Source organism: Oryx dammah, unplaced genomic scaffold (genome assembly GCF_014754425.2).
Source record: "Oryx dammah isolate SB20612 unplaced genomic scaffold, SCBI_Odam_1.1 HiC_scaffold_17, whole genome shotgun sequence".
Classification (NCBI taxonomy): domain Eukaryota; kingdom Metazoa; phylum Chordata; class Mammalia; order Artiodactyla; family Bovidae; genus Oryx; species Oryx dammah.
The window spans coordinates 74986353-75100120 of NW_024070201.1; the positions used below are offsets into that span (position 1 = coordinate 74986353).

At 42.8% G+C, this 113768-nt stretch overlaps 3 protein-coding genes across 5 annotated transcripts; all 3 read right to left on the minus strand.

The window, feature by feature from the left end:
- Positions 1-3487: 3487 nt before the first annotated feature.
- Positions 3488-20461, minus strand: MTCH2 (mitochondrial carrier 2). Its single transcript, XM_040259276.1, has 13 exons — positions 20218-20461; positions 17364-17448; positions 17104-17210; positions 12565-12591; positions 12309-12371; positions 10735-10792; positions 10428-10479; positions 10013-10072; positions 8754-8847; positions 7792-7839; positions 7085-7152; positions 5468-5543; positions 3488-3698 (listed from the first exon to the last, which is right to left on the minus strand). Exons 1-13 carry the CDS (start codon positions 20302-20304, stop codon positions 3612-3614), a joined length of 912 nt encoding a protein of 303 aa, XP_040115210.1. The 5' UTR covers positions 20305-20461; the 3' UTR covers positions 3488-3611.
- A 19617-nt stretch (positions 20462-40078) lies between these two features.
- Positions 40079-69445, minus strand: AGBL2 (AGBL carboxypeptidase 2). Of its 3 annotated transcripts, none has more exons than XR_005724257.1 (18): positions 69018-69445; positions 68758-68893; positions 68432-68495; positions 67228-67362; positions 63847-63900; positions 62637-62822; positions 61005-61112; positions 56920-57073; positions 54224-55006; positions 52710-52866; positions 50178-50304; positions 49312-49412; positions 48138-48268; positions 46393-46459; positions 44516-45339; positions 44298-44405; positions 42966-43055; positions 40079-40814 (listed from the first exon to the last, which is right to left on the minus strand). XR_005724257.1 is itself a non-coding variant. In XM_040259277.1 (18 exons), the coding sequence occupies exons 2-18, from the start codon at positions 68791-68793 to the stop codon at positions 40641-40643; spliced, it is 2598 nt and encodes an 865-aa protein (XP_040115211.1). In that variant the 5' UTR covers positions 68794-68893; positions 69018-69442; the 3' UTR covers positions 40079-40640. The 3 variants fall into 3 exon arrangements, 2 of the variants coding, with proteins under 2 accessions (XP_040115211.1, XP_040115212.1); XM_040259277.1 differs by having other exon boundaries at positions 45217-45339; positions 69018-69442; XM_040259278.1 differs by lacking the exon at positions 63847-63900 and having other exon boundaries at positions 45217-45339; positions 69018-69442.
- A 1862-nt stretch (positions 69446-71307) lies between these two features.
- FNBP4 (formin binding protein 4) lies at positions 71308-103945 on the minus strand. Its single transcript, XM_040259280.1, has 17 exons — positions 103628-103945; positions 102541-102639; positions 99157-99293; positions 98661-98844; positions 97914-98061; positions 97688-97808; positions 96355-96690; positions 95542-95752; positions 92117-92241; positions 91044-91148; positions 89775-89908; positions 88596-88783; positions 83719-84032; positions 83458-83602; positions 82707-83050; positions 75141-75298; positions 71308-72364 (listed from the first exon to the last, which is right to left on the minus strand). Exons 1-17 carry the CDS (start codon positions 103851-103853, stop codon positions 72274-72276), a joined length of 3066 nt encoding a protein of 1021 aa, XP_040115214.1. The 5' UTR covers positions 103854-103945; the 3' UTR covers positions 71308-72273.
- Positions 103946-113768: the final 9823 nt, after the last annotated feature.

Below are 113768 nucleotides of genomic sequence, written 5' to 3' on the forward strand. Positions count from 1 at the left end.
TGAGACAATAAAATGAGGGATCAACAGAGGGAGAAAAAATGAGATGTCACATGTGACATCCTTAACCCTAAAAAAAAAAAAAAAAAACTTCAGAGGAGATAAAGACACATGTCTTTGTCTACTTTTAAAAACAAACTCCAAAAAAAATAAAAAAATAAAAACAAACTCCAGAGGAATTTCCTGTTAGTCCGGTGATCAGAACTCTGTGTTGTCACTGCCGAGGGCACAGGTTTGAGCCTTGGTTGGGGAACTAAGATCCCAGAGCTGCATGGTGCCACCAAAACTAAACAAACAAACAAAAGCCACCCCAGAAGTCCAGAGATACAAATTACTATGGCACCTAGGCAGGCAGCATGAAGGAACCCATCCAACAGGCAAGTATGTTTCGGAAGAATCCACTGAGGGAATTCCCCGCTGGTCCGGTGGTTATGAGTCCATGCTTTCACTGCTGAGAGTCCAGGTTTCACCTCTAGTTACAGAACTAAGATCCCATGAGCCAAGGCAAAAAAAGAGAATCTAGTGAGGAGCTGACGTGTAGGTAAGTCACTTTCAAAAACTGTTAGCCTTCAAATGGAGTAGGAGTTCCAATACACTGGACTGATGTACCCACAGGAATAAAGCCTTCCCATACAGTAAGTGTCTGATCTGTATAAATCCCAGTAGCCTAGAAAAGTTAATGGTGATCATTTCTATCTTCAGTTGCTTCACCTATTTATCATTCTGCAGAGGCAAAAACACAGTTCTTTTCTGATCAAAAACTGTTTTACACTATTCTGCAGAAGGCTCTTTTCTTTGGTTCACTGATTTGACTAAGAGGGAGGGCACTTGTCTTCAGATGGATGAACCCCTTACCATTCGGCTGACTGGCTACTTTCTCTCAGCATTTCATTGCTCCTAGGGAGCAGCAAACATGCCTTGGAATGTGACTCAGGTTTGAACTTGGCTCTGAAACATACTAGCTATATAATTCTGAATGAGTTACTTGGGTCTCATTTTCTTTATTTCTAAAGTGGAGATACCTACTGTACCAAAAGCTTACATGACAGGCGGGACAGTCACAACCACTGTTCTCCTCGCTTCCCTTGTCTGCCACGCACGGCACCTTAAACTGACCAACTTCACGCACTCTCACTTCACCAGCTACACTGTTCCTATAAAGCCCAGGGAGGCTGCTGTTTCAGTGGGCCTGTCTTAAAGGGATCAACATAATTTTTTCCCACAGATTTTCAGATCAGAGAGAAGTGATGCCACTGCTCTGTAAGCCCTGAACTCAGGGTGGGCTGCAGCTTCTCTTCTGTCAGTTTAGTCGGCAATATCATTACAAGCCTTGGGGGAGGAAGCGTTTGAAGGCAAAGATCTTGTCCAGCTGAGAGGACTTAAGAGAGACTTCACAAAGAGACGACCCTAGAACTGAATTTTACCATATAGGGAACACTTCAAGGGAGAGAGGGAAGGAGGACGTTTCTAGAGGAGGAAATTATAGCAGAATTATGGCATGTTTAGGTAACAGGAGAAGCTGGGACACAGGACTAGGTTTAAAGTTTCTTTCATCCTAAATTTGTCTGTATAGCCTGGTGCTTTTATAAGCACCCAAAGTTCCAGGAAACCCCCTATTCTCTCCTTCAGTCAAGCTTCAGTGACCAGCACACTCCCCAGAGGGAATATTTCCTGGCAACTTAGCTCAGCCCTGCCAAGGCAAACCACCTGTGCCAGTTTCAAAAGTACAGCCTACAAGATAATCCTTATCTAGGTTTACACGATTTACATATGAGTCAGTTCATTATTTCTTTTGTGTGTATCTTAAGAGTACCTACCTACCTGCATTTACCAGCCCCAGAATAAACTTCTGAGTATGTTAATGGCTTATAAAATTTCACAGAGGACCAGATGTAGTCCTCTCGCCTGAAAGATCCCATGGACAGAGGAGCCTGGAGGGGCTACAGTCCATGGGGTCACAGAACAACTGAACAACTAGGCACAGGTGTAGCACCCTTATCGGATGGATAGCTTGGATGCAGTGAGCTGGATCGGCCAGTGTGCTGATTAATCCCAGGCCTCGGTGAAACTTTCCACAGCCGAACTTTCAAAGGCAAAACCGGAGCCTTGGCGCCCTCTGGTGGCAGACTGGTTCTCATAGTCAGACAAGCTCCCCAACTAGGCAGGCGTGTGAAGACAGAAGCCACAGGTCATAAACATGGCAGTTTCCTAGATCATCTTTACTTGAAGACTTTTTTTGGGGGGGAAAAAAGTAGGTAATGCAAAACATTTTTATATTAAAACAAATGCAGATAATATTGAATAGAATATAAAATTTACATTGCTTTTTGAGACAAAGAGACATCAAAGACATTTCAAGGTAAGTTATGCTACTCACGAGCTTCAGGCTATATTCTTAAAACTCGGGGTGTGGGGGTGAGGAGAGGAGACCCTGCGTGCTCAGTCTAACACTGTGGGTGCTGCTGCTTTGACGGGAAGTAGCGAATTCTTCTGAGAAACAGCAAATGAAGCGTTTACTCATTTGGCAACAACCCAGTGGATTATTTAAATAAGTAAAACCAAATGCTTTCTCATTTTAAGAGCATTACAACCTGCTTGGAAAAGGCCTGAGTAAAATAAGAGCTTTGTGTTTGAGTGACAATTTATTTCCTTCTAAAATGATTTTTTTCCCCTACTATGAATGTTAACATGCCTAACTGAGGGTACGACATGCGAGCTGATCAATAGTCTAAGAATCTTATGGATTTAAGTCTGCACCATCAGACGTGAGATTACAAGTACACCTTCCAAGGGTGTCATGAGGAATGAAAACCAAACTACTCACCTTCTGCAATGACAAAATGCAAACAAAATAAAAAACTGAAGAACAAAAGATTATATACAATTAGAACTGTATGACGATGTAATTTAGGGACTGGTAAGGCTAACGCTACAGTATTTGCTTTTCATACTTTACATGACAGTAAGAACTTCTTTGAGGGGCAAAAAGGAGACATTACACTTCCTTTCCAAATCCTGCTAATTCTCTGTAACTGTCCTTTTTTCTTGTTGTTGGCCACACAATTTCTTGCTTTGCAATAACAGCGTGCAGATTTTCTAGGGTAGGTTAGGCGTGTATTGTCCTTTCTGTGAGGTGTGAGAGACAGGGTTAATTGAATGTGCTAAGAAGAATATGCTGGGAGGCAGGTCCCAGTGGATGCCGCTGAGTTTTGTGCTCTACCAAAGAAAAGGTAGTTTGTAACTTCCCGTATCATTTGCCTTATTCATTTTCTTAAGTTTTACAGAATTATTTCTCTTTCTTCATGGGACTGTACTCTCTTCATTTTACAAAACATTGAGACTCAAATTGCGTGACAACTTGCCGGTACCTTTAGGTAAATGCAACTTCTTAAGTAAAATAACCTGGGGTAAAAATGTCCCATTTCAGGGGGAGGATCAGTGGTAAATCATGTGCTGGGAAAAAGAACAAAAAAGGCAGACACCAAACACCTCCATTTTCCCAAGATTAAATGATTATTTAAAAAAGCGCGCCACACTGTATAGAAATCAACATTCTCTCCCATAATTCTGTGCGTCTGGGACTATAGAAATGTCACTGTCCCTGTCCCACATCTTCAAATTAACATTCTCAGGTCACAACAGTAAGTCTTCCCAAAGGGGACCTTCCGGAAAAACAAGCTATTTCCTCGGCTCATATTTCCCTGAAAGAAAAATAAAATAAATACAAATAAAGTCTAGTGTGAAAATGAGGTCAGCTAGTCCAAAGCAGCAAAGACATCCAACTGGACATATTTCTGGGAAACGAAATGACCAGCAACATGTCACCTCTGACGCAAGCTGCGCCTCTGTGGAACTAACTACCATTTTGACACGGGGATAAAGGCAAGGATTTCTAATTTAGACAGATCTTCCAAGGCAGATTCTGGCTCTGCTATTTGCTAGTTAGCTGGGCCATCAAGTGTGTCAATTCATGTCAAGTGTCGTGAACAGTCCTAACACGTAGTAAGCGCCAGCTTTTGTTTGTATTTTTTTTGGCTGCACACCTGATCAGGGTTGGAACTCGTGCCCATTGCCGTGTAAGTGCGGAGTCAACCTCTGGACCACCGGGGAAGTCCCCATGTCAGCTTTCATTTGTTTTGAACGGAACGGTCAGATCTCTAGGGAGTACTTATAAAATCTTATAAATAAAGTAGTCATGTTGTGAGTTTAATTGAGCAGACTCTAAGTTAGACAGCCTGCACGTAGATCCTGCTCTCCCAAATACAAGCTGTGTGGCCATGGGCTACACAATTGGCATCATTTAACTGTCCAAAGTCCTAGCTTCTTCATATGTGAGGCGGAACGGTAAAGTATAGTCTCTCTCCTCACAAGGTTATTTTGAGGGTTGCATGAGCTGAAACATGGAGAACTCTTAGCATGATGCCTCGAATACAGTGAATGATCAGTTAACATTTGCTGTTGTCTTAAGCACTTAAAGGTTCAACTGTAAAGTGTCTGATACCCTAATAATTTTCTATTTGGTTTCTTTCTATAGCAGAGGGTTGAATGTTCATGTTAGGGCTGTCCGGCAACCATCCAAGCGTTCTGGCCTGGGTTCACAGAGGGGCTTGTCAGGTCCACTGAGCAAAAGCCCCCCAGCTTAGGCCTCTACATTCAGAGTTCAGGCTGGGAAGCCTAAGCCCCAGGAACAAAGGCCTTTCTCATCAGTGTCACAGCGCTCTAACAGCGTGCAACAAAGAGCTTTCTCAAACGCTTTCCTTCACAGTCCTCTACAAAGTGCTTCCCACTCAAAAACAGCTTTCAACTGATGGCCACTCTAAGCGATCCACGTTAAATTTAGGGCACAGCCACTCACTATTTTGGTTCCTATTAAAGCTCTGCCTAGACCGATCAAGAATTTTTGGTTGGAGATGACCTACCCCGTAGCAAAAGCAAAGAACACACTGGAATCTGGGCACCGCATCCACTAACGTGACTGCAGACGCGAGAGAGCAGCTCCGCGGACAACACGACGGCAAATAATGTTGTAAACAAACAACTATTTCTCAGCTTCTCTAAATATATTAGAAAATGAATTTCAGAATATATCCTGACAAGTTACAAGAAGATGAGGTTTGAGAAAGTAATCTGAAATCCAGGGCATCATTTTAATAACCAGAATAACTGACTGCCCAGACCTTATTTGTAATTCGAATGTAACCACTCAAACAGATACCAGATCACATCCAGGAATTCTTCCTTCTCCACCTCTCCTGATAATTTCTAAGCAGCGTATTTTACAGCTATGCCAGAGTTAGAAGGATGCGTTTAACTGGGGTAACTAAAGGATAACCTGTAAGAATTAACCTGGGATCCCAGAGACTTTTAAGAAAACAAGCAAAAAAACTCCAGAAACTATGAGGAAGGGAGGAGGCGGGAGCGAGGGAGGCAGAGAGAGGGAGGGAGGAAAGAGAGAATGAGAGAGAAGTACCTCTTTCTGCAGCATGTACCAGCAATCTATCCAAGAAGAATATATTGGGGCGTAGGGAGGGCATCCACCAGCAAGCCTGAAATAGAAAAAGGGATTAGTTACCGAAGTCAATATTTATAAAACATTCTCTCAAGAGCTCAATAGATCTTGGTCAAAATATTCTGCCTGGAAGGTTCCCTGAGCAGCAATTTTAGCGGTTCTGTAGAGACAAATTCTGTTGGCACAGGGGGAAGACTGAGGATCCAAAACAGATCCCACTTTCTTACATTTAGGTTTTGAATCAACACATAAAGAGAAACTTTAGTTATGTATTTTCTAAAACATCTAGGTTTTAATTAGTGGACACATGAAATTCTCTGTGAAGCTCACTCAGTTGTGTCCGACTCTTTGCAACCCCATGGACTGTAGCCCACCAGGCTCCTCCGTCCGTGGGATTCTCCAGGCAAGAATACTGGAGTGGGTCGCCATTTCCTTCTCCAGGAGATCTTCCTAACCAGGGATCGAACCCGGGTCTCCCACATTGTAGGCAGATGCTTTACCATCTGAGCCACCAGGGAAGCTCTTACTAGAGCTAATTACTAATTACTAGAACATAGCAATTATATGAGTAAAGAGCTAAGGCAGGGAATTTAAAACTACGTGGTGTTCAAAAGACTCCAACATGACAGTGGATAGTGGTGTGAAACTGCGGTGACTACACGCCCTTACTCAGGCCTAACTCCTACCCTCCTCTTCTCTGAAGTGAAAGTTAGGCACCTGGTTGTGCCTGACTCTTTGTGACCCCATGAACTACAGTCCCCCAGGCTCCTCTGTCCATGGAATTCTCCAGGTAAGAATACTGGAGTGGGTTCCCTTTCCTTCTCTAGGGGATCTTCTCGACCCAGGGATCAAACCCAGGTCTCCAGCATTGTGGGCAGACTCTTTATCGACTGAGCCACAGGGAAGCCACTTCTCTAAAAAAACTGCAAATAACAAGAACACACTTATCTCATCCTTCAAGCCTGCTCTGGGCTACAACGTGGCAGCCGATCCGCAAATCACAGAACAGAATATGGTAACTGTGCTTCTGTCCCACCTGGTAGTCACCTGGCATGTGGAAATCAGTGGCGTCCATCCCCACCCCTGGCCTTCCTTCCCAGTCAATACATGAAAGGTCGAGAAACTTTCCATTTTCAACCAAATTTTCTACTTTTCTTACTTTAAAACACTTTTTCCATGAAGCCCTGATGAAAAACAGGTAGAGGCTGTCATTCAATCCCTAACATACTTTTCGTAATGTTTGTAGGAGAGGATAAGGATTAATATAAGGAAAAGATGTGAGAGTAATTTGATCATTATTCCACTATTTTCAGAAAAGAACCTAGACTACTGGCAAGTGCATACTATTTATAAGTACTTGAGAAATATTATTTGTGCCCTTCTCTAGTTCAAAACAGGATATGAAGAGACTGCTTATAATATAAATTGATGGCACTGCTGGTGTATGGGGCAGACAGAAAAGAATTAGGAATCTATCCATAGCATCACCTGTACTTATCCTTACCAAATTTCTACCAGGACTGCTCTGCCTGTCAGGCATACAGGCAGCCAATTACTAGGATAAGAAATGGCACTTACCCACAGTTGTTGACAGCCATAAGATTAGAGACAAGCACAAAGGGATAGGTCAACATGCTGGCAAAAAACTGTAAAGAGGAAAAAACAGCTCAGTTATTAACTCATGCCTGGCCTCTCTTATGTTTCTCCTTCCTCACCCTTAGTCCTAGTGCTGCTGTGGTCAAATGTGCCAACACTGCTTTTGCTTTCTCTGTATACCAGGTTAAGACTAAATTACACATTTTGGAGTCTGGAGATGTTTCTCCCCTTACCATGCAACCTTTTCACCAAAGGTCAGAAGACTTCTCTTATTCTGTGACTGAGCCTCATTCAAATACAACTGAACTTCAACATTTAAAACTAAGTACAATAAGCATTTCAAAACAGCCCTGAAGAAAACAAGAAAACATAAACATCTTTCCAAAGACAATGGAAGCTACTTCAAAAGTCAGCCACTGGAAGGCTCCACATGAGTGAAGAGACTGAAGGGCTCAGTATACGTCTGGCAGGACACAGAAGGAAGTGGGGCAGGTCTGCGTTGAGAAATGCCCGCTGACCCCTCTGGAAGCCGACCAGCGCCAAACCATGTGGGTTTGTTATTTCTGCTACTGTGATGCTGGGACTCTGGGTTGTTCATACCTCTGACCAAAAAACAGTAACGACACATTCTAAATTTCAAAGAAAACAAAACTACTACTCAAAGGTTAAGAGGATGTTTAAAAACCTACTCCTGTGACAGCTTGGGAATAACTCTTCATTTCATTCATGGTGGAAACCTGTAATAGGAAGAAAGCCTTTATTAGAACGAGTGAGAAAATTAAGCTGATATTAACAGCTAATTGTCCTCCCCATATCAAAACAGTCTATTTCAGAATTCAAGTTCTTTGACAACCTGAAAACTAATTTACAGGATGAAAACATAAAAGACTGGCTAGAAGTGGTCAAAATGATCACCTTGACTCAACATTAACAGGCAAGTTCATGTAAGACTAGGATGGCTTCTAGGAACTAATACAATGGCCTCAGGATTTCAAAAGCACCAGGAAGTGAGACTGGGAATCTTTTCCCATGTCCTAGAAATACAACTCCCAGAAACCACATTGATGGTACTCTTAGGGCCAAGTCACTCCTGTATACACCCAGCTGTGTCCCAGACACTGTGGGGAAGATCAGGCTCTATACTCAAGTAACCAAGTGCATGGACTTTTGGTCCTACCTCTGGCCTGGGTGTGTTCTCGTTTCCACCATGCTATGGAACTCTCTTGGGTTCAAAGAAGTCTACAGCTGCTGAGGCTGCAGAAACATGACTTTTAGGGAAAGTTGATTCTCAACCTCCCGGCCCAGGCTGAAGTTTCCAGAAAGCCCAATGTAAGAGTCCCCTTAGCACTTCCAATTAGATGAAACCCCTGAATATACGATAGAATTATTCTGCTTCATGGTGTCCTCTAACATTAGGCATCAATAAAGAAGCAATCTCCTTGCAGAAGCTTAGGCTCACCCTGCCAGACCCTTTCCAGGTGCCTCTCTCTGAGGTAAGCAGTGTAGATCATTCCATTAGCCTCTGAAAATCTGACCATTAATATTTAGCTATATAATGGTGAGTCTCATATCACCAGCTGCCATCTTAGCTAGCTGCCAGGCGGGGACTGTGAAGTCAGCGCCAGCGCATCTCATCAGGAGCCCAACCTACCCCACTGTCCAATGCATAGGTATTGACGAGGTAGGCCAGCGAGTTACAGAGCCACAAGGAAATGATGTCACCGAGGAGGCGAGGAATAAGACCCCTGCATGAAGAAGCAATAAAAACAAGAACCAAGAGGTCCGATCAGTTGAAAGATAATCCACTCATTTATATTCATTTATATAAATCATACAATAATTTATTTATCCTTCAATTAAAAAATAGAGATTTTAAAACATTCTCGAGAACTGAAAGGAACCAAATACCAGAACGTAACCAGTTCATCCTAATTAATACAACTGTTCTTGGAGCTAATCTCTAATGACTTGTATTCTCATTTTTTAAATGAGAATTTTAAAGGCTACATCCCTCTAAGCTATGGCCAATGGCTCACCTTTTACTATTAATAACTATAATCAGGGAGGCAAATAATTTGCCTACTTCAGAGAAGAGACTTAAATATGATTATTGCTAGACTACTTGATATCCAAATTTGGCCATGCAAAAGATGAGAAAAATGACAAAATGAAAATGGCCCAAACGTGGACACAGGTGAGAGGCATCAGAAAACACATTTCCAGGGCCTAGGTAAGCTAGGCAAGGCAGTGTGGAACAATGGGACAAAGGTTACCTCTCAGACTGAAGACTAAGGATTAAATGCCACTTCTACCACTTATCAGCAAATCAACTTCCCAGAGCATTAGTTTTGTTTTTTTTTAATCTCTAAAATGAGAATAATAATAGCTATCTTGTCTATTTCCCAGAATATTTATGATAAACAAAAATCAACAATGTGGAAACACTGAAAATTAAAAAGGACCATTTAGTTAAGAATGCAGTTTTTGTCATTAACAGAACTAAGGTAGTAATTTACTTTAGCCTAAGTTCTTCTCAAGTAAATTCAAGAGAATGAACACGGTGCACAAACACACTCTGAGGATGAGAAAGACGCCTATTAGACAGCTTTCCATTTTTCCAAAACGAACTTTCCTCATTTTATCAACTGTATAGCAACTGAAAATTTACTATGAGGGTAGAAACTTGGAATGAATTTATTAATTAAAAAAACCCTCTCCTTTCAACCATTTCAGATGTGCAGAGCAAAAGTTTGAGATCTCTTACAAGAGCATTTAAGTCAGAGGGGCCAAAACACAGTTTAACATGAAATAAACCCAGAGAGTACATTTTCCCTGAGGCTGAAACAAGGAGTCATGTCAAAGCTTCCTACTCACACAAAAATCACACCCACAAATCAGTAATTTACTCACGCAAAAAATCCTAGGAGGCCCTCTTCCCGATAGATTGTTGCTATGGAGTCACAAAGTCCACTAGGTTTAGAAGGAGGAAAGGTAAAGTACATTCAGATTACAAGGTTCAACTGCCACTTTGGACAAGGTCACACCCCCAGCACCCCTCCCTTTTCTACCTCCCTCATTCCGCAAAGACAGATGAATTCAGAAACAGAAGGGGAGATACTGTTACCTAAGGGTGTAGTCACATGGAGTCAGGGTGAATTCTGGCTTCAGTGGGTATGGGGTGGGGGGTGTGTGTGTGTGTGTGTGTAGGTCAAATGATATAAGATATATGAATTTGCTTTGCAAGCTCTAAGGCATCACAGACATGTAAAGTAAAGTATTTGGCATTAACAGATCTCCTTGAAGACTTGAAAACAGAAACACTTACCAGTACTTGGATTCTCTGCCAATGAATTGTACCATAGATCTCAGAGTGATCACTAAAGAATACAGAGGAACGATTTTTAACCTACATCCAGATAAATTTTAATAGCCCTGAAAAAGAAAAAGTTTTGCCCACCTACAGACACTTTTGGTATCTGGATAAATTAGATAAAAACCAAAACAAGCAAACCAAAAACACACAGGCAAGGCACTTTAGTGAACTCTCATGTCCGCCTATGGACGTAGACAGGAGAGATCATGATACAGAGAGAGATAAAAAGTCGAATCTCAGTTGCCCACTGCGCACCTACCGTGGAAGGGATGCGTGATGAGGGTAGCAGCAGAACGGGCCATCATCTCCCGAGTCGTCTAGAAACAATCGACACACACACTTGTGAAATCTGAAAAAATGACACTTACATTCCTGCAAGAAGTCACGTGGGGGGGCACTGAAGGGTAAGAAAGTGGGTGGCACAGCACTCCTGCCCTTCCTGGAGGCCCTTCCTGGAGTCAGGATGAGCAGCCCCAATAGGGTGCAATATGACACAACCTCATTCTAGCACAGCTTCCACTCAGGGGTTTCAATGTTACGTCTCAAAACGACTCTGTAAAGCAGATTTCTATTATCATCGCAAAGAAAAACAAAAGCAAAGAAACAGGTAAAGGGACTTCCCTGGCGGTCTGTGCTTGAAATGCAGGAGGTGTGGTAACCTAGCTGGAATAAAACTCAAGAGGACTGTGTTTAGATTATGAAGTGGCTCTCTCATTGCGAGTGATTTCAGAGACTCTGATGTCTACACTAGGCAAATGTCAGGCTCTATTTAATCAACACCAATATCCTGAGGACAACAGAACAACTTTGGTTTGGTTTTTTGACCACAACCCTGTAACCAACTACGCAGTATCCTGGAGCTCCTGTATTTATCCCAGCTTCTCTTTCTTACCCAGGATTCTGTAAAGAGGTTAGTAAGAAAATTCAACCACAGTACTTGGAGGTAGGTTGTAAATACAGAAGGTCTGTCATTCACGTTTGCACTTAGTTAAGAGATCCCTCACCTCTATTCTAATGGTAGTTCTAAGAGCCGCAGGATGAACTCAATGCAGTTAAGAAAATAAAAAACACATATTAATATGTGTATCTCTGTGCTCCTTGCTCAGTCACTACTTAGTCATGTCCGACTCTTTGTGATCCCACGGACTGTAGCCCAACAGGCTCCTCTGTCCACGGGATTTCCTAGGCAAGAATACTGGAGTGGGTTGCCATTTCCTTCTCCAGGGGATCTTTCCGACCCAGGGATCGAACCCAAATCAAGATCTTGAGGCCCCCACACTGGCAGGTGGATTCTCTACCACTGTGCCATCCAGAAAGCCACAATATGTTTTTGAAGGCAGCTTTTACTGAAAATCATGACCTTACTATAGACAATTAAATAATGTCAAGACTAAGAAATAAAAAAGAGTATTATTAAGTTAGGCATGCAACCAACTCCAATGGCAGAAGATAGGGGTGGGAAATGAATGATGAGGGCATTTCACAGTCAGATTAATGTTGTAAAAGCGTTTCTAGATATAGAATGTGCATCACACACACGGCCTTGGCTCCTATATGTTAACACTTTTGGGCCAGAGATTTTCAACTCTATTATAAGAAGTTTCAATAGAAACCTCTTCAATATTAAAGATGAAATGAGTGGGCAAAATATGTTTCCTTGAAATGCAGCAATTCCAAACAGCAAGCAATGCATTTTTCTTTCTGTTCTGCATGCAGTAAAGCCCGTATTAAATCGAAGGTTTAATTTCCCTTGGAACACTGAACATACAGGCCTGATGATCCTGATTCCATAACTGCCACTCCGCTCTGATTTAGAGATCATAATCATCTCACCTCCTTGATAACCTGGTCAAAGGAAGATGAAACTTCTTTCTGTACATTTCCAGATCCTGACTCCTGGAAATCAAAATGAAAGATTGCTATTGTGATGGTTTTCAACAGAACTGGTCAAATCGGTGGCCACCCTGTATAAAAACATTCTCCACGATAAAAGGAAAGCTGACTGCTTGTCCCTTTTCCTAAAGAGGACAACGAACAGCAGCGGCTTGCGGGGAAAATGGCTCAAGCATACACACTGGCTTCAACATACCTCAGCCTTGTCACACTCCTGGTAATGCTACAAAGGAAGAGAAAAGAAAAGAATGATTAGGTCTATCGTAGTGTCACTGAGATAGGACATAAAAGGAAAACCCTATTGATTGGCAGAAATTAAAATGGTTGATTTTTTGGGGGGTAGGGCTGTAAATTTCCCATTAACTTCTATTTCTAATTAACACTTGGAAAAATTAACATTAACAAGTATCTTTTAGATGATCCTGTTGCTAAGATATCTAAAAGAAGAAAAAGGAGGGACTTCCAGGCGGTCCAGTGGTTGAGACTCCACGCTCCCAGTACAGGGCCCGGGTCCTGATCAGGGAACTAGCTCCTCCCGCTCCAATTAAGAGCTCGCAGGCTGCAACTAAAAGATCTCACATTCCTCAACGAAGACTAGGTGCAGCCAAATAAATTACATAAGTATTTAAAAAGAAGAAAAAGGAAAACAAAACAAAACTCCAAGAGCATGATTTACTAAACACACACTAACAAAATAAACTGGTAAAAACAGTGCTTCCCAAGTGGTGCTAGTAGTAAAGAACCTGCCCGTCAATTCAGGAGACACAGGAGATGCAGGTTTGATCCCTGAGTCAGAAGATCCACTGGAGGAGGGCATGGCAACCCACTCCCAGTATTCTGACCTGGAGAATCCCAGGGACAGAGGTGTCTGACCAGCAAAGAATCAGATACCAGTGAAACAACTTAGCACACACTCAGAGGACTACCGCTACAGAAAAAGCCTCAGGACTTTTTCACGGAAAAACTCAGGCCCAATACCAAATTAGGGCAAGATGCTTTCCTTCCCAGTACAAAGAACAGAGAACTGGTACTAAGTCAGAATAGCTAAACCTGCCTCACTTTTCCTTTTGAATTTGACTGTTTCTGAGCCAAACAAGAGAGAAGATGCTTTCTTAATTCTGGCAAACTGCCAGAGCTTAGGCTGCACTGGAAGAGGAAATATTATTTGTGGGATATTTCAGAAACAGAAGGTGGGCTAGGAGAAATATAAGAACCACACAACTGACTTCCTAGACATAACGAGGTTTAAAAAATAGACACTTGTCTTTTGCAAAAAGAACTGCATTTCTTAAAAAGAAAATCAGAGGGAAGAGGACAAACATCACAAAGTGAAATGATGGTTTTGGGCCAAATTCCAGATCTTTGGCCAGAAATTACTTCTAACCGTTTCAGGCATCTTTAAAAATTCTCACTCATTTCTAGACTTTGGTTTTCACTGTTAATAAAAATTTCAACCGTCTCTTCTACATTATCCTGAACAGATATCAATTTAATTCTTGTTCAGATATACAGAACTCTAACAAAGTCTAAAACAGTCTCGTCAATCCTAAATTGGTCTTTCTTCTTGACTGTGTAAACTGCTTTTGATTCTAAGTGTAGTACCAAGACCCTGTTCTATTTTACCTGGCTACGTGTGAACACATATTCCAGATACCTGGCTACCTCAAGTTTGTCTTACTTTTCCTTTACATAAAGGAACTTAATTCAAGAGTAATTACAAGAGTAATTTCACTCTTGCTCTAAGCCTACACATTAACCTCTTTGAACTAGATGGCAACTGTTTTCCCACATGAAAACTTCCCTGGAGGTCCAGAGGTGAAGGCTCTGAGCTTCTACTGCAAGAGGTATGCATTTTTCCTGGTTGGAGAACTAAGATTCCACATGGTGTCTGCAGCATAGATTGAAAAAAAAATCTAAACCTCACTTGGGTAACAACAACACTTTCACTGCGTCAGATAATGGTGTGGGCTGGAAAAAGAGAGTAGTAATCCAGGCCCAAAAATATCAGTCCGTTAACACTCCATCACTCTGACCCACGTCAAAGTCACTCAGCTGTGTCCACCTCTTTGTGACCCCATGGACTATGCAGTGCATGGAATTCTCCAGGCCAGAATACTAGAATACCGTTTGGGTGACCCTGACCCAAGGGCCACCCAAAATAGTGGCTCATCAGTCCACAGGCATGACGACAGAGTAAGTACAATGAATAACAAAACAGCTTCCACAAGAAGAACTGACTGGAAAACCTCTCCAAATCAACTCAACAAAGTCTGAAGAGAATTTAAAACCTAAGCTAATCAGATCACGAAACTGTTCAACAAAATCATGATTTGCTCATCAAATGGTAACACATTTTTATCCAGTAGAACTGGGGCACTGTTAAAGCCACTTTAAAAAGCGCATGGAGGACTGTCCCGAGCACTGCTTGAAATAAATGGTTTTGGTCTGGAAGAAGCACAAGCTGGAATCAAGATTGCTGGGAGAAATATCAATAACCTCAGATATGCAGATGACACCACCCTTATGGCAGAAAGTGAAGAGGAGCTAAAAAGCCTCATGATGAAAGTGAAAGAGGAGAGTGAAAAAGTTGGCTTAAAGCTCAACATTCAGAAAACGAAGATCATGGCATCCGGTCCCATCACTTCATGGAAAACAGATGGGGAAACAGTGGAAACAGTGTCAGACTTTAGTTTTTGGGGCTCCCAAATCACTGCAGATGGTGATTGCAGCTATGAAATTAAAAGACGCTTACTCCTTGGAAGAAAAGTTATGAACAACCTAGATAGTATATTCAAAAGCAGAGACATTACTTTGCCGACTAAGGTCCGTCTAGTCAAGGCTATGGTTTTTCCTGTGGTCATGTATGGATGTGAGAGTTGGACTCTGAAGAAGGCTGAGCGCCGAAGAATTGATGCTTTTGAACTGTGGTGTTGGAGAAGACTCTTGAGAGTCCCTTGGACTGCAAGGAGATCCAACCAGTCCATTCTGAAGGAGATCAACCCTGGGATTTCTTTGGAAGGAATGATGCTAAAGCTGAAACTCCAGTACTTTGGCCACCTCATGCGAAGAGTTGACTCATTGGAAAAGACCCTGATGCTGGGAGGGATTGGGGGCAGGAGAAGGGGACGACCGAGGATGAGATGGCTAGATGGCATCACGGACTCGATGGACGTGAGTCTGAGTGAACTCCGGGAGATGGTGATGGACAGGGAGGCCTGGCGTGCTGCGATTCATGGGGTCGCAAAGAGTGGGACACGACTGAGCGACTGAACTGAACTGAAACATTTGGAATTTAACACATTTGATATATAGGTTAAAAATACTACATAGATTTGGTTAGCAAATACTGCTACACTTTTAAGAACTAGAGCACAGAAGGTAATATTATCTTTGACGCCAGTGGGAGACAGAATAAAGAAGAAGAAAACCCATTAATTTTATATTCTCAACTCTACTCATACTGAACAACCTTCCCACGAACTGTTCTAAATGGTACAGAATTTGTATGTATAACACCTCCACAAATATACCAAGAGGCAATTTTGCTGACCTACAGTGTATCTGGCTCAACTGAGAGACAAGTACAGTCTAAGTATCTAAAGTTAAAAGAACACAGCAAAGCAGAAGGATAACCACCAAAGAGATTAACTGTGATGTTTTTAAAAACACTTTATGAAACAACTCAAACACACAGATTAAGGAAACGATTCATTACCTATGTATCACCTACTAAGCTTAAACAGATGTTAACATTTTGACCTTTCTGCTTAAAATTTCTTGCCTTTGTAAAATAAACTGCCACAGATACAGCTAAAGTTCCACCCTTCATTTCCTTCCCTCTTCTCAAAAGTAACCATTACCCTTATAGTCAATGCAAACACTTGGGTGAGGTTTTCTTAAAAAACAAACATTTAAATTTACCCAGTGTAACACAAAAACAGAGGGTACAAAAGACAAATGCACAGTGGAACAAATAATTAAATGGCAAATATCCACACAGCCATGATCCAGGTTAGGGAAAATCATTTCCATTACCCTAGTATCCCATGCCTGGTCTCCCTGCCTCTTCCCGTAAATAAACAGTATCCTGACTTTAACGTTTATCTTGTTAAGTTAAAAAAAAAAAAAAAGTTTGTCACAGAAAATAGTTTACTAGGAGTGACACTAGGAATAAAAGGAAAATAAAACCGGAAATGTATGTTTTAACCAGCTTCCTTCGTCTTTTGAAGAAATAAGATGAGTTATGCATGAATGCTTAGTCTTTAAGTCAAGTTCGACTGCAACTCCATGGACTGTAGCCCGCCAGGCTTCTCTGTCAGTGGGATTTTCCAGGCAAGAATACTGCAGTGGGTGGCCATTTCTTTCTCCAGAGGATATTCCCAACCCAGGGATCGAACCTGAGGCTCCTGTCCCATCTTCCCCATTGCAGGCATATTCTTTACTAATGAAGGAAGCCCCAAGAAAGCTATTCAGGAGCTCAAATAAGTGCACTTAATTTCTGCTCAGAACACCTGGTCCAGAGGAAGCCTGTGTAGATCAAAATCAATTACTTCATTTTAGACAAATTCTCCGTGCTTCCCAGGAAAGAATTAACAATGAGTATTTCAAGTACATGTTTTTCAAGAGGAAGAAAAGCCATGGATATAAATATATCTTTGCAATTGCTCTTAATCAGTAGGACAAACTGTTGTTAAAAGCTAATTTAAATCTATGGGAAGATGGATTTTCTTATTACCTGTAAAACTTTACCATGGACCACAGTTCCAAGGACGCCTGAACACAGTCTTGGCGTTAAGCCTGTGAACAATCCACGCTTCCCATCAATGCTCGCAATGTGCTGAGCTAAGAACACAAATCAGAGATTTACATTCTAGCTGAAAAAAATGGTCACACAGAAATTTCAAGAAAACATGCTTTCTATATATTTTTTTCAGTGACTCCTGCTATCACACTTGCCAATGTCATCCAATTCTAAATAAACCAAAAGACACTCACCATAACAAAAGAGACCAGGAAGTTGACAGACTTGCCGCCCAAAAATATTTCGTCCTACTGTTGGAGCAAGAGGCTCATATCCCACCTTTGAAAATAAGAGGATATATCAATACTAGGCAACATTCCCAGGAATGCTTGGGTTGCAAGGTCTTGAATAAAGAACAAATTTAGGGTTATAATTTTTAACATAAGTTAAAATGCAGTGCATGTTTTCCAAGACAGTAATGAAGTTATCACCCCTGTCTTTTTTTTTTTGTCTTGTTTCGTTTTAAATTTTGGCACTTGATTAAGACTGGTTTCAATAAACTCCAAGTTTTCTTTCAGTTCACATTCTACAAAACAAAACAAAACAAAACATGTAGCTGAGATAGACTAGTATTAAACCGAAAAGAGAATAAGGGACTTTTTGCGTTAAGAAAGCTACAGTTTACTGAGGATGCTCAAAACTATTTTCTAAAGAAAATCTAGCATTTTTTTTTTTAATATTTGGACAAAGTGAGATGACTAAGCCAATGTCAACCTCATATTTGGCTAGAAAGACAAACCACTCACCGGCAAACGCAGATACAGCTTGATAATTCATTTGGTAAACAATTATAAGCTAAGTCTGTATTAAAGGAGCAGACAGTCATGAAAAATCTAATGAAGGCCATTTTAGAGTTAATTTCATCATGTTATCCCTACAATATATTCAGAGTCTTTAGTGCCAAAGAGATCCTTGAGTGAATGAATGCTGTTGGACATGGTCTTAACTCTCTATTGCTGTGATTCTCAACCTATTCAACTGAAGAACTCCGGCAAAGCTCACAGTGCAACTATTTTTAAAACTGAGTATTTGGGAATTTCACCAAAACCCCTGAGACACTTGGCAACACAAGGATGTTGTGCAATCAGGATTAAGGAGTTTCTGAAGCAACAGTTCTGACTGTCACTAGAAAATCTTGCCTCCTGGATAATGACGGGGTAATGGCTAATACCAGATTTATGGCAAAATCCTTTCATCTCAGATATTACCTAGCTAAAAGTGTGCCAATTCTGTTTTAGATGTCAGAGTACATTTCAAAGATTTGTTCTTTTTGTATTTTTTGGCCATGTTATGCAGCTTGTGGGGACCTTAGTTCCCTGATCAGGGGCTGAACCTCGCCCCCTGGCAGTGAAAGCATGGACCTCCAGAGAATTCCTTTGTTCTTAATTTAAAAAATTTTTACTTGGCTGTGCCAGGTCTTGGAGAAGGCAATGGCAACCCACTCCAGTACTCTTGCCTGGAAAATCCCATGGACGGAGGAGCCTGGTGGGCTGCGGTCTCCGGGGTCGCACAGAGTCGGACACGACTGAAGTGACTTAGCAGCAGCAGCAGCCACCAGGTCTCAGCAGTAGCAATCTTTGTTGTGGCATGCAGGATCTAGCTCCCCGATCAAGGATCCCCCTGGGTCCCCAAGACTTAGCCACTGGACCACCAGGGAAGTCCCCCCACTATTCTTAAATAACTCATTTTACAATAGTTTTTTATTTATAGGTTCTGAATCCACATGGGTCAACTCAGCAACATGTTATATGAATGAATATCATAAACTCAAAAGTAAGAAACGGGGCCTTCCCTAGTGTCATGCCTATTTTTGACAGAAAGGTGGATGGTGGGGACAGGGCTTCTATCCTTGGTACCATGCATGATGTAATGACCTCAACACTCAACAAAAGTTTCAAAAATTAAAGACCTGTCCAGGGAAATCTAGAAAGGCAGCTGACAACACTATCGTCAGTTAAAACCTGGCATGCTGCTAAGTCCCTTCAGTCGTGTCCGACTCTGTGCGACCCCACAGATGGCAGCCCACCAGGCTCCCTCGTCCCTGGGATTCTCCAGGCAAGAACACTGGAGTGGGTTGCCATTTCCTTCCCCAATGCATGAAAGTGAAAAGTGAAAGTGAAGTTGCTCAGTCTTGTCCAACCCTCAGCAACCTCATGGACTGCAGCCTTCCAGGCTCCTCTGTCCATGGGATTTTCCAGGCAAGAGTACTGGAGTGGGGTGCCATTGCCTTCTCCAAACCCTGGCATACCTGCCTGTGAATAGAAAATACCCCTTAAGAATTATTTCACAGAAGATTAGAAACTAATACATATACTTAAAACTCTCTAACAAAACTTGGGGCTGAGCTGATGTCCAGCTCTGACAGGTGGGATTTTCACTGTCATGAGCCACACGGGCTGCTGCTGGAGAGCGCTCAGTGCGTCCTTCCGAAATTTGACTCAGCAACCACTTGATTATCATTTCTGAATGAGCTCCTTGTGTTTCTCTGGGTATCTGGTGCTAAAATCTCGGAACAGAAAAGCAGCAATAACAGCAGCCAAAAAAAAAAGAAGAAGAAGAAAAAGAGGAAACAAAAGCTAATAAAACGTGAGCTCCCCTTAAATCTCATATTTGTCTTTAACAGATTTCACATCTTGCGTTTGGGGCGGGGGACAAGAGAAGAACGCTCATTTCAGAGAAGCGGAGAGGGGAAAGGTTGGGAAGTCCTTGGCGGCGCCCGGCCAGGATCGACCTCGTGGAAGAGAAACAAAGTTCAGGGGAGCCAGCGGGCAGAGCAGGGCAAGGCAGGGCGGCAGTTGGGCTACCGGGAAAGGAGCGGGCCTCACGGCTCGGCTGGAAGGCGAGACCTCGGGAAGGCCCACGGGCAGTGGGAGCTCCGCGGACGACGGGAGTCGTCCCTCCGGGGAAGGAAGCGGCGAGCAGCAAAGACGGAGCGGCAGCATCCCAGGAGACTGAAGGCCCGGGAGGCTGGAGCCGGTCCTCGGGCGCCCTGGGCAGCGGCCACCGAACAGGGTGCCGAACCGGGGAGGGAATGGCGACGACTCATACCTGGATGAGCACCTTCACGTACATGAGCGGCTGGGACAGGATGGTGAGACCGGAGCCCAGGAGCACCTGACTGGCCGCGTCCGCCATGATGGCACCCGCGGACGGACAGACAGACCGAGCCACCAAGCGACCGAGCCGGTCCCGGGTCACGTGCCAGGGCCGCCGGCTTCACTGGCCCGCCCGTGGCGCGCGCGCACGCACGCCCCGGAGCGCGCCTCCCCGCTCAGTCCCCGCCCACCGCCCCGCCCTCAGAAACGGCAGGCGCTCGCGAGCCGGCGCAGACGTCGGGGCGGGGCTTCCGGGCCCGGGCGCGCGCGTCTTGTGCTGGGATTCCCCCGCCCTCCGCTAGGAACTGGCCGTTTCTCCTGCGCTGGCGCAGGCAGAGAGCTTCCGGGTGGGGAAGAATGGGAGTGGCAATGGGGCCTGACCCTGTCAGCCAGGGCAAGGTCAGAGGAATAAAAGGAATTGTAACAGGACTCCTCGATGTTCTTGCCTCTGCACTTGAGCTTTTGGGATCAGCAATGTAAGGTCCAAAGGCTATTCAGCGTCAGAATCACAATCTCAGTTCAGTTCAGTCGCTCAGTCGTGTCCGACTCTTTGCGACCCCATGGACTGCAGCACGCCAGGCCTCCCAGTCCATCACCAACTCCCGGAGTTTACTCAAACTCATGTCCATCGCGTCGGTGATGCCATCCAACCATCTCATCCTCTGTCGCCCCCTTCTCCTCCTGCCTTCAATCTTTCCCAGCATCAGGGTCTTTTCCAATAAGTCAGTTCTTCGAATCAGGTGGCCAAAGTTTTGGAGTTTCAGTTTCCACATCAATCCTTCCAATGAATATTCAGGACTGATTTCCTTTAGGATGGACTGGTTGGATCTCCTTGCTTGCCGTCCAAGGGACTCTCAAGAGTCTTCTCCAACACCACAGTTCAAAAGCATCAATTCTTCAGAGCTCAGCTTTCTTTATAGTCCAACTATAAATAAACAATCTAATGACCAGCAAAACCTAGATGAGTTTGAATAATGTACCCATCAGGGGGTTATTCATGCACTCATTCATTCAAGGTTAACTTCTCCTCGGAAACACCTTCTCTGACCTCTATTTAAATTTACCCCCCACACCCTTTATTCCTACCATAGCGTCTTGTAATACTTATAATTATCTGGAATTTATCTTTTAATCTCCTTCACCAGAATATAGACCTCCAGTGAGTTCAGGAGCCAGGACAGTTTTTGATCCTTGTCTAGTCAGAGCAGGACACATATGAGATGCTCAATAAATACTTATTGCATAAACGAACAGTTACTAAAGTGACTACCAGGCCACAGGTTATCGGTGGCCAAAAGAAAAAAAGCATTGTCCTCAACCTTTCAGTCCCAGCTCATACTTTCTAAATCAAACAACACTTAGAACCTGGCGCAGAGAAGGAAGAGACTTTCGTTTCAGTCCTGGTTCTCCTTTGTATCAAAATGATTTGAAAATCATTTTATCTTCTTCTATTTTTAATTTTTGTATCTAAATCTAAAACTACTACCTGCCTCTCAGGATTATTATGGAGCCTTAAATGAAATCGGGCATGGGATAAGATTTTTAAAAACTATTGAAATCCAAATGTTAGTTTTAATTAATATTGTTCTGTACTCAGCATGGTGCTAGGGAGGCAGTTTACAGAGTAGGAGGGAGAATGGACTTGGAAATCTATGGTCCAAATTTCACCTCTACCAATTATTAACTGTGTGACCTTAGGCTGATCACATGATGTCTTTGAACCTTAGAAAAATGAGTATAGTTCTACTTCATTCCGTTGCTGTGAGAATTGAATGAAATGATATGCCTACACAACTTGGCACATGAAAATATATCAAATTGTAACTTTTTGAGTTATAACACACAAGTTGATTCTAATTAAATCCAGAAACTGTTTCAACATCAAAACGATTGATGTTTAACACACTGTCTAACCAGAGGATGTTTGATGTCTAACCATAGAGACCATTTAGCAAGAGGACTTTTTTTTTTCTGATTTTTTTGAAGTGTAGTACAATATTATATGTTACAAGTGTACAACAGAGTGATTCACAACTTTTAAAGGTTGTACTTTCTGGTTTCCCTGGTAGCTCAGCTGGTAAAGAATCTGCCTGCAGTGTGGGAGACATCGGTTCGATCCCTGGCTTGGGAAGATCCCCTGGAGAAGGGAATGGCAACCCACTCCAGTGTTCTTGCCTGGAGAATTCCATGGACAGAGGAGACTGGCAGGCTACAGTCCATGGGGTGGAAAAGAGTTGGACATGACTGAGCAACTTTCACTTTTCACTTTCATACTTTATTTGTATGAATAGTTATTGGGCTGGCCAGCCCAATATTATGAAATATTGGCTATATTCCCTGTGTTGTACAATATAGCCTTATAGTTTACTTATTTTATACATAAAAGTTTGTACTTCTTAGTCCCCTACCCCCGCTTTGCCTCTCCCCACATCGAGTGGAGTCTTCATTCACGGATTTGTGCATCAGTGGTGCCAAGAATGCATGTTTGCCTTGATGATGTCTGTGGGCACTCGGAGGTACAGAGAATCTTGCAAGAACGTGTGGTTGAGTGGGGGTGTTGCCGGCTGCTGCACCATGTTCTCCAATGGTGTAGGGTAGAACCGCCCCGCCATGAAATTTTGGGAAGAACCTGTAGAGAAGGAACTAAAGTCAGTGGCATAAATAAGTGAAGTGCAAAAGTATAGGGGTGCCGTATACAGCTCCCCAAGCTGTGCACTGCGCGACTCCAAAGAGTGCCATTCTCAAGGACTGAGATTTAAATGAGTGGTGTTGGACTTGCCCAGGGGTTCAGTGGTTAAGACCCCACACTTCCTATGCAAGGGGTGCAAGGTTCAATCCCTGGTCGGGGAACTAAGATCCCACATGCCGGAGGGTGCAGCCAAAAAGTAGGATAAATAAATAAATAAATAAAATAAGTAAATAAATGGTGTTCCCAATACAGTTCAATATGGTGACCCTATTTGGTGACCTGTGTTCAGGTGGTGAGAGGAAAAAGTGAAAAGAGGCAGAGATCACTGGGAATGGAACAGAACCAGAACAGGAAAGAGCCACTGAAGTCAAAGGTTTGGAAAAGAAAGGAAGTGAGTGATGTCAAAAGCTCCTGAAAGACCTGTGATAATAATGAAACCCAGAGAAAGATTCAGGGATTCGCTGGATAAAAGACTCCCGGGGTGGAAGGCAGTTTGAGAGATCAGAACTCCTGTACCTTTTTCCCCATTTTCCAAATCTGATTCTTCCACTTAGCTAGTTGACAATCTTGGGTGAGTCATTTAAACACTTTGTGCTGAAGTTGGGGTGAATAAACCCTCCTTCACTGGCTTACTGTGATAAATTTCAAAAGCTACCTGGTACTTCCCTGTTCCCCCTCTCTTCTTTATTTTTCTCTCTAGCCTTTATCACCTTCTAAACAATTATATAATTAATTTTAAAACTTGTCCCTTCCCACAAAATACTAAAATATGAGCTGTTCTAGGAGAGCAGGGATTTTGTCTTTTTTGTTCACTGCCCCATTCTCGGTGCCAGGCAAATAGGTGCTCAGGAAGTATTCATTGGAATAATTATTCCAGTGGAAACCTCTGGAATTTACTAGACAGTGTGTCAGTTTCCTTCTCACCAGATCACCAGGGAATTCTCTCTGTTGGCTTTTCAATGGGGAACAGATAGTAAATGGGAAGCTCACTTGGCTAGGAGTCAGAAACCCAGAAGTGCTGAACTTATTAATAGCATTTGCTTTACGACCTTGGGTTCATGCCCCTTGCCAAGCTTGAGTTCCTCCATCTGACAAAATCAGGAGGCTGAGAAGTTCCAGTATTCCATGCAGGTGAAGATCTCTGAGTCCGCAGGACTTTGGCGGAAGATGAGTCCTGGGCTTATGAGAGGAGTGGACAGGACAGCAGAGATGCCATCCTGCTTCTTTCCCAAGACCACCCTCACCTGCAGGCTGGCTTTCCAGCCCTGCCCCTCCCCCTTCAAAGAGGAGCCATCCTCTCCCCGAAACTGGTCTTGCTCTCTCACCAGCACTAACACAGTCAGAGAAAGACAAGAGAGGGGGGTTCTTTCCTCTATGCCTCTCTTTTTGGAGAAAGAAAACTTTTCCCAGATTCCTCCCCTGATAGACTGCTCATAAATCACTGGGCAGAAATGGGTCACCTGCCACCTGCTGACCCAGTGATTGGCGGGGACCAGTGATTCTCAACAAGGAGTAATTTTGTACCTTGGGGGATATTTGGCAATATCTGGACACAGCAATAGTGCAGCTGTTGAGAAATCCTGGCCTAGTCTAAGGTGTGTTATTCTTTTAAATTCTCTTAGATTCAATTTGGTAATATTTTACTTGGGATTTTAGAATTGGATACAATTGATAAAAGTGTGGTTGGTCTGTAATTTTCTTTGTGTGTGCTGGTCTTGTCATTTGGCATCAATGTTATACTATATAGCTTTTTTCTTTTTGTTTAAAAAAAGAAGGTGTTCTTTTTTAGGGCTTCCCTTGTGGCTTCCTCAGTAAAGAATCTGCCTGCAGTTCAGGTAGACCTGGGTTCGATCCCTGGGTTGGGATGATCCCCTGGAGGAGGGCATGGCAACCCACTCCGGTATTCTTGCCTGGAGAATCCCCACGGAGAGAAGAGCCTGGTGGGCTACAGTCCATGGGGTCGAAAAAGAGTTGGACACGACTGAAGGACTAAGCACATACACAGCACATATTCTTCTTTAATCCTCTACATCATTTAAAATAACAATTCTTAAAGTTTTGGTAGAGTAACCCTATGAAACTATCCGGACTTGGTGCTCTTTTTTTGAGGGGGGGTTGCTTTCTGACAACATTTATTTCTTTTAAAGTACTTTGTTCTAATTCTCCATCTCTTTTGATAATTTGTATTGTCTAGAAAATTATTTCATCTGTGTTTTCAAATTCAGTCACATAGAGCTAAGCAAAGTAGCCTCTTATTATTCTGTTTTCAGTTCCTATAACTTCTTTTTCATATTCTTTTCCATTATGGTTTATTATAGGATATTGAATAAAGTTCCCCGTGCTAAACAATAGGATCTTGTTTATCCATCCTAAATGTCATGTCTTGCATCTGTTTTTCCCTAAGTCCCAGTGCAGCCCTTCCTTACTCTCCCTCATCCCCCAGCGACCACAAGTCTCTTCTCTACGGCAGCGAGTCTGTTTCCGTTTCATATATAAGTCCATGATTTCTTCCTTAGTTCAGTTCAGTTGCTCAGTCGTGTCCGACTCTTTGCGACCCCACGAACTGCAGCACACCAGGCCTCCCTGTCCATCACTAACTCCCGGGGTCCAGCCAAACCCATGCCCATCAAGTCAGTGATTTCTTCTTAGTATATGGTGAGTCAGTGGTTATTTCCCATTGGGATCACTGTTTCTTTGGTGCCTTTATATGCACTCTCTTTGTTTTTCCTGATTAGGTTTTCCAACATTTTAACTCTTTCATTGCCCTTTTGTTTCTTCCAAATGAGCAGTATACTCTCGGAAAATCTCAGTGAGGGCTAATAAAAGCTCTTGAGGCTGGCAGATAAATAAATAAAAAAAAATTTTTTTTTTAATGTTTATTTGGCTGCACCAGGTCTCAGCTGTGGCATGTGGGACCTAGTTCTTCGACTAGGGATTGAACCTGGGCCCCCTGCATCGGGAGTGAGTCTCAGCCACTGGATCACCAGGGAAGTCCCAAAACGAAAGTTTTAATACAGGAGACAGAAAAGCCAGAAAGAAGAGAGTTAAATCAACTTGCTAGAATCAGAGCCCATACTCGCAGCTCAGAAAGACAAGACCATATAGCAGAGTGAGTGGCGCTTAAATTCTTCTCATGGCAAAGAGAAAAAATATTCCTGCAGCCTACCTCCTAGTTGGGCTTACTTTAGCGATTACCAATATGACTATTTTTAGAGCCAAGCTTGCCTGTTTTATAAAGGCTTTTCTTGTTTAAGAATATGCTTTTTGTCCTTTACTGTTTTGCCCATCCTTGGCCACCGGTGCCGTAAAGGCTCATGAAATTGAGGAAACACGTTGAACTCCCTGCCAGGTTATGAGGGTTCATTACAGTTCAACCAGCTCTCAGACACATTGACTGCTTTCTGTTGGTCTCCCAATTAATCGTGTCTATTACTAACTGCAGTAATTCCTTCCATCTGCCTTCCTCGGCTTCATTTAGCTGTTCCAATTCCTCCAGTTACATGCTGTATTCATTGTCTATTGCTGCCGTAACGAACTGCCACAGATTTGGTGGCTTAAAACCACAGTTTACTATCTGACAGTTCTACAGCTCAGAAGTCCAGTAGGAGTGGCGGATATCAGCTCTGGGTCCCAAAAGGTTGAAATCAAGTCACTGACCCACCCGGTCCTTATCTAGAAGCTCTTGGGGAGAAGTTACTTCCGGGCTCATTCAGGTTGTTGGCAGAATTCAAATTCAGTTCCACATGGTCATAGGACTGAGGTTCACATTTCCTTGTTGGCTGTGGGGCAAGGGTTACGTTCAGCTTCTGGAGACTGCTAACACTCCCTGACTTCATCTTCATAAACGGGCAATGATAGATCCCATCTTTCTCCTCCTTCAAAAAGCTCTGGCCTCCTGTCTACTAGACCTTCCCTCGTGGCTCAGATGGTAATTTGCCTGCAGTGCAGAAGACTTGGGTTCCATCCCTGAGTCTGGACAATCCCCTGGAGAAGGGAATGGCAACCCACTCCAGTATTCTTACCTGGAGAATTCCATGGACAGAGGAGCCTGTGGGGCTGCAGTTGATAGGGTCACAAAGAGTCGGACACCTGAGTGACTAACACTTCCACTTTCTGTCTACTAATCTCTTCTGCCTCTTATTCTACCCCATCTCTCTGATGAAGTCTTCTGTTTTCCTCTTCTAATTTAAGATTTCATGTGACTATACTTGACCTACCTGGATAATCCAGAATAATCTCCCTGTTTTAATATCAGCTGATTAATAACCTTAATTCCATCTGCAAAACCCTTTTATAGCAGTACCTAGATTAGTGTTTGATTAAATAAGCAGAAGATGGTGATCCTGGGGGAAACTTTTACTTTGGGCCACATGGCATGTGGGATCTTGGTTCCTTCTACCAGGGATCAAACCTGTGCCTCCTGGAATGGAAGCACAGAGTCTTAACAACTGAACTGCCAGGGAAGTACCACGGAGACCTTTAGAATTCTGCTTACTATTCTTCATTACCCTTACTTCATTCATTGTTACCCTTTCGTGTTCATTACCATAAGAATTTAAGCATGAATTTCTTTTTGAACACCGCTTTAACTCACATATTCTAATACGTCCTTCAGTAGTTAGAAATTTTGGTTTTGACTCTTTTTTGACAAAAGATTTGCTTGAGAGGGCTTTTTGATAGCTGAATGGCAGATCAAATTCATGGATTGAAATTTTCTTTCAATAGACAAAGTTAGTCAATTTACATTTCTTGATATGACAAATACTTTTGGTCATAGTTATATTATGTTTTATAATTTTTTTCAATATTAAAAAAGTGTTTACAACTTTAAAAATAGATTTTTGTGGATAGCTTCAAAATAAACTTTTACTCTATGAACTGTTTGAGTGTACACAGGTACATTTGAAAGGTTCTGTTGTATGCATATGAAATAAATTTATGTTCATTTTTTCCCTTCCCCATTTCCATCATCTGCCTTCCTTCCAGGCCCCACGCAGTTGAATTCTTGTATTTCACAGTGTTCACACATGGTACCCATCGTGTTCATATTTATGTCTTCAAATATACTTACCACTTGATTTATAAACTTTACATTTCTTTTTATGAAATCAGCATCATCACAATACTTTTCACCTTTACTCCGCCTTCTCTCTCAACTATTGCTATAAATATAATTAACATATTGCTAGGTTTGGGAATTCCCTGATAGTCCAGTAGTTAGGACTCTGCACTCTCACTCTTGGGGCACAGTTTCAGCCCCTGGTCAGGGGACTAAGATTCCACAAGCCGTTTGGCCAAAAACATATTGCTAGGTTTATAATATTTTCATTCCATTTTATAATAAAAGGCATTCACATTTTTTAAAGTCCCAAGACTAGAATAAAATAAAATGGCTTTTATATTCTCTATGAGTTCTTTTGGTGAAGTTGTCTCTATTCATCTCTTGGTTGACTCAAGTTATTTTCTAGTAGATTTTTCAAAAAAGGAGTATGGAAAATGTATTATATATATTTACAATATATGCATATTAAATTTTTAATGTTTCTGTCTGGATGCCTTACTTTCACCTTGAATTTTAATAATGACACTAAGGCATGTCTTATTTTTGTTATTGTCATTAACTTTTCTGAGAGAAGGTGTGATCTTTCACTCTGCAGATTTTTTAATACTGGTAGATTGATTGAATTATGTCTTTTTAAAAATAATTTAAAACTATGTTTTGAAAGTAGGTTATAAAGCAGTGTGTAGAATTTGATCTTATTTAACAGAAAACCATTTTTACAAAAGATTTGAAAAGATTAAAAATAATTTAACTATGATCGTCTCTGGGTGACAGCGATATTGTGTTTTTATTTACTTATTATTTCTTAACTGATTCCTTAATTTTCTGTCATAAACCTATATATTTTTTTACAGTAATAAAAGGCATGAAGGGGACTACCCTCGTGACCCAATGGCTAAGACTCTGCTCTCCCAATGCAGGAGGCCAGGGTCTGATCCCTGGTCAGGTAACCAGATCCCACAGGCCACAGTGAAGATCCCATATGCTGCAACTAAGACCTTCAGCAGCCCGATAAATAAACATTTTTCTTTAAAAAAGGCATGAAGGGAAACCCTCTCCAGGGCTTCTGGGAAGGCTTTCCTAGCCATCACCAGTGACGTCACAGGGGCATCGAGTGTTCCTGACATAAAGTGATGAGAAGGGCACTTCGCCTCTATGGCATTCTTTCTAAAAACCCGTGAAAGTGAAAGTCTCTCAGTCCTGTCCGACTCTCTGTGACCCCATGGACTGTCTAGTCTCCAGAATTCTCCAGACCAGAACACTGGAGTGGGTAGCCTATCCCTTCTCCAGGGCATTTTCCGACCCAGGAGTCAAACCGGGATCTCCTGCATTGCAGGCGGATTTTTTACCATGTGAGCTACCAGGGAACCCAAAAACCGATAACCCCAATCAAATTATAAGAAAAACTTTAGATCAGCCCAACTGGAGGAATCATTCTACAAAACACCTAACTGGTATTCTTCAAAACTGTTAAAATCATGAAAAATAAGGAAAGACTGGAAAAGGGCCACAGACCAGAGGTGACTGTGGAGATAGGGCAGAGAAAAGCAATGTAATGTCTGGATTGTATCCTGGAATAGAAAAAGGACATTAAAGGGAAAACTGGTGAAATTCCAGTGAAGTCTGGAGTTCAGGTCATAGCAACGTCCCGATGCTTTGTTGGCTGCGATGTATGGTAGCACGCAGGGAAACTGAAGCCGAGCGAGGGGTGGAGGGGAGCTCTGCAGGTGCGACTTTCCTGTAAATTAAAACTTAGTCCAAATTAAAATGGTTATTTTAGGACTTCCCTGGTGGCCCAGTGTAAAGGATCTGCCTGCCAATGCTGCGGACCTAGTTTCAACCCCTGGGCTAAGAAGATTCCACCTGCTATGAGGCAACCAAGCCCTGCACACCCCAGCTACTGAGTCCACGCTCTAGAGCCCTCAGGCCACAGCCAGAGAAGCCCGCACGAAGCAACAGAGACCTCAGTTCACTTCAGTTCAGCCGCTCAGTCGTGTCCGACTCTCTGCGTCCCCATGGACTGCAGCATGCCAGGCCTCCCTGTCCATCACCAGCTCCCCGGAGCTCACTCAAACTCACGCCCATGGAGCTGGTGATGCCATCCAGCTATCTCGTCCTCTGTCGTCCCCTTCTCCTCCCACCTTCAATCTTTCCCAGCATCAGGGTCTTTTCCAATGAGTCAGCTCTTCGCATCAGGTGGCCAAAGTATTGGAGTTTCAGCTTCCAGATCAGTCCTTCCAATAAATATTCAGGACTGATTTCTTTTAGGATGGACTGGTTGGATCTCCTTGTTGTCCAAGGGACTCTCAAGAGTCTTCTCTAGCACCACAGTTCAAAAGCATCAATTATTTGTCACTGAGTTGACGCAGCCAAAAATAAATAGGTAAATAAAAAATTTTTTTTAAAGAAAAAGAAAGACATCCAGGGACAGAGGTTCTTTCACTGGGTGTTTTCGGATCTGGTGGTTTGCCTGGATTTGCTATAGCCATCCAACTATAGGGCAGAGTTAACCTGAGAACAAATTTGGCATCAAAGGTGACAGATGGAAGACGGTGAGGCCTGGATCTTTGATGGTGCCAGTGAGCTGCTAAATAAATTAAGCACTCCTGGAGCTGCCTGACATCTAGACTGATTGTATGAAGTAATAACTGTTTTGTTTGAAATTTGTTTTTCCTCCTGTGGGCTGCGGTTGAAATCATTGTAGTTGGGAAAGGCAGCTGAGTAAACAAACTGATACAGTGAAGTGTTTCAGGCGCAGAGGTCAGAGTCTCCAGTAGGTGAAGGAAGGACTGGCAAGTTCTGCCTGCAAACAGCATCAAAACAGTCTCGCAGGGTAAGTTACTATTCGACTTGGTCTTGAAAGGTGACAGGTGTTTGCTAAGTAATGAGGTGACAGGGCTCGGTATGCAGGGATCTGGGAGGGGCGGTTAATGTTCCTCCAGACTCACAGGGAGGCGGAGGGGTAGAAGGGCCACGTCAGAGATGGGCCTCTGCAAGGGGACCAACATGATCAGAAGCCTCGTAACGCGCTCATCGTGGCTACTCTGCCAGAGTTTGGATGGGAGACCAGATTTACCAGTGGAGACACTTTGAACCCATGCGTATATCCTGCTTGTTATATTTCCTTCTAAATTTAGCCTCCATTGATGATTCCTGCCGGGTCCATTTTACTGTGGTGGTTGTGAAGCATTGGTCCCATCTCCAGAACTCCATCTGCACTCACTGGTTGACTCTCAGCATTCACTCTGTTGGGTTGATCAAAAAGGTCATGCAGGTTTTTCCGTAAGATATGGAAAAACTTGATCAAACTTTTTGGCAACCCAATACTTTTTTCCTCTCTCTCCCTCCCTTTTTCATTAATATGAAGTCATTGATTCCTGATTCTAATGGGTTATTATTTATAAATGTCCTTAATCATTTTGGTACCTAATATCCCATACAACAAACTGTGGAAAATTCTTAAAGAGATGGGAATACCAGACTACCCTACCTGCCTCCTGAGAAACCTGTATGCAGGTCAAGAAGCAAGTTAGAACCTTTGGACTAGTTCAAAATTGCAAAAGGAGTATGCCAAGGTAGTATATTGTTACCCTAAGCTTTGGGCTTCCCTGGGGGCTCAGATGGTAAAGTGTCTGCCGGCAGTGCAGGAGACCTGGGTTCGATCCCTGGGTTGGGAAGATCCCCTGGAGAAGGAAATGGCAACCCACTCCAGTACTCTTGCCTGGAAAATTCCATGGACAGAAGAGCCTGGTAGGCTACAGTCCATGGGGTCACAAAGAGTCGGACACGACTGAACGGCTTCACTTCTATTTATTTAACTTATATGCAGAGCACATCAAGTGAAATGCCAGGCTGGGTGAATCTTGAGCTAGAATCAAGATTTCTGGGAGAAATATTAACAACCTCAGATATGCAGATGACACCACTCTAATGGCAGAAAGTGAAGAGGAACTAAAGATCCTCTTGATGAGGGTGAAAGAGGAGAGTGAAAAAGCTGGCTTAAAACTCAACATTCAAAAAACCTAAGATCATGGCCTCTGGTCCCATCACTTCATGGCAAATAGATGGGGAAAAAAATGGAAACAGTGACAGACTTTCTTTTCTTGGGCTCCAAAATCACTGCAGACAGTGAATGTAGCCATTAAATTAAGACTCTTGTTCCTTGGAAGAAAAGCTATGACAAACCTAGACAGCAAATTAAAAAACAAAGATATCATTTTGCCAACAAAGGTCCTTATAGTCAAAGCTATATATGGAGAGTTTAGACCATAAAGAAGTTTAAGTGCCAAAGAATTGATGTTTTCAAATCGTAGGGCTGGAGAAGACTCTTGAGAGTCCCTTGGACTGCAAGGAGATCCAGCTAGTCCATCCTAAAGGAAATCAGTCCTGAATATTCATTGGAAGGACTGATGCTGAAGTTGAAGCTCCAATACTTTAGCCACCTGATGTGAAGAGCTGACTCACTGGAAAAAAATGTGATGTTGGGAAAGATTGGGAGCAAAAGGAGAAGAGAGCAGCAGAGGATGAGATGGTTAGATAGCATCACTGATTCAATGGCCATGAATATGAGCAAACTCTGGGAGATAGTGAAGGGCAGGGAGTCCATGGGATTGCAGAGTTGGACATGACTGAGCGACTGAACACCACTGCCACCACTTAATATCCCAGATTTGGCTGGTGGCAGCCTCTTCAAGTCCTCCTTTCTCTTGTGAAATGCTTCCTAATATTACTAATTTTTTAAGTGCTTTCTTACATCTTGGCATAACAAAATGTTCCAGGCTGCTCATCTCGTATTTGTGATGTAATAGCCCCTGGAATCAGCCATTTCTCTAATAAACCCTGATTCCTTTAAGTGCAAAATGGTATGGAAGAACAAATCTCAGTGCAAAATATGCTTATTGCTAATGAGGTGTGTTTGGTTTTAGACCCTCCTTCCTAGCAGACACAGCTGAATATATATATATATGAATATTCATACCCATACCTAGTTTAGAAATCATGAATGCACACTGATATCTCCAATTCCAATTCATTTCCACAAGGTTTTTTTTTTTTTTTTAATCTGTTTCCTTCCATTAAATATTTGTATGTTTCTTCTTCCAGAGTAAACACTCTGGCTCTTAAAGCATCAACACATTTATTGATTTGTCCAATCACATATCAAAAATAGTTTCAGAACCATTTTGCCAATACGAGTACATAGACAAACCTGCAAAAAGCGTTCACAGTTCCTTTGCAGTTTTCTCCCTACCCCCAGCCCACCAGTACTTAGCTTCTTAACCACTTCTTTCTAACAAGATCGTTTGCCATGGGGTTTCCCTGGTGGCTAAGTAGTAAGGAATCTGCCTGCCAATGCAGGAGAAAAGAGTTGGATCCCTGATCTGGGAAGTTCCCACAGGCTGCGAGGCAACTAAGCCCGGGAGCCATAACTACCGCAGCCCAAGCACCCTAGAGCCTGGGCTCCACCACAAGAGAAACCACCACCATGAGAAGACCACGCGCTGCAGCTAGAGTAGGCCCCGCTCTCTGCAGCTGGAGAAACGCCTGCAGAGCAGCAAGGTCCCAGCACAGTCAAATAAATAAATTTTTTAAAAATTACTTAAAAAAAAAGATTGTTTGCTGGAAGCGGGCAGGGCACTTGAGGAAAGGGAGGAGGTGTGAAATAGCCGTGGGGGAGGAAGGGAAAGAGCTCTTCAGTTTCAGAAGCAGAGGATCCATTTCCGAGGAGACACACGAGCAGGGGCCCCGGTGCACTTGATGCGGTTTTCCTGCAGCCATTTTGGCAGCCTGGGTGTAGGAGTAGAGGAGACAGATGGTCAGTGGGGGCGGGGGGCGGGGCTGGAAGGATCCAAAGCTGGGGAAGTACCAGGTGGATGTGCAGAAGGATGGAGGGTGAGGAGTCTGGTGCGCTGGCAAGAGAGTGGTTGACGCAGTGCACCCTGGGCTCTGGGCTGCACGGGGGAGGAAGAGAAGCAGGGAGAGACAGGAAGGGGAGTGGCTGGAGTTTGAGCCCAGCTGAGAAGCTGTTTACTGACTTCTGGTCACCGAATCCGATGGCTCAGGGGACTTGTGGGAGAGACGGCTTGTGCCAGACTTGGTGGGGACAGGATGGGAGGGGACCTACTGAGAGCAACCCAAGTGTCTTTGTTTCCCCAAGGACCAGAGGCCGTGAGAGAGGGTCTAGCTGGCCCAGGCCAAAGAGGGATGTTGTTTCAGGCACCTTGTTGCAATCCCTGATCAACAGCTGGGAGAAGTATTCAAACCTTTGTGATTTTGTGAAAAATGAAGGGACCTCAGGGATCATTTCACTTGGATCATCACTTCACTTTTCAGGTCAGAGAACGAAGGTCCGGAGCTGTTGTTAAGCAACTGCACTCCCTCAGCCCCGAGCCTGGGTGGGACTCAAACCCACGTAGCTGACACATCAGTTAGTGGCTCTCTCTAAGCCGTGACAGTGCTCTCGAGCTGCAGCAGCATGTCTTACTGGCGGCTTGTTTGGGCTCACTGGTCTGTTCCCACCTGGGCTTGGAGCACAGGAATGGAGGCTGACACATCACTGCCCTCCCTGTGGTTCCTTAGTCACTGCTCACGGCATTCTTCATGATCAGAGAGTCTGGGGGAAGAGACCGTGTCATAGGGTGGGAGTGCCAACAGGAAGCTGGAATTTTCAGGGAGCATTATTCTTTCTATATTCTGAGGGTCTTCTTTCTTTTGACCCTTCCTAAGCAAGAACTACTCTGGACACGTGGTGCACACTTTGTCAGTAGGGCTTCGTCTATAAACATACTAAGTAAATACTGCCTTTCTGAATCTAATTTCACAAGAAAGTTTGTTTCTCAGAGACCACATGGCTCAGCTGCACGGAGTCGAGCTGAAACACACTTAAAGGGGAAAATAAAGTCCAAGCTTCTTTTTAGCCGATCAGGTGGCATCAAAGTGAGGAAAAGGGGTAAAACTGTCAGACCTCGGGAGGCATTCAGAGATGAGCTCATCTTCTCCAGGAAGAGTCTGCTAGGAATGGACAGAGGTGTCATTGGTGGGATGTAGTTCAACTAAGCCGAGCCAGGCCACACAGATTTATCTTTGTTTACAAAGGACAGGGTAGGCTTTGCAGCTTCAAAGGCATCCTGTGCAGAAGGGCCAAGTCTCTGTGCCCTGGGAACATTGCTGCTACTCTAGGCAATTAAGACAGAGCTAGTCTGAGAGCAGCCTGGAAAACCAGAAGGTAGCAGTTCTATTTCCACAAAGCAGAGCCTTTTGTGTGACGTTTTTGTCAACAGCTGGGAGTCAGTCTGGTGACAGGAGGGACTTCCCTGGTGCTCCATGGGTTAAGCCTCTGTGCTTCCACTGCAAGGGGCATGGGTTCAATCCCTGGTTGCTGCACAGCCGAAAAATAAAAAAACTTGGTGACAACATCGTTAAACCAGTGAGCAAGGGTAGTTTCAGAGTGGCTGGGTGCCAGATTTCTCAAATTCTTGCACTTTATTTGGGCGACACCACACAGCTTGCAGGATCACAGTTCCCCCATGAGGAATCACACTTGGACCCCAGCAGTGAAAACTCCCAGTCCTAACCACTGAGCCACTAAGGATTCCCAAATCCTTGTACTTTAAAAATGACAAATGGAAAAAACACCTAGAATCCTTGCTTTCAAGGAAACTCTTATGTCTATACAGAGTTGCAGTGTTTAATGGTTCATCAAGAAACTTCTAAAGAGTAGAGTAATGGTTACCGTGATCACCTTACCTCATGAGACTTCTAACAATGTCACATCTCAAAAACAGAAAAGGGGCATGCTGCCATCAGATGGTAACAGGAGCTCAGTTGTGACCATGTGGTCCAAAAAGTGACGCTTCTAAAGAAAACCTGTTCACCTGAAATCCATTTGAAATCTTAAGAAAACGACTTGTTACCAACTATGCATTCAGTTTATAAAGAAAAAGTATACTCAAAAAGCATGAAATAACTAAAAAGAAAACCAAGTATAAAGCACATTATCATTTTCCCCCATATCCTTCACCTTTGTTCGCAGCTGTCCAGTGCAGGCTTTTTTTTTCCTCTTTTTTTTTTTAAGTTGGAGGATCACTCCTTTATGTTCAGTAAAGTCGATCTTGTTCTCTGACCCAACTGAAACACTCTGTTTTGTCTTTTCTCTCATTTCATTCTCAAGGTTGACTCTTAGAGGTCAAGATGCTTTGTGCTGTTTCCCCTGCACCTGGAGTCTTATCATATTCACACAGAATTAATTACCTGTTTGTCATTTCACAGCTTCTTCCCAGGGTCATCTCTCCCAGCTTCCTATCAAAAGCAGAAGGAGAAATGACAGGCACGGTGGCTTAGCTGCTGCAGTGTGTACATTCCCTGTGGGGCACTTTTTCTTAATCTAAGCAGGAAGATTGGTCCCTCTTTTCTAAAGAAAACAAGTAGCGACTCCTTTCTGGAGCTGACTGTGGGCTGGGCAGGGCCCAGCACTCAACTACTGCCTTGGCCTTTTGACAATTATTGGATGTGGAGGCTGTGCCTGGATGACATGGGATTCTCTCCTTTTTGCTCCTTCGGTATCTTAGCAGCCAAACCACAGCTCTCAGGAAGCATTCACTCTCAAAAACCACTTCTAAAAATCTGATCATGTATTCTGATTTTTATTCCAAAAATATTATATCGGGGTGCTTTTTAAAAATTCAGTCAGTTCAGTTTAGTCGCTCAGTCGTGTCCGACTCTTTGCGACTCCATGGACTGCAGCACGCCAGCATGCCCCACACGGGATGTATATGCTGCAGATAGACAGGCTTCCCTGTCCGTCACCAACTCCCAGAGCTTGCCCAAACTCATGTGCATCGAGTTGGTGATGCCATCCAACCATCTCATCCTCTGTCTCCCCTTCTGCTCCTCCTGCCTTCAATCTTTCCCAGCATCAGTGTCTTTTCCAATGAGTCAGTTCTGCGCATCAGGTGGCCAAAGTATCGGAGCTTCGGCTTCAGCGTCAGTCCTTCCAATGAATATTCAGGACTGATTTCCTTTAGGATTGACTGGTTTGATCTTGCAGTCCAACTGCAACTTGGTAACTTCTTCAGAGTTTTCTCCAACACCACAATTCAAAAGCATCAATTCTTCAGTGCTCAACTTTCTTTATAGCCCAACTCTCATATCCATACATGACTAATGGAAAAACCATAGCCTTGACTAGACAGACACTTGTTATCAAAGTAGTATCTCTGCTTTTTAATATGCTGTCTAGGTTGGGTCATAGCTTTTCTTCCAAGGAGCAAGTGTCTTTTAATTTCATGGCTGCAGTCACCATCTGCAGTGATTTTGGAGCCCCCCAAAATAGTCTCTCACTGTTTTCACTGTCTCCCCCTCTATTTGCCATGAAGTGATGGGACCGGGTGCCATGACCTTAGTTTTCTGAATGTTGAGTTTTAAGCCAACTTTTTCACTCTCCTCTTTCACTTTCATCAAGAGGCTCTTTAGTTCTTCACTTTCTGCCATAAGGATGGTGTCATCTGCGTGTCTGAGGTTATTGATATTTCTCCTGGCAATCTGATTCCAGCTTGTGCTTCATCCAGCCTGGCATTTCTCATGATGTACTCTGCATAGAAATTAAATAAACAGGGTGACAATATAAGACTTCCCTGGTGGCTCAGATGGTAAAGCGTCTGTCTACAACGCGGGAGACCTGGGTTCAATTCCTTGGAACCAGTCTGTGGTTCCATGTCCAGTTCTAACTGTTGCTTATTGACTTGCATACAGATTTCCTAGGAGGCAGGTAAGGTGGTCTGGTATTCCCATCTCTTGAAGAATTTTCCACAGTTTGTTGTGTTCCACACAGTCAAAGGCTTTGCTGTAGTCAATAAAGCAGAAGTAGATGTTTTTCTGGAACTCTCTTTTTTGATGATCCAATGGATGTTGGCAAATTTGATCTCTGGTTCCTCTGCCTTTTCTAAATCCAGCTTGAACGTCTGGAAGTTCATGGTTCACGTACTGTTGAAACCTGGCTTGGAGAATTTTGAGCATTACTTTGCCAGCGTGTGAGATGTGCAACTGTGCAGTAGTTTGAACATTCTTTGGTGTTGCCTTTACAATCGGAATGAAAACTGACCTATTCCATTCCTGTGGCCACTGCTGAGTTTCCCAAATTTTCTGGCATATTGAGTGCAGCCCTTTCACAGCATCATCTTTTAGGATTTGAAATAGCTCAGCTGTGATTCCATCCACCTCCACTAGCTTTGTTTGTAGTGATGCTTCCTAAGTCCCACTTCACTTTGCATTCCAGGATGTCTGACTCTAGGTGAGTGATCACACCATTGAGGTTATCTGGGTCATGAAGATCTTTTTTGTATAGTTCTTCTGTGTATTCTTGCCACCTCTTCTTAATATCTTCTACTTCTGTTAGGTCCATACCATTTGTGCCCTTAATTGAGCCCATCTTTGCATGAAATGTTCCCTTGGTATCTCTAATTTTCTTGAAGAGATCTCTAGTTTTTCCCATTCTCTTGTTTTCCTCTATTTCTTTGCACTGATCACTGAGGAAGGCTTTCTTATCTTTCCTTGCTGTTCTTTGGAACTCTGCATTCAAATGGGTATATCTTCCCTTTTCTCCTTTGCCTTTCACTTCTCTTCTTTTCTCAGCTATTTGTAAGGCTTCTTCCAACAACCATTTTGCCTTTTTGCATTTCTTTTTCTTGGGGATGGTCTTGATCCCCGTCTCCTGTACAATGTCATGAACCTCTGTCCATAGTTCTTCAGGCTCTCTATCAGACCTAATCCCTTGAATCTGTCACTTCCACAGTATAATTGTAAGAGATTTGACTTAGGTCATACTTGGAATGGTCTAGTGGCTTTCCCTACTTTCTTCAATTTAAGTCTGAATTTGGCAATAAGGAGTTCATGATCTGAGCCACAGTCAGCTCCCAGTCTTGTTTTTGCTGACTGTATAGAGTTTCTCTATCTTTGGCTGCAAAGAATATAATCAATCTGATTTTGGTATTGACCATCTGGTGATGTCCATGTGTAGAGTCATCTAGAAAGTAATTTCTAAAATTAGTTTTTCCAAAATTATTTGGAACAAAAACAAGTATTTCTGAACAACTTTCAAACAAGGTTTGCCCTGAGCAAACCTTGTTTGGGGACTTGTCCTTTAACAATATCCTTTTAGGAACAAAAAGCGGGGTTTTTGGTGGGGCGATTTCTAGATAGAATGTTGACTAGTTGCCTAAAGTTTCAAGGGGTAAGGTGTGGACTAGAAGAAGGCCACTTACAGACTCCTATGTAAAAAACAAGGGCAGATATTCCCCCTAAAAACACACACACAGTGTGTGTGAGGGGTTTTGGGGAGGTGGGCAGTATATGGGAACTCTCTGTACTAAAAATTTTCAATTTCTCTGTAAACCTAGAATGGTTCTCAAAATAAAGTCACCTGGCCTTCCCTGGTGGTCCAGTGGCCAAGAATCCATCTGCCAATGCAGGGGGCGTGGGCTCGATCCCTTGTCTGGGAAGTCTCCACGTGCCTTGGGACAACTACGCCCAAGTGCCACAACTACTGAGCCTGTGCACCCCAGAGCCCACGCTCTGCAGCAAGAGGCGCCCCCGCGCCGAGAAGCCCATGTGCCCCCACGGGAGAGCAGCCCCGGCTCTCTGCAACTGGGGATAGCCCACAGGCGGCAACAGAGGCCCAGCGCCGCCAACATTACCCAGACAGACACATGACCTAGGAGTCGGCTGATCAAAAAAAGAGGGGCTCCGACACTGGGATTCTAACAGAATGCGCTGCCGTGTGGCTCTCATCTCTAGTTACCCGGGTGGTGGTGGCTGAAAGGACTTAAAAGTGATAACACAAGACACACTAGGAAACTTTCAACCCAACATAAAAGGAAACAGGGAAAGTGAAAACAGGCAGCCCGGCAGGAACTGGAGGGCCCTTCTGAACCTGACTCCAGCGCGCTGACGTGACGGAGTGACAGGCCGAAGCCGGCAGACGGGGCCTGGTGGCTGCCAAGCACAGAAAGCCAGTGTACCTATTCCCACGAGGCTACGCAGTTAACCAATCAAAGGGAACAACTTGTGGGAGAGAACGAACTTTAATCAACGGGTTAAGACCTGACATGACCATGCTGAGCGTAATAGATGCGATACCGACTTCCAGGTAATAACACGAGTTTTTTCCTCTGGGTGGGAACACCTCACCCCGAGCAAACCTGATACACCGCAGCCTGACTGACCGTTCGTCACGAGGAAGCTCTGGCACAGGACTCTTTCTTTCATACAGCAAACTCCGAGTACGTTTAAAATAGTCTGCTCTTTTAAAGCTTCTTTGCACATAATTTTAGAGAGAATAGATAAACTGAGGTATATCTGTGTTGTAGTTTCATGAGCACACACTTCAATTTCTGGTAAGGGAAGCTTTTGGATACATCACAATAAAATTTCATTTCATGAAAAAATAATTTAAGTCGGGAGGTATGCGTCCTGAGATCCTGCACGCAGCGTAAGCTCCTGGGGTGAGAGTGGTGCGTGATGGATGCACAGCACGTGGATGGAGCTCCCGAGCCTACAAATCCCTTCGTCACAAAACGTGCCTAGCCCAAAACACAGCAAGGAAGTGCCTGTGTGGCGTGCTCCAGGCACTCTACGGGTAGGTGTATATGTGCAAGGATGGGTATACCACGGCAGTCCTGTGGCTTCCCTTTGTGCCAGGATATCTGTTCCTGGACCAGCTTGGCTTCACTGGTGGAGCTGGCTCTTGGCTGGGGTTGGTGCTTCTCCTTGGATCGCAAGATACTGTAAATCCTGGCTTCTCTTTCTGTGCAAACAAGATAGAAGGGTTGAATCACTTTGTGCTGCAATTCCTAAAGCTATAGCTAGGACTGGGGCTGCTGTCACAAGGAGTTAGAGAGAGGTAGTCGCATTTCTCCTCAAATACCAAAGCAGCCGACACTGTCACAGGGCAGGGAGGGGTAAATCGAGCATTCGCCCTAGTCCTGAGATGGCCAAAGAGAAGTCCACAGGTGAGATCTTAATTGCTCCGAGAAGCTCAGGGATTGTATTTTATAAGCTGTTTAGAAACATCACACAAAGAAAGAGACCTTGATTTTCAAGGTTGGAGACTGCCCAGAGTTTTCAAACTCTTCTCTGACATACCGTGGAAGTCAAATGCCTACATCTCTGTTACAGAAACATTGAACTAGAAATTTAAAGAAAAATGAAGCAGACGTAAAGGCCTGGATGGCATTCAGCTACTCTGCTGGGTTTAAATGAATCCCCATTTACAGGTTGCAGCCTAACTAGCACGTTTCAGTGGTGGGAACGGCTTTAGCCACCTATGGACATCTCACCGTGGAAGCCGCAGGAGGAAAGGGGACAGTCACCACCCAGCCCTGTGCCAGGACAGAATCCTCTTTGACTTGACTTGATCTCCACCTCTCTTTTCACTGCTGTTTCTGTGAGATCATGGTGGTTGGAGTATCTACTTTGTTACCCCTCCTAGAGGATCATGGCCTTAAGGGAGGGCTCATGTTATACAGCCCTCAGAGGGCCCCACATGGTCGGATCTTCATAAGATACTGATGGCTAAATGAGAGCATCATTCTCAGAATCCTCAAGCAGCAGACTTGAGAAGATGGCAGGGATCTGATCTTGAGAAAACCATCCAATCTCTACCTAGCGCACGTGTGCATGCTAAGTCCCTTCAGTCGTGTCCGACTCTTTGCGACACTGTGGACTTTATCTAGCCCACCAGGCTCCTCTGTCCATGGGATTCTCCAGGCAAGAGTATTGGAGTGGGTTGCCATGGGGATCTTCCTGACCCAGGGATCGAACTTTCATCTCTTATGTCTCTTGCATTGGCAGACGGATTCTTTACCACCAGCGCCATCTAACCTCAGTAATCCAGTGGTCCTCAATTTTTGCTCCACCTGGACACATGTGAGCAGCACTTTCCCAGAGACATAGCCAGGGTTATTTGAAACCACGTGTTTTCCTGGTCCCTCTGCCTTTTCTAAATCCAACTTGAACGTCTGGAAGTTCATGGTTCACGTACTGTTGAAGCCTGGTTTGGAGAATTTTGAGCATTACTTTGCTAGTGTGTGAGATGAGTGCAATTGTGCAGTAGTTTTAATATTCTTTGGCATTACCAGCTGGTTCACCAGCTGTTTCTCTATTTTTTTCTCCTCCTTCTAAGGAAGAAATGGGGCTTCCCTGGTGGCTCAGCGGTAAAGAACCCACCTGCCAATATAGGAGACACAGGTTTGGTCCCTGGGTCAGGAAGATCCCCTGGAGAAGGAAATAGCAACCCACTCCAGTATTTTTGCCTGGGACATCCCACGGACAGAGCAGCCTCGAGGGTTACAGTCCATGGGGTCACAAAAGAGTTGGGTACAACTTAGCGACTAAACAACAAGGAAAGAATATGCAGGTACAAATGAACAAGAGAGATGTTATTATAGGGATAAATATGAATTCATTCAAACTTATTCTTTTAAAAAAGCGGATCATTCACAAACCTCTGTACTGAACGGTCACGGTAACCGGATGTGAGATGCCCCTCACACCTGGAGGTGGCTCCCCGATTGCTGTCAGCATCCCCTGGCTTGAGAGTCGCTGCATGCACTAGGTTACAAAACAATAGCTGCCTAACAAATGCTCACTGAAACAAAACGAAATTCGCCACGGCAAGTGTTCAGCCCTGGGTGAGCTTCCCCAGTCCTGAGGGGCCTTGCGGGCTGTGCTCCAGGCTGGTCAGGTGTTTGTAGCCTGAGGAGGCAAACCACCTGAGATGGTCACCTTAACAGAACAAATCCACAGGGACGACACTGTGTGGACTGTGGATCACCACCCCTCGAATCATATAATACATTTGAAAAACAAAATCAGCTGTGGGCATACACACACACACACACACACACACACACACACACATATATACACACACATATACATATATTAGGTGAAATACCTGTATTCTGTCTTTAGTCTTAGTCAAAATCATGGTGGTCATATCTGTTGGGTCCAGGGAGGTGCTTTTGCCTCTTCCATTTAACTGGGACTAAAATAAAGGAACATATTCTCCCTAAATTTTCCACTTGGACAAGTGTGTGATTGCATAAAACACACAGAGGACTTTTTATTCATGCATGTTGACTCATTATGGTACTCTCACTTTGAAAAGAGAGGCAGAATGCAAACACAATAATTCAAAGAAAACAAGGACACTAATGCTTACTGAATGCCTACTATGTGCTGGGCACCTCACACATGGTTTCACGTAGAATATTCTCAAGAACCTCAAGATACTACAACCCCAGCATTTTAGATGCAGGAACGGAGCCCCCGGGGGGTTAAGAAACTCACAGAAGATGACACAGTGGGGCTGGGATTTGAACTGAAGGCGGCCTCCACAGCGTGCGCTCCTGCTGCTATCACACTGGATGCCAAGTGGCCCTCGATACTGAATGAAGACGGCTGTGCTCTGCTCGGGCTCTGTGCTGTAGTGCTGGGGGGCCTCGTTCTATTGTCCTCACCCATGGGGCAGCATTTCGCGCGAGGTAGGCCTCATGCATGCTGTTTGCCTACTGCCATACTCACATCTACTTTATACGTAGAAGAGTCGCGGATTTCATAGCCGCGCTCCAAAGCACTGCAACGTCGCCTGGATCTGTTCCTTCTGTGTCCTACCGCATCCTACTCTGGATGCTAACTTCCTGCTTACTTGTTAAAACCCCCAGCAGACGCCAGGGTCCCTGAGGCAGGGAGGGTGCTTCGTTCGATGCTGCCCTCCCGGCCTTCAGTAGGTGGCCTGCAGGTAGTGGCTGCACAGTAGTCTGTTGAGGGGATGGATGGAGCATCCAGCAGCCTGCTCTTATGATGTGGGTATAAAAATCACAATTCACCAAGGCGTGATACCAGACTTCAGTGGTGTCCAATCCAAAGCAGTGCCAGTGTCCGCCAACGCTAATGTCCCCCTGCTCCCAGCTGCACTGTCAGGGGGCGAGGGGGAGATGAGCTAACTGGAAAAATCAGAGCAACTGCATGACAAAGACTAAGAACGGAACAGAATAGACAGCCCCAAACTTAAGAGTTTTCAGGAGAAAAAGTAAAGATTGGAGGTGATGGATGCATTAATGAACTAAATGGTGGCCATCGTTTCTCAATGTATACATGTGTGTTCTGTGTGTGTGTGTGCATGAGTGTATAAAATCACACTGTACACTTTAAATATATTACCAAAAATTTTTTAAATAACTTTTCTATGAGTGAGTTAAAAAAATAAGTCAGGCAAAAATAATACCTTATTCAATCTTGATTTTTCATATTTCATCATTGAAGAACTGGCATTCTCTGAAGTTCTGAAAAAGGCAGGATGCTTTTGCAGAGTAGAAGGAAATCCTGCCCTTTCCTAGAAGGATTGCAAAGAGAACAGTTTTCAGTTCTCTGTTATAATTAATCTACTCACAACAGACCTGATTCACCCAAGAGCAAATCTCCCGCCTTTGAAGGCATCTTCACCTTTAGAGAGCAGGGGGTGTGGCGTGGGTGCAGCCATGAGGAAGGAGGTGCCCAAGTGGCCTTGGCCTGCACCAGGCTGAGCTCTTACCACCCACCACTCTGGACTGGCTCTTGCCACCACTTTTCCGTCACTACCTCCTTCCTATGGAAATCCAGACCTGGTGGACTCCTGGACTTGCTGTGCTAGAGTCTAGTGGAAGGGCCAAGCTGAAATATGCTCAGGGATGTCCAGAGGACCCAGGTCAGTCGTGTCCGACTCTTTGCGACCCCATGGGCTGCAGCTTGCCAGGCCTCCCTGTCCATCACCAACTCCCGGAGTTTACTCAAACTCATGTCCATTGAGTCGGTGATGCCATCCAACCATCTCATCCTCTGTCATCCCCTTCTCCTGCCCTCAATCTTTCCCAGCATCAGGGTCTTTTCCATGAGTCGGTTCCTGGCATCAGGTGGCCAAAGTATTGGGGTTTTAGCTTCACATCAGTCTTTCCAGTGAATTTTCAGGACTGATCTCCTTTAGGATGGACTGGTTGGATCTCCTTGCAGTCCAAGAGACTCTCAAGAGTCTTCTCCAACACCATAGTTCAAAAGCTTTTGCTTTTGAGGACCCGGGTAAGAGCTCTGAAATCCACATAGAAAACGGCCCCCTGTCCCATTTCCCACGTGGAACACTCTAACCAGACAGTAGATGTAGGCCTTCTTACTGGGGCATCTTCAGTCAACTTTGACTCCGGCATCAAAGTATTTCTCTGATACTGTTTGTTTCGCTGTTTTCTCGACTTAAGTGGCTTTTTTTTCTTCTTATACATTGTCTTCTTCTGATGCAACTATTTCGGAAAGCACAGAGAAATTAGCCTAGCCATTGAGGGTTCCAGAGAGACACCCACCCATAGGGAGCACTCTTTTCACACAATGCTCAAAACACCATTGCTAACCCAGGATGCGGGCCCTCACAGCGTGTTGAGTTGTTGTTGGTTTGGAGAACCAAAAAACAGTTGTTACCTCATTACTAGGGACCCCTCCCCACTTAACACACCTAAATCCCCCTATTATAGATATACTGCCAAAGAGGCACCTATACCAATAACCAAATATCTCTGATATAAAATGTGAAAGCACATTACTTAAGGCAATATTGGCAAGTACAGACGATACTGATTACTAGCTGTGTGATCAACTGATACAGTTTGTTTGTGACCACAAGGTAGCTTTAATAATTAAGCAAATGAAGCTTGGTACTAATTTTCCAGTTACCCATGGTGTGGTAAAGCTTATTCTGATGCTGCTGTTAAATCTAGCTGAAGAAATTGTAGGGTCTAGTCTGATATGGCTGGCTCATCTGACATAGACTTAAACTCACCCAAGAATGAAGATATTTCTTAATGTAACTAAGAATTCAAGTGCCTAGTGAACCACAACAAACATTTTGCTGTCTCCAAAGCTCTTATAATATCTATGTAAAAAAAAAGCCTGTCTGTGAATAGACAGGGCAAAAATATCACTTAATAATACAGAAATATAGAAAACTACCTAAGACCATGTCAACAAAAACACTTTCCAACATTTTTTAAAATGTGTGGGTCGTTTTTAACAACCTCCATCTCTTAACGTGGTTTTCACTTTAAGTTAAACATTTCCCCCTCACTTTTTGTTAATTTTGGAATCTGTGTGGAGTCCTCACATTTTTCCTCTCTAGGTTTTAAAGAAGAAAGTTGCAAAGGACAAAAAGAAGGACTCCAGGGCTGGGTAACCAGTTAGGATGCTATCACTATATTTTCTGCAGATCTCGGGACAGTTGAAAACTCCTCCAGACTATTCAGCAGTGTCAGGCTTGTTCTTAGGCTGCTACTTCCTGGGCGTCAGAGTCTCCATGATCTCACCTCGCCTGCTGCGCTCAGTCGGTGAACAGGGAGGCCATCTGAGAGGGGGCTGTCAGAATCGCTGGTGCTGTTTCCAGAAGGAAGGGAAAGGGAAGACCTGCCATTAACTTCCAGGACGTGTAGCACTGACCGGAAGAGTGGCCTGGGGTGAGGACACCTGGTCTGCTCTTTGCCCGCAGTGTGTATTTCAATTACTAAGAAATCAAGACAAGCACATCCATTCATTCATTGACAACACCTCCAGCATGCCAGGCAGTGCACCAGGAACAGGAAACAGAGATGACCCGTGTGGCAAAATAAATACTGGCCAGATGGACAAAGCTGCCCTTGGCAGTGATTTTGAGAGGCTGTGGGATTCTTAAGGAGCAGCCTGAGAGAACAGCAGGGGGCTGTGGTTTGTCTGAAAGCAGGGGCTTTTTCCAGTGTGCAATGCCTGTCTAGTCAGTACCAGCTCAGAGCAAGGATGTGACTAGTTACTTTTTAAGAATGCGTTGAAAATACAAATAGATATATTTAATAACAAAAGATCTGTAGGTCACAGATTAGGAGCATTACTTTTAATACCCCAAATCCCCCTTGGAAAGCTTTGGATGAACGTCTAGACTGATCTGAAGCCCCCCGGCAAACTGTCGTCTCCCCCTTTCTTCACAGGCTGGGATGAATGTGGACTCAGATAATGCATCCTCTCTCCCTTCCTCATGTCCTCGGTTTCTGGGCCGCGTTCCATTTTCCCCTTTCCTGGGGTGTGGCTGGCGAGAACTGAAAGCTGTGCCTGTGACCCGTCCTCCGTATATGAGAAACGTCTTAGGCACACAGCTCAGATCTCCTGGGAAAGGACGGCACCTCCAGCCGCTCTTCTGCTCAGCCCTTTCATTCTGTCCGTGCTCCTCTCCCTCCCATCAGTGAACAATGAGGAGCCCTGCAGCAAAGCAGCGGGAAGGGAGCTCTCGCTTCTCTCATAACTCCCAGCTCCCTGTTCTCACAAGGCTTTTCCAGTCTGAGCAGCAGCCTTTGAGGCTGCCAGATAATAGCCTCTGAAGTCCCTTTTGGAGATAACACAAAACATTAAGAAAGGGAATAGAAGCGTGAGATGCAGTACGCCCCAGAAGATGTCTAAAACCATGTATGTGCACACTGAGACACAGCTCACACTGGGCCCACACACATGCAGCCCGCTGTTCTGTGCGATGCCGTGAGTGGACAGAGCCCCATGGAGGCTGGTGCTGAGGCTGACAGACTGGATTCAATAATTCGTCACGAAATCCATCAGGGTATCCCTGCTGAGCCTGTCGGGATGCAGTCAGGATGCTTTTGAGTCAGTCCCCACTGGGCCCGACGTGCAGGAGTTTATATGCAGGTGGCGTTTTGTTTTTGAGAGTGCAAGTGAAGAGGCTTCGGTGCAGTGGTCCTTGTGAGTTTGGCAGAGGCTTCTGGGAGAGTGGAAGAGGTGACATGGTGAGTGCGACGCCCTCCCTGGCCTGATGGTCTGGTTGTTAAGGTTCCTAGAGAGACTTTTGGGAGACTGAGTCGGCAGCTCCCTAACTCTTTCCAGAGCTGAGAGGAGGGGCCAACAAGGACCAGGCACTTAATACCTAGCTGTTGAAAGAACAAAGTGTATCCAAGTGTGCCATGATTTTACTCAATACTTTGCATCCGAGGTTCAAAACCAACACAACAGAGCAAGCAAGACAATAATTTAAAAAAATAGAACCTCTCTGGTTTTACTTTGAAATGAAGTTTGTTACCTGGATTCAACGTCAGACAACGAGATATCACTCCAGCTTCTTTCTAAATCCATATCTTGTCCAAGTTCCTTGAATTTCTTATGGATTTCCTGTTGTAAGAGCTCTTTAAGCTCTGCCAGACACTGCATGAACTGTGGAATTGAAAAAAAAAAGCTATTCTTGATTATTCATTTATTTATTCATATACTAAATATGCTGAAAGGCACTTTATTTATTGCTGGGAACATAAGGATGAGTAAACTGTAACCTCTGCTACTAAAGGCATGTTAACAATAAGTTACATGAGCTGTGGGAACAGGCAAAAGCATTTTTAGGGAAGAATGTCAATGAATACTGCTTTAGTCATTCCCTTGGTTATACTTAATAAACTTCCTGAACAATGCAAAGGTTGGATTTGCTTCATATTTTTGAGCAGCAAAGAAGGAAAAGTTAGAATGGGGTGGTTCAGATTTTGGCCTCTGGCAAATCTGATTTAAGAGGCCCTTTGCTGAGGTCAAATTCTCCTTTAAGTATTTTTTTCATGGTACAGTTGCATCCAGAGTGGTGCATGTCATGTGTTCCCAGGGTGGACACTTCAGAGGGGGCATGAGAGATGCGTTAGGGACCATGAGTCCAGGCTCCCTTTTAAGAAGGTGAACAATAAAGGGAAATAGAAATAAGCTCCTGGAAAAACAAGGCCAAAGTAAGCCTCTGTGATTTAGGATGGGGGCAGCTCGAGAACATCTGCAGTTGAGAGGAAGAAGAAAAGGAAAAACAAAAACAGGCCCAGAAAAGAGAAGAGGTGATTGATAAGGCAAGACCTCAGGGAGACCACGGGGGAGGCTGGCAAGCGCACCGAGGGCAGAAAGGGTTTTGGAGAAGAGAAAGGACGCCTGGTTTTCTGAGACAGGAGGGAGGGGAGCGAGCACTGGAGCTGCCACAGGGAGGCCCAGGAGCGAGGGAGAGGCGGCTGCACGGGAGGGGCGCTGCGGCCCCCACTCCCGGGGAAGCACGAGGGCTTACCGTCGGCCGGGAGTGTGCAGACTGAGGTTTCCTTACTGTCTTTGATTATAAAAAGTTCAGAAAAATATGAGGAGGAAAATAACGATCCCCTGTCACCCCACTGGGCTGACTCTGGACCCGTGTGACAGTGATCTCAGTGACAGCACCGCCTGTCTTGAAAGCCCATTTTTACCTTGGTTCGGTCAGGATCACAGAAATCGAGAAGGGTGTCACAGACGTGATAACCCAGGGACTTCAGATCCTCAGTGGTAAAATGAGTGTCTCTTTTATTGCCTGGGGACAAAAAAATCCACAGGACTTCTTACTAAGTCTTTATGAGCAAATGCAAATCTAATTTATGAATAATGGCTCATTAAAAACACTACCTCTGATTCCAGAATATTATGCTTCTGGTCAGGGTCTCTCTCTTAGTCCATTTCAGGAGAATCTTTGACAGTGATCAAGTTTACAATCATGATGCCTGAATTACTGAGGTTTTACTTTGTGATAAACACTAGGCCAAATGCTTTATGCACACTATCTCATTAGGTAGTACCTGTAATTCAAGTACTAATATTATTGCCAGTTAAAGGAAATTCAAAGGCTTCCCATGTGGCTCAGTGGTAAAGAACCTGCCAGGCAAAGCAGAGCCGCAGGAGATGTGGCCTTGATCCCTATGTCGGGAAGATCCCCTGGAGGAGGAAATGGCAACCCACTCTAGTATTCTTGTCTGGAGAATCCCATGGACAAAGGAGCCTGGCGGGCTACAGACCATGCCGTCGCAGAGTCAGGCACGACTTGAGTGAGTGAGCATGCACACAAAGGAAACCCAGACTCAGACCTGCTGTATTTCCAGGCCCTGAGCAACCACTGTGTTGTACTGCCCCATCAGGATGATATTTCACACTCATATTTTGGGTTCTCAAATTTAGCATTAAAGCACAAATAAGAAAATCTAGGTCAACTATCTCCCCAACATTCAAAGGGATTTCACCTTGCCAGTGCTTGGCTTGGCTTCCTCTTGCCGTAATGGCCCGTAATCTATGAAAGACAGCTTACCCAGGGTGGACCCGCCAAACGTAGACTCCATGGTGTAGCTGTTGAGGATTCCCATCCGCCACATCACCACACGTCCTGTTCCTTCTTTGCATTTTTGGACTTTAAAGTTACAACTGTGAAAAGAGAACTAAAGAGAAATCCAAACCCTCTATTAATCATAAACTGGCAAATGTAAGATGTCTAAAATTCACTAATATGGTTTTAAAAAAATGGAAGTATCTACTAGTTTCTAACATATGCTCCATAAAATACCAAGGGGTGTCATAGATATTACAAAGGAAAAAATGAGTTCTGCAGTCTTGTTGGTCAGGGAGATGAAGGTTTAACCCAATTAAACAGGCCTTCTCTGCAGGACCTCTCATTTAATGTGTTATTGTGGACTGTGACTTTCACTAGGGGAGAGAGTAGATTCTGATTTTCATTGCCTGTGAACTCTTCCTTTCCTCTCCCACCTTCCCCAGGAACATTCTGGAGGACTAGGGTTCCTTCAACACCTGTTTGGGAATGCTGGCTTACTTTAGCATTCAAGGTACCAGCCAGCTGGAGATTTATTTTCTACCCCCTCCCCACCTTGAACCCTTGGATCTAGAACCCTTATCCTCTATCTATAATTTGTGTATCCCTCGATGCTAAAGCTGAAACTCCAGTACTTTGGCCACCTCATGAGAAGAGTTGACTCATTGGAAAAAACTCTGATGCTGGGAGGGATTGGGAGCAGGAGGAGAAGGGGACGACCGAGGATGAGATGGCTGGATGGCATCACGGACTCGATGGACGTGAGTCTGAGTGAACTCCGGGAGATGGTGATGGACAGGGAGGCCTGGCGTGCTGCGATTCATGGGGTCGCAAAGAGTTGGACACGACTGAGTGACTGAACTGAACTGAACTGAACTGAACACCCCTATAACCTCTGCCCAGACTCTCCCACCTTCTAACACTAATGTGGTCCTGGCTTGGAGTTCAATAGCCTCCATCATATTTCATGATCACCCCCAACTCTTTCCTCATTTGGAATTTGTAAACGTATATTGGGTTGGCCAAGGAGTTTGTTCAAGTTTTAGATACTGGGTTCTGGATGTGATTTCATTCGAAGAAAGAAAGAGATTCCTGGGAAAAATAGAAGATTAAAAAAAGAAAAGAACGCAGGCAGGGAGGGAATCAGGGCAGAAGGAAGAAAAGTTTCCTTTTCCTTTTTAAACAAATAAGTCGCAGATATAAAATATTTGTCCTATTTATATTTTTTCCAGCCACACTGCACAGCTTGTGGGATCTTAGCTCTCTGACCAGGGATTGAACCCAGGCTACAGCAGTGAAAGAGTCAAGTCCTAACCACTGGACCCCCAGGGGATTCCTTTGTCCTATATTTTTGTTTGATTTTTTTCAGGACTAATGGTTTTTAAAGGGCCACTTTTATTCCTATTCTATTTATTTTGGCTGCACCAGGAAGCATGCAGGATCCTAGTTCCTTGATCAGGGATCAAACCCTTGCCCCCTGCAGTGGAAGTGTGGACTTTCAACCACAGGACCACCAGGGAAGTCCCTGTCTTATATCTTTATGCGAGAAAAATCTGCACTATCATTTAAATACTTTTCTAAACTCAATCTAACAACTTCTTTCCAATGCCAGTTGCACTTTGACTCTACTTATGATGTTGAAAACCAACTTTTAAATCAGTGTAGATACAACTGTCACAGAGCTATTAAGCAACCAACCACTAAAGACTCTTAAGTTGTTTTTATGAGTCCTCTACTGTCTTACAGTTATTTGTGATCTTGTATTACATAAATATTTCTGTAGAGGCTCATATAACATAAGCGTTTTGTTTGTCTTTCAATCCCTTCTTCCATTGCCAGCCACAGGATGGAAGATGGTAGAGAATTCTACCTACTAAGAGTTTGAACTTACACCCCAGGGCAAAGCAGCCAACAGCAATTACAAAAAAAAAAATCATCTTCATGGAGATATTATTCACATACCGTACAATTCACACATATGAAGTACACGATTTACACGATTCAGTGGCTTAAATATATTCACAGCTGTGTAACCATCACCACAACCTAGGTTTAGAATATTTTCATTACCCCAGAAAGAAACCCAGCACGCACCATTAGCTGTCATGCCACCCTGGGCAATCACTCAACCACCTTCTGTCTCTACCGATTTGCCTTTTCTGAATGGTTCCTAGGACAGAATCATATAACATGCGGCCTTTTGTGTCTGGCTTCTTTCACTTAGCATAATGCGTTCCAGGTTCATCTGAGTCCCACTGTATCGTGGCTCAGTTCTTTTTACTGCCAAATAACATTCCATTGTGTGGAAATACTACAGTTTTATTTATCTTTTCATTGGTTGATGAACACAGTGTTATTCTCAAAGCCACATTTTTCTTAAGTCTTGAAGTCCAGCTTTCTGGGATTTACCCAATATAATGAGGAGCAACAAAGTGACTAATCAGACACTGCATATAGGGATGGATGGGTCATCCTTCTCCTGTAGTCAGTGGACAGGAAATTACCTTTCGTGCTTACCTTGTCTGGTGCATTTTTGCTTAACATTAAAGGAAAGACGCGCTCATGAAGCCAGAACTGGCGATTGGTGTTATTGCAACCGTACAGGAAGATGTTATTCTTCCGGCTGTGGCCGTGGAAATCACAATACAAGAGAACCTCCCTTTCTTCAAGAAGTCTATGGGGGGTGCAAACATAGGACTCAGTGGGTATACAAAGGCATGAGAACAGTCAAGGATCCCTTGGAGTCTCTTCCTTAAGCATGTCTGTTGATACTTTCCCTCCTAAGAAAATTTCAGCCCCTAATGATCTTCAAAGGACCCCCAACCTCATCCCTGATGGAAACGTGTCTCCAGCACTCTTTGCCCTGCCAGCCATGGAAAGCAGAGACGGGTAGGCCTTGTGGAAGGAGAGGAGAAAATCCACTGAAAGAAAGCCTACCCTGCTGCAGACCTGTGGAAAGAGGGAGACAGGCAGAGAGGGGAAAGAACCAAAGACAGCCTTGGTTTCTGACATTCCAGGCTTAGTTCCTCTAAGACTCAGCTCTTGTCTCTGGATGACCAGGACACCTATTCAATCCTCCAAACACAGTCACCTTCTCTGTGATGATGGTAACAATGCCACACCTTTACAACATGCAGGGGACCATGCTAAGTAGATAACATGGATTATCTCATTTAAGCCTCACAGTAACCACCCAAGGCAGGTATTATTATCCCCACTCTACAGATGAGAAAACTGAGGCTTCCGTGGTCACAGAAGCAGTCAGTAGTAAAACCAGGTCTCAGACCCAGGCCTGCCCAACTCCAGTATACACTGAGCCATTCTGCCTATCAACCCAAAGCTGCTCTCAGCCATTCACACAGATTGAGAAGGTGCGTGAGTCCACATATTCATGTGCTGCAATTTCAGGTCCAGTGAAATGGAAGCTCCTTGAAGGTGGGTGCTGTTATATCATTAGTCTTCAACTACTTTTACACTGGCTTAGAAAAGGCAAATTGATTTATTATTCTTTCTTTATAAGAGAATAACAAGGAATTCAGACTCTGCAACCAGAGAACTAGCTGTACGACCTTGGGCAAGTCTCTTAATTTCTCTGGGCCTTTTTTTCCTCATCCTATATAAAATGGGGACATCGACTGTGCCCACCTCACAGGGCGAACGTGAGGCTCAATGGGGCATGGGGGAAGCATGGAGAATACTGCCTGCTGTACACAGGAACTGACGAATGGTTAGGTACTATTATCATTATTACACAAGTCTTATCACGAAGACCTATGAACTCCCTGACTTTTGACCTTTTACATTCAATCATTTCACTTCTAAGTAAAACACCTCTAGTGAAATACTGCATGTTTAGTTTCAATCCAGAGGTAAGACATGATTTAAAAATGTGAAAACTAACAAACCCACATGGCTGCAAAAAGAATATTACAGACTGTCCCCAAAACCATTCCTGACGCCTATGCCATTGAGAAAGAGCTCCCGCGTCAGACTGAGCTGACGGTGTTAAGACCAACGGACAGAAGCCTCACCTCTTGATCATATTCCTGGTGTGCCAGATGCAGGGAAAAGACTCCTTCAGAATGGTCTTATAATGCCGGTTCAAGTCCCTTCCAGCCAGCGAACAACGATAATTCCCTACGATCACTCCGTCTGGATTTAACATGGGGACCACTTTGAAGATAAAGATATCTCTGAGGAGCTGAGCATCTGGGGAGTTGCTTAGGATGAAGTCCAAAAAGCCTTTCATAATCCAGGAGCCGTTACTTTCTCCAGGGTGCACGCGGGCCGTCAAGACCACAGCTTTCTTCGCAGCTGCCTCTTGAGGGGTCCGGGCTGGGTTGGTGATGGTGAGCAAGTAGACGGTGTTTCCTGCTAGGCTCCTACATAAAGTCCGGAGTTTGCAGAACTGAGATTTGACGGGGCTGTTTGCCACCGACAGGAGGAAGCGTTGCAAGTCAGTGTACGTGTATGGGTAGAAGTGTGCAAAGAAGCAAGTGTCCCGGTCATGTGGAAACTGAATGGTCCACGTGAGACAGTGAAAGGGCTGCTGTCCGTCATCCATGTTGTTCCTGTAGTACTTGATTTCATTTCCTTCTCTCCTCCAGCCAATGCTGTGGGTGCTGGCATCCAGCTGGGAGTACATAAGCGGCTTCATTCCTATAGCATAGAGGCTCTTGGGTTTTAGCAAGTTGACGATGGTGAAGCGATAGGTGACATCTTTTCTGGTGTTCTGAACTCGAAAATAAAACCACTGAGTGTGCTTATTTGTGTAGAGGTCAGTTCGCAAGGTGAGTTCATACTCAAAGGTGTTTCTGTAATGGAGAACACAGAAGCATATCTCTGTAACTCCACTCGCCCCTCAAAAAACAAACACTGTTTTCTCCTGACAGAAATAGATCTTACTACAACAGACAAGCCTGCTATATCAAACATTTATTTTCTATTTTCCCTAGTTTTCCAATCCATGTATCAGGCCAGCAGGAACCTGGGGAAAGAAAACTGATTCGGAGTGGGACAGGAAGAACCTCAAAACTGACACTGCCATGCAGCATGGTGGGGAGCGCCGTGAGCTCCTTGGTATCTTTCAAGAGTATCCAACAGCAGTTTCTAACTACTTCAGCACCTCTCTCTGAAATGCACTAAACAGTAGTGAAGCCAGAGCCAGTGCTGGATGTGAGCTACATTCTGGATATCATCTCTGTAGAAGAGACTTATAAGCCCTCTGCACTATCTTTATATCTGATCCTCACTTATTTGAAGATGAGGGGATATTTCTGGAAAGCGTTCACCTTGTTGACCTTGCAGAAGACAGAATACAAAGGCCAGAGATCATGGAAAGATGCCCATCCACAAGCATAGCTCATGAAGCATGGACTAAAGCAGGGTGCCCCTTCCGCCTCCATCTCACGGGCACTCCAGAGCTGGGAAACAGGCACTATCACACACTGCCGACGGGGACGGAAGTCATGCTGGGAGGACAACTGGACAAAAACGAGCATTGCTGAAGGGATCAAACCCTGACCCAACAATTTTATGTCTAGGATTTGTCTCATAACACCAACAATACTTAAAAATAAGGGTATTCATAGGGTAGGCATAAGGGTATTCATTCATTAAGCCAAACATTGTAAACATCTTCATTTCCCATCAGTTGGGGAAAAAGGTGAATAAGATATAGAGTATCCATACGATAGGACAACATGAGCTATTAAAAATAAGGAGATGCATCTGTGGTACGGCCATAAGAAAACATCTAAAATTTATTAAGTGGAAAAAAGCAACATGCAAAACAGTATGTATTTAAAAAAACAAACAGTATGTGTACTATTTTTTTAAAAACATGTAATCTATATATACTACATCTATCCAGAGAGAAAAAAGTTAATGCATATACACAAAACTTAATACATATAAACAGTTGCTGCATCTGGGAGGTATGATTATAGGGCTTCAACTTTTTATGTTAGGTATTAAGGAGCTTCCTTGGTGGTTCAGCAGTAAAGAATCCACCTGCTAACATGAGAGATGTGGGTTTGATCCCTGGGTTGGGAAGATCCCTGAAGAAGGAAATGGCAACCCACTTCAGTCTTCTTGGCTGGAGAATCCCATGGACAGAGGAGCCTGGCGGGCTAGCAACTAAACAAAAACAACATTTTTATTAAGATTGTAAAAACTTAATGAACAGAAACCCTAATTAAATAGAATTGGGAGACCAGAGGGGGAGCTCTCAAGCCCTGCAATGATAGTGGAGCCCAACAGGAAGAACTCTTTCCTTCCTGGTAAGGATGCAGCCAGTGAAAAGCTACGAACCTTTTGTTTACTAAAGCCTCCCAACTTCCTCTCCTCTCAGTTAAAAGTGTTCTCCCTCCCTTGCATTACAGGACTTTCATGGCTCCCTGTGGCTGCAGACCCTGAACTGCAATTCTGTCTTGAAAAAGGGCATGTTTGCTGGAGAAATATCTAACAGTGTATTTCAGGTCCATAAAGCAAATTTCAAATGTGCACTAATTTCTTTTAGAAGTAGGAAAAACAGTTTGGATGATTTTTTTTTCCTGGAGGAAAATATGAGTCACAGTTATTTCATTTTTCTTCACTGTCCTTACAATCATCTCTCATCACTTTTCTCTTTCACAAAAACACTCCTGACTCCTTAACGTGATTCCTGAAGACACTTCTCAGTCAATTCAGTCATCATCCCTTTGGGAAATTCCTCTCTGTTACTCACACTCTGACAGCTTTCTGCAGGTTCCCACTCTCAAACCTTGATTCAAACAGCAGAGTATTATCTTCTGGTCCTTGTAAGGAGACAGAAAGTTCCTTGATAATTCCCTGTTTGCCTCCCACTCTGGAACTGGTAAAATAGGAATCTTCAGTGGGCACTGTGGATGAGATAGATAAATTTAGTCCAAGTTCCACTCAGAATCCATTTATCTAGTATCTGTTTATTAAGCCCCTCTGTGTTCAGCACTATTCTAGTTTAACAACAAGGGGTATTTAAATAAGAAATTTCTATATTCTCAGTAGTCAATGGCTTGGCAAGTGAAGCAAGTAATTATTTAACATTCACTGACTTCATACAATCTTACATCACTTATATGGATAATTTCACTTTGCAATTATTTTTTACTATACTTGCATTATGTTGTCAGATGTTAGCAATATCTACCAATCAACAAATGATTGACATCAACAAAGATACTGACCACGGGGCAGGATAGATACATGCATTAAACAAAGAGAAACATGTACAGGGCCTGCCTTTGTAAGTAGGTCCTTCATTAGTAGATAGGGTCACATTATGACTTTTGCTTCTATATGCAACCTTGTCACTGTGGAGACTTAGAGAGTAAGTAAGTAATTTGGATAAATGAAAGCAAAGGAGAAAGTGAGTGTGAAATGGGAGGAAGTAAAAGCAGAGAAAGCAGCAAGAGTACGTATAATCCATTTAAGAGCTGGAATCCCATGCTGTTCAGTCTTTTCAAGGACCATAATCAATGTACAGACCAGCAACCAGATGTCGCTAATAAAGGAATTTCAACATTTTCTCAAGTCTCTGAGGTAACATTAAAAATAATCCAATTCACAGCCCACAGTAACATATCTCAGAAACAAAACCTCCTTCTTATCTAACCCACAGCATCCTTACAGCATGTGGTTGCTCTGGGACTCCTAACTTAACAAACTCCCGGAATTCTCCCCGGCCCCATCTTCTCAGTTTTCGTTTTCTTCATTCCTCCAGTAGGGTGGGCTTAACTCCACTTGATGAATCCAAAGGCAAGATCAAGACAGCTGCCACAAATGTGTATTAAGAGGACAATTCACAAAGGCTGTCGTATCAGGAGAATGAGCTCTCAGCCCCAGGGTTTCTCCCTCTGTAGAAATATGTCTGGATAGAACCGATGAGGCAGTGGGGATTCATGGTCATCTGGTTTACTGAAAACGACCACAAGGTCACTGACAGGTAAAACAGGCTTATGATACCAAGAATTTCTTGAGGTCCTAGGAGCGATACATCCTCTATTATTTATCACTCAAGTCAACTGACTTACAATCTCAGATTAAAAAAAAACTTTTTTATGTGGACCATTTTTAAAGTCCTTATTGAATTTGTTACGATATTTTTTTCTGTTTTCTGTTTTGGTGTTTTGGCTATGAAGCATGTGAGAACTTAGCTCCCCAACCATAGATTGAAACTGCACACCCTACGTTGGAAGGAAAGTCTCAACCCTGGACTGCCTGGGAAGCCCCTGATCTTAGCTTTTAAAGTCTCCCAAACTCCTCCTCAGACACTCCATCAGGTGGAGCTAGGTAGTTGCTTCGTCTTTTCTACCTCACTGAATACAGTAAGTTTTGCCGAAACAGTGAGATGAGAGTCCAAAACCAAGGCGACTGGGAGTAGAGCGCGTATAACCACATCTCAGAGGGACCCTCTCTGCTAAAATCCGCTCGTTTTGTTTTTCTCGTGGTAGGAATGTAAACCCATTGCAGCTTCCTCTTTCCTATCTCTTGCTGTTTTTTAACCTTCCCCCCTCCACGATTTTGTTAACATACATTCCATTTCTACTAATTACACTTGGTACATATTCCTCCTCTAATAAAACTGACTTCTCCTCTGACCATTTCTATCTGTTGATCCACAGCTCTTTAACAGGACACCTCCCTTCTGCCTTTAAGGTTACTATTACCATCTGCCTCACCTCCTCCCCAGCCCGTGCCACTGTCTCTATTGTTGGTATGTCTGTTTTAGTGAGTTTGAGGTTGATTCTTCCTTTCCATAAATATCCTTTTATCAATAAATATCCAATATCAATAAAGGATATCGGACAGAGGAAATTCTCGGTTTCCAGTTTTCAGAATGCTATCATGAAAGGCTGGATTTTGTCAAATGCTTTTGTTGCACTGACTGAGATGACTGTGTAGTTTTTTTCCTCTTTGTTCTATTAATGTGGTTTAGTCACATAAGCTTCCTTACATTAAACCACCCTTGGCTTCCTGTAACAAGTCTCCCCTGGTGACGGTGTACAATCCTTTCAATACGCTGCTGAATTTGGTTTGCTGGTATTTGGTTGAGGATTTTTGCGTTTATATTCATGAGGAATACTAATCTATAGTTTTCTTGTGATGCCTTTGTCTGGCTTTGAATACTGGCTTCAAAAGAAGAAGTAGGAAGTGTTTCCTCTTCTTCTGGTTTCAAAGTTTTTGAAGAATTAGGGCTATTTCATCTCTAGATGTTTGGTACAATTCAAATAAATCCTGTTAAGCCATCTGTGCCAGGAATTTCTTCCCAGGAAGATTTTCAATTACTAATTCAATTTATTTTTTATAATCTACTCAGACTTTATTTCTTCCTGAGTCAGTTTTGATAGTATGTGTTTTTTCCAGCAACTTTTCCTGTTCGTCTGTGTTCTAAATTTGCTAGCATAAAGCTGTTAATAGCATTACCTTTTAATTGTTTTGATTTCTGTAGAGTTGATGGCTGTGTCCCCTTTCACTCCTAATTTTGATCATTTGTGTTCTCCTCTCCTGTTTCTTTGGTTGGTTTGGCTAAAGTTTTGTCAGTTTTGTTGATGTTTCCAAAGAACCAGCCCTTGGCTTGGTTTCCTATATTGCTTTTCCATTTCACTGACTTCCAGTTTTCTATTATTTCCTTCCTTTTGCCCACTTTAAAAAAGTTTACTTCTGGCTGTGATGGACCTTTCTTGCTACACACAGGCCTTCTCCAGCTGCGGTCACCAGGGGCGGCTCTTCACTGCGGGGTGTGCTTCTCACCGCAGGGGCTGCTCTCGTTGCAGTGCCTGGGCTCGAGACCACAGGCTCAGCAGTCGCGGCTCACAGGCTTAGTTATCCTGTGGCATGTGGCATCTTCCCAAACCCATGTCCCCTGCATCGGTAGGCAGACTCTTAACCACTGGATCACCAGGGAAGTCCCTTTGCTCACTTTGGACATAGTTTGCTCTTATTTTCCTGATTTATTATGGTGGAAGCTTAGGTAATTGATTTGAAATCTTTCTTCCTTTTAAATACAGGCATTTAAAGTCGTAAAGTGACCGTGCAGTGCTTTAGCTACATCTCATAAATTCTGATATGTGGTTTTATTTTCAATCAGTTCAAAATATTTTTGAACGCTTATGTTTTCTTTAGCCTGTGGGTTACTTAAGACAAATGTGCTCTTCAATTTGTGAATATTTGTATATTTCCCAGATTTCATTTTGCTATTGATTTCTAATTTAATTTTGCTGTGGTCAGAGAATATATTTTGTATGACTTCAATCCTTTTCAACATATTAAGACTTGCTTTATAACCTTATACATGGTATATCCTGGGGAATTTACTATGTACCCTTGAAAAGAATATGTATTTTGTTCTTGGGTACACTGTCCAGCACATTTTTATAAAAGACATGAATTATACCAATAGGATGGCTGCAAATTAATGCAGGCAACTACAGCATAAATGCCAGCATACACACTACAAAGCACTCACTGCAGCAAAGCAGGCAGAGAAAAAGACGAGCAACTCCCCAAAGAGCCAACGTCTGGCTTTCAGGAAGAATAAGAAGGAAGAAGATATGAAAGGGACTCAGAACTATTAAGAAAAGGTACTATCAAAAAAAAAAAAAAAAAAAAGAAAAGGTACTATCATTTTTTAAAAGTGATTAAATATTTAAAACTGATCAGTTATGAATTTCAGGGCTATCACTCAGTTTACCACTAAACTATGGATTTTTGAAAATAATTTTTATTATAAAAAATATGTTTATTGTAATTTGGTCATGATTAATTACTCACTGTTTGGTGTGATAACAATACCTGAATCTAACTGATAGACAATTGTGCCTTTTTCTTCTCCTACAATTTCTGGTATCTTTTCATTTCCTGTGGGTTGATAGAAATATTCTGGTTGAGGTGGAACCCACTCTGAAAGAAGACATTGAAAAAGTACAAAATAAGAAATAATATAAAAGGTACTTTATTAGGACTGATATAAAATAATAATAATGATTATTCAAATGGCTAGTCTGGTTGAATCAAATCAAATTCCAATCCTAAGTTTCCAGTGTGTTTGTAAATTAATTATATCTTGCTTCTTTCTATAAAGACTATGGAGAAATTTTTAACAAAAAGCATATACAACAGAAGCATAAGACTTAAAAATAAGCCAGAAAGTTGGTGCAACAACTCTACAAAATGTGTCCCTGAGCTTCCAAGTCAGGACAACACGATCAGCTACATTTTTTACTATAAAGGAACAAGTATACCAATTTCTTCCGGAGAAGGCAATGGCACCCCACTCCAGTGCTCTTGCCTGGAAAACCCCATGGATGGAGGAGCCTGGTGGGCCGCAGTCCATGGGGTCACTAAGAGTCGGACACGACTGAGCGACTTCACTTTCACTTTCATGCATTGGAGAAGGACATGGCAACCCACTCCAGTGTTCTTGCCTGGAGAATCCCCGGGACGGGGGAGCCTGGTGGGCTGCCGTCTATGGGGTCACACAGAGTCGGACACGACTGAAGCGACTTAGCAGCAGCAGCAGCAGCATACCAATTTCTTCAGAGGAAACAAGGTGTTTTCATTAACACTCAGTTCTGAAAGATTTCTTATATGGGACTTGGGCAACTTCCTACCATTTTAAGTCCAGAAGCCACTGATGAAAGCCAAGGGCATAGGAAAACACAACTTAAATTCAACAATACATAAAAGAATTATACACTATGATCAAGTGGGATTTATTCCAGAGTTGCAAGGATGGTTCAACATTCACAACTCAGCCAATGTGATACATAACAGTAACAAAATGAAGGATAAAAATCATATGATTATTTCAACACATGAAGAAAAAGCATCTGAACAAAATCCAACATCTTTTATGACAAAAAAGCGGAAAGCTTTCCCTTTAAGATCAGGAGCACAACAAGTATGCCTACTCTGACAACTTTATTCAACATAGTACGGGAACTCCTGGCCAGAGCAATCAGGCAAGAAAAAGAAAGAAAAGCTCTTTAAATTGCAAAGGAAGAAGTAAAACTACCACTAACACATATTATATAGAAAACCCTGAACACTCTACCAGAAAGCTGTTAGAACTAGTGACAAATTCAGAAAACTTGTTAGAACTAATGGCAAATTTTGTATTTTGCAAAATATAAAATCATTACACAAAATTCTGTTGCATTTCTATAAACGAATAATGAAAGAGAAATTAAGATAACATTCTCATTTACAACTGCATCAAAAAGAGTAAAATACCTATGAATAAATTTAAACATTAGTGTACCTTTTGACTTTGGGGAGTGTGTGTCAGTTTCCCAGAGCTTAAACATTCTCAAGTGAGCTAACAGATAGTGAATCTGTCCTGCCTTGGACTTTAGTATGCACAGAACCTAAAGCTATCGCACAGACTATCAGAAGAGCAAGGCCATGACACGTAAGTCACATTACCAATATGATGAATGCACTCCTTGATGACCTCACATTCTCTTGGCCATCTTGGAGCCTGCAGCAGCGCGCTTCCAGAGAAAAAAGCAAAGAGGTCTCGGGGTTCTCTGAGACGCGGGTTTACTTCGCCAATGTCATCATAAAGAAGCTGTCTGCTCTTAACAAACGGCGAACTCAGCATAAGAGAATCTGCCAAAGGGAAAGGTAAGGAGTGAGCAGTTTCCTTTTCCTTTTGAGGAACTTTGCTGCTCAACTGTAACAATTAAGGAATTTTAAGCACTGTATTAAAATATTATCACAGATATGCAATCCTATGACATCTTTCTCCTTCAGAGAGATTTAGACCAGGCTGACAACATTGACATTATAAAACGTTAAGCTAAAAAAAAAAAAAAAAAAACAACGTTAAGCTAAAATTCCCTTGTAGCTCAGTCGGTAAAGAATCTGCTTGCAGTGCAGGAGACCCGGGTTTGATCCCTGGGGTTGGGAAGATCTCCTGGAGGAGGAAATGGCAACCCACTCCAGTACCCTTGCCTGGAAAATCTCATGGACAGAGGAGCCTGGTGAGCTGCAGTTCATGGGGTCACAAAGAGTCGGGCACGACTGAGCGACTAACAGCTACTACTTCAGCTAAAATTCTGCTCTAATCTATAAAGTACTTACATGTACAGCTTTAGAGTAAGTCAGAAGAAACTGTTTTGTTTTTTAAATCAAAGTTAATGGGTTGAAGACATTTCAATAGTGGGTTAGAAATAAAAGTTACTTAATGTATGTTATTTTTGTCTAGAGAGAGGCAAAACACACACACACACACACACACACACACACACATAACTTTCAATTCGACCACCAGCATTTTAGAAAAAAAGGGACATAAAGCTTTATTAACTACAATGTAACAATCTACAAATTAAAGTTCAAGTTTTTGCTATAACCATTCAAAGGACAGAGAGAGACTTACAAAACAGAGAGGATGGAGAGAGTAGAGGCAGAGAAGTGAGAAGGGGTAGAAGAAAGAGAAGCGCTCTTAGGAAATAAGAGGAAAAAGGGAGGAAAAGAAAGGTTTCAAGGAGAAAGGGTTGGGGAAGGAAATGGGAGGAAGAATGAAGAGAGAGGGCAGGAGGAAGGTAATGCTCCGGCACTGGTGGGGAGCAGGGAGGAGACACATCCCCACCAAGGAGTCTGCATTTTCCGGCCTGGAAGGACGCGATACCTCTGCTCAGAGCTCCGGTCTGCCTGCGCCCAGCGGAAGGTAGACAGCTAGGCCCTAGAGAGAGGAAGGAAGAGGCCTGGTTTGTCCTGCGGATCTTTCTCTCCTCTGTCCTTTTCCCCCTATCCCTTTCCATTCCCCCACCTTTGGGCCCCTGAATTTCTATGTCTGAACCCTTCCCCCACTGTTTAATGGGGGCAGTAGCGGGAGGCAACAAGCATTTGAAAAGATGGTAAAGCTACTCAATCTCACTCAAAGAAATGTAAATCAAAATGACATGAAGATGTCAGTTTTTTAGCTAATAGAGAGGAAAAACACTGGCCTGTTTACACTCACCCTGACGAGGGTGTAAGTAAGCAACTACCCTCAGAACCTGAGGACAAAAAGGCAAATCTGGCAGAATCTTTCTGGAAAGCAAATTTGGCAGTGTCCGGCAAGACTTAGAGCACACCAACCCTTGATTCAGCACCCCCACTGCTAGGAATTACCATATAGATGTTCCTACAAGGGCTCAGCAGCATACGCATGTAGAGATGCTCCCTGCAGTGATGCTCAAATTGTCAAAGTGTGCAAACACCAAAGCATCCAGCAAAAGGGAAGTTAAAACAACCATGAATATTAACGAGACGGAAGACTCATTAATGGGTATTAATTAATAGGTTGCTGCTGCTGCTAAGTTGCTTCAGTCGTGTCCGACTCTGTATGACCCCATAGACGGTAGCCCACAGGTGCTCTTAAAAAGAATGAGGTAGATATTTTTTGTGCTCATAGGGAAAGCGTCTATTATTAAACAAAAAAAGCCAACGTAAAGAGGATTGTGTAGAGGATCCTCAATGAGCAATCAGAAAGAAAAAATATACAGATACTTGAGGGTATAATTTTTTTCCTGAAAAAAATGATTACAGTAGTGGCTATATTAAGGGTGGGGCCGGGAGAGTTCTTAATTTCCTTTTGTGTTTTTTCTGCCATTTGAATTTTCTAACCTTATAGGTATATTTTCTTTCTCTTTCTCTCTCTCTCCCCCTCCCTCCTTTCTTTCTCTCTTTCCTTTCTTCCCCTCTTCTTCCCTTTTTGAAACAAGTATATTGTAACTAATTTCTTTTTTACTTCCTTTGTACTTTTCTGGTTTAAAAAACAACACAATAAATGCTTTGCTACAAACATAAAGAAAAATACCTTCTTCACTCCAATGACCGAAAGGGGAGGGGGGTGCTGGGGGTGGGAAGGTGTCAGGTTACCAATTATAGTCTAGAACTCCTTTGCATTGCTGTGTTACTTCTGCAGCTGACTTTGCATTTTATGGGTTTTTTACTATATGAAGACAGGCAACTTATTAATGTTATTTCAAGCATCAGAAACTGGGACAGGAGGGGACTAAAGGTGGGGGGTCGGCTGGCTCCTGCGCCACCCCACCCTGACAGTCTTCTTTGCTCAACCTTGGCCTTTCCACACCCTACCAGGAGCTCCGGGACACAGAATGGAAGAGCCTTCCGAGCACGAGGATGAGCGAAAATGTAAGACCCATATTTGAACATGAAAATGGAACTGCTACATCAAAGGTTAAGCACCTCACATTTCCTTCCTGTTGCCAAACTGCCATCCTAAAATAGTCCGCCTAGGGGCTCTTCTGGTGGCTCCGCGGTAAAGGGTCTGCCTGGCGACGCAGGAGACACAGCTTCCGTCCCTGATCCGGGAGGACCCCACACGCTGCAGAATGAGCACGCCTGTGCGCCACAACTATTGAGCCAGGGCTCTAGAGCCCGTGAGCCACAGCGACGTAAGCCCTCGCGCCCTAGAGCCCACGCTCCGAAACTAGAGAGACCCCCACAACGAGAAGCCCCCGTGCCGCAACTCGAGCAAAGCCCGTGCAGCAGCGAAGATGCAGCACGGTCAAAAAATTAATAATAATAAATAAACAATTTTAAGTCTGTCTAGTCACACTCCTAAACAGCCGTGTGGGAGGGTGTTCTACCATCTCCGGACCTCTACTAGGTATAATCATGAAAATATTTCTGCCCAAGTCTCATAATTTACAAAATGGTACTTTGACATACTGATCTGTATCTTTAGTTAGGGGTGAAACTGAGCCTCTTTTCAAAAAGCTTCCTGACTGTGTTTGCTTTTCTATGAACTCCTTGCTCATGTCCTTTGTCCATCTTTTCTATCCGGTCACCGCTTACATATTGATTTGTAAGAGTTATTTTGTTAAGGAAATTAATCCTTGGACATGCCTGTGTGCTCGGTCGTGTCCAACTCTTCAACCCCAGGACTGTAGCCCACCAGACTCCTGTGTCCACGGGATTTCCCAGGCAAGAATCCTGCAGTGGGCTGCCGTTTCCTCCTCTAGGGGATCTGATCCAGGGATCGAACCCGCCTCTCCTGAGCCTCCTGCGCTGCACTGCGCCACCAGGGGAGCTCACGTCGCATGTCGCATTGACTGTGTTTGCTTTTCTACGAACTCCTTGCTCATGCTCTTTGTCCATTTTACTATTTGGTCATCTTTTGCTTATTGATTTGTATGTTATTTTGTTAAGGAAATTAATCCTTTGACATATTTCTCACAAAAATTTTTTTCAGTTATTTTTCTTTACTAATGGAACTTTTTTCTAAACACAAAGTTTTGCTGTAAAAATTATCAGTGTTACATTTTATAGCTTTTGGGTCTTGTATCATTCAAAGATTTTTAACCAGAAAAGGGATACAATCAGATTTGCACATAAAAAGAAAAAAAAACAAAAAAAAAACACCGCTGTGTGGAAAGCGGATTGGAAGAGGGCATCATGGAACCAGAAACCAATGATGAGGCTGTTTCAATAGTGAGATGATGGCAGCTGGCGTAGGGGAGGGGGCATGGGAAGAAGATCGTGCAGTAAAGGGAAGTGAATTGATGTTTGGTTGCATATGTACTGAGGCAGAAATTCAACTGCGTTCCTACCCTTGGATTCTAGAAAAAACTTGTGGAATCCCTGTAAAAAAGTGGTTTTTGCTTAAGTTAGTTTGGATTGGTTTCCACCACTCCTACGCAAAGAGCCTTAACAAATATATCCAGCAAAACTGCATGAAAAAAAATCAACATATTACTCTTGACCAAAGAGTTTCAACAAATTTTCCAACAATTTGGAGGAAGACCATGCAGAACGCATGGTACCTTAAACCTACAATCCAAAGCAGATCTACAGAATATTTTTTTGTTTTGTTATTTTTCTTTTCATTTAAAAATTTTCTTTTTTTTTAAAGATAGAACATTTCTGAGTGATGTCAGAAACAGTGTCCAAGGGTGCTCCCCAGGCTTCTCCCACGTTAGGCCATGTTCTCCTCAACCCCGGGAGCAGCTGCTCAAGGCACTAAGGGTTCTAGGGACATATGACACTGATTACTACTCACATAGACGCTTCTCCTTTTGCAAGTGGTCCGGTAACAAATCCTCTCTTTTTCCAAAAGAGCCACTCAACAGGTATCGAGGATTATTCTTCCAAACATGCTGGTGCGTAGCAGAATTCGGTAAACTGCTTCTCTGAGCTAAGAACAGGCAGTTTAGTGAAAGATGTTGAAGGCTAGTTCATCACATCCAACGTTGAGGTCAACACCCAAACAATTACAACTAGCAAACTGCCTTGCAGTCACCACCTGCCACACCACAGGCCTTTACAACCAATATAACCCATTTTCCAAAGAGCTTTCACATTCCAATTTATGTGAACAATTTAAACATAATTTTCTCTGTTTCACGTTGAGAAGACTTGAGAGGCATATGGTAAAGTAGAAAGAAAGGGCTGGGGAGGCAGAAAAAAATCAGCAGTGATATAACCAAGTCAGGGTAAGTACTCAAGAGTGGAAGTGGAGCACTCAGAGTGAGAGGTGCTTTGTCCTGAGGGCTCTGCTGAATCTGGCAAACTGGGAATTCAGTTTTCAACAAGTGAGTGATCACTTACAAAATGAAACAGTTAATAAGAAAGTTTAACAAGATAGAAATAAAATCAATACAAAAACTTAAATTTTATTTCTAAGTACCAAGAACAAAGTTAGAACATCAAAATTTTAAGATACCACTTATACAAGCATATAAATAAGCAGTTCCCTGAAAACAATTTATAAATCTTACTGGAAGACATTAAGGAGGACTGAAGCAAATTAGAGAATTAGAAAATACTATTAATAGGTAGGAGAATGTGGTATTGGAAAATTCTCATTTCTTGTCAATTATGATCTATAGATTAAATGCAATCCCATTTTTTTTTTACGGCATCACATGCCAATTCTAAAATTATATAAAAAGGTAAGGTTAGCCAAGACACTTCTGAATATGACAATATGGGAGGACATTTCTTTCCAGATATCAAGACTATTTTAATGCCATGTCATGTCATTAAGAAAGGGTGGTGCTGGTTCAAGGACAGACAGACAGACCTCTGTATAAACGGACACTCAACAGAAGTGACAGAGCATATCAGTGAGGAAAGGAAGTACTTCTCATTAACGCTGCTCAAAAAATTCGTCATTAGTTTATCCAAGCACAACTCTCTCAGTTGATGAACAACTTACTTCACTGACCCAGGAAAGGTGATGCTGGATCAGAATGAGACATTACCTTTATGGTAGCCATAGTACTGGAGGTGATAGTACATGAAGTCTTCATAGGGATCAGGGAGAGTCTGTGAAAGGACAGACCATCTCAATCAGGAAAACGTTTTCATAATAATCATTATTATAACAACCTGTTAAAAGAGTAATACTGACTTTCAACAAAGGCACACAAGCATGGTCGCAGAGGACGCCATACCTGAGAACTTCTAAAAACAAACCATGTGAAAGACATTTGTGCAAATTATTCTATCTTTCGGATCAAGATCTCTAGCCAGAAAAAGGTGCCACCAGAAGACAGTACTGGGTTTCTGGAGAGGGGTGGGTACCGACCTCCTGCTTTAGCTTTGTTTCCAATGCTGGGAACATGTTACTTCTGCACGCTATGCTGAAGACCAGTCAGTGACATCCGCCTCCAGCAACAGCCCCTGCCCAATTTCCGAAAGGGCAGTTTATTACATAGGAGGAGCTAAAATAAACCAGAGCAGGAGTCACCGGTCGACATTCACTCCCGTCCCCTCCCTCCGTTCCGCGGCTCCCACGCGGCGCCGCTCCCTCTCCACCAGGGCCCGCCATGAGGCCCGGGTGGGCACCTGAGGAATCTGGGAGGGCGGCCAGTCTTCCGACCTCCTCCTCCCGAGGCGCCAGGACCCCTGCCGGCTCCATGCTTTCTTCTCCGGGTTGAGGGGGGGATGCCCACCACCAGGACGCCGCTGGACAGTGAAAGAAAAGGGGAGGGGAGTCCGGCGGAGTAGTCCCGAGGCGGGTGGGAAACCGAAAGGTTAGGGGCTCCGAAAACGGAATTCAGGGGTTCGGGGTTTCCCGGTCAGGGAGAAGGTGGCGGAGGGCGGTTTCCCGGAGAGTCGAGGGATGGGGCGTAGAGATTTCCTGGGAGGCCAGAGGAAAGGGTGCTACCGCCGTGGCTCCCCGGACTGTCCGGGGCAGCAGGGGTTGGGCGCGGAGCCGGCCGCGACAGACGAGCGTGAGTGAGGCGGCGGGTCACCACCCGCAGGCATAGGCCCCGCCGCGTACCCGGCCGAGGTCGCGCTCGCTGAGCTCTCGCCAAGCCACAGCTTTCGGCTGGGGCGCCGGTAGCCTAGCAACCGCGAGCCGGAAGCGGGAAGGCGGGGCGGCTTGAAGCTTCCGGGAGCGAGGCCCCGCCTCCGAGGGGGACCGGGGAACCAGGGGAAAGTGGACTGCCGTACCAAGGCTTTGTTGTTACTCTTTTCATTACAGTATTGCAGCCCGGATTCAGGGGATTAGAAATTGCATTGATGGGGGCTTCCTTGCCGGTCCTGGGAAGGAAATGGCAACCCATTCCAGCATTCTTGCCTATAGAATTCCATGGACAGAGGCTGGCAGGCTGCAGTCCATGGGGTCTCGAGTCAAGACACGACTGAGCGACTAACACTTCCACTATTCCTTTCCTTGCTGGTCTAGTGATTTAATAAGAGACCGCGCTTACATTGCAGGGCACAGGTAGGATCCCTGGTGGGTAGCTAAGGCATGCTCCATGGGGCAGCCAAAACTGCAAGGAGATCCAACCAGTGCATTCTAAAGGAGATCAACCCTGGGATTTCTTTGGAAGGAATGATGCTAAAGCTGAAGCTCCAGTACTTTGGCCACCTCATGAGAAGAGGTGACTCATTGGAAAAGACTCTGATGGTGGGATTGGGGGCAGGAGGAGAAGGGGACGACCCAGGATGAGATGGCTGGATGGCATCACGGACTCGATAGACATGAGTCTGAGTGAACTCCGGGAGATGGGGATGGACAGGGAGGCCTGGCGTGCTGCGATTCATGGGGTCGCAGAGTCGGACACGACTGAGCGACTGAACTGAACTGAACAGCTTTAAGAAAATTATTGGGTATTATTCAAAGGGAGCTGCTTCTCCTCCTTCACCTTATATTCCCTCCATCCTATAGCTAGAATTGAAAAATTACCTTCTGCGTTGGAAAATATAAGAAACAAAGTAAAACTCACACTTTGACTATCAAGTTGTCAGATTCAAAAAAGTTTCTGGTCTGGCAGGATAGGGACAAAGCCACTTAGTCCCTGTCAACAATTCCTAGAACTCTGGTTAACTGTTAGGCAGTTAAAAGCAAAAGCTTTAATGACTAGTCAATAGCCCTTTTTCCCAAAAATGTAGGATCTTGGTGGTGGCTCAGCCAGTAAAGCGTCTGCCTACAATGCGGGAGTCCTGGGTTCAATCCCTGGGTTGGGAATATCTCCTGGAGAAGGAAATGGCAACCTACTCCAGTACTCTTGCCTGAAAATTCCATGGACGGAGGAGCCTGGTAGGCTACAGTCCACGGGGTCGCAGAGAGTCGGACACGACTGAGCGGCTTCAATGTCAATGTGCTCTATGCAAGTGACAAGAAAAACAACTTATATACAAATGGTCACCCCGGTTTTTGCATAAATAAAAACCAACACAGAGCATCCATGGCGCTGACCATACAGCCGCGTATAAACACACTAGAATAGCATTGTACCTGCTGTTGTCTTTGGTTGACTTTACATGACTGTGAGTATATATAGCTCTTGTAACTAGTGAGAGTATAAAGCACCTTTTTTTTCTAGAATATTAACCACATTCTGTCATTTCCAGGATTTAAGTAGGCTAAATACAAGCTAATATTATAGACCACAAGCTCCAATACTTAAGTCACACCATATTTGCTGGTACTAGAGTCCTGTTTCTCTAACCCCATTCTCCCACCCTGCAACGGGCTCAAGATCCTGACACTCCTCTTTTCTTCTGAGAGCTTCAACATTTGCCTTATACCGTACATGATTAGAAAAAACGACTGACTTAAAGGAAGTCTTGGTGACATCTTCAGGGAGTAACAGGCAAAATAGGAGCAAAAGGATAAGCAATGAGAAGTATAAAAAAGGCTTTATTAGTGCATATATACAAATTTACAAGGTCAGAAACTGGAGAAATACAAACAGCTTTAAAACACAATTTGCTTTTTCTTCAGTTTAAAGTGACTTTTACCTGATTGTGATACAATAGAAAGTACAGAACAGTAAACTGCTTTTTTAAATACTGGAATTTTATGGAGAATACATTCACATATAAATGGGAGGTGAACTTTGGACCAAGGTACGATCATGGAGACATAGCAATACATACAGTGGCTCGTTACATTTACTCCCACCTGTGAGGGGGAAGTCTCAAAGACATGAACAGTTGCTGCTGCTGCCATATACTGAAATTTATATATGTCACCTAGTATGTGCAATGACTGAGCTATCTTTATCAGTTCTAGAATTTGTGAGAAATACTCTATAAATTTATAGAGTGTGGCCACCTGTTAGCTCAACATGAATGAGTCTGTATACCTCAGCACTTCGGGGGTGGCAGACTAAGAGGAAGAGGTCAGAAGGAGATTCCTATAATCCCAGTTAAGCAAGGTAGAGTATAGAGCTGCCTTCTTAATTGCACTTGTTCTGAAGATGTTAACGAGAGAGAGCGTGCCACACTAGGAACTACAACAGCCTCTATTAGGCAGGAAAATCCTTCCCTGTTCGTCAGCGAGTCCTCTACAGAAGTGTCACGAGCCACACGTCCAGATTGATGAGAATCATGTACCTAACATGCTGAGTTTGCCAGTGTGAGAATAAAGGCAGCCAGGTCAAATGGTTCAGCCACCTCACACCTTTTGGCAAAACAGAAAAAACTACATTTCACAAATGTGGGAATTTTGTATGCTCTTGCCCAGCAAATTTATATGCTCTCTCTCATAACATTTATAGTTTATTGGCAACAGTAAAACTGGTTAAGACTCTGAACTGAACATAAAAAAAGAAAACCCAGCACACAGTAACAAAAAAGTAAAAAACTATGTGTTTGGAGCCATTTTTCGTCTCTTCAGTCTTGCTCGCCAATCTTCAGGAAGGGCTTCAAAATTAGCATTTCTCTCTGCCATGCCACTGTGGAAACAACAGACAGATGACTTCTCTGAGAAAAAAGAATGGAGCTGTTCACTCCCTAGCAAATAAAAACTAACCAAACCTGAAAACGATCTGTCACATCTGTCTTCATGACAAAGTTTCAAATTTCTCAGCTAAGTACCAGAACAGTTTTCATCAAATTTCTTAATTGATAGGTCAACCAAACACATACAAAACACTCTGCTCTACAGTTTATTTATATGTTAAGTGCATATTTATTTTTATGTCTCCCCAGTAACCATTAAAGCTACACTGAAGGAAAATAACACATGCCTGTAGAAGTATTTCTTGGCTCCAAGGAGTTAGAGGAGTCCTTATCCTAGATTTATTTACTTAACCTCTAAGAAGATATATTTAATCCTCAACATACCACCAGGGACGGGCAGACCTAATGTTTCTGAGATTCTCTTTTTTCATTAATTCTAACTAGCATTGATCTCTCACGGCTTATTCAAATTCAGTTATTTAAAAAAACTGATTAAAACTCAAGATTCACCTGGCGGGCTACAGTCTATGAGGTAGTAAGAGTTGGAAACAACTTAGGGATTAAACAACAACAATGTGCTATCTGTTCACAGGTAAACCATATAGTATGCTATGATTTAAAAAAACCACCACCAAGAAAACAAACTCAAGATTCTTGGGAATTTCCTGGCTGTACAGTACTCAGGACTCTCGCGCTCTCACTGTGGAGGGCCCGGTCAGGGAACCAAGAGCCCGCCAGCTGTGTGGCACAGCAAAGACAAAACAAAAACTTAGATTTTATCTTGCAATAACCAAAATGAGTGCATGAGACCCTTTTATAAATCTAAAATAAGATAAATTACAAGATCTTTGTGACTTCCCATCATCTTGAAAGAGTTTACTATTTCATCACTGTAGGAATTAATCATTAATCAATTCCCAGCAACACTAAAAAGGACTAAATAGTAAGAAAACTCGAGAATAATGGAGTCATCTATAAGGCTGCTGCTGCTCCGAAGTCGCTTCAGTCGTGTCTGACTCTGTGCGACCCCATAGACGGCAGCCCACCAGGTTCCCCTGTCCCTGGGATTCTCCAGGCAAGAACACTGGAGTGGGATGCCATTTCCTTCTCCAATGCATGAAAGTGAAAAGTGAAAGGGAAGTCGCTCAGTCGGGCCCGACTCTTAGCAACCCCATGGACTGCAGCCTACCAGGCTCCTCCGTCCATGGGATTTTCCAGGCAAGAGTACTGGAGTGGGGTGCCACTGCCTTCTCCGCTACAAGGATGATACACAAGTAAAACGAAATTATCATTAATACCATCCTGCAGTTTTCTTCCTGGGTTGCCCCAAATCCCATGCATCACTTTTCAAGGAAGTAAGTCTGGAGACAACATCTTCACAGTCTCCTCCTGGAAAGCCCCCAGTATTACGTAATTCAGATGAATACAAAGATACAGCAGCACTGTACATTCAAACTGTGATGGTGAAACTGGATAAGTAAACTCTCAGGCTACGAGGGTTAAGAAGACCATAATCTAGACGAATTTTCTTAAATTCAAGATTAATGAGTGAACAATATATAGGTCAAAAAGGAAATACAGTATCTGCATAAGTTTTCCCATTTTATGCTGCTGTATGCTAAAACTTATGTGATCAAGTTCGTAAGTGGGACAAATGCTAAAAACAGGTGTGCAGTGGCTAGAGAGAAATGTATTTTAGGAACAAAGATTTCATTGGAATGACTATTCCAATTGGTGTTTATGGATTTAAAAATGAAAATGTTTTTAATTACGAAGCAAAGATGGCTATCCTCTCTCAATTTTTCCTTTCTGCCACACCATGCGAGATCTTTCCATGACCAGGGACTGAACTTGGGCCCTCAGCAGTGAAAGTGAAAAATCCCGACCACTGGACTGCCAGGGAATTCCTTCAAACATTTCCATGAGCACTGCATTTATGGATGTGGCAAGTGTCAGAAGCAGAAAATGATACGCTGGAACCTATCGGAGATGAACCTGAAATCTGGCGTCACTATCAGCATGTTCCAGGTCATGCACCACAACTGAGCAACTGGTTACGCTAAAGGAATGTTGGTCATTTCAGTATGTGTACCTTCAACAATCATGTGAGTAAAGAATAAAACCTTAGTTTAGGTATATGAACATCTTATTAAATTAAAAATTGGTCTCTTGGAGCTACATGGTAAATGGGGATGACTATTTTCCCCTGTATGCTCAGGGTTAAGACAGTTCTTTACCTAAGATGAACAATTAGTGGGAAGTATTACAACTCTGATGTCTTTCAAAAAAGCTAAACTGTAATTTCTATAGGAAAAAAACATTTCTATGAATTAAAAACTGCTTGGGTTAAGTTTGTAAAGAAATCAGGGCTATGACTTTAAGAACATGGGGGCTTCCGTGGTTGCTCAGTGAAAAAGAATCCACCTGCTAATGCAGAAGATATGAGTTCAAATCCCTGATCTGGGAAGATTCCACACGCTGCAAAGCACCTAGGCCTGTGCACCACAACTATTGAGCTGTGCTCTAGAACCCGGCAGCTGTAGCCCGTGCTCTGCAACGAGACACGCCACCACAAGGAGTTGCCCGTACACTGCAACCAGACGGCAGCCCCCTGCACTCTGCAACTAGAGAAAGGCTCACGCAGCAGCGAGACCAGCACACCCATAAAGAAACAAAAGAAAATAAAAACAAACACTTCCAGAATACAACAGTTCTAAAAGCACAGCTGCAACCAGCACAGCCTGCCCGTCTGAGACCCCTCCTCTTTACCTGACTAGCTGCTGCTGCTTCCACTCTTCAATGCGCTTCTGTGCGGTTGACTCTCGGTCCTCTTCACTGGAACTAGAGTTTTCCTCTTCATCTAACTCACGCTGGATACTCTGCCACTTCTTTACCAGAGACGGCATTTTGGTTTTACTTTTCTTTCCCTGTAACAAAGGTTAAAGGTCAGAAGGAGTATGATACATAAAACAAAACAAGAGAACAAGTTCTTCACATGAGATCAAGATCTCTTCCTTAGTTCTAAGGAGTAAGTGAACTTCAAAATCAACCGAACACAAGAACCATTCTAAATTTTTTGCCAAAAACTTCTACCAAGCTTGGTTAAAAACCTAAAAACTGTAAATGGGATATTTTTTCTTTTTTAAAAAGAAAGAAACAAAAAACTATTTTAGTTGGAGGCTAATTACAGCATTGTGATGGTTTCTGCCATATGACAACATGAACCGGCCACAGGCATACATGTGTCCCCTCTGTCTGTAAGTGGGGTATTTTATAAAATCAGGTCAGAAAAATTTCCTTTAGCCTTATTCTATGAAATTCAAAACTCTTGCCCTTATCTCCTCAGAATTACAATGTACCCTTTCATGAATTTAAATGGATGTAGTATTTGCATCAAGTGAAACACAGTGTTGAGAAACAAATGATCAGCTTTTCTGGAAAGAACAACAGAATCAAACATGACTACTAAATATGAAAAAAAGCAAAGAGGAGTATTAAAACATTAAGTATAAAATCAGTTCTAAGAGAAGATACTACTTACAATTCAATTCTGTCCTATTAGCTTACCTTCAGTTTCTAAATTGCCTGTAATAAACACACAATCTCACAGTTAAGGAAAAAACCTTGTGGTATTTGCTATATATACAATATGGCTTGCTCTATCACTACCTTCAGAGTTCTGATCAACGGCACTCTAGCAAAGATGCCTTCTCTGACCACACCATATGAAACAGTACTGCCTCCCAAAGCCCACTCACTTTCAGTCCTCTGACACTTTTTTCTTCATTGTATTTTTAAACGGTGAACATGTATTTGCTTATCTGTTTCTGCAACCAAGCTGCCCCCTACCCTCTCCAAGGCCACCAAAACAGCTCTACAAAAGCACAGATTTTTTTAGTTACTGAATATGAAGAACGCTTGACAGATAGTATGTATTCAAAATAAACCTTCTAATATTTGTGACTAGTTCTTTGAATTTAGAGAAATATTATTAGACACTGACAAAAACTAATTTTCACCCCTGTGTTTTTGAAGACTTGGCCACCAGGGAAGATCCTGGCCAAATTACACTCTAAATATAACAAGCAGGCCCTCAAGTGGCAGGTATGAAGGAGTGCTGTGCTCTTATGAGGTCTGCGTATAGTGGCCCAACTGTTTTCCAAGCCTGCAGTTAAACATTTCGTGATTAACCACCCAAAAGAGTTGAGAAAACAAGCTTAATCTTTTCAGTCTTTTAAAATTACTTGGCTCCCTGGCTCAGTTCAGTTCAGTTCAGTCACTCAGTCGTGTCCGACTCTTTGCGACCCCATGAATCGCAGCACGCCAGGCCTCCCTGTCCATCACCATCTCCCGGAGTTCACTCAGACTCACGTCCATCGAGTCCGTGATGCCATCCAGCCATCTCATCCTGGGTCGTCCCCTTCTCCTCCTGCCCCCAATCCCTCCCAGCATCAAAGTCTTTTCCAATGAGTCAACTCTTCGCATGAGGTGGCCAAAATACTGGAGTTTCAGCTTTAGCGTCATTCCTTCCAAAGAAATCCCAGGGTTGATCTCCTTCAGAATGGACTGGTTGGATCTCCTTGCAGTCCAAGGGACTCTCAAGAGTCTTCTCCAACACCACAGTTCAAAAGCATCAATTCTTCGGCGCTCAGCCTTCTTCACAGTCCAACTCTCACATCCATACATGACCACAGGAAAAACCATAGCCTTGACTAGGCGGACCTTAGTCGGCAAAGTAATGTCTCTGCTTTTCAATATACTGTCTAGGTTGGTCATAACTTTTCTTCCAAGGAATAAGCGTCTTTTAATTTCATGGCTGCAGTCACCATCTGCAGTGATTTTGGAGCCCAAAAAAATAAAGTCTGACACTGTTTCCACCGTTTCCCCATTTATTTCCCATGAAGTGATGGGACCAGATGCCATGATCTTCGTTTTCTGAATGTTGAGCTTTAAGCCAACTTTTTCACTCTCCTCTTTCACTTTCATCAAGAGGCTTTTTAGTTCCTCTTCACTTTCTGCCATAAGGGTGGTGTCAATCTGCATATCTGAGGTTATTGATATTTCTCCCAGCAATCTTGATTCCAGCTTGTGTTTCTTCCAGTCCAGCGTTTCTCATGATGTACTCTGCATATAAGTTAAATAAGCAGGGTGGCAATATACAGCCTTGATGTACTCCATTTCCTATTTGGAACCAGTCTGTTGTTCCATGTCCAGTTCTAACTGTTGCTTCCTGACCTGCATATAGATTTCTCAAGAGGCAGGCTAGGTGGTCTGGTATTCCCATCTCTTTCAGAATTTTCCACAGTTTATTGTGATCCACACAGTCAAAGGCTTTGGCATAGTCAATAAACCGGAAATAGATGTTTTTCTGGAACTCTATTGCTTTTTCCATGATCCAGCGGATGTTGGCAATTTGATCTCTGGTTCCTCTGCCTTTTCTAAAACCAGCTTGAACATCAGGGAGTTCACAGTTCATGTATTGCTGAAGTCTGGCTTGGAGAATTTTGAGCATTACTTTACTAGCATGTGAGACGAGTGCAATTGTGCGGTAGTTTGGGCATTCTTTGGCATTGCCTTTCTTTGGGATTGGAATGAAAACTGACCTTTTCCAGTCCTGTGGCCACTGCTGAGTTTTCCAAATTTGCTGGCATATTGAGTGCAGCACTTTCACAGCATCATCTTTCAGGATTTGAAATAGCTCAACTGGAATTCCATCACCTCCACTAGCTTTGTTCGTAGTGATGCTTTCTAAGGCCCGCTTGACTTCACATTCCAAGATGTCTGGCTCTAGATTAGTGATCACATCATCATGATTATCTGGGTCCTGAAGATCTTTTCTGTACAGTTCTTCTGTGTATTCTTGCCGCCTCTTCTTAATATCTTCTGCTTCTGTTAAGTCCATACTATTTCTGTCCTTTATCGAGCCCATCTTTGCATGAAATGTTCCCTTGGTATCTCTAATTTTCTTGAAGAGATCTCTAGTCTTTCCCATTCTGTTGTTTTCCTCTATTTCTTTGCACTGATCGCTGAAGGCGGCTTTCTTATCTCTTCTTGCTATTCTCTGGAACTCTGCATTCAGATGCTTATATCTTTCCTTTTCTCCTTTGCTTTTCGCCTCTCTTCTTTTCACAGCTATTTGTAAGGCCTCCCCAGACAGCCATTTTGCTTTTTTGCATTTCTTTTCCATGGGGATGGTCTTGATCCCTGTCTCCTGTACAATGTCACGAACCTCAGTCCATAGTTCATCAGGCACTCTATCTATCAGATCTAGACCCTTAAATCTATTTCTCACTTCCACTGTATAATCATAAGGGATTTGATTTAGGTCATACCTGAATGGTCTAGTGGTTTTCCCTACTTTCGTCAATTTAAGTCTGAATTTGGCAATAAGGAGTTCATGATCTGAGCCACAGTCAGCTCCTGGTCTTGTTTTTGTTGACTGTATAGAGTTTCTCCATCTTTGGCTGCAAAGAATATAATCAGTCTGATTTCGGTGTTGACCATCTGGTGACGTACATGTGTTGAGTCTTCTCTTGTGTTGTTGGAAGAGGGTGTTTGCTATGACCAATGCATTTTCTTGGCAAAACTCTATTAGTCTTTGCCCTGCTTCATTCTGCATTCCAAGGCCAAATTTGCCTGTTACTCCAGGTGTTTCTTGACTTCCTACTTTTGTATTCCAGTCCTCTATAATGAAAAGGACATCTTTTTTGGGTGTTAGTTCTAAAAGATCTTGTAGGTCTTCATAAAACCATTCAACTTCAGTTTCTTCAGCGTTACTGGTTGGGGCATAGACTTGGATAAGTGTGATATTGAATGGTTTGCCTTGGAGACGAACAGAGATCATTCTGTCGTTTTTGAGACTGCATCCAAGTACTGCATTTTGGACTCTTTTGTTGACCATGATAGCTACTCCATTTCTTCTGAGGGATTCCTGCCCGCAGTAGTAAATGTAATGGTCATGAGTTAAATTCACCCATTCCAGTCCATTTTAGTTGGCTGACTCTTAGAATGTCAACGTTCACCCTTGCCATCTCTTGTTTGACCACTTCCAATTTGCCTTGATTCATGGACCTGACATTCCAGGTTCCTATGCAATATTGCTCTTTATAGCATCTGACCTTGCTTCTATCACCAGTCACATCCAGAATTGGATATTGTTTTTGCTTTGGCTCCATCCCTTCATTCTTTCTGGAGTTATTTCTCCACTGATCTCCAGTAGCATATGGGCACCTACTGACCCAGGGAGTTCCTCTTTTGGTGTCCTATCATTTTGCCTTTTCCTACTGTTCATGGGGTTCTCAAGGCAAGAATACTGAAGTGGCTTGCCATTCTCTTCTCCAGTGGAGCACATTCTGTCAGTTAGAATACCCTATTCTTACTGTCAATAACAGGTTTTTAACCTTCTGGGGAAATGCCCACGTAAAATGATTAAGCCTTCTGCTCCACACACCTTCCCACATTCCATTCTTTCACCTGCGGTTCAATCTGACCCACTGCATACACACCCTTCCCGTAAGCTCCAAACACAACCTATCCTATTCTGGGTTAGGATGCAACCAAGTAGAAAGTAGTAAGAATTGTTGTAGTAATGTCAGTATGCATAGAGGGCTCACTGCAGTACAACCTGCCACCATATTTCTGCAAATATGATTAGAAACAACATGAATCTAGGTAGAGTCACTGTGGTTTCATTTTGACTTCCATATGATTTTGTAAATTCCAAGTGTACTTGACTCCTATCTGTCATGGGAAAGTAAGTTAGGTTTTAGAAGTTAGGCATTGTCTGTCACGTTCAAGACGATGGACCCAGAGTTGCGCTGGCTGTTTGAACACATTTTAAATAGGGGAAACTTGCAGTCAGAGGAAAAGATTAAATGGCTAGAATTCCTTTTTCTCTAGTAAACTGCATACAAAACCTGAGCAAAAAGATTGAAAAAATATATCGGTCTCAGATATTCTTGAAATCAGGTGATTTCAAGTAAGTACATATGTTGCATTTTAAAAAATGGCCTGTAACACCATAGAGATGAATCACTGCTTTCAAATAAGTCCATAAAAATTACATGTTAACGTAGAATACTAGATTTTTGGAACTATTATTTAGGGACTTCCCTGATGGTCCAGTGGTCGGCAATCTGCCGTGCAACGCAGGGGACACAGATTTGATCCCACATGCTGTGGAGCAACTGGGCCCTCGTGCCCCAACTACTGATCTCACATGCCACACTGGAGATCTCATGTGCCGCAACTGAGACCCAATGCAGCCAAATAGATAAGTAAATATATAAAAAAAAAAACTATTATTTATATGATCGTAAGAGTATGACTATCTAAAAAAGCTACTTAAACGAATGGAGGTGGAGATGATTATCTCTCTTGGAAGACTGAAAGAAGAGCGGCAAGGAAGGCTTCATAAGAGAAATGACTCCTGAGCACTGAACAGTCTAACCTTGATTCCATAAAGAATGAACAGTAGTGAGACCAGTAAACACAGACGAGGTGTGTAGGTGGCTTACAGTACGCTGGCTCGGGAGAGCTGCAAGCGGCACAGCGGGCGGGACAGCAATCCATTCAAGACGCTATCCTGTCTCTGCTGAGCTTTTAGAACACTTCATTTCCAGATAATTTCTGGAATCATGGTACCAGCTTGGACAAGTGGGTCAATCCAGAAAACTCTATTTTTTGTGTAACTCAAACTTCTTCAAGAAGGTCCCTTGAACCACGTAAAGCAAAGAATTTGCCCCGCTGACCCCTGGAGCAACCCGCTGACCCCTGGAGCAAAAGATGACAGCTGAGACCATGGAGCAGTAGCACTAGGAAGGGAAAAGCTGATGAGAAAGTTTCTTTAGGTGATTTAGGGAATTCAAAGGGTCCATGAGGGTGAAGTCAGAAAGCTGGCAGACTATGAGGCTCCAAGCTCTTGCTGATCCCATGGAAATATTATATAAACAAATAAGAAACAGACCAAGATGGTTTTGCGGGAACTCTAGAGACCAGTCAAGGATCTGCAGCAACTAAGAGAACAGCCAATCAAGAAAAACCTGCACCAAGACCAGCAGGAGATAGTGTGGCAGGTTTGCGTGCCCTCGTCCCACACTCCTGCCAGTGCGGCTGGAACAAAAGGCCCAGTGCTCAGTCCCCTCGCTCTAGATGGAAGGAAATGAGTTGGGTGTCTGAAATGTTCCAGACTGCGGTTGCCTTCGGGACTGGTTCAGTGTTATCTGACTTCAAGGTCAGCCAGGAATGGTGGTATATGTTGGATCTTGGGTTAGAAGCTATGAAAGGCAGTAGCGGCCTGTGAAAACCACTGGGGGACAGAAGTCCGCTGGACAGTTGGGGGGAAATGCTTCTGTGCAGAGGAACACAGCAGAGCAGAAAAAGCTCACAGAGGAAGTGTGAGATCCTCAGGGAAATGAATGCACAAGAGGAAAGGAGGGGGAAAAACAAACCAACACATACAAGTCCAGGGCCAGGGAACATATATGCCTAGAAAAGGCCTGAAAAGATCTTGTACCTTCATGCTGGGAGCACTGATGAAGGATGCAAATGAAAGATGCTGAACATACTTACTCATCAGAGAAACAAATCAAAACCACAATGAGATACCACTTCATACCTGCCAGGGCTGATATGGTAACTTTCAGAAAATGGCAAGTAACTAGTGCTGGTGAGCCCTTGGAGGTATTAGTGCCCTCAACACTGCTGGTGGTAATGGGAAATGGCTCATTCACTGCAAGAAAATGGTTCCTCCAAAAGTTATCAGCAGAATTACCATATGCTTCAGCAATTTCACTTCTACTAAATACACACACACAAACCCAAAAGAAATGGAAACAAGTACTCAACATGCATGTACTCATACACATATTTATATAAATACTGCTCAAAACAGCAAAGAGTATAAAACCACTCAAATGTCCATCAATGGATGGATGGTAAGCAAACTGTGGTGCATACACACAACAGAAGGTTATTCAGCCACAAAAAGAACTAAGTATTGATGAAAGCTACAACACGATGAACCCAGAAAACACTGTGCTAAGTGAAGGAAGCCAGACACCGAACCTCACAGATCCACCGCTGCAGAGTGGGCAACCTGGTGGAGCTGGAAAGCTGACTGGTGGGCCCCTGAGGCCAGGGAAAGAGGTATTGAGGTGTGGCTGCGTGATGGGCACAGCTGCTCTCCTGTGGAGTAATGAAAATGTTATGGAACCAGCAAGGGCGGGTGGTTGCGCCACAATGTGAATATACTAAACGCTACTGAATTTAAACTTTAAATATCACCTCAACAGAACAAAACTTCTAAATACAAATTTAAAGAGCTATGTACTCTACCTTATCTTTCTTTCCTTTTTTTGTCTTCTCAGGTGGTGGCATTTTGGGAGCTGGTGGTGGTGGAGGAGGAGGGGGGGGGGGAGGAGGAGGAGGAGGTTCAATAATGGCAGTGGTGGGCACAGCAGCTCGGGCCTGGACCGGCTGCAGTGTGGGAGCGGTCACTGCCATCGGCACAGAACATTCAGCATAGCCCATAAGCGCAGGAGCCGATGCCAGGCTGAGGTAATTCGACTGCAGGTTCATTCCTCTGGCCTGATGACCCATTCCTGTTGCTGGATGGCTAACTGCTATTGCTTGGTGTCCAACTCCTGCAGTCTGGTGTCCAACCCCTGCAGCCTGTTGACCTAACACAGAAAACATAAAGTGAAACAACTATAAAAAGGACACTGTGACAAAGCCAAAAACAAGAAAAAGAAGGAAAAGCAAAGTGGGAGTTAGATTATCTACAAAGCGATTCTAACGTACCTTCCCCCTTTAGAAAAACGAAAACAAAAACCAGTCACATTTTCTGGTGGCAAAATATGAATTTCTGAATGTTTTTGCATTAAGGTACTTAACATCAAAATCACCGTTATGTAAATGCACAGAAGACTCTGGAAGGATGTATGTCAAACTGTTAATAGTGGTTTTCAGTAACTGAAAGAAACAGCATATAAACAGTCTTTGCAACGAGAAGTCTTTAATTTATGACACTAATTCTGGAAACAAAGAAAATACACTGATAAAAACACACTTTAACCACAGTGCTGACCTGTAGCTACAGCTGACTGGCTGTAGAGGACTGGAGAACTACCAATGGTGGCTGATCGCTGGACGACTGCAGTACTCATCTCTGTAGCTTTTCTCTTTATCGCTTTAGTGGAAGGAGAACTAGAGATGGTAGAATCGGCTGAACTCTGAAATGAAGAGATTCTAGTCAGTGGCTGAAGGCCCTAGTTAAGTATCCTCTTCTAAAAGAAACTGTACCAACCACGCCCCAGTGCCCCAAACTGTGCCAAGCGGCGGTTCTCACCTGGCTAGTGACAACTGTGGTTTGTGCGGTGGGTTTCAGTGGAGTGTCCTCCTCCGTTCCTGGAGCAGGCGGCTCCTCACTCCCCTCGTCTTCCATTTCCACCTCCTGGATCTCACCATCTTCCACGGGCGGAGGAGGGGGAGGAGGGGGGGGAGGAGGGGACTCGGGGGGTGGAGGCGGAGGGGGCGGCATCTCCAGAGGTAACGGAGGCTGCAGCACAGGCACATTTGACTGAAGGACAGTCCAGAACGGAGTGAGTGGCATGAGTGATGAAGAAGATACTTGGCCGGAAAAGGACTCTTTACAAAGAGAACCTATGAAAACAAACAGGAATCAGGGGAACAGCAAGACTAAAACTCCCATGAACTGACTGCTGACACGTCCCCAAGACATCTATTCTATACTGATGTCACTGAAATATTAAACTCACTTCAAAAATGACTTCCAAGGAAAGATAAATTCATAGAATTTACAGTTAGCACTTGCCCCAGCTGTGTTATACTAGTCTTGTTTTCTGGGTCCAGATTTATGGTTGGTAAATGAAGCACATCACATTAACTCAAAGAGAAACTCAAATCATCTGAACTGGAAGTTTTTTTTTTTTTTTTTAATTTCAAAGATATACAACTAGAGAAGGCAAAATATTCTGGGGTATTCTTTATCTCTAAAGTGAAAAACTGAGTGAATGATGTGCATTTGCAATATTAATTCCACGTATTTTATTTTTTAGTGAGCTAGGTAAGTGATTAGGATTACCTAGAGAAGCACCCATTCAAAACACTCACACAAATTCTACCCATTTCAATTAATCTGGGTTACTGAGTTAAAAAAAACCCATTTGCAAGGTGATATTGTCAACCCTATCATTCCTTCACATCTTTGTGTGAACTACTCATTTGCTAAATCACAGCAACAAACCCAGGAGGGTAAATTTTTATTTTAGTGATGTTAAGGGGATTAGAATGAGTCTTCAGGGTAAATGATGATTAATATTGACTATAGCCCAGGAAAGAGTTGTGTGCAGCTATGGGGACTTGGAAATCACTGCTGAAGAAATCAGAGCTGAGGGGCTGCAAGGTTTGCTTTCCTCAGAAGCTGCAAATCACAGAGAATTACTGTCCCTTCTCTGCTGGGAAAAGCTTTAAAGATTAGAGAAAATAGGAAGATATACTTACTTGTAGCCTTCCCCATCCCTCTTTATCGTCAATAGGGAAGTTTCACATTACTTGGGACTATTAGATATATATCCCAGGAATGCTGAAGGGGATTTTCTCCCTAAAAATCATAGAATTTAGGAGTAGAAGAGACATGAGAAATCATCTAGTTTAACCCTCTATTTTTAAAGGTACTGAGACCCGGGAGGGAAATGACTTGGCCCAGAATCCATCTCTCTGTGGCCACGTCTGGCCCCTAGTCTAGCGTTACTTTTTTTGCTAACGCTGTATGGCTTATGTGCGGGATCTGAGTTTCTCCACCAGGAATTGAACCCAGGCCACAGCGGTTAAGAGCCCAGTACCCTAAACTCTGGGCCACCAGGGAACTCCCCTACTGCTCTCACGGAGCAGAGGTCCAGAAGCCTCCACCTGTCAAACATCACGGGCAAAGCAGTAGATTAAATAAGGACTCTATCATAAAAGACTCGAGAAGAAAAATAAGGCCTTTTACCTTACTTTGCACAAAATACACCACACTGGGACTCAACAATGTAAAACTAAAGCACTGTGAACCACTAGGCTTTTAGAACAGCTTCAGTTTTTATGGAACAGATACACTACGTAAAAGACTTTAAGAACATGATTCACATGACTATTCTAATTACTGAGAAATTGCTTACTACCAAGGAAAAGGGAACTGAAAAAATTCACCAGAAAACAAGACTGCAGTTTTCCAGCTAAAAGACTCCAAATGTCTTATTAACCTTTACATTGTGCCGTATCTAACACACATTTTTATACTAACTTAAGACAGTCTGAGTATGGGCAAGCAGTCTACTACATTAGAGTACATCAAGATTACATAAGAACTAAAGTAATGAACACTGGGGATTACAGCTTATTAAGCCTCCTTTTACTAAACCAACCACAGTATGTGGTAGGTAAATAAACGTCTCAGATTTATATATTAGCAGGTTTCTCATCTAGAAGTATGATGCGGCACTGATGCTTTCATGATGGTGAAAGTGCTATGCAGAGGAAGGCAAGGAAACACGGTATGTTTAAGATTAACAACGTGGTTCACAACCTTCAACAAAGTTTTAATCAGCAGTAACTGAACTCTGCGTAAATATGAAACACACGAGACTCAATAAATTTAGATCACACAAGTAGCACTTTTACAGTTAATGTTTGAATCCTAAGTTTACTCAAAACATAAAAATTGTGTCTTAACATTGATAATTATCTCCTTTAGCTTAAATATAAACTTCCAAGAAATGCTAGTTTGAATATCCATGGCGTAATGCTTCTCTTCATTTCTAAATTTAACCCAGTTGTTGTACTTTGCCATTTACGAGAACAGAAGTCCAAGGAGAGATTAATATGGTATATATATAAGTTTTAGGCTTCCCTGATGGCTCAGATGGTCAAGAATCTGCCTGCAATGTAGGAGACCCAGGTCCGATCACTGGGCCAGGAAATACCCTGGAGAAGGGAATGGCAACCCACTCCAGTATTCTTGCCTGGAGAAGTCCATGGACAGAGAAGCCTGGCGGGATATAATCCATGGGGTTGCAAAGAGTAGGACAAGACTGAGCAACTAACACTTCACTTCACTAGACTTTTAAAAGTATTAAGCTAAAAGACAGAATCCTGTGGGGATACAAATTTTTAATTCCCCAAGAACATGTTTTCCTATGCATCTTCATTTCTATATAAATAGAAAGCAAGCTTTCTTTCTTATAAAGGCAGGCCTCCTTTATTGTTTTCCCATATTCCCCTCAAAAGTATTACTGCTTAGTATTTTGAAGCAGGAGGGCAGTTTATCAGTTTAAATCAAGAAGCTATTACACAAATAGTAGGTCCATGGAGACTTTTTGGGTGAGCAGCAGAAACCTGCTTTAACCTGACAAAAGCCCAACACTCAAATATGCTGGATGCCCTGAAATTGGCTTATCTTAGAGATATAATGTTAGCTTCAAACATGCAACAATGAACAAGGATCAAAAATGAGCAGAACTGTGAAACCTCCTTACTCCTCGGTGGAGTTTTTCTACTTTAAAAGATGATTTTAACCATTGTTGGGTTGACAGAAAGCATACATTATAAACTCTGTTTATTGGCTTAAAATAGTGATTGTCATTGCTCTCCCATTCCAAAGACTCAGTACAAGACTTAGATTTGATTTATATCATGCTTTTCATGTGGTTTTAGTTCCTAACCAAGAGACTGAGAGTGTATTCAACAGAATAACATAAGCTGTTTCACGTGGCGTCTTCCTTGACCAGACAGTGGCTAACTGTGTGTGAGAAGCCGGGGTTTGACTCTGAGGTGCACGACACTCAGCACCGGCACGTCCAGAAGACCCCGCTCTGCAGACACACAAAGGGGCATTAGACAGTGGCCAGGAGAAGAATCACCAGACCAGAAACACCATCCAACCTCTGCAGTCACTAACTGCTAAAAAGTCAAAAAGCAAATCGAGCTGCTAGATGGATCTATCACTGCTGCCCAAAGAATGAAGACGCGATCTAAAGGAAACCTCTTCCTGAAAAGGCATGCCTTGCAACAGGGTAGTTTTTTCCCCTGAAGTATGAAGTAGAATACCACTTTTTTCCCTATGTTTTAAAATTATCACTGCTGTCATACATGTCTTTTGAGTGACTATGGATTCTCAGGATTCTTAGGTTATTTAAGAACCTAACAAAACCACTGGTACATGCCCAGTTTCATCTGGCATACAATCAGAACTTTTCTACTGGGACTGGGGAGCCAGCAGACTATAAAAACATCATTTTTGATAGGCAGAGGACATGAGAATACAGCTCTTTACTCCCCACCTTACAAAAAATTTTTTAATCCTCAAGGTTTAAGACTTATTCAGTTATATACATATTTTTGATATTCTTTTCCATCGTAGGTTATTACAAAATATCAAATATAGTTCCCTAAAGTTTATGACTTTAGAAACCATTCCATACACTCTTACCTTAATATGACAGCATTTAAACAAATATGTAAGTTTTTCAGACCAAAAGGTTGGTTGTTCACCACAGTCTTGACTATGTCTCATTTTCTACTTATTTTTGTCATTCCAAGAAAGACGGGAGTAGAGAAAAAAAAAAGTGTCTTCTCCCATAATGTGTAAATTAAGTGATGGCTCCTCAGATTCTCAGAGTAACCGAGAAACTACGAAAGCCTTTCTTTTTAAAATTTGTATAACCAAACTGAAGTTTCTTAAGAGCACTTTAACTGGACTGAGCCATCTTGATTATTTTATACTAGAAGAGATGATTTGCAATGATTAATTATTTTGCTTCTCTGAAACAAGCATGGTCCTAGTTTCACAGTGTTTATTCACATTATTTTGGTTTGTAAGTAGGAGACTAAAACACTGACAACTTAAATATCCTATTCCTTACCATTAATTAGAATTCCTGTTATTGGAAAACTCACAGCTGTCTGCGGCGTGACAGAATAGTTACAGGATAGAATTTTAAAGTCACAATACACTGGCTCATAATTTTCTTTCTTAGAGTCTGGTATCAATAACATGGTTATTTCTGACTAACACTAACTTCAGTTTCTCTCAGTATAAATCCTGCATTAACTTTTTAGTTAGAAATTCATGACTGTATTTTCTTCTTTCATATGTTAATACAAGTCTTTTTTTTCCCCTCTAAAATCATCTCTCTCCAATTAATTCCGGGTAAATTGTCCCACCTGTGGAATTCTCTGAAGATTCTGTAGAATTTGAATCAGTGCCAGTTTTGTCTTTCAAGCTCTGCTTAGGAAGAGTCTCGTCTCTACTTTCTTGGGCTTGGCTTTCTTCCTCTTCCTCCTCACCATCTGGGAACTCCCACTGAGACTCGCCCGACTGTTCGTTTACATAGAAATATCGTCTATGATCCCTAAATTACAAGAAAGAAAACACATGTTTTAAGACCCATTTTCCTACAAAGACACTTCCATTTGGTCCTGTCCCAGGACAGCAGTCTGCTCTCACAGGGACGAACCGCTTCTTAATGGACTGCTATTCACAAAGGCAACAAAGAGCTTTGACAACTGAGGATGGAGAACCAAGGATAATTCAAAGCTATTTGCACTGCCAGCAGCTCTGTGAATACAGCCCTGAGCCCTCTTACTCCAACAGATGACTTAGAAAAACACCTCTCATATGCTTTTTTTTTTTTTTTTTTGCCAATGCTTAACAGGGTTTTTCAAGTTTCATTAGTGAAGGGACTCAATCTCCTAGAACACTAAGTTCCCTTCCACAGAAGAGAACAACGAAGTTTGCGAAAGGTGACTCTTCCCCTCTTGAACCGTGGAATTCACATTTCATACTCTTGATATCAAACACAGTGAAAGCTAAAGAGAGGGAGAGGATCTGGGAGCTGAAAAATAAAAGAGCAAAGATTTCAAATAACGAAAAAAAAAAAATCAAGAAAAGCCAAATATAAAAAGAAATGTTTTCATCTGACCTGCTGGCAGAAGATAGTAATCTTGTTCTTCATTCACATCTTCAGCCACGAAGCTTTCCTTAACTTCACCGAGGTTAATCAGGAGTAGTTGCTTCCAGAGGTCCTGTAAAGCGCACAGAGCTCTCGCATGCGCTTAACCCCCAAGCCCGCCCTACTCCGTGCAACAACGCTCTGGAGTAAAAACCAGCTTGGTCCAATCTTGGGAAAAAATCCGTTACATGGAACACTGTCAACACTGCTTCTGGCTCCTCCGCCGTGTGGCTGGCCCAAGCTGAGTGCTCGCGGTGCTGTGCCCGCCCGGCACCGCTCAGGCTGCTGCCCTCAGTCTCCAGACAGGCTGTTAGGTCGTCAGGCGGTGGCGATCACAAATCAAGTCTGAGATGTCAAAGGTGAAAGGTGAAAAGGGGAGAAGAGTGCGTACCTGTCCCAGTGGCAGGACCAGCCTTTGGGAGTGGCGTTTATTTCATATTGTTTTAGCTGTTCTGCGGCATCCTGTAGTTTTCGTTTAAGGTAGTTTCCATTGAGAGCCCCTTCCCGCCAGTCTGCAATCCGAGTCTAAAATCAAAGAGCAGCTTACGTTAGAGACTTATTCTCATGTCAACAGGAAGAGGAAAACGGACCTAAGTTTTCTGGTCCATGACTATATACTCTGGCAGGAGAACAGACCAAAGAGGAAGAGAAACCCCATCCTAATTTCTTAAAAAGTCTTGTTTGCTCTATAGAGTTCTGAAAAATGAGACTGGAACCCAATACTGCCAAAGCTCCAACATCTGTGAAAATGAGTAGCAGTATAGTTTTGTTTTTCCCTGTGAACTATATTAAGATGGTTCCCCAGTAACTTTACATTTTCGGTAGATACTTGATTCAATTAAGTCATGTAATAAATAAATTGGGCTTCCCAGGTAGTGTTGGTGGTTAAAAAAAAAGTTTTGCAGGGGAACACAGGAGATTTAAAAAACGTGGGTTTCATCCCTGGGTTGGAAAGATCCCCTGGAGAGGGAACTGGCAGCCCACTGCAGTGTCCTCGTCTGGAGAATCCCATGGACAGAGAAGAGTTGTGGAGGGCTACAGTCTGTTGGGTCACAGAGTCAGACACAACTGAGGGTATGCTTAATCAAGATTAAAGGTTTAGTTCTTAGGGAAATCAACTTCCTACAGGAATTCCTTACCTAATCCTACCTACTCTGCTACTTACTGTAAAGACAGGTTACTCATAGGATTCAGAACTTCTCTTTTTAAATAAGTCTCTGGGAATTCCCTGGCGATTTGATAGTATGACTCCTCCTTTATACTGCTGAGGGCCTGGGTTTGATCCCTGGACAGGCAACTAAGATTCCATAGGCCTCAGGGAGAGACCAAATTAAAAAAAAATCTATAATGCTACAATACTTAAAAAGTACATTCAATATTATGGGGGTCTTATCATTATGAACAGAATTTTAGTTTCTTACAAGAAAAAATATTAAAATATACACCTATTGAAGGGAGTCAAGTATCATCCTTACACACAAACTCTCGCCTGGAGAATCCCATGGACAGAGGAGCCTGGCAGGCTACAGTTCACGGGGTCGCAAAGAGTCGGACACGACTGAGCAAGTTCACATTTAGGATTGAAACATAAATAAGACAGATTCCTCACGCAAAAAGCATTTTGTTCAAACACTGTTTATATTAAAAATGGCTTAATTACCTCAGTTTGTAAAAGCAGCACATGAAAGTTGGAGATGGACTGTCTATTAATGCCTAAAAACTCAAATTTACTTGTCAGGGTATTTGCCAGTTCTCCAATCTGAAACTAATGCAGGAAAGAAAAAAAGGAAAAATTAAGAGTCAGAATATTTTAGTCTTTCATTTTTCATTACAGATACTAGAAAAATGCATCTGCCTACAAGGCCTTTCTCATATACTGCAACTAGTTATGTCGAAGATAAAATCCTAATTTATAGTAAAATAATTCACATAAAAATTATGTGAAGAAAGAATAAATAATGACACAAGGTCTAGAGAAACTGGATGCAGTATCTACTCTAAAACAATATGGAATTTGAAAAGAGAGCCTAAATGACGTGACTCCTCAATACTGTCCAAACCAGCACTCACCCGTCACTAACTGCTTACGCCAGCCACACACTAAGCAGAACGGATTCTCCAAATTCCACCCGCACAGCTGTACTACCTGCTGCCTGGGTAGACTTCTTGAAGTCGAAACAATAGGCGAAGTGGTTTTTGTAAAAGACCATGCTTGAAGAGCCACATACTTACTTGGTCCAATTCTTCTCATGACATTAGCAACAGAAATAAAAATGGAACCAAGCATGCCTTTTGTGTAAGGGCAAGTATTGGGTTGGACACAAAGTTCGTTCTGGTTTTTCTGTAAGCTGTTATAGAAAAATCTGAATGAACTTTTTGGCCAAACCAATAGTTCATGCAAGTTAAATCTGTTATTTAAATTTGTGACTTTAGTTTCTTTTAACGCTTCCAAACTAGAGAGGCCTATATTTGATAAGCTACTGCTTTCCAATGGAGACTTACTTATAAGTAGTTAAGCATTTAGAATTTATTTTTAGATTTCCCTACATCAAGTCAGTCTCCTTAGTTCAGACTTAAATATAACTTTTCCACTCAACCAAATGATTTAAAGAGAGCAAAGATTACGTTTTTACTACTACCCAGAAGAATAAGTTTACTACTTTCTAGAAAACAAAGCAGTCAGCCGATTTAAAACAGAAATCTTCCTTGTCAAGGCGCAAGTGACGCACATACTTTCAAGTCCTGTTCTTCTTCTGCTTTAGGTACTGTCTGTACTTTTAATTTTTCTGGAGATTCTTCTGCTTCCATCTCTTTATCTGAGTTTTCATCCATTTTTTCTGAATTTTCAGCACCAACTGCTACAAAAGAAAATATGCGAAATTAAATCAAAAGGACTATAAACAAAAAGGTCTTACTCTACAGTGCAGGGGATTATACTCCATATCCTGTGATAAACCATAATGGAAAATATTAAGAAAAAAACGTCTATATGTATATAACTGAGTCACTTTCCTGGATAGGAGAGGCTGACACAAAACTATAAATCAACTATATTTCAAAAAAATGTTAAAAAAACAATCAAACAGATCAGTACTAATAGAGCCCCAAATATACGTTCTTATCCCTAAAGCAGAGGTATCTGAAGGTTATTAGTGCTCTCCTTTGCCTATTTTCCACACATGTTAAGGAAGCTCTAATGACTTACCAACCTACTGTCTTTATAAAGCAAAAAAAAAATTATTCCTTTATAGGAGGGTCCCCTATCTTGAGGGTCTAATGCCTGATGATCTGAGATGGAGTAACAGAAATAAAGTACACAATAAGCATGACTTGCTTGAATCACCCAGGAACCATCCTTCGCCCTCCCCGCCCCCAACTAGGTCCAAGGAAAAACTGTCTTCCACAAAACGGTCCCTGGTGCCAAAGAAGTTGGGGAGACTGCTTTATAATCACATTTCTTAAAATGTATCTGCATACAGGATTTACTTGTTTTAATCACATTACCCAAAAGTTTCTGCTTTTCCTTTCTCCATCTATTAATCTTTCTGATCTTTTTTTTGGGTCACACCTAGTGGCTTGTGGGATGTTAGTTTCCTGAACAGGAATCAAACCTGTGGTCCCCTGCAGCGAAGTGCAGAGTCCTAACCACTGGACCACCAGGGAAGCTCCTTTTCTGATCTCTTCCCAAAACCCATGGCTTCAACTACTTATGAAGGCTAGATATCAAACCTGGAATATGTGAGGATTCTTTATGAAGGGGGTTTTGATAAAAAGGCTTTCATAATTAGAACAGCATATTAAACTGGGAGTTAAACCAAATAACTCCCTTCTTGGCCAACACCTGTAGACAACCTTTATTGGACCTACTTATTCCTCTGGTTAGTGCTATCTGTTGGTAGTGAGAATCTCCATAAGAGAACAGGTTTACCACATATTTAAATGGACTAAAAGTTCATAAAAGATATGAAGTCTTTGTTATATTTGGTTAACACCTGCTTATCAAACTAATCCATATATCCAGTATAAATCACTCTCATGAGGATCATAGATAAAAAGAAAAAGAACAAATTTGAGTACTCTTTAACTTCAGTTAATCTTTGATATAAAGAAGAAATGTGACTTTAACACCACTCTCAATAGCTTTCATAAAAAGTCTGAAATTTAGTATTAAGTACTAAACCTTATCATACGATGGCCTTGTTCTTTTTATTTGATCATTAACATTCCTTCTGAATTTTCTAATTGTCTAAAACTAAATCTTTCTACTCTCCCATTGACTAGTTTCTAGTTTATTTATATATCAGACATCTTACATTTAATGACAGGTTTAAGAATTCAACAATTTCAAAGAACTGCTAGAGCTCCAAGATATGATTATTTTGGAGGGCAATTAGGCAGGATTTATCAAATTAAAATGCACATACCCCTTAACCTAGCAATATACCACTAGCAGTCTATACTATATTAAAACCTGCATAAAGACAGATGTCCCAAGACGTTTGCTAAGCTTGATTTTAATTGTGAAGTACCATTAACTAATGAGTATAATATATAAAGAACATGAGCACTCCAGTAAGTACAACCCAGCTTAACACAAGACCATTAGTAACACCTTGAAGCTCCCTGTGCCTCTCCCCCATCGTGCTCACACCAGACACACCCTGGTGATGTTAATAAGCGCCTGTACTTTCAGCATGGATAGATCCTGAAGCACAGCAGTTTTGCTTATTTTCCAATTCGCATAAACGGAATTCTAACATATGCATTCTTCTGTGGCTTTTGAAATTCAATATTATTATTTCTAGTGATAATTCACATTGATACATGTAACAATGGACCATTCACTTCTCACTGCTATTCAGTTTCAAAAATACATAATTTATCCACTATTCTTTAGATGGACATTTGAATAGCTTATATTTTTGGGGGATAATATAAATGCAGTATTACTTTTAACAGTGGAACGAGGATACAAATGGTGACCAATGAGGGAAGAGTTAAATGAAGACATCTATAACACTCAGTAGTGGAAAAACAATCTTCATGTTGTTTAACAATTTATATGGTTAATCTCACCTATGTTAAAATTTACATATGCCCACTTCACAAACACGCATAAAAAATAAAACACAAAGTCTAGAATATATGTAGACAAAAAATACAGAAAATGGACCTCAGAGCAGGGAATGAGAATAGTGAAAAAACAAAGGAAGGAGAGGGGGCCTTTAGAATTGTATATTTTTCTGTATTGTTCATTGAAAAAATTCAAACAAGGATGTTTGCATTTATTTATTACCTGTATTTTTGTTTACTTATTATTTTAAAATCACAGCCTATAAGGTATCTTCTGCTTGGTATACTCAACTAAGATTTTGGTGATTAAAACTAGTCAGTTCTGGTAACAGATTGGAAGAATGCAGCAGGTTCTCTTCAATATTACCCTGAAGATAACTGGGATCCTCATGATAGTACCAAACTGTCTACACATCCAACCAAAGACTGGCCAACTTGGGGACATCCCCAGTGGTCCAGTGGTTGAGAATCTGCCTTGCAATGCCGGGGCGGGGCGGGTGTGTGTGTGGGGTGCAGGTTCGATCCCTGGTCAGGGAACTGGGATCTCACATGGCCCAGAGCCGCCAAGCCCTCTGGCTGCAACTAGACAGCCCACGCACCACAAGGAAAGATCCCTCGTGACGCAACAAAAACCTGAAGCAGTCAGAAAAAAAAAAGACTGGGCGACTTGTACACAGAGAGATGATGAGGCTGGGATTGCCAGAGGTGGTCCCTGCCTGCTTTGCTTACCAGCTGGAAATAGAGAGATAAGGAGAACCCATGGTCTTCAATGCAGATTATAAGATAACCGTAGCAAATGATTAAAACAAAAGGGAAGGAGGGACCCAATCTTATTTTTTTTGTTGTTTTTGAGGGAGAAGTTATCTCCAATCAGTAGCGACTGCACAACCCAATGGATTCCAGCCTCCTGAATTCCTACTGCTCCATTAGAGGTGGAGCAGGAAAAGGTAGATTCCTTCCCCGTATTTCCCTAAGAGGGTAGAAGCGTGATACCGTTCTATTTGCTCCAGAGGGAACAAAGAAGGGGTAAGAAGCATTGCTCCTCTAATCTCTCAACTCTCAAGTTTAATGAAAGCACCAGTTACCAGTTTCTCCATTTTCTGGAGTCTCTCGTCCAGTTTTGCTGGAACTCCGGCTGGTAGACTCTGGACTGGTTGCGCGAACAAACATCTTCCATTTTCCTCTTTTAGACATAAGTCTACGCATTCCATCCTGAGATGCTGGCTGGCTGATATCAGAACACGGACTAGACCCTGACACACTACCATCTCCTTCCTCCAAGGCTCGCAATTCTGCCTACAACAAACATGAAAATAGTGTCATTAACTGTTTACCAACACTTATTTGTGAGTAGCAAGAATGACAGCCATGTGTTTTTGGAATTTAAGTATTCTGAGGACAAAAAGTATTTCTTAATATATCTCTCCATCAGGACTGAACATTAAGCTCCACATTATTTTGCTCCTCTGTCCATGGCATTTTCCAGGCAATGCTGGAGTGGGTTGCCATGTCCTACTTCAGGCGATCCTCCCAACCCAGGGATCAAACCTGAGTCTCCTGAACTGGCAGGCAGATTCTTTACCACTGGGCCACCTGGGAAGCTCAGCTACTCTTCAAAGCTTCAAATTTTTCAAAAGGGGGAGGCTTCGAAGTTGTATTACTGTTATGATACCTGCTGACATTCAGGGTATCAGTAGATACTGTTATAACACCTGTTCACACTCAGGGTATCAGTAGATCAACCCCAGAGTTCAGGTTTTTATTACATAGGCTTAAACATATCTACATGAAAGGATAAGAAAAACAGCCCCCCTCCCCTGCCAATGGCGTAAATGGAGCACAATGATCCCAGAGTATGACAGTTCTGAAGGAAGAAAATATATTTAACAAAGACTTACTTTTTTCCTTTCCAAAACCAGCTCCAGCTCAAGGGTATCTTGTTCTTCTTCCTCTTCACTTTCTCCCGACTGAACAACACTGCAAAGATCCTCCTGAGTGGGGTCGTCCACACTGTCCAACAGAATGTCCTGTGGCTTTACTACCGGTGCTTCTTCTGTTGTACCGGGTTCTTTCTCTTCTGAAACTGGCTCCACTTCTTTACAAATTACTTTTCTTCTCCATCTCTCTTCTTCCTCTTTTATTCCCTCAGGCAGCAGAGGAGCAAGCAGTGATGCTGCCACCCCTTTCTTCTCCTCCTCATTATTTGAAAGAGCCTGAATTCCTTCATTTACTTCCTATAAAGAATAAAATAATCTTGCTTAACTTTCAAAGAAATTTCACCTGAATATACAGTTTAACTGTTCATGTAAAAGTGACTAGAATTTTCAGTCACTGGATATTCTTCAAAACCACTGACTCCTATCAGATTAGTACGTTTGCACCATTTTCCTTACATGTGTAATGGAAATAATGTTACTTAGGAAGGCAGTATTATTGTTCTGGGTGGAACTCAAACTTATCTTTTCTTCTCTTTATGTCAAAGGACTAGTAAGAAACAGAGGCAGATTAAAATAAAATCCTAATTTTATCAGTTCAACAACATAAGTGGATAAATCTTCACCTTCCTCTTCTGTATGATGAGATAACTTCATAAATATGCTGTGAAGGTGATTGAGAGGTAAGTGAAATATTTCGAAAATGAAATGTGTGATTATATTCAAGTGTCTACTTCCTCCACTGGGATATTTACTCTATGTCCCTCTTAGAGTTGTACAGATTATTTTATAAAAGCATTTTTTGGATATACCTCCCATCATTTAAAAATTCAAGCTAAATTAAAATTCACCCCCCACACACACTCACTCTCTCAGTAGAGTACAACTTACTTTTCTTATTGATGAGGCTATAAAAGTGCTTGTTTCACTATCAGTAATTTTTAAGATAGCTAATCTTTGTATTAAAGTTAAAAAAAAAAACCAACTGAAGTGGAATCACCAAAGCCCTGAAGCCCTCCCCGCTTCCCTGCTTGCTTAGCTGCTCCCATTTCCTTCACAATGACCCAAGGGACCTCTATGGCACCCTAAAGCTCCAGAAGAACCACTGAACTAGGGAACTGCTATAAATGCCACACAATAACCAGAAATAGATTAAGTAAAACATCAAGAAACAAAATGTATCCTATTTTACATCTATGTTGCAAAGTATTAACAGAAGGGTAATACACTTGTGACAAAGTAGCATTCAAGCTTTTAGATCTAAAAATAAGCAGAAGAGGTGAGTTGTAACACTGACCTTTTTAACTTCTCGCTTGGCTATGGCGGGCCCACTTTTACTACTAGAAACAGAAGCATTTTTCTCCTTAGCATACATGTCGGTATTTACCACAAAACTAGATTCAGCACCTGTTACACAACTAAAAAAAACATGTACTTAGCAAAAGCAACAGAAGGCAAATATCAGCAAAAGATAAGACTCTGATTTCCTTCTAGGTTAGTTTCTTTTTCAAGTCTATTCTTACCTGGGCTGGTAATGTTGTAATCCTTGTACCTGAGTGGCAAGATACTGGGGTAATTCCCAAGTCACTTCATTTGTTTGTGTGTTCCAATAATAATAGCATCCTGTGTTCTCATCCCAGACCTCCTGCCAATCTCCCATCTCAATTCCAACTAGAAGAAAATGAAACAAGTTTTAAGCAGCACGTATTTCTGCACAATTCTGACCTTGTATCTCAAGTCACAACCATCTAACCCAGGGTTTCTCAAGCTTAGCTCTGTTACCGGGTAGGACAGTTCTGTGCTGTGGGGGACAGTCCTGAGCAGTGTTAGCAGCATCCTGGCCACTGGCCACTGGCCACCGGATGCAGCAGGGCTCCCCCTCCCCCTCCGCTGTGACAGTCAAACCCTCTCCAGACAGTGTCCAACGTCCCCCGGGGGCAACTCCTCCCTCTTGAGCTGTCTTTGCAAACATGGTTTAAAAAGCAGTTTGCTGGTTGAAAGATACACTGCAAACCGCAAAAGACTTTTAAAAATAATGGCTTTTATTATTTACTGAGCATAATCTACCACCGGTTAAAAGGCAAACAATCATCTTCTGATAAAAATATAACCGAGCAGTTAGTTATTTTCCAAGTACTGTATTTAAAAAGCCAGAATTCTAAAGTCTGGGGCTAAGGTATATAGGCTTTCACCTTTGGAAACCTCAATGCCTAGAACAACTTTAAGAACCACATTTTAGGTTTCTTTAAAACTCAAAGACTCAAGCTTACCTCCTGCCAGTGAACACTGAGTATCATATTGCCACCCTGCGGTCTGGGTTGAGTCCGTCCCATTAGGAGTAGTGGAAGAAAGGGCAGGCGCCGATTCCTTTGGCTCTGGCCGGGGTGGAGTTGGGGGTGGAGCAGAAGCTGCTCCAGGAGCCGCAGGCTGAGGAGCTGTTATTGCATCAATTTCCTTCAGGGTGAAAACAAGCATTACTGAGGTGAAACCCAAAAAACGGCAACAATGAAAACAAACCAACCAACCCTCCACTGTACAGGGTTTTGACTTAAGAAGCTTGAGTCTCTGCTTCTCAAGTCAAAACTCTACTCTTCCCCATTTTTGTCCTTAAAACTGGCACAAAAGGAGAAACTGAGAGTGATGGGGAGGGACTAAGGGAGAAAAGTGGAGTGGGAGATACAGACTGACAAGTGGGCTAACCACTTGAAATTTAAATCCCAAAGTGGCTTCAATAACTAAAAACCCAAACACAAAAACACTTCTAACCGCTAGGAAGTTGGCCAATGTACTATCAATATCGGTTGACTGGTTTCCATTTGCTTCCTTAGACTGTGCTGGTTTTTCTGAAATATCATTCTCTTCATCATCACTGTCAGCATATGCACCAAGCAAGCACAGACCTCCTGGAAACAAAAAGGTAAAACAACATTTCTAACAATGCCAAAGTCCTAGGAAGTATCCAACAGAAAATATGATTCTTAAGCCATTTAGTTTACTTACAGAACCTCAAGAGAGGTATAAAATAATTATGCACTTAGAACTAATAAAATCAACCTGCATAGCAATTTGATATCCTTTTCAAAATATGTGCTCAATTATTCAACTACATACTCCCTCTGTCAAAATAACACAAAATATGTATTCTGATTTTAGAATCTGTTGATTTAGGTCTCTATCTCAAACAAGTAAACCAACTAGAGTTTAGTAAATGAAACAAGGAGATTTTTCAAAGTGGGAAACAAAGCTCTTTTCAATAATTTCCCCTCAAACAAGTGATGAATTAAAACAGAACATAAGATGCTACAACCAGAACAAAGAAAACAAAAATTACAGCTAAAGCTGAAAATATTAAGTATGGCCTCTGTAATGCTGCAATGCGATTACCTTCTTAAAAAAACCTGAAACTGTTTATTAGTTGATCAATGTTTATTACTCTAATGTTACAATTAAGTGAGCATATATACTGTCTCTATATATTTTATCACAATAGGCACATGAACTATCTAAGTCCAACTTGACTTTTCATTTAATAACAGGACTAAATTTTCCAGTGTCGTGGAAACTGAAAAGATTTATCAGGAAGTAAAATCTAGTTTTCTTTGTTATAATTCCATAAACAAATTCATAGATTCACCTAGGTGTGAACATAAATTGCTTCATTTATATACAGAAGTTCACATTCAATACTTTATTCACATAAATCATGCCTTCATTATTTTTTAGTATATAGCTAAGGTGTTACACTACCAAGTCCCAAAATATTATTTTAAACTGATTAGGAATATTTTTAAGTGGATATTTATTAGACAGTATCTCCCCTTTCCAGTTTCTAAATATATCTCATTTGGTGGTTGGGGGAGGGGCACCGTAGATACCAGTCAATTTTCCACATTTCCTGAACAACAGGTAAGGGTAAGAGCTACATAAGACATTTCTGTACAGAAAAAATCTGCACCTTAGAATTCAGCACTGATGGGTTTCTGGGGCAAAGCAGAGGATAGGACATTTATATTTTTACATAGAAACCCTTCTTAGTTTAGAGACAATAATAAACATTGGCTTTAGTTCTATATACTTTGGTAAAAGGTTCCGGCCAGGTGAGCTGAGGGGAATTTAGATTACAAAATTCCCTGGCAGGGTTAATTACCCAGGCTCAGAGAGGCTCCATCTAGTCTTTTTCTCTTCAATTCAGAGATTTTCATACTATATACATAAAATCTCTTCCAAACTCTCTCTTTTTTTTTTTTGATCATTCCTTTCTAAACACAATTGGTAGATCTACTCTCAAACACACTTAAGAGTATTCCACACAACATGTTCAGAATTCAGATTTATTGATTTCCACAGTATTGACTTTTAAAAATGGTATGAAGCTGACTGCAAGAAAGGGAACCGGTGATTTTAAGTTAAAATTAAGCTAATGGTGAAAGTACATCACCTCTGGCTTCAGTCACCACATCACCTCAGATTGGATATAGATATTTTTGAACAAAGTTCCAGAACTCTGAAATCCAGGGATGCTGCAGGCCTCTCCCAGCAATGTCCTTCACTTTGGGTCAGTCTCCTGGGCCAGAGGTGAAAGTGCTTTCAAAAATACTGCCATTTCCCCAGCACAGTGTCTTTGATTGCATCCACATATTGATCTTCCAAACTCTTGAAGACATAATGCTATTTCCTAGTTCTGAAATTGCTTTCATGTGTTTTACCTTTCCTGTGTGTGTGTTAGCCACTCAGCCGTGTCCGACTCTTTGCGACCCTATGGACTGTAGCCCACCAGGCTCCTCCGTCCACAGGATTCTCCAGGCAAGACTACTGGAGTGGGTTGCTATTCCCTTCTCCAGGTTACCTTTTCTAATTCACAATTTTTTTTTAAGTGGTAAATGGGGTATGGGGAGGAATAAGCATCTGTTACTTCAGATACATAGTACAAAAAGTCCCTCAAATTCAGAAGATCAAAGTTATTACCAATTATAGAATATTTAGTATGAAAACACACTTTAATCTCTTAAAATATATAAAGAGTAGAGAAAACTAACATTTTCAGCACTTGCGGGTTAGAAATTTATATGTTATTCAATTTAATCATAAAAACAACTTAGGGCTGAAAGATCTGTTTTACAAATGAATGACGTCATGAGGTCTTAGTATGAATGCTAGAGTGGTGATTTGAACCCAGGTCTGTCTACAAAACCACTGCTGCAAATATTCTTTCATGCTTAAAAAATATTGAGTAAGAGCAATTTTCAGCTGTGCAACATTTGCTAGGTACCAATCAGAGCAGTTTCTTAAAGAAAAAGACAAAAAGACATTGTTAGCATTCCCGAAAGAATGCCAAGATACTGGGGAAGCCAGAAAACAAGTTACAAAATAGCACTAGTAGAATAAAGAAGTTGTGGTATATATACACAATGGAATGTTACTCAGTCATAAAAAGAAATGCATTTGAGTGGGTTCTAATGAGGTGGATGAACCTAGAACCTATTATACAGAGTGAAGTAAGTCAGAAAAAGACAGATAAATACAGTATTCTAACACATATATATGGTATCTAGAAAAATGGTACTGTAGAATTTACAGGGCAACAGTGGAGAAAAAGACATACAGAATAGACTTATGGACACGGTGGGGGAGAGAGGGGAGGAGAGGGTGAGATGTATGGAGAGAGTAACATGGAAACTCACATTACCATATTACAATAGATAGCCAATGGGAATTTGCTGTATGGCTCAGGAAATTCAAACAGGGGCTCTGTATCAACCTAGAGGGGTGGGATGGGGAGGCAGATGGGAAGGAGGTTCAAAAGGGAGGGAATATATGTATACTTATGGCTGATTCATGTTGAGGTTTGACAGAAAACAGCAAAAAACTGTAAAGCAATTATCCTTCAATAAAAAATAAATTTAAATAATAAGCATTAGAAAAAGTAGTAGAAATTAATTTGGGTACAGAGAGACAAGAACAGCAAATTTTACCCTGGTTAAAGTGTGTACATACAACTATGACCCCTCACAAAGATGTTAAATTTCCATTTAACGGGAGTATAAATTTGCTGAAACATTCATCAAAACACCATATACAAACACAATTTGATCCTAAAGAAAGATATGGTAGACAATGAATTAAAAAACACACACACACAAACAACTATACCTGTTGCTTTAACAGCAGTGGGCCTGGTGGTCATGACTGGTTTGGGAGGATTCTGAACAACTCTGGGAACCTCCACCACCACCTCCTGTTCATCTGGATCTAAAACAGCCAACAAAAGCAAACAGCCAGATGACCGAACAGATAAAAAAACTACACAGGTGACAAAACAATCTCTGACTTGACCTCTCAAGTCTAGATTTCCTCAATTTCAAAACAAAGTGGCTATAACCCATCACTGATCCAAATAACTGGAGAGGCGAGAAACAAGCACAGCTAGAATCTTCACTCTGCCTAGTGGCGTTAACATTAAGAATGTGAACACCATACATAAAAATTATCTGAAATAATCCAAAGGTAAAACACATACACGCTAAATTCTCTCCAGCTTAACCATACGGCTTTTACTATAAGCATAACTAGAGCATTTTTTCCCCAAAGTGATCTTTATTATTATTTTTTTAGCACCTGAAAAGGTCGGGGCTTTTCCGGCATATGGCTCCTAAAGTAATTCTGTCTGGTTCATCTTAATCCAAGTACCATTCTGGGGATAAACACAAGTGATTGGGAACTCACGAGCTCCACCTCTCCAGGAACGTTGCGGAAACCTGCCAACTATGAGGGACTTACACTTGCGCTGGCGTAACAGAAGTACGGTTACTTCTACAGCCTCTCTCTCAATTTCAACAAAAACGAAAGGAAAAGCACATGACGTGTAGGAAACAGCAGGTTCCACGGTCACTGAGGCTAAGACGAGGAAACGCACCGTCTCCATCTACCCCGAAGTTATTCAAAACCGAGAGCAGACGGTGAGGAAGGAGACCGGGCGGCCCGGGCCAAGCCCTGCACCCGAGATGGCGCCTCTGGGCCGGCTCCGGCCGAGCGCAGACGGCTCCGCGGCGCCTTCCGCCCCTCCGGGCCCACAGCCGTCCTGCCCGCAGGCCCCGCGCAGCAGGCCTCGGAGGCGGACGCCGCCCGCCCGGGCTTCTCGTTCCTCGCAGGCCCAGTCTGACAGACCTAGGCCGCAGCCCCCGAGCTCGAGTTTCGGACTGGCCCCACCTCGGCGCCAGGGCCCTCGCGCACGCTTTACCTTCTGAGGGCGAGTCCTCCGAGGCCGCCGCGGCGGCAGTCACCGCGGTTGTCGTCGTCGACACCGCTGCCGGGGCCGGCTGGCTGGGCGCCGCCGCCGCCGTCGAGTCCGGTTCGGTGTCGGGTTCCGGCTCCGGGTCCCTGCTCGGCGTGCTGCTCCGGGGACCTGGCGGAGAGAGCTGCAGGATGGGCCTTCGGCCGGGTACCGCCCGGGACTTCTTCCCCATCGCGAGCCCGAGCGCGAGCCGCGAGCGTCGGACAGCCGAGAGGGGCGGGCGCTCGGCGCGGCGATGCGTAATCAATATTCATACGCTGCGACACCGCCTCCTGCAGGGATCCGCTTTTAACCGGCGGAGAGAGCGCTCGCGCAAGCGCACTGGGCCTGGTGTGCTCTTCTGGCCCCGCCCCCAGGGAGGGAGGGCGGACTTTACCATGGGGCTAGGCGATTGGTTATTTTGACACATTGACGGAGCCAGAAGCCAATGGAAAACGAAAAAGGGTTAGCATTAAGCCAATAGTACCGAAGAGTGTGAGTTTAGACTACCTTCCAAATTACGTCACGCTCCACCCCTGCGTTTTTTGCGGAGTCTCTTTTCTACCGCCATGTCCTCCATTTTGAGCCAGTTCTCGGCTGTGTCTTTTCGTTTGTCATCTAGAATGCTATGCTGCTTTCCTGGTCTTTCCCCTAGTTTCGCCTTGTTTATGGGGTTTAATTTGGATCTAGCATTGAACACTAAATAGAATAGGGGGGTCTCATGGTTTTGTAAATTTTTTCTTGGACCACAAAGATAATGCCTCATATTGTTGCTTATCAGCTGAAAAAAAATCACTTGACGTACTGCATAGGAGGAAACAGCCTAAATTTTTGCGGTGGGGCCCAGGAACCTTCCCAATCTAGTCGCTTTATTAGGTTTAATCTTTCTTTAGCACTCTCTTCTCTCCTGCCTTGTTTCAGAGGCAGCCACACAGAGCATTTCTCTCACCTTTATTCTTTCAGACTACCTGGAATAACTACTGCATTACGTGGCAAAATGGTTTTCCTTCCTCAAGACCCATTGCAGGGGTTACATCTCAATCTTTTTATCTCAATGCTGAGTTCCTCACCAGCACTTAACCTACCACTGAGTTTAAGAAATCCGGGGTTCATCTTTAAAAGAGGAATATGATCTATAAATTAGAAGTAACGGTATAGATATCTATCCTATAAGGTTGTTGTGAAAATCAAATGCAGTTCTACATATGAACTGCTTATATGGTACCTCACACTTAATAAATGCTCAGTGTTACAAATTAGAAAAGACTCTTGAGAGCCCTTTGGACAGCAAGGAGATCAAAGGAGACTCTTGAGAGTCCCTTGGACAGCAAGGAGATCAAACGAGTGAATCCTAAAGGAAGTCAGCACTGAATAGTCATTGGAAGGGCTGATGCTGAAGCTGAAGCTGGAACACTTTGGTCACTTGATGTGGAAAACTGACTCATTGGAAAAGCCCCTGATGCTGGGCAAGATTGAAGGCAGGAGGAGAAGGGGATGACAGGATGAGATGGTTGGATGGCATCACAGACTTGATGGGCATGAATCTGAGCAAGCTCTGGGAATTGGTCATGGAAGCCTGGTGTGCTACAGTCCATGGGGTCACAAAGAGTCCAACACAATTGAAGAATTCCAGTGGTATATGTTTTTAGATCCCTAAGGCCCACTCAATTCTTGCTTGAGCATACACTAATGATTTGTAATGTTGAACACTTACTATGTGTGACATACCATGTAAGCAGTTTATGTGTACAATTATGTTTGATTTTCACAATAACTATATAGGATAGATATCTATATGGTTATTTCTAATTTTTAGATCATAGTCCTCATTTACAGATGAACCCTTGGATTGCTTGTTGAGTACAAAAGCCTTGAAAGCAGTGACTTGTGTGTTTTGATCCCTGGGTCGAAATGTACTTTCTGGAACATAAGCACTCGGAGTTTTTGAATGAATATAGCACATGAATATATGCAAACTTGACATAAGTAGCAATATTTGTTTGTTTGTTTTTCCCTTGCCTGTGGGAGGAATAACTGGATTAGAGTGTCTTGAGGTTAGACTCCCAAAACTTCTGAAAAATTAACAACTAGAAGCAGGTGTATATGCTGTTTTGAAGGTGTCATCAAAGTTTATTATTATTTTGGCTGCACTGGATGTTTGTTGCACCTAAAAGGCTCTTCACTGAGGAGTGAGGGCTTAGCTGTGGTATGTGGAATTTTAGTTCCCTGACCAGGGATTGAACCTGTGCCCCCTGAATTGAGAGTATGGAACTTTATCTGCTGGACTGCCGGGGAAGTCCCTGCCACCAATTTTCTGGTTTCTTTGTTTCTCATTTATTTCTTAAAAGAAACATTGAAATATGGTAGTTGTACATAAGGAGTTTTGAAGTCAAACATTTGGATATAGCACCTTCCAGATATAATTGCTAGACTTTTCTTAACATCCCTAAACTTGTTTTTGCAACTGTTAAAATGTGTTAGTAACAGTACCCATAGGGTTGTTATCATAATTTTAAGCTCTTTGCATTGGGCCAGGAACAAAATAAGCAATTGTTATATAGTAGCTATTATTATTAATTAATTAATTCTGGCTGCCCTGGGTCTTCCATGCTGCACGTGGGCTTTCTTTAGCTGTGACGAGTGGGGGGTTACTTTCTGGTTGCCGTGCATGGGCTTCTCATAGCAATGACTTCTTGTGGAGAACGGGCTCTAGGGCATGTGGGCTTCAGTGGTTGTGGACAGGCAGGCCGGTTGCCCCTTGGCACGTGGGATCCTCCCAGACAAAGGATTGAATCCTCGTCCCCTGTGTTGGCAGGCAAACTCCCCACCACTGGACCAACAGGGAGGCCCTACGGTAGCTATTGCTAATGTTAATGATCATTTTGTTTATACAAAAGTCCAGATCCTGTTACAAAACTAGCTAGAACCAAGTTGAGATTATGAACTAAACCACAATGCATAGAAATGTGAAAGGCTGTTTTCCTTGGGGGAAATTCCCAATGCTGGAGGTAGCTGTTACTGTTTGTAACTAGGGTTCTCAATGCTGTCTGTCCAGAGAACCATCTGGAACAGCAGCAACTTTTTCAAGGAAGAGGGTGATGGGGATGGTTTAGGATGATTCAAATGCAGTATGTTTTGCATTTCTATGAGAATCTGAATGCTGCCACTGATCTGACAGGAAGCAGAGCTCAGGTGGTAATAACCACAGGAAGCCGTGGCTGAAAATACAGATGAAGCTTCTTTTACTCACTGGCCACTCACCTCTGGCTGTACGGCCCGGTTCCTCACAGTCCACAGACCCAGACAGGTCTGTGACCTGGAGGTTGGGGATCCCTGATCCAGAGAACACTAAAGCAACATAAGAATCTGAATCAGTGGTGGAAATGCAGGGTTTATATCAGTTTTCTTTTTAAAAGCTCTTTAGATAATTTTAATGCTTAGCCAGGGTTGAGAACCACTGATTTTAGAGACATATTTTGCTGTTTTGGGCCTCAGAGGAGGTATTCGGAAGGGGGGCAGGTGGTTTCCCTAGTGGCATAAAAAGCCCACCTGCCAATGAGAGATTTGGATTCAAGGCTTTGGTCAGGAAGAAGACACTCCAGTATTCTTGCCTGGAGAATCCCATGGACAGAGGAGCCTGGTGGGCTATAGCCGATAGGGTTGCAAGGAGTGGGACGTGACTGAAGCGACTTAGTACGCAGGCACTCATGAAGGTATCAGGATCTGAACTAGGAATGGGCAAACCATGATTAAATCAGGTTTACTTTTTAAAGGGTAAAAAGAGACCTGTGTAGACGACAAATCCTAAAATACTTATTATCTGGCTTTTTACGGGAAGGTTTGACTATGTCTCCAAACAGAGTGAATAAACATAGAGCTACTCCTTTTAAAGAAAAATCATGCCTGATCTTTGATCTCCAAGGGCCTAATCACCTCAGGAATTACTGAGGATATTTTGGTTGTGGTGATGATATTGTTTCAGTAAGATCAAATTATGAGGAGTTACATTTGACAAGTAAAACACCCATTTTAAAATATATTTAGTTATAATCACAATTGGTGGGCAACACCTTACTCTGTATTTGATGTTATTTCTTTTTTATTAATAATTTTAAAAAGTTTGGTCTGCACTGGCTCTTCACTGCTGCATGTGGGCTTTCGTTGCTGGGAGCAGGGGCTACTCTTCATCGTGGAGTTTTCATTCCAGTGGCTTCTCTTGCTGCAGAGCACGGGCTCTGGGGCACACAGGCTTCAGCACTTGTGCCTCAATAGCTGTGGTGCACAGGCTTAATTGCTCCGTGGCCTGTGGGATCTTCCTGGAACAGGGGTCAAACCCATGGCCCCTGCATTGGTAGATTCTTTCCACTGTGCCACCAGGGAAACGATTTAATTTCAAAAGCTGACCTTCCTAATCCACGTTAAAACACTAGCTTTTGGAACTTCAGCAAGAGGTATGCTGCAGAGAGGGACTGTCCACAGAAGTCCCAGCTTCAGTGCATCTCGGTTCCGTTCAGTCGCTCAGTCGTGTCTGACTCTTTGCAACCCCATGGCCTGTAACACACCAGACTTCCCTGTTCATCACCAGCTCCCAGAGCTTACTCAAACTCATGTCCATTGAATTGGTGATGCCATCCAACCATCTCATCCTCTGTCATTCCCTTCTACTCCCACCGTCAATCTTTCCCAGGATCACGGTCTTTTCCAACGAGTCAGCTCTTCGCATCAGGTGGCCAAAGTATTGGAGTTTCAGCTTCAACATCAGTCCTTCCAATGAACAGCCAGGACTGATTTCCTTTAGAAGGGACTGGTTGGATCTCCCTGCAGTCCAAAGGACTCTCAAGAATCCTCTCCAACACCACAGTTCAAAAACATCAATACTTTGGTGCTCAGCTTTCTTTTTAGTCCAACTCTCACATCCATGCATGACTACTGGAAAAACCATAGCTTTGACTAGATGGATCTTTGTTGGCAAAATAATGTTTCTGCTTTTGAGTATGCTGTCTAGGTTGGTCATAGCTTTTCTTCTAAGGAGCAAGCATCTATTAATTTGATGGCTGCAGTCATCATCTGCAGTGATTTTGGAGCCCCCCAAAATAAAGTCTGTCACTGTTTCCATTGTTTCCCCATCTATTTTCCATGAAATGATAGGACCAGATGCCATGATCTTAGTTTTCTGAAAGTTGAGCTTTAAGCCAACTTTTTCACTCTCCTCTTTCACGTTCATCAAGAGGCTCTTTAGTTCTTCACTTTCTGCCATAAGACTGGTGTCATCTGCATATCTGAGGTTATTGATATTTCTCCCAGCAATCTTGAATCCAGCTTGTGCTTCAGCCAGCCCAGTTTCAGAAGCATAGAATAAAGTTTTACGGTTGTGTGTGTTTATTCATCTAAGTTTTATTACATTAAAAGTTTTATAAATAGAAATCTCAATTAAATAGAGACCAGGAGGGGAAGCTTTCACACCCTGTGATGATATCCCAATAGGAAGAAGATTTCTCTTCTTTCCTGGTAAGGACTCAGCCAATGAAAAGCCCTGTGCTCTTTATTTACTATAGTTCTCCCAACTTCTTTAGAAAAGCAGCTACGGAGTCTTCCTGGTGGTCCAGTGGTTAAGACTCTGCTCTCCCAATGTAGTGGGCAAGGGTTCCATCCTTCGTCAGGGAACTAGATCCTACGTGGTGCAACTTAAGATCCCCTGTGTTGCAACTAAGACCCAACACAGCCCCACCCCCTCAGAAAAAGCGGCGACTTCCCTTGCCCTGAGGGAACTTGCACACAGCTTGCCAAAGTTGTAAGATCCTGAATTGCCAATTCTCTGATGCTTCAGAATAAACTCATCTTTGCTGGAGAAATATCAGGGCAGAATATTTGTTTTAGGTCAACAATCAATTCCAACTGGGCATGTCTTGAGCAATTCAGTTCTGAGGATTAGCCCTGGGAGCTGGCATCAGACACCACAGGCCCAAGGGCTCAGGCTCCCAGAAAGCAGTGTCAGTCACTCAGTCGTGTCCAACTCTTTGCAACCCCATGGACTGTAGCCCGCAGGGTTCCTCTGTCCGTGGGATTCTCCAGGCAAGAATACTGGAGTGGGTTTCCCTGCCCTCCTCTAGAGGATCTTCCCGACCCAGGGACCGAACCCGGGTCTCTTGCATTGCAGGCAGATTTTTTACCGTCTGAGCCGTCAGGGAAGCTTTGGTGTCCCCAGGACTGCCTTTACATTAGAGGCCAGCTTCAGGGGAGACCCCCATGCCACCCACACTTCTGGTTGGCTACATGATGAGGTTTCCATAACCACCTCAAATTTTATAATTCTCCAGAACCATTCATGGAACTCAGGAAAGCACTCTACTTATGATTTCAGTTTTACTACAAAGGATACAAGGCGAGGTCTGGGAGGGAGCACAGAGTTCCCACACTGCCGTTCTGTGAAGTCAGCACGTCTACCTCCGAGCGCATCGTCTTCTCAGTCCAGGATGTTCTATTGTCTTGCCGTATGGTTTTCACAGGCGTGGTTGATTGGCTTACTGGCCGCTGTGGCTCAATCTAATCTCCAGCCCCCTGGTCCAGTCTTCCCAGGAGGTTGTGAAAGTCAACGTCACTCAGTTGTGTCCAACGTGACCTCATGGACTATACAGTCCATGGAATTCTCCAAGCCAGAATACTGGAGTGGGTAGCTGTTCCCTTCTTTAGGGCATCTTCCCAACCCAGGTAACCCACATTGGAGGCAGATTCTTTACCAGTTGAGCCACCAGGGAAGCCCTCATTTTACTTACAAGTGAGAAGTTAAGTGAAGAAGAACTAAAGAGTCTCTTGATGAAGGTGAAAGAGGAGAGTGAAACAGTTGGCTTAAAACTCAACATTCAGAAAACTAAGATCATGGCATCTGGTCCCATCACTTCATGGCAAATAGATGGGGAAACAGTGGAAAGTGAGAGACTTTTAATTTTGGGGCTCCAAAATCACTGCAGATGGTGAGTGCAGCCATGAAATTAAGACACTTGCTCCTTGGCAGAAAAGCTATGACCAACCTAGACAGTATATTAAAAGGCAGGGACAGTACTTTGCTGACAAAGGTCTGTCTAGTCAAAGCTATGACTATTTCCAGTAGTTGTGTATGGATGTGAGAGTTGGACTATAAAGAAAGCTGAGTGCCAAAGAACTGATGCTTTTGAACTGTGGTGGTGGAGAAGACTCTGGAGAGTCCCTTGGACAGCAAGGAGATCCAACCAGTTCATCCTAAAGGAAATCAGTTCTGAATATTCATTGGAAAGACTGATGTGGAAGCTGAAACTCCAGTACTTTGGCCACCTGATGCGAAGAACTGACTCATTTGAAAAGACCCTGATGCTGGGAAAGATTAAAGGTGGGAGTAGAAGGGGACGACAGAGGATGAGATGGTTGGGTGGCATCACCGACTCAATGGACATGAGTTTCAGTAAGCTCTGGGGAGTTGGTGATGGACAGGGAGGCCTGGCGTGCTGCAGTCCATGGAGTTGCAAAGAGTTGGACAGGACTGAGCGACTGAACTGAACCAAATTGAGCAGTTACGGATGATTGAGGGCTGACTTTCCTCTAGCAGCTTCCTTTGCTTAAGCAAAAGGAAAAAAGGGAAAGGAACACTCTCATACAGAGGCGGATGTCACCAGAGTGAACCCCGCCATTCTGGATGAGGCCACTTGGAAATATTAGCAAGCCTGAGGGGCTCAGAGACCTGCGTTGCTTGGGACGGGACTCAGGTAGTCAACATCTAGGAGCAGAGTCAGGAAACCTGCATTCAAGTCCTATCTACAGTGTGCACTGGCAGCAGAAGCCAGAGCAAGATGCTTTAGTCTGCTGACTCTCGCTTTGTTGATAAACATGCGATCGTGCCTATCTCAAAGGATGCTGGCAAGATTAAATGAGATGTTTGCAAATGTCCTAAAACTGGACACACACAGCACTCAGTAGGCCTTCAGTGAATGGTACCTACTATATGCTTGCTTTAGTGTTAGAGTATATGAAACACAGAAGTCTTTTCAAGTTCTAAATAAGCAGGAAGCTAGTGGGGATAATGAGCAAAATGAATGCAGAGCTGGCTAGAATCAGAGGAGGGGATATGTAGGAAGTTTAGAAACCACCCAAGCTACTCTTTGTGCCTAGCTTTGATGGAACCTTGTGTGTAGCAGTAGAAAGAAAACTAAAGAGATCCCTTTAATTTTATCTTGGTCAAAATATTTTCAAGCAAATTTTATTTTTTGTGCAAAATCATTGAAGGAAAAACTAGACTTTGTTGAAAGAAACGAGCAACAGTTTTTAGGCTACTGAACATCATCAAACAAGCATCATCTTTCAAAAGCCCATGGAAAGTGTTTGGCTTTCATTTTGGTCTCACCTAGCAAAGGTGACTGCTCTCTATTGCAGGCAATCTCAGAAGTAGCACACACCATTGAGATGCATTGAGCAGCTGTGACGCTGGCTTTAAGTGTCTATTTTGCTGGAAGAGAGAAGGGAGGGAAGGATGAAGGAGCAGAGTATGGAGTCAGGGGTCATCTGAGCCATTTCCCATACCTCTTCCCGACTCCAAAGCCTGTGATTACACTGCAGCATCTGCTAAACATCAGAAGTGAGGAGGTTTCGAACATTTTTCTGCTTCCAAAAAATACACTTTCCTCTCCTGAATGATCCCTATAATAACCTTAACTTTCTACTTTTCCTACTTTATGGAAACTGTCTCCATGGCAAAACTAAATTGTGCAATTCAACTCATATATATGACTTGTTTTTCTCTCTGCCTGGTTCCCCTGGAAACCTGAGTTGTAGCTGCATGTCTGATTTTCACCCTACCCCCATCAACTGGCATTCAAACATGACTCCTCTCAAGTCACTAGCATGCACTGATGTTTCACATATCTGAATTGGGCATTTTAACTGCATACACCTAGAAAGTAAATAATCTTACTTTCACTTGGATTCAGAGGATGAGGAGGAAACCAGTCTGTGTTTCCACTAACGTAGCCAAAGAACATTCACACAATGAGACAAAGCGAGGGGGACTGGCCAGAGTGGGGTCAGTATTTGTAGAAAAGATGTGAGGCTACCTTACAGAATCCATGGGTCAGTAAATGACTGGGGATTCACTGTGACAGCTTCAGAAAATAATGTGCTCCATCACCACCTATGCTGAAAGGCTGGTTGTTGGGCTGGCCCAAAGTTTTAACCCTATATTCACCATCACAGGATGGATCTCCCCAGGGACTATCCCTATCTTGAAGCTACGTAAGGGCCCCCATTCAGAATCACCTTATTAGCATAACGGAGATTTCTTTCACTCAGGGTTTCACAAGGATTTGTAAGCTATTTGCCAGGAATGGGGGACAAACACCAAATGTATTTTTTGTTATATTTCATTAATTGACCTTATGTGTTCCATGGAAGTTCATTTAAATCACAAAGCCTCATTTACTCGAAGAAATACCTTTTAGTCTATAGAAACTGATATAGGTATGTGAGCAATAAAATGATCTTTTGATGATGGCGTTCTAAGCAGATACAGGTATATTCTTGTGGCTTAGGGTTAATGATGAGCTACTGATTATATTAAAAGTAATACAGGACTATCTTTGTTTTCAGGTACAAAGAACTCTAAAGAGTAAAATAAACTTTAGAACTTTCTATAATATATACTGTGTTCTAGCAGAAAAAAAGAAGTATTGGTAAATTAGGTTGTTACCTAGAATGTGTTCACTGATGGACAGCTTTGTAGAACAAATGAGCTTTGTTAGATCACAAAAAGAATGGTTAGTTTGAAACTGTGTGCTATATATATATTCTATTAATAGAAATGATGCTAAAAAAAAAAAAATGATGCTTGCTTTTATTGTCACAGGCCGGAAAAGTGTAACCTTGTCACATTTTGTTAAAATTTTTTAAGAACTATGAAGTTTTCTTTCAAGAGTCACATGTTTAATGGTGCATGCTATGCTAAGTAGCTTCAGCCATGTCGACTCTTTGCGACCCTACGGACTGTAGCCCACCAGGCTCCTCTATCCGTGGGATTCTCCAGGCAAGAATACTGGAGAGGGTTGCCATGTCTTTCTCTAGGGGATCTTCCTGACTGAGGCATTGAACC

Excerpts from the sequence above, each read along its gene's own strand:
- MTCH2 (XM_040259276.1), bottom strand. The coding sequence starts at position 20,304 with ATGGCGGACGCGGCCAGTCAGGTGCTCCTGGGCTCCGGTCTCACCATC. Across the intron at positions 17,449-20,217 it reads ACGTGAAGGTGCTCATCCAG|GTGGGATATGAGCCTCTTGC; the intron begins GTATGAGTCGTC and ends TTATTTTCAAAG. Across the intron at positions 12,372-12,564 it reads AGGAGTGTGACAAGGCTGAG|GAGTCAGGATCTGGAAATGT; the intron begins GTATGTTGAAGC and ends TTTGATTTCCAG.
- AGBL2 (XM_040259277.1), bottom strand. The coding sequence starts at position 68,793 with ATGTTCCCAGCATTGGAAACAAAGCTAAAGCAGGAG. Across the intron at positions 68,496-68,757 it reads AAACAAAGCTAAAGCAGGAG|ACTCTCCCTGATCCCTATGA; the intron begins GTCGGTACCCAC and ends GTCCTTTCACAG. Across the intron at positions 50,305-52,709 it reads GCAAAAATGCACCAGACAAG|TTCTCTTTTCACAGTTGTAA; the intron begins GTAAGCACGAAA and ends ATTTCTCTTTAG.
- FNBP4 (XM_040259280.1), bottom strand. The coding sequence starts at position 103,853 with ATGGGGAAGAAGTCCCGGGCGGTACCCGGCCGAAGGCCCATCCTGCAG. Across the intron at positions 83,603-83,718 it reads CCACAGTTGTCACTAGCCAG|AGTTCAGCCGATTCTACCAT; the intron begins GTGAGAACCGCC and ends TCTTCATTTCAG. Across the intron at positions 72,365-75,140 it reads AAGCAGCAGCAGCTAGTCAG|TGGCATGGCAGAGAGAAATG; the intron begins GTAAAGAGGAGG and ends TTGTTTCCACAG.